Raw genomic sequence first — 121,896 nt, forward strand, 5'->3', positions numbered from 1 at the left:
AAACGATCCTTTATTTTCATTCATTTGAGATAATACTAGAAGGTGTGCATCTTATAAGAACTTCAATTCACCAGTCTGATGTGGTCAGAAACATTTTAATAGGTGTGAGAAGTGGAAGCATTATGTTTCAAACTTAGGGAAGGACATCCTCTTGAATTAGGAATATGTATCTATGTACGCATGTACTATATGTATGAAATTTTTAAGTTACCCATCTCCTCTACAAGGTGACTCTGGGCAAGATGTATGTATGTATGTATGTATGTATGTATGTATGTATGTATGTATGTATGCATGTAATTTATGCAATTAGAATTCAAGATAGTCTGATGTCTTAACCCCTGCATTGGAGATCTCTGCCTTAACCCCTGCATCAAACTGGCTTCCTGATCATAAATATACAGAGATAAAACAAATTTTATTTGGAAGAACAATAGTGTAAGACTGCCTTTTCACTTATCTCTACAGAAATAGAATTCACTTGTTACATCAATGTTTGCTTTCAGCACATTGCAGCTTATAAACCAGGGTTTATGGTTTACGACTTGACGTAACCACAGGCTCTCGGGGCTTATTAAATAAATCATCACTAAAACCTCAGCTTTGTACGATGTTTGAACCCTGGCAAAATCCGTATCGTATGGGTGGGGCACTGAGCCTTGCTTCTCAACTCCGTCACAAGTTTGCCATCTCAGTAAGAGAACTAGGCCTGTCTTCTTCAAAGGGAGAAAATAAACAGTGCTGTCTTCCAGGTTTTCCACTGAGCTGATTCTTACAGTATTATCATGCCTCCTAGGGGAACAGACGGTGCAGTACAAACAGATGGGAAGACAACAGGCGGGAAACTGTTGTACTCTGAAGATGGTAAGCCAAGATTCTGTGGCAAGAACAGAGGACGGGATGGTCTGCACCTCCCCATTAAGAGTTTTTGACTCTATGATGAGGCCATTGGCAGACAGATGACATAGCCATGATTTCTAACACTTATTATGGTTTGCCAAATTCTGACTAGGACTAAATTATGTGTATGGAAATAACAGTGGTGGGATTCAAAAAATTTTACTACCGGTTCTGTGGGCATGGCTTGGTGGGCGTGGCAGGGGAAGGATACTGTAAAATCTCCAATCAAGGGTGGCATTTGCTGGTTCTCCAAACTACTCAAAATTTCCACTACCGGTTCTCCAGAACTGGTCAGAACCTGCTGAATACCACCTCTGCTGTTGTAAGTAATCCAATGAACGTTGGTAGATAGATAGAGGGATGTTTTTCAACTTCCAGTCTGAGAGGGAATGATTGACCCCAAATCACCCAACTGGCTTTTGTGCCTAAGGGAGGGCTAAAAACTAGGTCTTCCTGCTCCTAATCCAGAAACTTGATCAATACACCATATCGGTTCTTATATTGTCATACATATTCTTGACCACCAATGTTCTTTCTTTTAGCTCTTTCTTCTACATCAAGAAACAAAACATAAAGGGGAATGTCTCAGGAATATTTAATTCAAAGATCTCTCTTTCCCTTCCATTTCCTGTAAGATTTGTTTCCTGAAACTTCAAATAGACTTCAAATTTCAAATTGCTAACAAATATAATTCATACTTTACAATTCATTACAGATTAAAGAATGTGGAGATATAGGATTGTCTCATCATCCTTGCCTGTCCTGTTATTCAAGAAAAAAAGCCCCTCTTCCCTTCTCTTCCATGTAAACCATGGTATCTTACACATAGACACCAAAAGCAAAACATTATATTATTTATAATTTTTTTTAACAGAAGCGAGTCTTGTAACCATGCCAGGGCCTCCACGGGGCAGGAATGTCCAACACTGTCAGGATGAGAATCATATGCGTGAGGTAATATGAGTGAAATGGTACTCATAGAGCGTAGATATTTATTTACAATTTATTGTACAAATAAGCACAGAGTCAACTTACCCCTAAGCTAAAATGTAAAATTAGTTTCATATTATGAAGTCTTTCATCTTGGTTTTAATACATCAGTACCAAATTCCACGCTAAGAACTTTGTAGACATTTTAGAGAAATTCCTTATCCATCAAACATTATAGGCAGGAGTCCTCCCCATCCTGGGCATTCCCAGGAATGTGGCCTTTAACTCCAGAATTCTCCACAATGGCCATTCTGCCTATAGAATCCTGACAGCTTCCCACGATGGGGAAGGCTGCCATGGAATATCACAACATAGCATAAGAGGAGCCCTACTTTGAACTAACTTCTATCTCAAAACCACAAAAAGGCCAGTTAGGGACTTTAATCTTAAAGTAAAGATCGCTGAACTCTTCCTCCAACTGTGCTTTCTCACCGGCCTTTTTCCTTCTTTTTCCTTTTTTCCTTTCTTTGAGTTTGTGCATTGGATAAAATCCAGGCGTGGGCTTCAAAAGTTTCAGCAATGAAATTTTTCTCTGCCTGGTAGTTGGGTGGGCGTGGCCATGGTTGGCATGGCCTACCGGAACTTCCGGGAGGTCCGTTTTTCCCCAGGCTTTCCTCGAGCCTCTGGGAGGACAAAAACATCCTCCCCCCCAGGATCCAGAGGCCCTCTAGGGCCTTTTCTGGACTTCCAGAACTCCCAGGATGTCCATTTTTCCCCTCCCTGAGCCTCTGCCCATGCCCTGCACTTACCTCACATCCAAAACAGGCCGCGTGGAGACTCCTGGGAGTGGAGGGGCAGGGCGCCAGGGGCAGAGTGGGCGGGGCCATCCAGGGGTGGGATTTGGCGGTTTGCCAAACCAGCCATAATGTTAGCAACGGGTCCGCCTGAACCCCGGGTGAACCTGTAGCAGCCTACCCCTGAAAAGATCACAACTAGAAGAAAATATCTCCACAGTGCTCTTCCCCAAATGAGTTGAGATATCTCAGAGTAGTTCCAAACAGCCTATCCAAGCCTAGAGGAAAAGACAGATAATCCATTTCTGCTGTCCCCGAATGATACGTTTCTTTCTTTATATTTTTAAATATTTTTATTTATTTATTAAATGTATATGCCACCCGTTTCATTGCCATGCTATCCATAGATTTCATGTTTTCTGCAGGTTGATCTGTATTTACTATCTTGTGAAATAAAACACTTCCATTAAAAAAGAGGGAGATCTCATTTACTCAAAACATTTTCACTGAGCTGATCCCAATCCTAGCATTAGCACAACAGAAAGAAATGATGTGGACTCCATTTTGTATATTTTGTTGTCCAGCAGATCTCAGTTGTAGATCATGGCTTTGATTTTGAGAAATCTGTACTTTTCTCTTTGGAACTGTCAGGCACAAAGAATCAGGGCCATATATTAAGTTTCAGCTTAGGAGCTTTGTTCAGATCTGTAGACAAGAATCTAATCATCACTAAATTAACACTAAATAAATGCCAAATGAATTAAAGGGGGACTGGATTTTGGATCATTTGTGGCAACATCTACAGGAATGTTTTGCCCCAGAAAGCTTTGCTCCTAGAAACCTGGAACAGCTGCTGAACCATTTTTTTTTATTCCTGGACATTTCAATCATAACCATCACCTATGTTTCTGCCTTTAGCTTCAGATCTGTCTGTTTGGAGCTCATGGCAACCAAATACTCCAAGGATTTTTGACTTCCTATATTGGTTAAGGGTCTAATCCAGCTATGCTGGATAGTTGTGTGTAGTTGGCCTGATTCTGTGAATAATAACTCCACATGCACACTAGGAAATCACCCTCAGCAGGTAGCAATCCTTTGCTGGTCTTTGAAAAGTTTCACATGGTTGGCCTTCCTTAATATTGGATAGGAGGCCACCACAAAGTTTCAGGACTAAAGATGCAACTATTTCACCTACTGAAACCCTTAGGTGCCTATTTTTGTTTGGCATAGGAGCACTTTTTGTTATTGACATTTCTATTATTGTTTCTAAACTTTTTTATACTATTGTTTCTGAACTTGTTCACCACCCAAAGCCCCCTTGCGTAGATGTGTGGCTTTAGAAATAGTTATTTTTTCCCAGTTGATGCCTGGATATATCATAAATAAACTAGCCCACCCTAGTCCAAATCATAAAAGTGTCATGTCATTATATTTAGTCTTTGCCACAAAGCATGAAACTACAGCATGCTTTGTTTTTAATCCATATGTTCATACCCCTCTTGATATTCAAATATATAGTATCCACATGTAGTTGAGACAATGACCACAGGATGTCACTCTCACCCAATTATTGAAGAATTCTCCTTCCTTCATAAAAATAAGTTATAAGCATAAAAAGATGAATGCTTAGACTCACAAAAACAACTTTCAATTCATACAGCATAGTTATTTTAATGCAGAAAATGTCAGAGATCTTTTACAATTTTATTTTCATTCTTTAGAAATTAGTAAGAATCTTCTTCTAGAATAACTGCTGTTTGCATTACCTTGCAAAACTCACTCACTTCTCAATATATTTTTAAAGGATATATTTAACTGCAACTTATATCAAGACATTAAGTCATACTCCTTAAGGGCTCATTTTTAGAAATGTATGCAAATTACTTTAATGATTTTACTTTTTGTAATAATCCATTTCACAACCATCTTCTAAAAATAAACCTCTTGCCCACCTTAAGTAGAACAAACCTAAATATTATTTTCCTTATAATCAGGATGGCAAAGGAGAAATTTTCTCTTGACATCAATAAAATCACTTCAGATAATGAGATTTTGAACAAAACCATTGCCAGGAAGATAAAAAGCAAAACAAAAGAGCAAATGTTCCTTGGAAGGCTCTAGAACAGGAGTTTCAAACTGGCAGCCTGTGGTCCAGATGCATCACATGCAGGCCATGCCCAGCCTGGCTCCCCAAAGGCAAAAAACATTGTGATACATCACATGACATGATCGAGTTTGACACCCATATTCTAGAACATCTTCTGATCCCATAAAACAGGGCTGGGCAGCCATTTTGAACTGAACACTGTGTAAGGCATCCAGAAAGTATCCATGATATCAATCATTCCGAGATGTTATCTCTCCAAATGATTTATTAAAAACAGATCTGGCATGTCAAAAGCAATTTCCCAAGTAAAAGTTTTTTCATGCATTACACAGAATCCACCTTCTCTCCTCCTACTTCTACACTTCATAAATCACGAGAATCAATTAACTGCAACTGGAAATTATTAATACGACATACAGAATAACCTTGAACTTTTCAACTCCTCTCTCTCAAAAAAATGTGGCAGCTGCATTTCAAAGCTGACAGGCGTCCCCCCTTGAAAACTCCTCCTCCTAAAAGAAAAGAAAAAAATACATACATTGTCCTTAACCGCCCTCTCCCGCCCCCCACAGGGACCCTTCGGTTTGTGGGGGAAATCCTCATGGAATTGGTTAACCAATTGATCAGCATGAACATCTCAACTCTTTACCCAACTAGCATCTGAGAGGGGGTATCCTTTCCATAAGACCAAATATTGCAATCGGCCATGGTGTAATCGAGAATCGAGAATTTTTTGAATCTCGTAATGTGTTTCCCCATGTACTGTCAACGGTTTAGGGGGAGCGATGTAGTAGCTGGTTTTAATAAACTACAATGGAACACTGGATGAATTTTCCCCAATAGCCAAGGAAGACTTAATTGGACAGTGACCGGATTGATTATCTTTGAAATTGGGAATGGACCCAAGAATTTTGGACCCAGCTTCTTACTGAGCAGTTTCAACCTAAAATAGTTGGTCGACAAATATATGTCCCCTACTTTAAAAGGCGGTTGAAGGGATCTATGTTTATCCGCCTGTTTTTTATAATTTTTTGCAGCTTCAGTCAAAGCTTTTTTTGTATCTTCCCATCCTTTCTTTAATGAGTTCATCCATTCTGTTAGGGACATGGATGAGGGAGGTTGTCTAGGTAACTCTGGCATCGGGACAAAATCCATTCCAGTGTTGATTTGGAATGGAGTTAATCCTGTGCTGCTATGTACTGCATTATTGTAAGCAACCTCTGCAAAGGGAAATAACTCAGCACAATTTTCTTGTTGATAATTTACATAGCATCTAATGTATTGTTCAATCATGGCGTTAGCCCTCTCCGCTGCTCTGTTATAAGCAGGATGGAAAGCTGAACATAACCCTTAAGATGAACCAATGGATTTCAGAAATTCCCTCTAAAATTTTGCGGTAAATTCTACCCCTCTGTCTGATATTATTCTATGAGGTACTCCATGTAGTCTATAGATAAGTTTCACAAACAGCTTTGCAAGTTTTTTCGCAGATGGAAGTCCTTTGCAGGGTATAAAATGGGCCTGTTTAGAGAATAAGTCAATTATTGTCCAAATGATCATATTCCCTTCACTCTTAGGTAATTCAACAATAAAGTCCATTGCGATCTCTTCCCAAGGTTGGGTTGGTTCAGCAACTTGTTGCAGAGGCCAGGGGTTTTTCCAGTTCTGTGTTTCATTGTGGCACAAATTGAGTAACTTTTTACATAGTCCTCGACATCCAGAACTGTCTTCTCATTAAATGTAGGGTTTTTAGGAATCCAAAGTGGCCTCCCAACCGGGAGTCATGGCTACGCTTTAGTACCAGTAGTCTTAGGGTTGTGGGTACATAAAGCTTAGTCCCTTTCCAAGCTAGTCCATCATTCATTGTCAACTTGGTTTGATGGTCCAGGAACCAAGGGTTGGTCAATAGGGCCGTTTTCAATTCTGTAATCAGCTTATCTTCCAGGTGTTTGGGGTTGCGGTTGGCTTGGGCTCGAGTGGTCACTTGGCCTGCCGATTGAGCTTCTGAAATTAAGGCTTGTACTATTTCCTCTCGGTGGCTGTCAAACTGAGGTTTTCTGGACAGAGCATCCGCCAGTACGATTTTTCCTCTGGGGATATATTTAATGTTAAATTTGAATCACTTGAAATATTGGGCCCAGTGGACTTGTTTGGGCGATAACCTCCTAGGGGTCTTTAGAGCCTCGAGGTTCTTATGATCAGTCCATACCTCAAAGGCCTCTGGCACCCTTTCTAGAAAATGCCTCCAAGTCAACAAAGCCCATCGTATGGCGAATGCTTCTTTCTCCCAGACTGCCCACCTTCACTCTGTGTCTGTCAGCTTTTTAGACACATAAGTGCAAGGCATCAGTTGGCCTTGGGAGTCCTTTTGCAGCAAAACAGCTGCCACTGCTACATCACTTGCATCCGTTTGGACAATAAAAGGCTTGGTCGCATCTGGGTGCTGGAGGATGGGCTCAGCTACGAAAAGGCATTTTAAGGCCCCGAAAGCTTTCTGACAGTCCATAGTCCAAGCCAGGGATTGATTTGGCTTTGGTTTGGTGGGCGACAGGCCCGTTTTTAACAGCTCCATCAACAGGAGGGAAACTTCAGCAAAGGACGGAATGAATTGTCCATAGAAGTTGGCAAACCCCAAGAAACTTTGAAGTTGTTTTCGGGTTCTGGGGGGTTGCCAGTCCAGCACCACTTTCACCTTTCTGGGATCCATTTCAATCCCCAGGTTGGATATTCGGTAGCCTAGATAGTCTAGTGACTCTTTGTGGAATTCGCATTTTGAGAGTTTCACATATAATTTGGTGGCTAGAGGTTTTTCTAGAACTTGTCAGACTAATTGAACATGTTCTTCCATGGTTTCGCTGAAGATAAGGATGTCACCCAGGTACACGAGAACCCCCCTGGTAAAGATGCGGGTGTAGCACCTCATTGATGAGCTGCATAAACACTGCAGGAGCCCCTTGAAGTCCGAAAGGCATGACTTTGAATTGGAAGCTACCCAGAGGGCAGTTAAACGCAGTTTTCCACTCATCTCCTTCTTTGATGCAGACCTGGTAGTAAGCTTCCCTGAGATCTAGCTTGGTGAATATCTTGCCCTTCAACAGGTGGTTCAATAAGTCCTTCATAAGGGGGAGAGGGTACATGTTTTTGACACATATGGTGTTCACGCCTCTAAAGTCAACACACAATCTCAACCCACCATCTTTCTTCTCCTTGAACAACATGGGGGCAGCTAGTCTTGATTTGGCAGGCTCAATAAAACCTCATTCCAAATTGCTGTCGATGTATTTCCTTAATTCAGTCATTTCAGCAGGCGTCATGGAATACATCTTTGGTTTTGGTAATTTCACCCCAGGCTCTAATTCTATGGCACAATCAGTGGCTCGATGGGGAGGTAAGACATTACTCTCTTCTTCACTGAATGCTTCAGCCAAGTCTTTGTATTGGTCGGGTACCTGGGAGTTATCTGGGATAAGGTGGGATGCCATGCTCAGCCTCTGGGTTCAAGCTGACCAGTGGCTTTGTAGTGGGTGGAAGAGGGGGCAATGGGCCTGGTCCAATGAGGATTTTTCTGAATCCATCCTCCCATTTGATCATCAGGGCCCATTTGTCTAGCCAAGCAAGTCCCAGTATGACTGATTCTGACATCCTGGGGGCCACTATGAAGCGTATGAGTTCGCGATGGGGCCCTAATTCCATCTTGATCAATTCAGTCATCTGAGTGGCTGGGGCCCCCCAATTAAGGTTCCATCCACTTGCTCAAATCTGATTGGGCATTTTAGCGGGTTAGTCTTTATGCCCAATTGTTCAATGATGGGGAGTCCGATAAGGCATCTAGAACACCCAATATCAATGACAGCTTCTAACTCCCCGGCCTCCCCTGTGTTTGGTACCACTAACTTGACCTTGACTGTAAAAGGTATGATGGGATCACTCACCATTGGGTCGTCTTCGCAGGTTGGGTTCTCGAGGACATGGTGGTGGTCTGGTGGTCCATTGCTCCCATCTGCGCAGAGGGGGCTTTCCCAACTGTGTTTGGTGAACCCGCCCCTGGCCAGAGGTCTTTCTTGATTCTTCCAACCTCTAACAGCTGGATTAGACTTTGACTGCAGAGCTTGTGGTCCAGGAGAAGGGGCCAGACAGTCTGCTGCTCTATGGCCAGCTTGGCCACATCAGTAACATTTCAGCACCCTGGTAGGTTGGGTACAAGCAGGTTCTCCTGGCCACAATTCTCTTAGGCAGGGCTGCTGGAAGGGGTTTCCTGTGTGGGTTGATGCTGCGATCTAAGCTGAGGGATGTGACCTATCACGGTTGTAAGGTCTCCAGGATTCCCCTAATTTCACAGGCCTTCTTTACTTCTGGATCAATGGCTTTTTAAAAATAGTGTAAAGTCATTCTTTCAGGCCAATCCATGAGGCGGCTTGCGACCCTTCTAAAGTCCCAAATGAATTCTGACAAGGGTCGCTTGCCTTGCCTCATTTCCATTAACTTCTCTTCATTCTCTGCTACTCTGTCTGGATTTTCAAATCTGAGTCTTAATAATTGAATAAATCCGTTTACATCGTATAATTCAGGGGCTTGTTCATTGTGTAGTTGGGCCATCCAGTTTGAAGCATCCCCTTCATTCATCCCATTTGTTATGGCCATAACCAAATCGCGCTCTGTGGCATATTGATCTCCAAATTGTTCTATATGGGATCAGATTCGAGTGAGGAAGTAATTGAAATGTACATGGCGGCCATCAAATACGGCCTCAAAGGGTATTTGGTCCGGCCTGGATCGTGGTTGCGGAGGTGGCACATGCCAGGCCCCTGCAGGTTGTACTGGAATGGAAGGAACAGGCCGGGTGGCGTAGGTAGGCTAGGTAGGCCCCCTGAATCCTGGCTGGGTGGTGCCTCTCTGGAATAGGGATCCCTGTGGCCTTGCTGCCAGTTGGGGCTGCAATTGTGGATGCCAGGTGGAAGATGGGTGTGGCTTGGTTCCCTGGTTGGGTGGAGGGGGTGTGGCTGCTGGCTGCTATCTGGGCAACCCCCCTTCAGACCAGGGCTGTGTTGGTGCTGGCTGCCATTGGCATTGAATCCACCCCTGGCCTGGATAAAATCCCCACCCTGGAGGGATATTCTCTGCAGGGGGCAAAATTCCTTCTGGAAAATGAGGGGAATTGCCTCTGAGGCTGCAACATACCTCTGTTAGTTGATGCTTCTTTCTGGCTTCCTCCAACTGTCATCTGTATAGTCTCCTCGTTCCTCACAATACTTAGTGAATATGCGTGGTAAGTGAATATGCGTGGTCTCAAGCTTCCACCCATCCAAACAGACTGGGAGACCAAACCTGTCACCTTTAAATTCTGGAACTGTTGATGTAAATCTGCCCTTGATGGACTTCAAGGAATAATCTGGGGGTTGTTTTCTTGAGATAATTCCGACCCCAATTGTCTTTCTTCCCTCCAATCCAACAGAATAGCCATATGCTTGGGGCTAGAGAAAGATTTCTCTTCAGACAGCTGGGTTACCTCTGGGTTATAACAACTTCTTGAGTTGAAACGCTTCGGTATAGCTCCCAAATCTCTTTCTCCTACTGCCATCCTGGAAGCATCCATCATCTCCTCCCAACAAGGGTTGGCAGGATTAATGCTCCAGAGGGAGGGCCCCCACACACTCCCCCCTGCACATCTCCAACTTCGGCTGATTGTTGCTCTTTCTCCATTTCTGGGAAAAGAACTCCAGAGCATCAGCCAAGCCCATTCAAAAAATAAAAGTTGGACTTGAGAAATAAATGTAAGGCATCCAGAAAGTATCCATGATATCAATCACTCTGAGACATTATCTTTCCAATTGATTTATTAGAAACAGATCTGGCATGTCAAAAGCAATTTCCCAAATGAAAGTTTTTTCGCGCATTACACAGAATCCACCTTCTCTCCTCCCTTCTCTCCTCCCACTTCTACACTTCATAAATCACGAGAATCAATTAACTGCAACTGGAAATTCTTAATACAACATACAGAATAACCTTGAACTTTTCAACTCCTCTAACTCTCTCTAAAAAAAATGTGGCAGCTGCATTTCAAAGCTGACACACTGAAGGCTGAAGATCTCATTCCTAAACACAAAAGAACCAGGACAAAGGCACAGCTTGGATCATGTCAAAAATTAAATTTGATCAAACTCAAATATAATTTACATTTACATCATTGAGTAGTGGTGATGTGATTGCTCTCCATATACTGAAAAATGTTCCCATTGTTTTCAAATATAAAATTAGCATTGAAGAACAATATCTGGGGGGATCATGGAGAACAACATGGAGAAAAGTGTGCAGCTCCAGGGATGCTGGAAAAGTTGCTTTGAACCTGTCACCCCCAGAGAACACAGAGAGTCCAAATACTTCTCAAAACTATCATAACACTGATCACAAACTGCACATATGGACGTTTTCTATCAGCACTGAACAGCACCAACTTATTTGATTGTTAGCTTAGATCAGAACTGCAGATCTAAACCTTTACAGAAGCAGAGACACTGAAAACTGGTCTAGTAAAAACTCGATTAAGATGCTTGCTCTTGATAGTGAAGAATGTATTTAATCTTGCAGATCTTGGCAGTATAGCCCAATCAATTCTTAATGTCTTTGGTAAGGATGGGTAGAGTTTTCCAGATGTTGCTGGATACCAAGTCCTATCAGCCCCCAAAATCATGGACAATGTTTAAGGAAGGTAGAAGTTGCACTTTGACTGCTACTGGCAGAAGTCCAAAAAGGAAATTTGGTGTAATAGAACATGAAGTACTAATTTTATGTCTTAGGAGAATGTTTTGAGAAACTTTTGACTGTTAATAATTAAATAAAACCTATGCAACTATTCCATCTTTGTCTTCTTAGCATATTTTTTTTCTGGTAAGAAAAAGAATGGAAGACCTGATGAGAAACCATAGAAAGGGTTTAGCAAAAGGCAGCCCTTAACTTCTGCTAATCCACAATCCATGTTGTGCCCACATGATCCCTGCTCATCCTAGCATGGTCACAGCTAGTAAGCATGCATTAATGTGCTTCCATCCATGTCTGACTCACACAAACAAGGTTTCCAAGGTTTTCAGGAAGCTCTCTGCCTACAATACACTCAAAACCATATGGGACATCTCTTACATTTGTTATGCAGTCTCCTCTGTGCCTGATGGATGCATTGTCTGAATCTTCCATAGCATTTGGAGAATAAGATAAAGCAACTTTATAATGACAGCATTGTCTGGAACAGAAAAACAGAATCCACAATTCCAAAGACCCCTAAAACATACTTTTCAATGTGACAAAAGGATGGGACTACAGTATTAAACATGTGAGGAATATCCATGTATTTAAATAACTTTAATTAATTCTGTTTAAATACTTACATGAACTTTAGTTTTATTCCAATCCACCCCTATTTCTTTGTCCCAGAGGTACTCCGTTTTTTTAATGCAGCCTTAAAATACTGAAAGGCCTAACACAAATTTTCCATCAAAAATCTGCACTTCTATAATCTAGAGGATGTTTATATGTTAAAGGCAACTTGTTTAAGAACCTAGCAATGTTGTAGCAATGACTACTTAAATCTCTACTATATAGGGCTATAATAGTCTCATTTGTAATTCATTTTGCTTCCATCTACTCATAAAGAGGTTGTGTGTTATCAAACCTTTTAAACAAACAAACTAATAAAAAACAGATGCCAGAACACATTTTTTAAGTGAAAATGTTCTCATCAGAGCAGAGAGAAAGGACTTCTCTCCATATAATATCCAGTCAGATTTAAACTCTCGCAGAAAGACAAATCTCTGAAGACTAACCCGTTCAACTAAAGCACTTTTCTGCTAATGCAACTCTGTTCTGTTAATGCATGATCGACAGTCCTGAATTAATTGTTTTGAAGAGACTTTTTAATGTTGAAGCTTTAAAAAAGAGTTCTTTTAAAACAGGAGTTTGTTCCTTGGCCTACTGGTTGGTAAGGAGGCCAAGCCAGATTTAGAACTGGCAGCACCCTTCTGAGAAGCAACACATTGGAAACTATCATGTCTGGTTCTTCACATATTCCTCCTTAGCATCCAAATGAAAGGACAGCGACCCATTCATTCTGGCCTCAGAAAGCACAGTGCCTTTTTCCCCCTACAAAGTTAGAACAGACAGAAACCTCTTCCAGCCAAGTCTCCTTAGAATAGGATAGCAAGCAAAGTTTAGGACACAGATAGGCATGAATAAATAAATAAATAAATAAATAAATAAATAAATAAATACTGCTAGGTGATTTGCTACTGACGGTGAGAAGCTGGTTGCAGCCTGCAGGAACCTAAAAGGGGTGACTACCAGAACTTGGAAAGACGTTGCTATGACAGCGAGGCAAGCATCTACTAGGGAGAATTTGAAAGTATGTGTGTTAGAAGGTATCTATCTTTGTGTTTGTCTGTCATGCACATCCATGTGGGTGGGCAGATGGATGATAGATGATAGATAGATAGATAGATAGATAGATAGATAGATAGATAGATAGACAGACAGACAGACAGACAGACAGACAGACAGATGGGATACATCAATAAGGGATCCATTCCTTAGAGGCTGAGCAATGTCTTTAGTAGAACTTATTAATATTTCACTGTAGGCAAGATTTTAGAACAGATTCCAGAGACCTCCAGTTTATCAAGAGGATTTTGAAATGTAACAAGGCTGATTTGGTACATTTTGATGCAGAATACATAACCTCCTCCCTTTACTTCAGCAAGCCCAAAGCCTATTACAGGCCTTCTTCTTAGCCCAATCTACCTCACAGGGCTGTTGTGGGAGAAAGATAAGGAAAGGGAGGCTTCTGTGCATTGTCTTCAACCTCTGAAAGACAAGCAAGATAAGAAATGAATAAACAAACTCTTGGTGGCAAACAGGGGTATAAAAACCTAGCATAGCATAGCATAGCACAGCATAGCACAGCATAGCATAGAATAGCGTAGCATAGCATAGCATAGCACAGCACAGTAATTATTCTATGCTATGCTATGTTGTGTTGTATTTATTATCACATTACATTACAGTATCTGAGTGTATAGCTGTGTATGCATGTGTATATAATAGAATTATAATTATACATAATTGATAGAATATATACAGACATAATGTGCATATTTCTCTGTGTGTTTGCGTATATCTGTCTCAATATAAATTAAATCAGGCTTATCCTTCCCATTCTTACACCAACATTAAAGGCAAGCACATGAATGGAAGCAAGTTAATTCTATATAAACCAATAATGGAGATAGTGGAAAGGAGAGGGTAAAAACTGACTGTTGCTTAACAAAAAGCATTGCTGAAATACAATAAAGGAAGGAAGGAAATGAATAAATCAGGATAACGTCAATGGAACTAAGCCCTGAAATATGGTTCAAAGTTAGTAAGCCAGATAAATAAATAAAGTGTATTGATAGTAGTCAAAACTATGAAAAGCTTTGGCTAAAATCACTGTTTCCAAATAACAAATGAATATGGACTGAAATCAAGGCAAATAACCACATACAATGGCCTCTAGCTAATGTTGCTAACTCATGACTATAATATATAGGTCAATTTTCCCCAGCCTGATGTCCTCCATATGCCTTGGATTACCACAATCAATTCCCCTTCAGCATCCAAAGAATTTCAGGCTGGGCAAAGTTCATTTAAGTGCTTCCCAAGAGACAAATTTAAAAAACAAAACAAATACAAGACAGAGAAGCATTGTGTTAACTGCAGTGCATAGTCCATTGTGTCATTTCTTATTTAAGGTTTTTAAGAAGAGATTTGGATGAACTTTGCGGAGACAATACCTAGGCACACTTCTCTTAGATAGAAAGCAACCTCTAAAAATGCAGCTTGAGCAAAATAAATTACTTCAAATCAAAAACATGCAATTAATGTCTGGCCCAATAAAGTTCCATTTTACATAATTAATTATAAGCCTATTTGCAGATATCTACAAGAGAGATCTGCCAAGAAGTTTGACTTAGCGTAAACAATCTAGTGTACTCCTACATGAGGTTTCTTCTTCCCATCTTCCACTTGCCCCTTCCTGTTATTGGGGCATTTACACTAATCATTGAGGGCCTCTTTCTTATTTATTTAATTTTATGTATAAAACAGACCTCTGGCTTGCTTCCTTCTAACAAACCACAATTAAAAGCCATCATTTCTTATAGCGTATTTCCAGTTATTATGCAAAGCACATCACATGACCCATTCTTTGAAGACAAGCCATAAAAAATACCCATGTTAGCTATAGTTCTTTTAAAAAGATACTTAATAAAAATTACAGCATCAAACATTCTTTCACCATTAGAATATTCCGCAAGCCTAAGTTAATTTATTTAGGAAACACATATTGTAAAAGACGGGACAACACAGAAAATAATAGGTAGTCCCTGGCTTACAATCATTTGTTTAGTGATTGTTTGCAGGTGCAACACCACTGGGAAAAAAGTGTTTTATGGCCATTTTTCATACTTATGGCCATTAGAGCATCCCCATGGTCACATGATAAAAAAATTCGGCAGCTTGGCATCTGGTTCATATCTACGACGGTTGCGGTGTCCTGGGGTCTTGTGATCCCCTTTTGTGACCTTGTGACAGACAAAGTCAGTGCGGAAGCCAAATTCACTTAACAACTGTGTTACTAACTTAACAACTGCAGGGATTCACTTAACACCTGTGGCAAGAAAAGTCATAAAAGGGACAACGCTCACTTAATGACTGTCTTGCTTAGGAAGAGAAATTTTGAGCTCAGTTGTGGTCGTAGGTCAAGGACTACCTACCTCTAGCTGAAATTTTCAGTTTAAATTTGTCCCCTATGTTCTACACCAAGGGTCCTTAAACTTGGCAACTTTAAGACTTGTGGACTTCAACTCCCAGAATTCCTCAGCCAGCTATGCTTTATCCTATTCATTTTGCTTCCCTGTTCAAATATACTGTAAATATAAGAAGTGGATCTCAGATTGCCTCTTTGTCCCATTTCTTTCAAGCCTGAAAACTGATCCACCCTCTTGTAAGTCATCTCAATTTAGCAACAGTATTCATACTATATATTGTACATCAGATCACTATTTTCCCCAGTAAGATCTTCTGATGTACAGTATTATGATGGCTTCAACTCATTTGTCATTTTCCTATACACTGAAGCCTTGTCTGTCTGTCTGTCTGTCTATCATCTATCTATCTATCTATCTATCTATCTATCTATCTATCTATCTATCTATCTACCTATCTACCTATCATCTATCATCTATCATCTATCTATCTATCTATCTATCTATCTATCTATCTATCTATCTATCTATCTATCTACCTATCTACCTATCATCTATCATCTATCATCTATCTATCCATCTATCATCTATTTATCTATCTATCTATCTATCTATCTATCTATATCTATCTATCTATCTATCTATCTATCTATCTACCTATCATCTATCATCTATCATCTATCTATCCATCTATCTATCTATCTATCTTTCATCATCTATCTATCTATCTATCATCAATCTATCTATCTATCTATCTATCTATCTATCTATCTATCTATCTATCTATCATCTATCTATCTATCTATCATCATCTATCTATCTATCTATCTATCTATCTATCTATATATCTCTACCTGTCTGTCTGTCTATCTTTCTATCTATCTATCTACCTATCTACCTATCATCTATCATCTATCTATCCATCTATCATCTATTTATCTATCTATCTATCTATCTATCTATCTATCTATCTATCTACCTATCATCTATCATCATCATCTATCTATCCATCTATCTATCTATCTATCATCATCTATCTATCTATCTATCTATCTATCTATCTATCTATCTACCTATCATCTATCATCTATCATCTATCTATCCATCTATCTATCTATCTATCTATCATCATCTATCTATCTATCTATCTATCTATCTATCTATCTATCTATCTATCTATCTATCTATCTATCTATCTATCTATCTATCTATCTATCTATCTATCTATCTATCATCTATCTATCTATCATCTAACAAGCTAGCTATTTTCCACATTTCTAAACTGCCTCTAAATGGTTTCTGGGGACTCCCACTGACTTCTTGTACGCAGTGACAACACAAACTTGCAAGTGTGATGAACAGTCAGAGCACTATCAGTGCCCTTCACAAAAAGACCTGATAGCTTCTGTTTGATTGAATCAGGCAAGCATTCCTCCAGTCACGCAGGGCAATTCCTCTTATTCTGTAGTCAAGTCGTGCATTCAGGGAGAACCTTCATTTGGCTGTCACGAAACGATCAGTTAACTGCAGCTGACGATCACAACCAAGGAAATCCATTTGACATAATCAAATATTTCTCCTGCCCTTAACCAGAGTACATGGATGTTTTCAAAATACTTGAACTGCACATGTTTTCCTTTAGCGAAAGAGGAAGTCCTATGGCATGCTGAAGATGACTAAGCAGAACCTGCTGCCTTGAAATAATATCATGCCTGATTCTCCACAAATGAATAATTAAAAATAAAGTCTATATTTCACCGCCTTTTCTTGCATCCTGCTAGAAACACTTCTTTGGATGCAATCTTGTGACACTGAAAATATAATCAAGGGCACAATTGTATGCTCAATCCTTGCTGTGGAAATCAGTGGTGTTTCTTTCCAACTAAACATGCATGGAATTGTTGTTGTTGTTGTTGTTAGTCGCAAAGTCATGTCCGATCCATCACGACCCCATGGACAATGTTCCTCCAGGCCTTCCTGTCTTCTACCATCTTCTGGAGTCCTTTTAAGCTCATGCCAAGTGTTTCAGTGACTCCATCCAGCCACCTCATTCTCTGTCGTCCCCTTCTTCTATTGCCCCCAATTGTTCCCAGCATTAGGCTCTTCTCCAGTGAGTCCTTCCTTCTCATTAGGTGGCCAAAGTATTTAAGTTTCATCTTCAGGATCTGGCCTTCTAAAGAGCAGTCAGGGTTGATCTCCTCTAGGACTGACCCGTTTGATCACCTTGTAGGAGTCTTCTCCAGCACCATAGTTCAAAGGCCTAAATTCTTTAGCCATCAGATAAATGACCCATTTCTCCTTTCCTGGCATTACTTCCCATGGTGAAGTCTATCTCAGCTGAAGATTCTTCCTTCTAGACCAATGGTAGTCAACCTGGTCCCTACCGCCCACTAGTGGGCGTTCCAGCTTTCATGGTGGGCGATAGGGGTTTTGTCCCCTACTTTATAAATCACCATTACTGTGGAACCGGTGGGCGGTTAGAGAAAATTTTACTACTAACAGAGATACAAAAGTGGGTGGTAGGTATAAAAAGGTTGACTACCCCTGTTCTAGACTCAAGATGCAACTCCTCCACAACACTCAAATATAGTCCAAGATGAATTCTGATCAGAGTCAGCCTAGTAAAGTTTGAGAATTCCAGATTTCCTATCTTTGCCCAAGAAGTACACTGTGCATGTACACATATTCCCTTTTGGAATAAGCAGTGTTGTATAAACCACCAAAACAAAGAAAGAAACAAAAAAGGAGGAAAAAAACAGTCAGTCAAAAGCAGGCAGACAAACAGATTGGCAGGTCAGCAGACAGGGAGATGGTAAAAACTTGTTCTTTATTTAACAGGCATATATGCTGCTCTAATTTTCACTGACTGAGCATTTATGTATGTACCTATTTTATAAAATAAGTTTTAAAATTATACATAAAGGTCAAACCAAACTAACTCACAGTTCCATGCTCTGGACAATAAACAGATTAAATATGCCACTAAAAGGGACACTTTATATCACATCTGTCCCTTAAATTTACTCAAAAGCCAAGTTTTTAATGGTCTTTCAGAAGTCCAGGGAAGTAGAAACCATATGGATGGTTGGGGAAATGAGGTTTCAAAGAAGAAGAGCAGCTAATATCTGCAAGATGGCATTTTCTGAGTGAAGAGGGAGACAAAGGGAAACTCTTTCACCTGATTCTATTGGATGAGTAGATACAATTGGAACAAGGCAGTATGAGGTTTTTTTAAAAAAAGACACCCAGACTCTAAACCTGATCAATACTCTCCTCTCTGGAACAAGAAAGACAATCTTCCTTGAGTCAGATTGCTTCTGAGGCAAAACCACACAGCCTTGTTGGGATTAAGTTTCAGCTTGTTCTTCCCTATCTACATGTTCTCAGCCTCCAAACACTAGAGTAAGAAGTCTCCGTCATCCAGGTCATGGTTGTCCCAAAGGTGTTTTTCCAAAAGGCAACTGGACTTTCTTGGTAACCAAGACAGCACACTTATCCAGGATTGTCTTTTGGAAAAACACTTTTGGGACCAGGGTACGATCTTGATCACTTAGAGATGAAAGGCAACGTTCAATATTATCAGAATAATGATGATACCTGACCTCATACCAATGAATCATCTCTGCCAGCAATTCTATATTGATGTGATATTGGAGTTGAGTAGTGTGCCAAACTTGGTGGCATCCTACAATCAAAATACACAGAGATTGACCTCTTCCTCCAACTACTACCACTTGAGATAGAGAAAGAGGAGGATTTCTATTTATTTGATTTCTCAATCGCTTACAAGATAATAGGTATAAGTATAAACACAAGTAAGAATACAGGAAATAGGTACGAATAAATGGGGACAATAGGACAGGGATGGTAGGCACAATGGTGCACTTATGCACGCCCCTTCTACCTAAATGTATTTCACACCACACCTTTCCATCCTACTACCCTTGCAAAACTTCTGTGTTTCCACTATCTTTTATTCATACATTATTTTTTGTTCTCACTTCTCTCTTTTTGAGAAAATTATAATTTCCACTCAGCTACACCATTTTTGGTCTCCCCCTAACTGTCCACCCACTCACACTTTTTTTCATATATTTTATTTGCAATTCAATCTTAATTCATTTTCTTATATGACCAAACCATATCTAGGTACTTCTTTTATACTGGTCATGTTTTATTCAAACCATATTCATGTGGAACTTGCTCATTCTAATCCTTATCTCTTCTTGTTTTACCCTACTTTGTAGGCACCTGATTCCCACTACATTCTCATTACTTTTATGTTTCTCATGACATACCCACTTCTCACTTCCATATATGAAAGTAGGTAGAATCCTACCCCACCCATTTAAAAAGCCACTTTCACTTCTTTCAATAAATAGTCATCTCTCAAAACAGACGGTATAATGCCCATATTCTTCTACAAGCATTTGTATTTCTTAAAATGTTTCAATCCATTTTCCTGTCCTTAATAAACATTCTACAAAGGTACACACAATTACCTATTTGTAAACATTTCATCATGTATGTATAACTTGCAATTGTTTATTCTATTTTCTCTGTTAACACAATTATCTTACTTTTTCATACACTAATACTCAGATGCATGCTCTCATTTGCCTCATACCATCTGTCTAACATTTACTGCAAATAATTCAGGTTCTAAGCCAACAAGAGAGTATCTTGTATGAACAAAAAGTATATGCAGATGCATAATCCCTAGTAACACATTTCTAATGCAACTACAGGTATTCCTAAGACATCTATGCATAAATATAATGAACAACTAAGGGGACTTTCCACTTCCTTGCCTTGTTCCCTGCTTAGCATTGAACCGTTCATTAATTGCTCCATTTTTTTCTCACAATGCTTTATTTGCATCAGTTCTTACTGCATTCAGCAACCAATTCTCAATTTTATATTCATGTGAAACGTTTCATAATCTATGATTGCTCCAGCTACACCATCTACATCTATAGCATTACCATTTTTCAAAATTCTCACAGTATTCATGATTTCCTTTTCATAACCTATATTTCAATTCTATTTTTGTCATAATTTATTAATATATTAATTAATATATTACCGTGTTTCTCATATAATAAGGCCAGGTCTTTTTTTTTTTTGAGCCCCGAAAAAATGGCTAGGCCGTCTTTTCTGGGGTGACTTAATTCCCCCCCCCTTGCATCTTCAGGCGGGCGGCGACGGCTTGGATGTTGACCTCAGTGTTGGTGGGGCACTTCGTATCAGGGTCAACGCAGGCAGCACCATATCCGGGTGTGCAACAAAAGTACTTCCTAATGGCAAGCCCTCCCCACCATTCCCCCCATTTCGCATGTTTTAATATAGGCTTTAATTTGGGGGGAGGGGCTTAATTTCATTTCATGCCTATAAAACATGCTGGGACTTCCTATTGGGGAGGACGTATTGTTGGAGAAACAGGGTAATATTAATCAATATATTAATATTATATTAATCAATATATTAATATTATATTAATCAATATATTAATATTATATTAATCAATATATTAATATTATATTAATCAATATATTAATATTATATTAATCAATATATTAATATTATATTAATCAATATATTAATATTATATTAATCAATATATTAATATTATATTAATCAATATATTAATATTCCCCATTGATCTGTAAAATACTCAGCACATTGAGTCCACAACTCTGGACTAGAAGAGAAACCTGCTTCCATTATCTCAATTCACTGTAGTCTAACACAGGGGTCGCCAACCTTTTGGACCTCAGGAACCAACAAACTCATAATTTTAAATCCTGCGGACCACTAATATGAATTTTGACTGGTGGCTTGCTGATGTTTTCCCAGGGTCTCTGCAGAAAGCAGCAGAGATCCTGGGAAAATCCCCAAAAAAGTCTGCAGGAAAATTCCCCACCCCGTTTTCCTACTGATCGATCATTCTTTATTTGGGATCGCAGGACACCGTCTCCAGCTCCATTCTCAGAAGGGGGAGAGAGAGAGACTTTTGGCTTCATGCAAGGAAAGCAGCAGAAGTCTTTCTTTCTCTCCCCCAAATTCCGCCAGAAATGAGTCTTTGTGAGATTTGTCGCACTGGTGCAGCCTCTTGGAGCAGGATGCCTTGCAGGTCCCAAAGACTAATTTCTGGCAGAGTTTGGAGGAGAGAAAGAAAGACTTTTGCTGCTTTCCTTGCATGCAGCCAAAAGCAGAAGAAGGAAGAAGCAGAAAGAAGCAGCCCGGTGGCCAGGCGAAACATGTGGGTAAGTGCGGCAAGTTCCACCCTCCACCCTTTCCACCCTCCCCTCATTACCTTATTTTGTTTGCAATGCAACCTTGTATTCCCGCGCAGCCTGGATTAATTGCTTTGGGGGTGACATTTCTCTGCAGATCACCAAAATTTTCTCATGGACCACCAATGGTCCCCGGCCCACTGGTTGACGACCATTGGTCTAACATGCAATTTTCACCCAATTATGGCTTCCTATTTTTATACATACCCACAATGACTTAGATAAAAATTAATACAGTACTATGTGACATACGTTGTAGCTCTTTTATTCATAACTAATTCTATATCCTTAATTACCTGTATGTATTCACAAACTCAAACCACATCTTCATTCAAATCTACTCTTTCCTCCTCTTAGTTTTATAGACATATTCTCCCCCCCCCCCCAATTTTTCTCTTTAGTTCATGTGACCTTTTACTCCACTTATATTCCAACTTATAATATTCCCAGTACATAGACATCACCTAATAGTTACTGAGCTCTCCAGTCCACATGGCTTAATTTAAAACTAAAATTATGTAAATATATATTGAACAGAGGCAGGGGAGAAAAAGATGAATAAATGAAACAACTATGGAGTGGGGGGGGGGGAACAAGTATTATTTTATATATAAGAAACCATTCAGCCTAATTTTTAAACTCATCAGTATACCTTGACTATAAAATGATACTAACAGTTCTTTCTATTACATCAGTAAAATGGCTTTTCAGAAAGCAAACACACATTATTATTCCAAAATAATAATTCTGGGTTGTATTGTCTTGCTAATTATAGTACCGTAGTGTTTTACCGCTCCTCCATAATTCTTTCTGTAGAAATTACACCCATCATCAGGAGCCATGGTGGTGCAGTGGTTAGAATGCAAGATTGCAAACTAATTCTGCTGACTGTTGGGGGTTCGATCCTCACCAGGCTCAAAGTTGACTCAGACTTCCATCCTTCCGAGGTTGGTAAAATGAGGGCCCAGTTTGCTGGGGGCAATATGCTGACTCTGTAAAACCACTTAGACAGGGCTGTAAAGCACTGTGAAACGGTACATAAGTGCAATTGCTATTGATATCATTGCTTTCCTCAGTCAAGCTCTTCCAATACTGTTTAGTAATGCAGAGAAGATGGAGACCAGAGGTATCAAGCATGTGGCCTGAGGCTGGGTATAACACACAATACTCCCAAGTTTGGCTTGAACCAATTTAAATGCAGCTGGGAAATATTTCACAAAATAAAATCTTAAAATAGTTAATATTACATTTTTAAACTAAATAATAATGTCCATCAATCATAAAAACAAAACAAATCCCTGAGCTTACAACTCACAAGGAGTCCTGGATAAGTGTGCTGTCTTGGTCTAGCTGCAGCAGTGCAGGTCCGGTCACTCAGCGTTGCTAGCCACAGATTGAACAGGAGCATCTTGTAACAAGACCTCCTTCTCCGTCTGTGCTGCAGCAGCATCAACCACCCCAAGCATACCTGGATGCTGCAATTAAGCTGAGGCAGCAAGCTTGTACCTTTTCCTACTCAGCAGGCAGGCGTCCTGCTAGGAGTAGCCCACCTGCTTTGAGAACCGATAATCTCCATTCCAACAAAGGAGACCTTCCCTCCAAAGCAGGTTGAATTTATTTCGCTCCTTCCTTCAGAGAAAGTTTAATTAATATCTCTTGACCTTGGGCTGCACAAGGTCCGTGCTCATTACTAATGTTATAATAAATTCCATTTTTAAGTTAATAATTAAATTTTAAATAAGTTGAGAATATATCCAGAAAAGAAGACCAGAAGAAGGGGAGAGAATGAAAGAAGGGAGGGGATATAAGTGCTTTTTGATCATTCTTTTGATAAAACAATTTATGGGGAATGATGTCAACTTTCCAGCAAAGAGCATTATTTTTTATTTTTCTTACAGTTTTGTAACAATTTTGAAACTGTTCAAAACATATTAAAGCACACATTTGTATTCTTTTTATAACTAGTTTCTTCTTGATTGCTATGCATTTATATAATATATGAATACACATAAATTTTGAAGTCAAATTCATAATAATACATTTATTTTTATGTATTAGTCATAATTAGTTCCTTTCTGATTTAATGGGTTGATGTTCTTTTTAAAAAGATAGATATAAATATGTGGTTTTCGGTCAATAAATGCCTGCAGGGATTCTTATGTAGGGTTTAGTGGTCCTTGTTTCTATCTGAGTTTGTCACCACTGGGATAGATGAAAATACTGGCCTTAGTTTTAAGAGTCTCCTGCAGAATTCCCAGCTAACGTTAAGTATAATGCCAATCAATTCTGACATATTTTCCCCCCAGATGCGATAAGAGCAACTGAAGTTCAGCCTTTCTACAGAAATGTGTGTTTTATGCAAGCTACCCTCTCTAGAGGCTACTTTGTAAGCCAACATTCTATCCCACCACATCCTTTAAGTTTCACTCATAGGTTTTCATCACATATTGCTCTATTTTCTGTAATACTAATTTATGCCAATATGTCAAAGCATATTCTCTGACATTTGTTGCACTTTATACGTGTTGTGTGTGAAGTGTGTGTGTATATATTTAGTATACTGAATAAATCATAAGCCCCCACAAATGAAAAGGACATAGAAGTTATTTGTTCCATTATTATATTCACTGTGAAACTTAGACATCCATACCATTTTAAAGTAAAATAAACAAAAAGGTTAATTCGTATTGTAACCAATGTAAAACTGTAACTTGTTCTTGTGTTTATTCTACTTGGATATAGAGGGAAAACTTTCCTAGTACAGTATATATCTGAGTATAATAAATGCAAAAACCAAGTTTTTTACACTGAATACAAGATGAATCTTTTTTGGGGTTTGTCAGAAGCGTTGTTTTATTCATTGTTTAATTAATGACTGAATTTGTACGCAGCATCAACATTATTTATCAACCCTAGACATCTTTCAAAATACTAATCAGAGAATACCAAAGGTGCTTTTTCAAGAGGCAACTGGTCTTCTGGTTTTTCTTTAAAGACATTTCGCTTTCTCATCCAAGCTCCTTCAGCTCTAACCAGAGAAATGCTCAGAACAGCCAGCTTAAAAGAAGGAATAGGTAAGCATTCTGAGAAATCCTGTTCTGCTTTGTAGTATATTTCCATCCTTCTTTTTCTCTCCTGCAGGATGTCAAGCTTCAGCTTTATCTGGAAATCATAGCCTTTTGTCGGGAGCCTTTCCTCTATGAATAGCCATTTCTTGTGATGAGAAACAAAGTAAGCAAGAGGAAGTGGTTATCAGGCTTCAAACAGAGCACTCAGGAGTCATAGCACAGATATCAGTGACACTCTTGTGATTGCAGTGTGCGGTGTTTCCCCCCACCCCTAAATTTACTGTACGCTACTAGAGTGACTGGAGCCCCTTTGATTTCATTAACTGCCATCAGATCTGATTCAGAGGACAAATCTGAAGCAATCTTGCCTTATAAATTAAGCAACCCTGCTCTTATAAAGGGACAGGAAAACCCCTGCTTATCAAAGCACAGGCAATTACATTTTTTATCATTTTTGATCAGCACATGGGCAAGGTATGCTGTTTATGCCTTAAAGCCATTGCCCATAACTAATCCTAAGGGGCTAGTCACAGGAGGCATCCCTGTAGTTAGTCCTCGACTTACAACAATTCATTTAGTGACCATTCGAAGTTACAACAGCACTGGAAAAAAGTGACTTATGGCCGCTTTTCAGACTTCCACTGGATGCAGCATCCCTATGGTCACATGATCAAAATTCAGACACTTGGCCACTGATTCACATTTGACCGTTGCAGTGTTCCGGGATCATGTGATCACCTTTTGTGGCCTTCTGGCAAGTAAAGTCAGTGGGAAACTTAACAACAGTGTTACTAATTTAACAACTGCACTGATTCACCTAACAACTGTGGCAAGAAAGATCACAGAATGGGGCAAAATTCACTTAACCAATGTCCCAAATTAGCAACAGAAATGTTGACTGAATTGTGGCCGTAAGTCGAGGACTACCTGTACACAAGTGAGGTTTAGAAAGTTGCCTATTATATAATAATAACCATTTGCTTAAAATGCACAGCAATCATACTTCATTAGTCTTTATGAGATTCTGTATATCACGCCTTTGGGGAAGTCTCTTTATGCCAGCTTGACTTAAAAGAACAAGAAACAATACGTCCATTTGAGTAGTGAAGATGGTGGTTACAAGCTTTTATGACATACAGAGATTATTATGAAATACTTGGCCCTATCAGCATGTCTACTGTCTGTTTTATTTTCACTATGACATTTATTTAGCACCATTGGAACAATGGCTCCACCCCACCTCACTCACTACATAGGTAGCAAAAAAAACCCTGGTGATATTAAAAGATGTGTTGGAATCATTTACAATTGCAAAGTAAAGTAAACAATCTTGCTAGAGGATTTTGCTAAAGTTGCTAGATTTTGCTAACCTTCTTATAGTATTAACTTTTCAATTGAAGCCATTTATTTGTTTTCATCAATTGAAAATTGCTGCTGTAAAACATGGATATGGATATTGAAGTAACATTTTGGGGTTTTTTAGCCCAGTGCTAGACATTTTTGGCATTGCTTTAATTCTTGTCATTAACTCCTTCCAAGGTTTGCTTGTTTTTTTAATCACAAGTTCATTGATGTTAAATACTCTTGATTTGCTTCTCATTATCCTCATAAATCCTCCTTCTTTTCAAAATAAACTCACCAGAAGAAATGTGAAACTGAACACGTGTGGAGAAAAAAGTTACACTGATCTATGTTTTCTTTACAGTTTTTTTTACTTTGTAGAAAGCAATTTGAAGTTGGAAAATCTGTTCTTCAGGTTTCAGACATTGTATCAACCAACCATTCATGCAGATTTCCACAACGTGCATGTTTTATTGCCAATACCGGTATTAATGAGTATTAATCCTGGCTTGAAGAATAAAGCCTTTATTGAGGATAGTCTATAGGCGCATACGAAGAGTATTAAAGCAACAGTTTTGCTTGAGTTTGAAAGTAAATATTTTATGTCTGGAATTTCCCAAGGAGCATCCATCAAACTAATAAACAGTCCTAGTGAGCTGCCAGTGCTGCTTTCTCCAACATGACATCCTTAACACACACACACACACACATATCCCACCGCCAATTTTTTAGCCTGTTGACTTGGGATTGTGAGAGACGGGAGATGGTCCAGCAATTTGGGGAAAACCCAGGTGAGGAAATGTACTCTTGTTTTCTGATCAGACAGTATTTTCTCTAAACCTACGGCATCATAGTGAAGATTACTTTTCCATTTTATCATTGCTACTGAAATACAGCACCCTAGATCAATGGGCTCGCCTTACGAGGAGAGGAGAGGGAAAGGAAAGGACAGTTGAAGTATTGGCAAGCGTGAAGGAAACTATATCCTTGCATTAGATTGCTCTGGTCTTCGGAGTCCGATTTTAAACTTGAGTGAAGTCATTCTGCTTCTCTCGCAACGTAGGTTAAAGAGCGTGTCAGTATGGGCATGTTTTCTGATGAAGGGAAGGAAGGTGTTACCGAGCGCCTAATGTTTGCTCGACTTCTGCTGGAGAGCCACGTGGAACGCGTCTTCTGCCATTCAAAACACGCATTCAAAACACACCCCTTCTGCACGCACTCAAAAGCGCTTTCTTGGACTCCGGGCCGCCCGTCGCGCGGGTCCCACGGACCCCTGCAGCAAAGGCGGCCCTTGAAGCTTTGCTCCCGCCCCGCGCCGCCCCGCCAAGAGTACGGGGGCCGCCGGCTGCACGGATGAAGGGCTGCAGAAGGAGCCGAACGATTCCGGGAGGCATCCCTGGCGCAAGAGATCCCAGCGGCGATTCGTGAGGGTTGTTGTTGTTTTGCAAAGCCCCGGGGCGGAGTGGCCTCCGCTTCCTTCTGCGCCTGGACGGTGGCTCCTCGCTCCCGACCATCTTGAGGGAGGGAAGCTAGCTGGCGTCTTGCCTTGCCTTGCCTGCCTGCCTTTCTCCCTCCCCGAAAGCAGCTGGGCTGCTCGGATAACGTCATCGCTTCCGCCCAGCTTCCTCCTCCTGTTGGCGGTGGCGCTAAGAATCCAACATGGAGTAAAAAAAAGAGGCAGAGATGGGGGCTCGGACGGGGCCGCCGGCTGCAGCACCATCCGGGCGCGTTGGCCGACGCGGCGCCCCGCTGCCTTCCCGCGCGCTGAGCGCCCTTCCGTCGCAGGTCTCGTCTCTCTGGCAGCCCTCCGCTTGGCAGCCAACGAGGCCTTAGCAAGCTGCCTGGCTTCCTTCCTTTTCCCTCCCCATCCCTGCCCCCTTCTCTCTTCGCCCCCCCACTCCGCCCGCCCGCCCGCTTGCTTTTCAGCGAAGCTGAGGCGGTCTCTTTTCCCCGCATCCTTCGAACTCGGTCGCCTCTTTCTCTCTCTCTCTTTGCCCTCGATGTGAAGCTGAGGGAGGGAAAAGGGGAAAAAAAAAAGAAGATAAAAATGAAGAGGTGCAGCCCGGCTGCCCGCGGCGGAGGATGAGTTTTTGAGAAGGAGAAAATGACCGAGGAAACCCATCCAGACGAGTAAGTGTCCAACGAGCTGAGGGGGAGGGAGGGAGGGAGGGGAGGGGAGAGCAGCATGCTTGTAAACATCTGGCGAGGGGAGGCGCTCGGTGTGGTCGTGGCGAGCTTTTCCCCCTATGGCCCGTCTTGCCCCCACCCCACCCCGGTGCCCGGGCGAGCGCAAAAAGAAGTGCAAGCTTTGCGGTTATCCCACGTCTGGGTCGCCTCGCCCGGGAGCCCTCGGCTTCCCAGCGCCCCACACTTCTCGGCGTTGCTGGAAAGGTTGGCGCAGGGTGCACAGCGCCCCAGTTCTGCAAGCCCTGCTGGGTTTGGAAGAGGGAATGTTAACCAAGCTCCTTTCTGGCAAAAGAGGGGGCCTGGGGGGAGGCGTAGAGAAGTATTGATGGACTTTTTTTCGGGATCCGTCCAAGACGGGCTTCCCCCCTCCCCCTTTCTTCTCTGCGTTCCTCCTCTTCATGCTGCTCGCTCTGTAAGCTGGAGGGTCACTATTGATGCCAGCCCCCCCTTTCTCTGTTCCCCCCTTCACTTCTCCCCTGCCTCGTTCTTTTTTTTTTTTTGCAGCATTCACATCCGCCATTTCTTTCTGTTTTTTTCTTGACTTGCTCTCATTTGCATACCACATTTCCATTCATAAAAAAAAAAAAAACCACCATTCGAGGCCAGGAGTCTACTCGGACCGTGGGAGAGAGAGCGAGCTATCTCGAGGAGTTGGGGGTGAGGGCAGAAGAGGGAGGGAAAGGTTTGATCGCTGTTGCAAGGCGGCTTCGGGCTGCCAGATTGGGGGGGGGAGGGAGGCTTCGGGTCTCTTTTCTCCTCCACCTCCCTCCACCACCACCCTCCCCGCCCGGTGACGGGGGGGGGAGGGGAGAGAGCGGATCGCCACTATGCTTGCCTGGCTGGGCCTTGGCTGACTGAAGCTGGCCTGTGGAGGGGGGGGGTGGAATAGAATTTTAGCCACGGCCGCCTCGCTGCTTCCAGCGCATTGTTAGCCTTGCAGCCCGTCGGCACCGCGGCTTGTTGTGTGAGAGTCTAAACTGAAGAAATGGAGGTGGGCGGCCAAGGAGACGGCGGCAGAAACCATTAACGACCGTCTACTCACCCGCGAAAGTTAGCTAACTTCCAAGCAAATCCCTCTCAGCGTGCTTCCAGATTACACTTAAGCTCCCTGTTACCGCGCCTCTCCTTTGAGGCACGGCGTGTTTTTAAAATTGCCTGGGTGGCGGGGTGCGGCTCCCTGGGCTACTGGTGGTTTTAAAGGTGACCCAGCTCGCCCGCAAGGGCTATAAGTGCCTCTCGCCGTCTGACTCGGGCGAAGCCGTTTCTGCTCCCTACGGCTGCATATGGTTGGATTCTTTTTCTGCCCTTTTTTTTTTTTTTTGTGAATAAGACAGGTTCCCGTTGTTGTCACATGATCCTGACATTCATAAATCCGGTAACCTTCAGCCTTCGTTCATTCACTAGCTCGCTCGTTCGCTTGCTGCCGGCCTGCCCTTACCTTTTTTTCTTGAATTGTTGGCGGAACGGGGGGAGACTTAAAAAGAAAACGCTTCTGAAAGATTAGGAAATGGATTTGCTCTAAATTAGTGCTTCTCCACGAAAAGAAAACCATCTCTTGCATTCTGGAAATGGGAAGTGACTCACAGTTTCCCCCCCCTCCTCTTATTTTTCTAATGTAAGGGGATGATGATGAAGGTTTAAAATGAACATCCGTGGAGAGGATGTAGCTGTTGCTAATTCAGTTTTGTGGAAATGGGGTGGGGGAGGGGGAGGGAGGGTTGTAGAGCCAGAAAGAGCAACTCTTCCATAAATGCCTTTGCCGGTTTATGGCAGAGCATGACAAAGATGGACTATTTCAAAATAGTTTAGACTGCTTCAATATTCCTTGCACCTGCAATCTGTATATAATCCGCAGCTGCCACACAGCTGTGAGCCCAACCTTGAAAAGCACAAAAAAAATATAAAGAACATGGCTGGAAACGGCAAGGCCGAGTTTGCTAAGCTAAAAGGCAGGTCATTAGTTTGTGTCTTGTGGTATGGAACGTTTTATGGGTGGCTCAGTATACTGTATGAATCTGGGCTAATTTGGTGAGTAGTGATAAATGTAAGATCCAGTTTGGTGCAGTGATTAAGGCCAGGAGACTTGAGTTCCAGTCCCGCCTTGGGCACGGAGCCAGCTGGGTGACCTTGGGCCAGTCACTGTCTCCCAGCCCTAGAAAGGAGGCAAGGGCAAACCACTTCTGAAAAACCTTGCCAAGCAAACTGCAAAGACTGTACACTTTGTAGTTGTGGCAGCTGCCAGGAGACAAACACTGAATTTGAAGGCAACAACACACAATTAAATGAACAATCAGTACTATATTGTGTGTGCACAACCCAAGTGAGACAAAATGGATTTTGACCCTGAAATACAGATGAAACGGTATTAGGTCATATTGTCAATGGCTATTCAGTGTTTTCACAATGCAATTGTATTTAGGTTGCAACTTGCATTTCTCAGAGAGCTTCTGGACATAGTGACTTGGGTACATGATGCTTGGATAGGCATCAGGCATAGAATAGCTGTTTTTAGACTGGCTGTCCTAGTTTTTCTTAGAATGGGAAATTGAAAAAGCCTCATAGAAGAAAACTTTAAAATCCTGGCTCTTCAGTGGCTTGGCAGCACTGTATCTTCCTCTTGTTACTTCCCTCTTTCTCTCCCCTCTCCCTACCACCAAAGTGAGAAATATGGAACAACTGGAACTATTGAGTTGAAGAAAAGCTCCATCTTGAGTTCATTTCGTGACTGTTCAAAGTTACAATGGCACTGAAAAGAATGACTGATGAGCATTTTTCACAGTTACAACCCAATCATGTGATTGAAATTCAGGTACTTAGCAACTGATTCATACTTATGACCATTGCAATATCCCAAGATCATGTGATCACCTCTTTTACAACATTTGGACAAGCAAAGTCAATGGGGAAGCCAGATTAACTTAACAACTGGGTTGCTAACTTATCAATTGCAGTGATTCACTTAACAACTGTAGCAAGAAAGGTTGTAAAACAGGGCAAAACTCACTTAACAAATGTTTTTCTCTTAACAATAGAAATTTTGAGCTTGATTGTGGTCATAAATTGAGGACTACCTGTACAGAAACCTGTGAATAATACCTTCAGCAAGATGTTTATGTTGTATTTTATATTTTGGTGAAACACACAGGTTTGGGCAACATCCACAAAATATGCTGCATGTTTTATGGGGCCAAGATGACTGCAAATCTCCTTGACCCTTTTCTAGGAGGCACTTTGACACAAACCTGTTTGGCAGAGATACAAGACGAGGATATAAACAATAGCCTAGTCATTTCCACCTATGGCAAGAACTATTTTAGTCCTGGCAGCAGGAGGTTAAGAGATTTGTCTGCTGCAAACCACAATTTTTAGCATTTGTTTATAATGTAGATAGGACATGCTGTAATAAAAGCATACATATCCAACTCCCAGAAATGGTAAAATTAGGATGATGTATAGCAACAGAGTCATATTGACAATGCACAATGAACTATGTTGCAAATGAGCTATACAAGCTATTCAATTTTTTTTACTAGCGGTTCTGTGGGCGTGGCTTAGTGGGCATGGCGTGGCTTGGTGGGCATAGCAGGGGAAGGATACTGTAAAAACTCCATTCCCACTCCACTTCAGGGGGAAGATTACTGTAAAATCCCCATTCCCTCCACACCCCACCAACCTGCTTTCCAGCTCCATTCTCCTGTGCGGGGCAACAAAAGAAGACCCAGCCAATCAGCTGGGATTTGGGAGGCAGAGAATAGATGGGGGCTGGGCCAGTCAGAGGTGGTATTTGCCGGTTCTCCGAACTACTCAAAATTTCCGCTACCGATTCTCCAGAACTGGTCAGAACCGGCTGAATATCACCTCTGGAGCTACAGCTATCTTACATTGTGTGTATTGTGGTTTGGGTGCCATAAACATGATTTGAAAACTAAGTTATCCCCATTTGTTTGCTTAAAGTTTTAGCCACCAAACAACCATTTCTTGCCAACATTTTCCCCAATGATATGAGGATTTTGAAGGTTTTAACACAGATAGTCCTCGACTTACAACAGTTCATTTAGTGACTGTTCAAAGTTACAACGGTAACTGAAAAAAGTGACTTATGACCATTTTTCACACCTCTATGACCATTGCAGCACACCCCCGATCAAAATTCAGATGCTTGGAAAATGGTTCATAGTTATGACCTATTGCTGTGTCCCAAGGCCATGTGATCCCCTTTTTGAGACCTTCGGACAAGCAAAGTCAACGGGGAAGCAAGGTTCATTTAACAGCCATGTTACTAACTTAACAACTGCAATGATTCACATAATAAATGTGGCAGGAGAAAGGTCGTAAAATGGGACAGATGCTTCACTTAGTGACAGAAATTTTGGGCTCAATTGTGGCCATAAGTCAAGGACAACCTGTATGCATCTGCAGCTAGAATATATGCTACATCGTTGTTGCTCTTCCTGTTATCGCCTTCCTTAAACCAAATGTTTCTATTCCAGGATATCCACCATGTGAGCTTGATCTTTAGTGTGTTTTGATCTTTAGATGCAATGTATTATAATCGGTATTATAATTGATCCGTTATCACTGACTGTAGCAAACCTCTGGTGGTGTACATATGTTACAGGACATCATGTGGTATGACTTGGGCCATTTCATTTACCCCCCACCCACCCCCTTACATTGTAAGAGTCCAAGGTATTTCTTCTCTGTATTATGTCAAAAAGGAATTTGAATATTAATTCTTTAATAGCCTAGTACAGGTAGTCCTCGACTTACAAAAGTTCAATTAGTGACCGTGACTTAGGGCCATTTTTCACACTTACGACCGTTGCAGAGTTCTCGTCGTCACATGATCAAAATTCAAATGCTTGGCAACTGATTCATAGTTGTGATGATTGCAGTATCCCAGGGTCATGCAATCACCTTTTGCGACCTTCGGACAAGCAAAGTCAATGGAGAAAGGAGATTCGCTTAAGAACCGTGTTACTAACTTAACAACTGCCGTGATTCACTTAACAACTGTGGCAAGAAAGGTCATAAAATGGGGCAAATGCACTTAACAAATGTTTCACTTAGTCACAGAAAATTTAGGCTCAATTGTGGTCGTATGTAGAAGACTACCTGTATTACCAACATGCCACTTAAACAGTAGGTTAGAAAAATGAGATTATTGGTCAGTTTTATTTCCTTTTCTGAAAAAAAAAAATGTTTATTACTTGGCCAGGATGTTACCATCTTGAGTAGGGTATTTCAAACTGTTCCACAGAATTTTATCAGCCAGTTTTCTATCACTAAGAGCTGTGCCTTTCAGTCAGGTTTTGAGAACACATCGATACATTAACTAATGGTTCCACTGCCTGAAAAAGTTTGAGTATCTCTGCCCTATAGCACTGAGTATATATATCTTAGTGAGGAATCACAGTTGATTGTCTCAGCACAACTTAGCACAGCTATGTACTATGTTGTGCGCCATCTGGAGCTGCCTTTGGTAAGATGGACAGCTACATAAATTTGATTAACAAAACTGTGTTTTGATATTTATATTTCAGCCACCGAAGCTGAACCACTGAAATGTGTCAAATACTAAAACATTTTGAAGTCAGTAACATATAACATAGACATAGGACTAAAATATTGCAGTTGGAAAAATATAGAAGTCTAACGTTGTTAATATCACTAAGGCAACAATGAGGAAAATATATAACAGAAGAAATGTATGCATGCCTTAGTAGAAAGTCCTATTAAATACAGCTCAATTGTTTGCAGATAAATGACTATAAGATTGCAGAGTGTAAAAGTCCCTTCTGTGGCCCTTGCAGTGGTTATGCAAGTTTCCTGGTAGATATTTCGGTGATATATCTTTATTACCTTCAAATTGTGATTGTCATCCAAGCATTTAATTTGGTGTTTACCATTTCATCCATCCCCTTTCCAGCATAAAATTAAATGTCAGATTGCAATCCAATCCCACATCTTATTTCAGAGTGACACTCTCAGAGTCGGTATATTCCTTCAAAACAAACAAACATCAGTCCTGGACAACAAAGCTAACCTCGCTTTGTGCTTTAGGGCAGGGGTGCCTTGGATTTTCTTCAAGGGCCGAATCAGCATTGTAGTTCTCCATGGAGGGGGTGGGCAGGAGAGACTAGATGGATACCTGCAGCACTCTGCCAACCAAAACAGGGCGGGGGGTGCATGAGCCCCCCGTGGCTCGTTTTGGTTGGCAGGATGCTGCAGGAGGCCGCCCATGCCAAAAACTGGGAACCCCATTTTGGCTGCCAGAGGCTATTTTCCAGGCCAGCCCCACAAGCCAGATCAGATTTGGCCCGTGGGCCTTGAGTTTGACATCCCTGCTTTAGGATTTAATGTATAAGAAATTTTTAACAGGGCAAAAAATATAAGCTGTACTATTACTACAATCTGTAGTTGAAAATACAAATGAAAATTGAGTTGCATGCATTTAGATACTGGAGGAATTATACCATTCAGCATCATCAGTAGAGTTGTTATATATGGGTCTCAGCAGTGTTTATGTCTAATGCTTGGCTGCTCATTCTCTTTGCAATGCAAACGTACACTCAACTAACTTACCAGGGACCTCATGAATGTCCCCTGCCTTGGATCCTTTTTCTGTAGACTATAAAGCTGCCCGGTGTAAGGTTTCTGTATGTGGCAAGTACGTTCTTGCCCATGGGAATTTCCTGTGTGATATGAAAGAAGCATTACCAAAAAGAAATGGGAGAGTTTATAGAATGTATCTGAATTTGTACACTTTTGGTCTTGAAACTTGCTATATACGTATGCTACTTTGAGTTGCTTGGAAGAAAACCAAGATGATATATAGGCTTTCCTTTGTGGGACAATGTATAGATGCACATTTTTAGCTGAAGTCCACTGTTTAAAAAAAAAAAAAAAAAGTGAGTTTGCTTCTCCTACCTGTGGTGGTGCATAGAAACTCTTCTAGGCACAGAAATCTGGTCTCTGATGGAATGTTTAATGTTCTGCACACCTCTATTGTTTTTAATGAGTAACACCTGCACCTAATAGCTTTTGAGTTGTTTTCTGTTGGAGAAAACGGCAACAATGTTGCTAAATTGCTGGGGGGAAGGTTTTTGTTAAAGGGCATTTGGGAAAATTTATTATTAAATCTTGCTTTTAGAATTCCTTTCTCTCTTTACTGGTATTAGATTTGCATCAAGTACCCAAATCACCTTAAATTAATTGCAAATTTTGAACATGGAGAACATAAGCCATTTCCAGCCTGGAGCCCACCTGATAGATTAAATGATTGCTTCAGGCCAACATGGATATTAGGTTGATAAAAATTCTAATTGAGCACCTCCGAAGACTCCAGAGGAGAAAGGTATTGTGAATAAAAGGCAACTAATGTAATGACAGTGTTTTTTGAGTCAGTATCAACTCTTAGTGATTACCTGGGCAAGTTCTTGATGTTTTCTTGGCCAAATTTTGGAAGTGGTCTGGTTTGCTATTGCCCACTTCCTATATCTGAGAGAGAGGGATTGGCTCAAGGTTACCCAACTGGCTTCGTGCCTAAGGCAGATCTAGAACTCACAGCCTTTTGGGTTCTGCTTTGCTGTGTTAACCACCATGACACCGAAATGAAGGATGGATGGATGGGTTTGTGCCAAGGAGACCTTTTGGTCTGCAGGCTGAATGTACTTTATCACTTGCAGTGTTCCCATATTATCTGCTTCTTTTCTGGCTTCTTACTGAGCAAATTGTGGAATAGCCTTGAGTGTGCAAGATATAGATATAAGCGCATATAAATATTTGCACACACCCTCTCCTTATTAAAGTTTTATTTTCCTATCACACAACTGTAAGCTAATTATTATCTCAAATATAAATATTGGCCATGGTACTTATACTGATTTCAAGAAATTTTAGTTTGCACATTGTGAGGTTTTTCTCTGGGACAACAACTTTCCTGGCCTCATCTATGGTTTTACATTATATAATACAAGCAGTTAGAAGAACCAAGCTCCCTTGCACCATAGCTTATATCACTTAAGTCATAATTAGGCAAATGTCTTTGGTTTTGGCTTTGCTGATAAACAAGGGAGAAATGAGGAAGGAAATTGCTCTAAAGAACTGAATTATGAAAAAAATGTTCTAAGGCCAACTTTTGATTCGGAAGCCAGCCAGAAAAATAATATTGTCCAGTTAAGACCTGTGATGGCGCAGTGGTTAGAATGCGGTATTGCAGGCTAATTCTACTAACTGCTGACTGCCAGGAGTTCGGCACTTCAAGTCTCACTGGCTCAAGGTTGATTCAGCTTTCCATCCTTCTAAGGTTGGTAAAAGATGACCCAGATTGTTGGGGGCAATACGCTGACTCTGTAAATCGCTTAGAGAGGGCTGCAAAGCACTGTGAAGGGGTATATAGGTTAAAGTGTTATTGCTATTGCTATCCCAACAAAACTACTTAGCAATCTAAGTGAAGAGAATTATAGGCTTCAGTGAGTGTTTCCACTTGATCCTCACTTGAGCAGGAGCAGAGTGTGGGATGAACTTGTTTAAAAGTAGAGAAAATAAGCAATAACTATTTACGTAAAAAGGTAAATGTCAGAAACTCTCCTACCCAAACATACTTGACTTGCTTAGGGTATAATGGGATTCTGCTGTGCCTCAGAAAGTGAGTGGGGAAAAAAGCTTTTCATTGTGAATCCTTTAATGGACTCCCAATCTCACATGTGAAGAACAGATGTTTGGGTTGAAGATATGCTTGCTTATAGAAGTATTTGTTTGGGAATTCTAGTTAGTCATTGTACTGTGTAAAATGTACCTGAGAAGCAATGTAATCATGAAATTTAGTCAGAATAATTGCCTGTTGCTCTTTATAAGTTTGTAAATGCTATGTTGCTGCTATAGGATTATTATATTGTTTTAATGTTTTAAAAAATATTGTGTGCTTCTTTCAAAAGTAAAGTAGTTAAAAATAATTTGTGCTAAAACAAGGTAACGACCAATATGTTTGCTTGTGAATTAAGAAAACGATTGAGAAAGCTATCTATGGTCACTAGGTTCTCTTGGCTAATAGAAAACATCTGCTGATAGAAAATCATACAATTCTTTTTTCTTGTTCTTTGTTCTTTACATTCATGTTTCAAATAAAATGATCTATGAGAGCTGTAGATATTAGCTGTCTTATTAAACTGTATTATTACAACCTACGTTCACAAATTATGCTTCTGAGTCTTTTTGACCACAACAAGAGGCACAAAGAATATACAAAACATTTGTTCTTAAGTGGCACACTTTGTTAGTGTTGTGTATGAATCAGGCGTGTGGTTTGATTTCTAGTTCCCTTTCTAGCTTTCTTTTATGATGCTGACCTCACAGAAGCTCATAAAAATTGGATTTGAATTCTCAGAATTCCAGTTCCCCTTTCACAAACATTGAAGTGCTCCTATTTTTCCCCCTTCAGCTCTCTTTTCTCATTCTGAATACCAGCCTCCTTCTCACCAGGCTATTTGCAAGAGGATGCAAGAACAGTAGGATGATATCGGTTCCTCCCACAAATACTTAAGTGCAAGGAAAAGGAAACACAGTATCAATTCCAAACATAAATAATGAATTGACAAGTAAAGCTTCTAGATCCCTAGAATGATAATGGGAACTGCTTAGGGCTCTGCAGTGACAAGTCAGTTCCAGACTGTTATCTAGAACAGTGGCCTTCCCAGTGGTGGGATTCAAATTTTTTTTTACTACCGGTTCTGTGGGTGTGGCAGGGGAAGGATCCTGTAAAATCTCCAGTCAGAGGTGGTATTTGCTGGTTCTTTGAACTACTCAAAATTTCCACTAGCGGTTCTCCAGAACTGGTCAGAACCTGCTGAATACCACCTTTGCTCCCAACCTTTTGGGCACCAGGGACCAGTTTTTCCATAGACCAGAGGGGGCCTGGTTTTGCTTGCTGCTGCATCCCATGAATGGGGCTTCACTTGTTTGCATAGCCCAGTTTTTGGCATGCCAAGGACCAGTGCTGATCCACAGACAGGTAGCTGGGGACCCCTGATGTAGAAGGCTGCAAGAAAAGGAGGCTCTGTTTGGTTTACTGTTAATAATTATATCATCTGCAGAGTTGATAAGAGAGATAGGATTAATCACTACATGCTTGAAACCAGGTAAAAAGGACCAACGCTCTACAACAAGAGTTCGATATGTTCCATACAGCTTTTATTATGCTTTTGTGTCCTTAAACAGCACAGGCTGCACTTCTGCCCTACATGGATGAAAAGCAAGGCGCTGTCTTAAGGCCACCTCAGTGAATTCTTGGCTGAAGTGAGAGATGAATGTGGACTTCAGTATCTCTTAGCCAGTTAGCTTTTATCTCAGCTTTTTAAAAACACTTCAAAACCAAGATATATCCCTGGATGCATGAAGCTTCTGTTACACGAGTGGGAGGACATGCGCTTCAGCAGCTGCCTTCTACAGCTTTTTTCCCTTTGGCAAGAAGATATTTCATGCCCCACTTTCCTCATTGGTTCCAGCGTCCAGCGTTGTGCTTGTTCATATTATTTCTGATGGCTTTGCAGCAGCAGTTTTATCTCCCATTCACAGGCAGCGGTTCCTTATGAAATGTTATGAATGGCTTTGGAGTGGCGATTACTACCAAGCTCTATTTATCATCATGAGTTTTGGCTGTGTAGCTTGGACCCCCTGCTGTGTCCTGCTGTCATGACATCAGTCTCTGCTTTTAAGGCAGGAAACACAGTCCTGGGAAGTCTAAAGTGTGACAATTGTTGAATTGCCTTATCTCCAGGACAAAAATCCAGCTTGTCGCTGACTGTTTAAACTACAGGGTGCCAAGAGGGCATTTGATTACGAAATAAAAATAAACACAAAATACATTTTTGTCTAACTTAACAAATCCTCTGAGTTTGGATAAATTGGTGGAACTCCTGTTATTTCTTTGGACTAGTGGTTGTTTCCACCAAGGTTTGTGGTAAAGAACATCACTCGCAAGTTTAGTGTGTGCTATACTAATTCAGTACTGTGGTTTATGACACCTTTTAAGTTTTTTCTCTCTCCAAAAACAGGCATCATGGAGCCGTTCAGATTGTTTGAGTGTAAGCCAACATGGACATAACTTGAGCACCCCCTTTTCATTGATGGAAAGATGTTCATTAGAGAAAGGATGTGAGGAGAGCCAAAGTATGAGGAAATATCCCAGAATGAAATATTTTGGGCACTCTGGCATTGTGTAAGAGAAAAAAATGGGGAAGGGGAGCAGAATGGATATGTAATAACTCTACTGAATACTGACCATTAGATAGTGACAGAATAGCAAGGCCTATCTGGGTAGCTTCCATGCACCATAGGGAAACTCATCATATAGCAAGCAATTCTTGAACAAATATACCTTGTAATTATAATGAAGCAGGAAGGATAATTTTTCCCAATAATGTTATTAAATATTGTATCATACAAATAGAACTAATACGACTACATAATACAGAAACACAATTAAAAAATAAAAGTGTAGAAAAAGGGAAAAAGAAGAAAAAAATAGCCATCTTTTTTCTGTACATTTCAAAATGTACAACTTGTATTTCAACTTCCAAAAAAAAAAAAAAAAGAAGGGTTTAAAGGAGTCTCAGCTGGTGATTTCAATAAAACCGGTCGGAAGTTTCTCAATGTTTATTTTTAAGAAAAACAGCCAAAAGGGGAAAAATTAAATCTAAAGTGATTAAGAGATCAGCTTCAGTTGAACATAAAGTCCATATGGGCAACATTAGTGGCTCTAAGCATGATGGAATCCTGTGACTCCCAGCTAATCACAAGCAGACCACAAAAATGCAGTTCCGGCCACCTGGTTACAGAAAAGAGAAAGAAACCTTGTATGGAATACATGTGGATAATCTTGTGATTTGTCTTTAATCCAGAAAGATTTCAGCAGCCCGAATCCTACAGTTGGGTGCCATTTTTATCCACAGCGTATTCTAGAGAAATATCAATTCACCATAATGGTTCCCCAGAAGACCCTCCCCACCCATTTCAAATAGTTGAAAATGTTTTTAAAGAATGTTCATGAATCTGTAACATAGTCATTTTAGGTCTTCACTCCCTTTCTCAAATAATATGGGGAATTTGCTTTGTTTTAGGCCAAGAGAATTGAATATATCAGCAATGAGTTTTCTGGAGTCCAGGACGGAAACATTTTCTAAAAGGTTTGCATTTAAGAACAAAAATAAATTAGAACTCACTTTTATATTACAAATAGGGCTGTTTAAATTATTGTCAACACCCTCACTTCCCTGTTTATGTTCTTAAAGCTCATTGTATCTGGTAAATGTAGTACAGGTAGTCCTTGACTTACAAACACAATGAAGCCTGCCCATTATGGTTGTTAAGTCATGATGGTCATAAAACAGGTCCATAATCATAACCCATAACCAGCCTGATTTTACGATCTTTTTTGCAGCAGTTAAGTGACCACTGCAGTTATTAACCAAACACCATTGTCGTAAAGTGAGAATTTTTTTTGTGATGGCTGGGTTTACTGAAAAATGAAAGTAAATGCTAGTTTTGTGCAAAAATGTTGTAAAACATAACTGCGGGACACTGCAAATAGCCGTAAATGCGGACCAGTTGCCAAGCTGTCAAAGCTTCAGAACTACATTGCAAGTACCCCTAGGGAAATCTAGCATAACTTTCAAATGGTCACTAAGCAAGCAGTCATAAGTCAAAGAATGCCTGTAAGCTTACATATGCCTACCTTGGCAAAGCAGAGTTTTAGGTTCTGTCTAGGTAGAACCCTGTACTTTTGACTGTGATGAGATTTGAGATATGATGGGCTGAGAAACACCGCCCCAAGCAGCCTTATAAAGTAAATATTGATGCAGTGTTCCACTTCAGGAGTGCCTTCAGGCCATCTAGCAACATTGTCACCAAGAACAGAGCTTAATTCTTTAACTTTGCCCATAGCCAGCATTGGTGATTTCAGAAAAAAAACACCTAATCAGAGTTCTTATTGATTAGTATTTGCATTGAAAAATACCAGGAAGGTCCAGAGCCTACAGTCTAGGTTGGGAAGCCAATAAAGCAGTGGGAAGCCACTTTGGCATCATTGCCGGGAAGATACATGGTGGCCAAGAGTCAAATTCATAAATTTAATTGGAATTAGAGGTTACATGTCTTGGAAGTTTGCAGAGTTGATGGTGGCTGTGCTATTTCTAAATAGTGGAACCGTAGTTCATTCGTGAAATTTGAGGCATCTGAGTCGCTCTACTGCCCTATTCTTCACATGTGCAAATTCACTGTCCATAATTCATGTCATGTATTAGAACTTTTGTTGTGCTTATTCATGGAACTGGATTTGCGTAGCATGCTAAGCCGCATATAATGATTTATAAAGCACAATGGGCAGATTCCCATGACAAGATGAAGTCAAGAAGCTTTAGTGCAATAAGAAAAAAAATCAGCCACAATGAAGAATTAAGGCTGCATGGAGTAGAATATGTTACACCGTGAACTGCTTCACACATTGCACTAAGTCAGGGGTGTCAAACTCTATTCCATTGAGGGCTGCTTTAGGGTTGTGTTTGACCTCAGGGGGCATTGCCAGGGTGTGTGGCCAGCTCAATGTCTGTTTTCAGCTGCGACAGCCTCCTGTAGCCCTCTGTCAGTGAAAATGAAGCTCAGGAGGGCCATGTGCACGCCCCCGAGCTCCGTTTTCGCTGACAGAGGCAGTCCTTCGCTATTCCCAGAGCAGCCGTGTAGGCCAAATGTGGCCCACGGGCCTTGAGTTTGACACCCCTGCACTAAGTCATGGTTTGTTAAACATGGTTATTGTTTGGTTTAAGATGATAATCAAAACTAGTCAGTAATTTCCTTAGCAGTTTCTGTGAGGATAGCCTATGGCTAGTGCTGTAAAGAAAAGGGAAGAGTGAATTTATAGGTAAGAAGTATATAAGGGTATATGGTATCAGGCTTGTTCGAGATAATCTCCTTTTACAAATGGTTTAAAAGAAACACAGCCACTTAATCTTTATAAAATATAATTATTTATCCTTTAAGATAAAACTCACATGCCAGAGAAATAAAACTGTTAGACGCACAGAAACAAGAAGGTAGGACAAATCTAATTTATTTTAAGGTAGGACAAATCTAAGAATATGACGTATCTTGTGCTTGTACTTATTTTCTATATATGGTCTGAGAAAGAGTAGTATGATGGATTGAATGAATATTCATTCACCTCACAAACTTGATTATCTGTGTACGTAGCAAATGTTTAAATAGAAACTAGGTGATGAATATTCCCATTATCAGGGAACGAATACTGGCCAATTTGAAATTAGTAGAGAGAGAACTACATGAAGTTCTCAATTTAAGACCAAAATTGAGCTTGGCAATTACAGTTGTAAGTCATGACAATTGTAAAGCAGGTCATCACAGGTGACCAGCTGGATTTTACACCCTTTCCTTGTAGTGAATTTTTCATTAAGTGAAGTTGGTGCTGTTCAGTATGGGTGTTTTTTGCCGGAAACTGTAAGTAACTGCCTGCTTCCAGCAAAACCATGACAAATCACAGTTATGTGACTATAGGATGCTGCAAATAGCCCTAAATGCAGGCTGGTTGCTCAGCATCCAAAACGCAGTCATGGAACCGTGGGAGATGGGTGATTGTCATAACTTCAGAACCAGAATCATACGTGGCTTTTGCTGGGTTTGTCATAACTTTGAATGGTTATATTAGCTAAGCAGCTGGTCTGAAATCATGGATTGCCTGTGTTGCTAGTTGTTTAATAAAAGTTGGGCAACTGAATTTGTCTTAAACACCTGAAACAACCAAACGCAACAGAAGAGCATGCAAAGGTTTGCATTAAATACTTGGAAATAGCCTTTTGTAGTGGACAGGGTATAAATATAACCACCTGTGATCTTTCCTGGATTATGACTCCCTGCACTCAGTTTACTCAAGCCCTGATAATCTCTTGTCTGAACTACTGCAATGCATTCCTCATGGGGCTACCCTTGAAACCCACTTGGAAGTTTCAGCAAAGTGCCAGCAGCAAAAGCAGTCTTTGGGGGCTCCATATTACATCTCTGCTGCATGAACTTCTCTGGCTACCGGTCTGCTTCCGGATGCAGTTCAAGGTATTTGTTGCGACCTTTAAAGCCCTGAATCGAATAGGTCCAAGGCTATCTGATGAACTGCCTCATCCCACTAGGACAGGCTGTCCTACTCATGCCAGCAGAGAAGCCCTATTGCAGATACCATAGATCAAACAACTCTATCATGATCCAGAGGAAGAGCCTTCTCTGCTACAGCACATGCCCTTTGGAACATCCTACACTCCAAGGTAAGATCTTCCCCAACCCTTCTGTACTTCCATAAGAGGCAGAAGACCTGGCTCTGTCAATTGGCCTCGAGGATCCAGTGGGGGAGTTCCATACTAGAGGTGGCTGCTGGGTTGATGGCAGACTCCACCTCCTCCACCATCCCTTTGCTCTCTGCCCGTCCATCTTTTGTTATCATATTGATGTATTCTCATTTTCTTTTTCATTATTTATTGATTTTGAAGTTTTGTTTATTGTTTTACTTCTGTTTTGTTTGCATTTCATTTCATTTTGTTGTAGGCCATCTAGAGTAGCCCCACGGTGAGATACGCGGCAAATCAATTTAACGAAATAAATAAACTGCAGCGTAGTCCAGTTTTGCCATCAAGGCAGCATGGCCATTAGCATATTTGATATATGCTTGAAAGATTTTGGTAACTAGCATTTATTTTTTTTTGCAACATACAATTTAGTTTCTATCTCAAACAGATGTGTTGTGGTTAGCTGGCAGCAGGTGCGGACGGCTGAGGAGAGCGAGGACTCAGATGAGGGGCCAGGACCATTAGGGAGTGGACTTCTACCTTCAGAGATTGTGGGGGCTGGCAGCAGCAATGAGGAGGTTCCCGAGGAGCCTGTGCCAAGTGCGTGTGCGCTCAGGATTGCTCGCAGGAAAGAACAGCTGCAACATCATGGGAGACTTGGGAGTAAGGCTGCAAGGTAATGGCCCCTCCTTCAAAAAGATAAAAGCCAGCTGTGAAGCGAACGTTCTTTGCAGGAAGCAAAGACATTTTGAAACTCAGCTTCGTGGACATTACAGTATCTTAAGTTGGTATTTGAAGACTCTTGTGTTGTGAAATATTTCTTACCTGTGATTCTTGGCAGTCTCACACAGTTTTGGCGAGGTTTGTGCTTATCAAAGTAAGTTAATTTGCCACAGCCTTTTAACCAGGAATTCGTAAGACTCATTAAAAGGTTTCTGTTCTCTTTGGTTCATGTTTGTTTTATTGGAAAAGAGTTTGGATCAGAACAATATGCTAGTAAAAATCACTGTAATGACCTGGGTTCAAAGAGGAAACTGTGTGTGTGTATGTGTGTGTGTGAACTGCCAGAACCAGTTTAAATGTCTTAATTTCCTGAGTCTGCCAGGAACTCTGTGATTGAGGCCAGAAAAGATGCTACTTCTTTAAGAAGCTGTCCAGGAACTCTGTGATTGAGGCCAGAAAAGATGCTACTTCTTTAAGAAGCTGTCAACAGTGACTTAAATACCCCCCGCCACACACACACACACACACACACACACACACACTCTGAATCAGCTTTGCCCCCTTTGAATCTGGATCAGGGCGGTGCTGAGTGGCTCCCTTGTGTCACTTCGCTATTAACACTCCAGTTGGTTGTGAAGGGTAGCTTTTTTGCAAAGAAGGGAAATCATGTTCAGAGAAAAGGAAGGATAGCATCCCTCCAGGGATGGTTAACATTGCAAACACACAAAGCCATTATTGCATTTTAGGGAGATGCTCCTTACAATTATATGAAATTATGGCGAGGATTATAGAAAATTATGGTGAGGAGTAACTAGGAGAAAATCCTTAAATGAATCCTTTACAGTAGTTTTACTGGAAAAGAAATTAAGAGCTGGTATGAGAGTGGCTAGAATGATGGGCTGTTGAGGGAGACATCCGGGAAGACTTTTTTTTGGCTCACTAAAGGATTGAAATACTGCAAGGAATATAATAACTGGATAGGACTTGTGCTTAGGTTACCCATGAAATAGTTGATAAATGAGGGTAGCGATGTGATTTGGCCTGAACTGAAGCCTCTAAGAGTGTCATTGGGCAGATCTGAAATAAGACATAAACTACACACTACATTAATGATGGGCTATTCTAATTATGTTCTCATGGTGGATTACTTTTGCTCCAAAGATATTGATATGGTTTTAAAAGTTTGAGGGAACAGTCCAGGCCATAAGAGATCAACTTGTGTTCTCCAATTATTTAAATTGAGATTCTTTTCTCTACCATTCTTTTGCTTGGTTTTTTTTTTTAAAGCATTCAAGGCAATAATCATCAGAAATGAGAGAGGGCCTATAAACATAAGCCCCCTGCCAGCTTATGTTTTCCACAAACAAGTTTTAACAGTGTAATTTTAAAAGCTTTTAGGGAGGAAGATTCATGGCCTGTATTTTAACACTTGAAAAGAATCTGACTGTTTATATAGGCAATGAATAAAACGTTCATGCCCTGGAGCTGATCTAGGGTTGCTAAGAATTCAAGCTGTAACATATAAAGGTGCGTGTGAGAGAGAGATTTGCAAGTTGAAGCAATACTCAAAAAGGTGGTGAATGCATTAACCCTCAAATAGAATAGACTGTGGAATAGTTGGGCCCCAGATATTATTTTTTTCTTATTGTCTCATGTCCTATCCCTTGTCAGTGGGGTATGGAATTTAATGTGGGCATAGCCTAAAACTTTGAAATACAATCTAATTCCGAAAGTTTAAGTTATTTCACGCATTTCCTATTTTTTATTATGCATATAGTAAGAAAAACAAAAAAAATACAATATTAGAAGATGCAAAACTCCTAGTAGGCTTCAAAACCAGGTTTTGCAAACCCTTTGAAAAATAGCTGCATCCCTTTCACCAGAAAAGTCATAGTCAAGCTTGCCAAAAAGACCCTGAGTAGCCCTTCATACCAAGCCTACATTCTTGGATATTATGTTTGTCAAAAGCTAAATATTGCATATCAAAATAAAAACCTCCTGCCAATTGTTAAACATGATAAGACAGTGGTTTTAGGATTCTTTTCTTTTTGAGCACCTAGACAAATTGCCATCATTGTGGGGAATATGAAGTCTGATTTTATTAGAATTCTACAGGAGAATATCAGAACTTGTGTCCATCAGGGGAAGACAAATGGGTTATATGGTGAGCATTAACATCTTTATTGCATAAGATACATAAAGAAGAGGTGTATCTTACCTCTTGCTTATTTAAGTGGAGCTTGAATTGAAAGCTTTGCTGAGAATAGGAAAGGCGATAACCTAGATGTTTAAGGGAAGATAGGTTTTTATGTTCCCATCAGTTTGTATCTATAATTATTTGTTTTCAGTTGCAAATTGCAGTTCTGCTTCCAACAATTCAAAGCTGTAAAAATAGATGGTGGTATATCCTTTATATATTTGAATCTTGTGTAGTATTGAAGGGGGGTTGTTAGGTTGAATGTTTGTGCCTGGAAAAGTACCAGAAGAGAATCTACATATTTGCTTACCCCAGCTCCATGGCTGTCATGTTGGCCGGCCAAGCTGCCATTGTGTGCTATAAAAAGTTTTTAAAAGTTTTAATGTTATTTTCTTAGTCTATTTTTATGAGGATTTATGTTGACAGCATTCTTGTACTGTTCCCTTACATTCGTGGCCCTATCACATAAAATAATTGAGCAAGGACCTATTTCAATTTTTCTATGGCAGCATACTGAAATTTTTGAATGTTCTAATAAAACATTCCAAGCAGGATTATTTTGTTTCAAGCAGTTTAGTATTTATTTATATGTGTGTGTGTGTGTGTGTGCATGCCCCTTAAGTTTACCTTCCAATATTCAAAATAGTTCATTCTAAGAAATACACTTTGGGAACTCCCTTATTTGGCATAAACTTCTTACTGAAAGTTACTGGAAAGTGGGAAGGCCACAGAAGAGCGAGAGGGTGCTGCAAGGACCATTTTCAAATCTCAGGGACACAGAATATCTGCAATGAAATTATAGTTCCAAAAAGACACTATCAAAACAAAAAAAAGTTTAATCGTTCCCATTACTACTCAGTATCGTACTTAAATTAATGCCGTGATATTCCCTAGTGATAATATCCATGTAGATACTTTAGGCCAGGGGTCTCCAACCTTGGCAACTTTAAGACTTGTGGACTTCAACTCCCAGAGTTCCTCAGCCAGCTTTACTGGCTGAGGAACTCTGGGAGTTGAAGTCCACAAGTCTTAAAGTTGCCAAGGTTGGAGACCCCTGCTTTAGGCTATTTTTAATTTGTTTTTGAAAAACCTGACACAAAAAGCTTATATGGATCTTTGTGTGTTGCATTTCTCCCTTGAAAAATACCACCATTCCCCGCTGCCCCCATACTAAACAGCATTATACAACATGGAGCAATAAGGTTTTTCTTCTTAAACCAATATGGCATTAATTAGAAAAATCCACATTCACTGCAGAAATACAGCTTGTTAACAGCAGCAAAAAGTGCATTTTTCTGGCTGTTGGATTGAGATTGTGTGCAAATGTCAACAAAGCATCTTTTTTTTTTAATTTGGCATCCTGAAAGTTCATTAACATAAGCAACACTTTCTATCATTGTGTACTTGACACATCTGTATTTGACATACTGTCTGAAGAAAAAAAAAATAGGACAGGACAATAATATGATATTGTAACCACAAATTCTTCTACACAACAAAAAATACAGCCTGAATGTGTGCTTTGATCACTTTAAGAATATGAAACCTTCGGCAAGGGATTTGCTAAGAGAAAACTCCCTCCCCCACCACTTCCCAAATGGAGGTTTTTGTACTTGTAACAAACCAGCAGTGAGTGTATCTTTGTGAATCGGGTGGGTTTCTACCGGTTCTGTCCACCTCTGTAGAACCGGTAGCTCTGAAGAGCAGCAGACATAGAACCAGTTCTATGTCTGCTGATGTTTTTGCCCACCCGCCCACCTGGGCTCTTACCTGATCTTTATTTCCTGCTTTTTCAACTTCAGCTGCTGAACGAGGCACAGCTGCAGTTAAAAAAGCAGGAAAAAAGGGCTGTTTCAAAGGCTGCTTCTCTGCACACAGACTGCTGATGACGATTTACAGGTGCACAGCTCGCAGCCTGCAGGGAAGCTCGTAAATCCCAAACTGGTAGTTAACCCTCTCGTATCCCACCCCTGTTGTGAATGTATAACTTTTCTGTATGAAAGATAGAAGATATTACAGTATTGCCACGTGCTGTTTATGGTGTTTCTCTTGTCAGATTTGTAGCCTGGCTAACCTCACCCCATACCAGAATGTGTGAGGCTACTCTTCTCACCTCCTGACTCACTTTACAAGGTTCCTGGAAGGATTATTGAAATGAAGTAAGGGATTTTTGCAGCTGGATATGCGATATCTCAATGCTTAGTATACTATTAGGAAATAGGTGAGGTTGAGTCTTAGTTTCAGGATTCACAAATGTATCATCATCAACAAAGCTGCTTTTTTTTTTTTTTTTTTGGCATTTAAGGATATTTGATTTTTCAGACTTTCTTCAGACCAAGGCTATGGTCTGATCCTACAAGAGTAGACATTGGGAGTTGCATAACAAATTTCACTTTCACAGCGGAATCCTCAGTTTTGTACATGCTCATAGTTTGTTTGAATGTGGCTCCCATTAGCCATCTAATGGGTTGTACGCAGGGTGGAATTCAAATTTTTAACAACTGGTTCTGTGGGCGTGGCTTAGGTGGTGGGCATGGCTTGGTGGTCATGTGACTGGGTGGACATGGCTTGGTGGTCATGTTATTGGCTGGGTGTGGCCAACTCAATATCACTCACATCGAGGCACGCATCTCCTCGCCAGGCCTCTCATGACTGTGGGAATGCTGCAACAGTTGTAAGTGTGAAAAATGGTCATAAGTCACTTTTTTCAGTGCCATTGTAACTTTGAATGGTCACTCCACACAAGCAAAGTACCAGCAAAGGAGGGGGAAAAAACCTCCAGAGACGTTCCTGAGACAGGAAGTCTAGTCCTGCCAGGAACGTAATAAGGGTTAACGGAGAGGCAGTTTCTGTAAGCAACACCAGAATGTTTCCTTCCTGCCTTCCTTACAGGATTAGGCCAGTAATTTCTTCTAACAATCAGTTCTCCGAACTGCTCAGAATGTTAATAACCGGTTCTAGCAAATAGGTGTGAACTGGTCGAATCCCACCCCTGGTTGTACGACATTGTCAAACTAGCTTTTTAATCAGCTTTAAAGTAGCTTGGTAACTGATGTGAACATTGCTAACTACCCCAAAGGTATTGATGGGTAGCAAGTTTTATAGCCATGTTATCTGATTTACAGAAAGTAGACCATAAACATCCAAATGCATATCCATTCTCCTTTTTCACCCCTATCAAGTAATGAAGTACAGGATTTCTGTGCAAGCTACTCTTTCAGTATGAGGATGGCCTCTTTTTAATAGCAGCAGAGTAGATAGTTGAGTACGTCTGTGGACAAGTACTGCCCTATAGGTTGGGAACAGTGAAAATTTTTATTGTTTTAAAGGCAGTGTACCACTATTTCTGACTGAGTTTAGTGAGGGCAGTCCTAGTAGAGAACAAAAGTCTTGCATAGTGGTTGTTCTGTGTGTGTTGAAACATCTGTCAATTCCAGCGACATGGTTCTCCAATAGTTTATTTACCAATCATAAATGGAACTACTGCAGTTCTCTGCAGGGAGAGAACTAGTGTGCTGACATTTGAGTATTTGCAACCTGCTAACAATTGAGAAATTTTAAAAAAAACTTAACTATTTAAATTCAAGAAACAATCCTGAATTCATTGTACTTCCAAGTAGATGAATGTAAACATGGTTAGCCGCCTTATGTCCTGTTCTTCTCCACATTATTAGTACATGTAAATATCATGGCATTGGCATAGTTCAGCCCTGTATCTATTAAGAAACATGATAAACTCCTAAATCAATTCTTTCGGTTCTCTCCTTCAATGCCAACCATGTGCCAGTGGAGCAGGTAGTCTCCATGGCAATGTAGCTTGTTTCCATGGCACACTACTGCCAACATGAGTGATATTGTGGCTTGCTTTTTTTTATTCTGCCCTTCAATTCAGAAGGCTGGCAGTCTGCATACCTTGAGTGGCAAGGGAAAACCTGCTTTATATACTCTTTGAGTTGGTAGCCAGACCAACAGAGCCTAGTTTACCTCTTTATTACTCTTAAAGCATTAGGTACTCTTACCAGATGAGTTCTGTGTTCACCATTGTCTAATAATATTGATTTATCAGTAAGGTGCACTATCCGAGCTTGCTATAGAAGCAGTAAAGGCTTATTTTTAGCATTAACCCAAAGTTTCAGCAATAAACTTCAATCTTAGGGAAAACATATGTCTAGATGGGCTGCTGGTCTGAGCTCTGAGCTTGGTAATTTGGTCGCAAGCGTTTCGTCACCATTCAAAGAGACATTGTCAGTGCACGTTGAATTCAAATCGAACAGACCAACTACCAATCTGAGCTACTTATATTCAAATACATTTCCTATGTCTAGATACCTGAACATGATATTTCTGTGTCTGATGCACCAGAGTCTTTGACCAATGCTTGCTAACAGATCTATTTTTGTGTCTTTTCATTGTAGTTTGAACTGCAGATATTCAATCATTGCAACTGATGTGTCATATGAGCATTCTACTGCTTTATACAACTCAGTCTGCTATTTATCTAGTATTTGTCCACTGAACTGATCAAGAATTTAGATTAGAGAATTACATGAGTTGGAAGGGATCTTAGCAGATGCAGTCTCTGGCTTGATGGAAGAATCCACTACACCAGGGGTCTCCAAAGCCTGATCCATGGATCAGCACCGGTCTGGGGCATGCCAGAAACTGGTCCGTGCAAATAAACTAAGGCCCATCCTTGGGATACAGGCATAATGTGAAACCACGCCCACTTCTGGTCCATAGAAAAACCTATCTCCATGGAACCAGTCCCTGGTGCCCAAAAGGTTGCACTACACTATTCCTCAAAGCCCAGATTTGAAAATGTGCATTGAAAGTTATCCTGCCATTGTTTTATCTAGGCAGACTGGCCCACTGTTTAACACCTGTTACCATTAAGAAATTCCTCCTAAAGTTCATCTTGGATCTCTTCATGTTAGCTTTAGCCTGTTTGTTGTTGTTCTGGTCTTAATTTCATCACCACCCTTACATGTGATAGCCTTCCTTTAGACATTTATAGACTACTCTCATATCTCTCACTGGGCTTCTATTTCAAAGGATAAACATGCCCAGGAACTTTACCAAGTCCTCATAAGGCTTAATTCCCTATTCTGATTTCTATCTTCTGAACCACTTGCAGAATTTTACGGTAGTCCAGGAATCTTATTAATGGAGATGTATATGATGAGGAAAAGGCTTGATTTTCTGTGGGTCTGTACTCAAAGTCCCAGTGTCTTCTGAATTCTTTCCTTAAAATGACTAAATTCATATGTAGCCAACTTTATAAGCTTACTTTGTGGTTGGGCACTCCACTTTAAACCATTGTTTGATTAACTGTGTATCTTGACCTGCAGTTGTCTGGGATTACAAATCATCAGATGTAGCATGTATAATTGTTATATTGCAAAATTTATCCTAAAAAGTCTTTCTGTATGATAGCCAAAATAAACTGAAGATTGTATTTAAGTCAGAAGGCATGTTTCTTTACAATAGGAGTTGGGACTGTAAGCTGTACATTATTCTCAACTGTGGATGTTTCAAAGTAAGTGTGTTTTAGGATTTCAGCATTTGAACTGTGGCATAGATACGGATATGTTATTTCTTGAAAGAAAATGTTGGAAAGCAAGCTGAGGTGTGTCGTTTAGGCTTGTTCTGGCTCTTACATTCCCGCCTCTATAGCCATCTGTACCTGACATTTGAGACACGTATAAGGTCCTTGGATACAAATTGCACAAAGTATGTGCTTCACAGATAAAGCACAGGCTGATCTTAATATTGGCATAGGAATTTTAATGTGTTTATTTCCCCCTCTGTGAATAAAGAAGGATCCAATATTATGCCTGTTGTTCTTTAATGATGTTCTCCTTTCCTGTTACATAACAGTTTTTCAGTGCTTACCCTTTATCAGTGTGATCATCTTTGTTGAGAACAACTGGTCACAAAAACAGTTGGTCATGTGTCAAACAAATATAGCCATATCCCATGGGTTTAACATGACAGTACTTTAACACACGATGTAATTTTGAGTAGCACGTCAAATCCAGCACCAAATAAGTCATTATTGGAACAAATTATTCCTTGTGTATCTGCCATTTATAGAGTCAGTTAAAATCATTCATTTTTCAAATAGCCAGTGAAATGGGAATTCTTTGTACCTGTTTTTTCATAACTCATGGGGTGTTTAAAACGTCTTCTATTGGTACATTTTTTTCCAAATTGGAAAAACTGGAATGTTAACTGAGCCACCAATGATCAAATGCCAAGTGCAGTATTAACAGAGAGAAATCAAGTTCTGAACATAAGCAGGCAAGAAAAAAAACACCTAGTTTATATACTAGATATATTTGAATGCATTCAACTACTGTGTGGAACTGCATTACCACCCATTATGCCATTCTTCAGTAGAACATACTATTAGTCCACAAGGCTTGAATCTAACTCTTTTAGCACTGATCAGTTTCACCTTGATTAATATTCAGGTTTAGTCCCCCTGAAGAGGGCAATTTTGTATAACCTGGGCAGGTCAGAAAAAGACATTTGAGGAAGTGCTGTTTATCAAGTTATGAAGAGATGCTGCAGCTTGTGTTGACAGCTTCAAAAGAGATTGTATGAGAGTTAACCAATAAAGAAATACGTTTTCTGTGTGATGATTTGAGGTTCTCCAAAATTGTAAAAGAAGTTGTAAAATTGTGTAAAATGCTGTAGAGGTTTTCTCGCTTTCCATTTTTCTGGATAGCCATGGCATTTTTTAAGTTTAACTGGTTCCCTTTGTTGCTTTTTCAGTTGAATAGAGTCAATCATTTGCTATTATTTAAAAGCACGCATTTGGGTACTTTTGATCTGCAAGTGCCATGACTTGTTACGGCCCTAGAGCCTTTGCTTTTGATCTTATAAAATCCCTGATGATTTTTGTTTATCCAAAACTGGTCTTTTTATAAGCAAAGGTATGTACACTTCTGTTTTGTAATTGTTTATGGAGTTATGTTTTATTTTGTACATAAACTGTTTGCTTAATGTTCTGAAACATTTTTGTGTGTGATGGAAATGCCTGCTGTGCTTGGCCATAACTCCTCCTTACATATAGTAAAATTGTGGGAAAACACAAGGTATATATCCAGTAATATCCCTCCTTTGAGGTTATAATGTGTACAGTAGAATAGATTGCTGAGTCCTCAAAACTGCATTAGAGGTCTGGGGTAATCCCTGGCACAGGGTACATGTGAGAGAAGAACAGAAGCACCCATGTAATAATGGAAATGTGCAAAGATACTTTTGGAATTCAGCCTATGGGTTCCCACTTATGGAAACAGCCCTTTGTCCCATTGGAAGTGATAAATTACAGGTTGGCTCTGCAACTCCCATCATCCAAGGGCTGCAAGAGCATACAGATTTCCCTGCCAACATGAGAAATTTTTTTTGGAATAGAATTAGTTTTGTTTGGCCTGAAGCAATATCCAATGGACAAAACAAGAGCAGCATTTGGGGGAAATAACTACCATTTTATTTATTTTTTTGCTAACTACTGGTACAGAGCAAGTTGCCAGCAACACTTGTCTAGACATGATCTTTTCTAACATGCAAGGTCGGTGTATGCATAATATATAGTTCCATTTAAGCAGTGCAAGGACAGGTAATGAATTTCCGAGCGTCTGCTACTTGCTCCAGGGTATAGAATTGGATGGCAAAGCGCAGTCTAGGAAGGAGCATGCATTTCAGGTTCATAGATGATAAATAAGCCTGTCAACACACTTAGTAAAGTTTCTAAATCTGCGTTCTTATGTTTGGTTACTTGTGCAATATCCTGGCTTTGATATTGGCATAAACTATTCTGTGTCTGGACTGTAGGTGCATTATTGCTGTGCTTTATGTTTGATAAATTTTTGTCAGGGCTCCTTAAGACAATATGTCTGTCAATTCTTTTAAAAGATTCCTTGAGTTAAAGAGCTTTGGCTGAACCCTTCTAAAACTTTAAATTCCTTCAGCCCCTCTGGCTCCTTTTTCATGTATCCCACAATTGCAGCCCTAATTCGGGCAAGTACCAAAAGAAGGATCTGCACTGCCTGCCGATAACCCAACTCTTTGGTTCTTCGGTTCGTATTCCCCAGGAAATGTCTCCATTTCCTCAATCAGTCCCTTGTGACATGGGTGGCTACACAAATATGATAAATAAAATAAACAGGCAATGAGTCAATTCTGGACTTTGCTTGCATCGGATGATATCTCACTGTGCAAATACTACTGAGGGATCTATGGAATGGTGCACCAATTGAAATAACTATGTAGTTGGGTTGATGTTGGGGATATTTCAGATGTTCTAGTCATTAAAAATATTGGTGGTTGGTATACTCTGAATGAGTCAAGCACCAAAAGTTGAGTTAAAGATTTCAGGATGAAAAAAAAAACTTCATTTTTTTATCCCATAACAACAAGAGTAGTTGAGGTTGATGTTTATGGGGAATGTTTCCCACTATCAAGCCTACACAATTTGGTGAGGTAATGCTTTTTTTTAAAAAAAAATTAAAGTACAGGTAATTCTCAACTTAAAACCGTAATGGGGCCAACCCATTAGGGTCATACATCATGACAGACGTAATGACCAACCTGATTTTGCAACCTTTTTTGTAGCAATCATTAACTCAGCCTAATGTTGGTGGTGGGGCGTTTTTGCTAAAAACTAATGGAACTAGTTATTTATTTATTTAGCATATGGCACACAATGCCAGGGAAATCTATACATGCTAGACATAATGCAGTGCTTAGATTGCTAGTTTATTCTATTCGGCCCTGGCGTGCCTATCCTTGGTGCACCGTGTGGGGCGAACCACCTTTTCATCAATTAGCTAACTGTGCTCAAATTGCTGGCTCTTCCGGGCTCCTCTGTTGGTCTTGCCTCACTTTGTGTCATGATGCCTCACATCTGGCCAGGTCCAGCCTCAGCTTCTGCTCTCTGCACATATGAACGCAGCTAGGTTTTTCCCACTGAAATGGTACCATTTATCTATTTGCAATATTGAGCCACGGTGGCGCAGTGGTTAGAGTGCAGCACTGCAGGCTACTTCTGCTGACTGCCAGCTGCCTGTAATTTGGCAGTTCGAATCTCACCAGGCCCAAGGTTGACTCAGCCTTCCATCCTTCCGAGGTGGGTAAAATGAGGACGCAGATTGTTGGGGACAATATGCTTGACTCTGTAAACCGCTTAGGGAGAGCTGTAAAGCACTGTGAAGTGGTATATGTCTATATTGTTATTGCCTGCTTTCAAACTGCTGGGTGGGCAATTCCAATGTCCTTAAACCACTGCGTCCCCTTATTTAACTAGTTGCTTAGTGCACACATTACAAGACAGAACAGTAATCTCTTTAATATTCCTTTTTTTTAGCACCTCTCCTTTATGAAGTTTTTCTCAATTATTATTATTATTTTAAAATAACACCCCTAATTCTTTAGGTGCTGGAACTTAGCAAGTTGAAAGCAACTCACTGACTAGGTTTGGCAGCCTGCATAGCATGCACAAAAGCAACTATGGTGTTCTTTGCTAAAATTACCTTCATTGAGCATAAAGAACACTGCTGGTTGAAAATAAAGGACAACTAATGTTTCCTCGATGTGTGTTGTATAATATTAACACTGTAACCACACACAAGTATGTGCACATATACTAAAACTCAACCCAACTCAATATAGAATTATGTGCAGACCAAAGGAACATTTTGTTAGCAGTCTGTGCAGTCACACTATTTCAGGAGCATATGCAAAGCACTGCAATGCATGCACTCATACTTTTGTTTCACTTGCCTACCAAAAGAAACATATATATGTAATGTATCCTTCCACCCACACAAATTGTTCAGTTCCCTATAGCAATTTTGTTTTAAAAAGCAATAAAGTGAGCGGATTGAGAGAGTTTCTTCTGGGAACCATGGTTTTCTTCCTGGTAATATTCTCCTTTCTTCCAAACATTTTTTACATGCCATCTGGCTTAAACCAATGGTAGCCATGACATGGCTACTCCCTGGTACTATACTGGCAATACTGGAAAAAGGTACATTTTGTTCATAACAGCAACCCAACTGCAAAATTACAATCCTATTGTAGTGGAACAATAGGAACACTCAGAATAGTGCTGGTTGAAATTGCCAAGTTTTGTTGCATGTTCTTGGAAACTCAAAGCAGCCATTTCAAGCTGAAAACATTTTGCACATGTTTATCTAAAAATCAAACCAGCAAAATGATGAAAATGACAGCAGAATTCATGCTTCCGAATCTTTTTTCCCTTTGCTTTGGGGATTAAAAAACACTTAGGGATGGGGTAGGGAGTAAGAAATAGACACCGTGGATCTTTTCCATCACATTTAATCCCCACCCCCCAAGAAATTGGTTTTTAGATGGATTTTGCCAGTGTTAGATGGTACCTCCAAGATTGATTGATATGCAGTAAACTAACATGGAATAATTCAAATAAAATTGATTCTAAGGATATGTTCTTGAATGTGTCCTGGGGTGTTCAGATGGTTTTAGGTAGCTCCTGGTCATGGTCCAGGACACATGCAAGAACATGTCCTTGGAATTAATGTTTTAATTAATTACCAGGAGCTACCTAAAACCAAATGCCCCCTAGAATGTTGATTCTTGACTGGGACTGCTGACCACTGTTCTTGATATTTCCTTCAGTGGTTGGCAAACCTCACCATTTTGGAAGAGTGGTGTTCCCTTGCCGCTTGCTGGGCCTGTTGCACATTCCTTGTTCCTACTTCCTGAGGGCAGTTGTAAAGTCAAAGAAGTGGAGTGAGGTTTCCTTGGGAGCAGTGCTGGCCTGGCCATTTTCCTGCTGTGTAAGCAGGCCTCCCATAAACAATTAACCTGGCATGGCCTTTCCTGGACTTCCATAGAGTAATGGATGGAAAAGTGAAATGGAGGCTGATACTGTGTAATCAGAGTACAGGGGGAAGGGAGTTGGATCTGTTTGGGCAAATTTTCTATGAAAAACTGTTGTCTTCTTGGGTTATTGAATTTGCATCCCACCTTGTACTGTGCTGTGACTCTTAAGGCAATTCATAATCATAAAACTCAATGCGGTACATTAAGTTATTAGGGAGAAACCCCAACAGATACTTAGGTAACTAATCAAATGTTGGCAGATAAAAGGCCCTTTTTTAAAAAAAGAAACCCTTACATGCTGCCACAAGCATAGTGAACAAGAAGGATCTTGCATTGTGCCTAAAGAATAGCTGTATTAATGCCAAATATAAGAGTTGAAGGGAATGACTTTCTGATGGCCATGCCAGGGAAAGGCATTTTGTAAATAAGGGACATAGTATGGCAGAAATCTTAAAGACTGGGAAACAAGCAACGAAGCAGCCATTGACTTGAAAAGAGGCTCCGGATTTAAATGTTGGAATTTAGAGAGAGAGTAAAAGAATAGAATACAGATACTTCTTGACTCCAGGTACTTCTTGACTTATGGCCACAATTAAGACCATAATTTTGGTTGTTAAGCAGAGTGTCACACCCAATTTTACAACTTTTTTGCTGTGCTATGCTAAGTGAATCACTGCAGTTGTTAAGTGGGCATTAAGCAAACCCAAACTTCCCCCATTGATCTTGTATCTTGGAATCCGGAAAGTTGCAAATGCGGTTCACAGGATCCCAGCATCCTTCAACTGTGCTGAACACATGAGAGTTGCCAAGAACCCAAATTTTGATTATGTGACTGTGAGGATGCTTAAATGGTTATACGTGATAACACAGTATCAACAGTAAAGACCTTCAAATTTCTAGGTTCTACTATATCACATGACCTAAAATGGACACCTAACATCAAAAACACCATCAAAAAAGCACAACAAAGAATGTTCTTTCTACACCAACTCAGAAAGCTCAAACTGCCCAAGGAGCTGCTGATCCAGTTCTACAGAGGAATGATTGAGTCTATCATCTGCACCTCTATAACTGTCTGGTTTGGTTCTGCAACCCAACAGGACAGACACAGACTTCAGAGGATAATTAGGATTGCAGAAAAAACAATTACTACCAACCTGCCTTCAGTCAAGGACCTGTATACTGCATGAGTCAAAAAGTGGGCTGTGAAAATATTTACAGACCCCTCACATCCCGGACATAAACTGTTTCAACTCCTTCCCTCAAAATGACGCTATAGAGCACTGCACACCAGAACAACTAGACACAAGAACAGTTTTTTCCCAAAAGCCATCACTCTGCTAAACAAATCATTCCCTCAACACTGTTCAACTATTACAAAGTCTGCACTACTATTACTATTAATCTTCTCATCACCCCTTATCACCCATCCCATCCCACTTGTGACTGTATGACTGTAACTTTGTCACTTGTATCCTTACGATTTATATTGACCATTTCCTAGTATGATTTGTTTGCTTATTGTACCCTATGACTATCATTAAGTGTTGTACCTTAGGATTCTTGACTCTTGATGAATGTATCTTTTCTTTTATGTATACTGAGAGCATTTGTACCCAGACAAATTCCTTGTGTGTCCAATCACACTTGGCCAATAAAGAATTATATATTTTTTTTAAAGTGTGCGAACCAGTTGTAAATCCCCTTTTTCAGTCATTGTAGCTTTGACTGTTCGCTAAACAAACGGTTGTGTAAGCCAAGGACTGCCTGTATATGCAGAATTCCTTCCTTTTGTTTTTATTTATTACATTATTTATAAAAGAAGAGACAGACATCACAATCTCTAGAACTTAAACTGTATGATCCACTTAGCTTTCGTTAATCTCTGCTAACATAATCAGAGTGTAAAAACTACCATTGAAGAGATATTCGCCATTGATATCTCTTCAATGGTAGTTTTTACACTCTGACGATGTTAACAGAGGCTAACAAAAGCTAAGTGGATAATATAGTTTAAGTTCCGGAGATCATGATGTCTGTCTCTTCTTTTATAGCGACACCTGGAACTCCTATTTTTAGGATAGTTTACATTATTTATATATGGCCTTTCTTCTCACAACATTGATTCCTATATAGGCTTCCTAATTCCCTGCAGTCATTCTCTACTTTTTTAACCTTATCTGTATGGAAATGTGGGACTAAGTGTTGAATTGCTGTGTCTGGTACAAAGCCTTAATGCCAAGGGATTAAATGTAGGATGAATGCCATACTTTGGCTGTAGGATGAATGTAGGATGAATGCCATACATAGAGCTGTCTTGTCTGATATTATATACTATCTGATATAAAAACCACACCCACACAGACAAGCAAGTCACCAGAATATAAACTGACAGCTCTCCTTATTAGCACTGATGATGTTACCTAGTTAGGGTAATGAAATGTCTTCAGGAAAACAAGCATGCTCAGACAGCACCAAGGACCCCTTATCTGATGTTTAAAAGTGGATGGGAAAGTTGAAGTTTTCAAACTTTAAGGCATATGATTATGAATTTAAATTAAATGTAAATAAAACTTGCCCAGGCAAATTACGTTATTCAATTTGTTGAACATATAATTGGGGTTGGGTTTTTTTTAGACTCACAAGAGTACAGGTACTGTGATGACCTGTACTCTGTATGTTTGTGTAACACAAACATAACAAAATCCAAAACGTAAATAAATGCCTCCAATTTTGCCCCACTGTTCAATAATACTCAGTTGGAGATAAAACATACTCAAAAATAGTCTTCAAAAGAAAGCAATACAGTCCGAATTTAATGAGCAGATAGAGGTGAAATAAAAAACCAAACAAACTACAATGATGAAATTTCCACAACGGAACAAGAGAAGTATTTACCAAATTCAAGGAGATAACAAGGCACAATCTGTTGGAAGGACGCCAACCAAGATAACTTCAGACCAAAATAAAACACGCTTTGTTTCCAGCATTCGCCAGTACGCAGGTCCATACTCTTATACAGTTACCACAGCTGTACCCCATGAAGAGGATCAAGGCCCTCTCCTCTTGGATAGACTATGTCTCTCCCTTATCCTCTCCTCCCTGCATGCCCTAGGATGGATACGGGATGGGCCTGGATCCTCCTCTGACTGCTCAGCCAACCTCTGCCCTTCCCCAGCCTCCTCCACAACCACCGGAGCCACACTTCCACTCCCTGTCGGCTTTTCTTCCTCTCCCTCAGAGTCAGTCTCCACCAGGATCATGACAGGTACTCCTCAACCTACAACCATTTGTTTAGTCATTGTTCGAAGTTACAACGGCACTGAAGAAAAGTGACTTATGACTATTTTTCACACTTAAAATCGTTGCAACATCCCCATCGTCATGTGATCAGAGTTCAGACGCTTGCCAACCAGTTCACATTTATGACGGTTGCAGTGTCCTGAGGTCACATGATCATCTTTTGTAACTTTCTGACAAGCAAAGTCAATGGGGAAGCTGCATTCATTTAACAACTGTGTGTTAACAACGGAATCGATTGACTTAACAATTGTGGCAAGAAAGGTCATGAAATGAGGCAAAACTCACTTAACAACTATCTTGCTTAGCAATGGAAATTTGGAGCTCAGTTGTGGTCATAAATCAAGAACTACTTACATGTGGTTCATCACTTCTTATTTTATCATTCCAGCAGTCGTGACATAGAATTGCCAGCCACAAAAGGCAAAAACGGGTTTTGCAAATAGATTAAGAGCCAGATTGGTATAGTAAATATGATGGACTACATCTCAGGAGTTGATGAATTATAGTCCTTCTTTTAGGCTTAAAAGGCAGTTGGATAACTTTGGGTCAGTCAGTATCTCAACCTTAGGAAGACAGTAGCAGCAAACCACTACTGAAAATGTTTTCAAGAAAACTGCAGGGACCTGTCCATGTAATAGTCAGAAGTCAAGATTGACTTGGACCTTAACATTTTTCTTGAGCTGGTTGTTCACTGTAGGATCCAGTCCTGATAATATTTAAAACGGTAATGCCAATCAGTCTGTCGGTATACTTGTGAACAGGACAATCCTGGAACTTAAAAACCTATTTTGAATGTTGGGGTTCTGTGCAGTAGCTTCTAACTTAAGTCTTTGATGTCTCAATGTGTCAATTTTATAAATATAAAATGTTTCAATATATCAGTATAAAACAAAAGCTTTCAAATGTGCCTATGGAACTAACCACCCATCATTTTCTTCCACTTTTTACTTTTTGCTTATACATTACAGATTTTGCTTTACAGAACTGCTTTTGTATGTGGAACATTTCATTTTTACTTGATTTGGGAATTAATGGCAACATTAACTTCAACATTAATGTTATTTATATACTTTTTTTAGATTCAGTTGTTAGTGTGCTTTGAATATTTGCCTAAATATAAAAATAGGATATAAATGGATCAAGACTAATTTCCAAACCCCATAAATTACAGTCATCCTGTTTCCCTATAAAAGTTCTTTATTTTTAAAATTGTTTCCTCTACTTTTTAAAAAGAAGTATAACATTTCGAGTTGCTGTAGTTTAAATCCTCCAATTTTCTTGAACAGCCTGCTCAAGTAATGTTATTAGATGTAAACTGCAATCTAATGAAATGCTAATATAATTCTAAAATTATAGACCTAGATAAAGGCAAGGTGGGATAGAAATGTAGTGAGTGGTAGCAGGGAAGTGTGGTTGTCAGCTGGTGCTCCATTCAAAATCGAAGAAAGAAATACTTAGACTCTTTTAATCAGAGAAAAGATATCTTATACTGGAAATCGAGTGGTAGCAACAAAGGAATTCTGAATCTGAGAAAATAGGCGTGTAAATCACATATACAAAGTGATGGCAACATTCCCACCCCCAATAGTTCAATTGGCTCATCCAATTAAAAGTTGTGTATATCATCATGTGGGCATCTCCAGGTGGTGATGAGGCCTCTGTCCGTTGACCTTGACATAGTTTGATAAAGGGTTGCAGCTGCGCATAGCATAGGATAGAAACCTAAGCAAGAATGTACCCCCCCCTCCCACCAGCTTATACAGTGCTGGTTTGTAACACCTCCAGCTCACTTCCCATAACCGTTCCCCCCTCCTCCCCGTTACTTATGACAGCCGAAAGATGCAAAGCAAAGGGAGAAAAATCTTGAAGGCTGACAGTGGTTGTGGTGCTAGGTTTTGTGTTCTGGTTTTGCTGGTTCTTAAGTTTTTTTATTTATTATGTTTTTGTTGTTTTATTTTTGTGTTGTAAATTGCACAATGTTTGGCTGTACAATGGGCAGTTATGTAAATATTTTAAATAAATATTCAGTTTTACTGTTTAATTTGTTGACTTAATTCAAGTAAATGACCAAAAAAAAATACTGTATATACTCGAGTATAAGCCTAGTTTTTCAGCCCATTTTTGTGCTGAAAAAATCCCCTCGGCTTATACTCGAGTCAGATTCCCTCTGAAAAAAAATGGTGTGGAGTCGCGCCTCCGGCGGCAGCGACTCCCAACAGCCCAGCCGGGAAGGGAAAGGCAAAAGCGCTTTGCCTTTCCCTTCCCGAGGCGGCGGGACTGGGGCCGCGCCGGCGGTAGTGACTCCTGACTCAGGGGGCCTCCGAGGGAGGGGAAGAGAGTGACTCCTGCCTCCCGCTGTCATCATCATCTTCTTCTTTTGGGTTAGTGAATCAATTAAACCTTTCATGATAGTGAGATCGTTTCCCAAATTAATTATTTTTATTTTTGAAATTTACCAGTAGCTGCTGCATTTCCCAGCCTCGGCTTATACTCGAGTCAATAAGTTTTCCCAGTTTTTTTGTGTAAAATTAGGTGCCTCGGCTTATATTCGGGTCGACTTATACTCGAGTATATACGGTAATCCCAGCAACAGCCATAGTGCCCTGCATCTGACTTGGGCTACCAGCTTGCCTGATGATGGAGGGAGATGCAGTCAAACACATCTATAAGACCAAATATACTTCTTTAGAAGTACTAATTCCAGTTGTCAGGGTAGAAGAGAAACTGGTTTCTGTGGCAACAAAATCTGAGCAAGAGTGGAGGAGTAATAATTGCTGGCCCACTATTTCTTACTCCCATTTAACTAGATGCTTTCTTCTTCTCTTGAATCTCTTTTTGGTAAAAAAAAAAATCATACTAAATTAGTTGGGAAAACTGATGCTTTAGTCAAACACTGGGAATGCATCTATTGGGATCTACCTTCATGATAAAAGCTTTGAAGATGAATGAATGGGGAATTGAATTGTCTTGACTATCTGCTCATTCACTCAGAATCTAAATGTATCTAGGTAAACCTAACCCTGTTTTATGCCTTGATCCACGGTATTTGTCATTCTCTTGCTGTTGGACAATTAGAATGTTGCTTTTGGATTTCTTTTGATGTTCCGGAACTTTATATCCTGGATTTCTAAAATCTTGCCTCTATAGCATGCAATTTCAAAACACTATTAAGAGTGAGACCATTCTGGAGCCTAGGTTAAATAGAGCCTTTTATTTTGGAGTGGGTCGTAATCATTTTAGTATTAATGGTCCCCAGAAAAAAAAATACCACTGTTTCTGTACATTTAGATATATTGTTTCAAAAGACACTAGGCAAATAGGAATTAACTCTTGAAACCAGTGTGATTTATAGAGCTGAAACTTTCTCAGAATTATACTGTGATGCAGCGCTGAGACCAGTTTCAGATACATTTCAACCTGTACATTTACTGCATGGTGATTTATGGCATGCAACTTTGATATAAGAAATAACCTGGCAGGTGATATGGGAATGTTTTGAATAATTAAAAAAATACAGTATGTGGGAATGAAGGGCTCTGAATTCAGCATAACTATGCCCCTGAAGATGTTATTATGTATTATTCTGAAGAGTGTACTGAGTTACCTCTGGCTGCAGGATCATGGAGCTTTGGAGCCTGACAATCTCCTTTAATTGAAGGGGGTCAGAGAGTAGCGTGGTTGGTAGGAAGCCCAGATCCAGTGGAAAGGGACATGGTCTTTGTTAAGAAGCTTTTTTTATTCCATGATCTTACTTGCAGATAAAAGAAAAGCTAATGAGTATCAGCAGATTTATAATCGATAGATAGTGTCTCCAGGGTTGTAATAGCAATATCAATAGCACATAGACTTATATACCGCTTTATAGTGCTTTACAGCCCTCTCTAAGCGGTTTACAGAGTCAGCATATTGCCTCCAACAATTTGGGTCCTCATTTTACCCACCTCGGAAAGATAGAAGGCTGAGTCAACCTTGAGCCTGGTGGGATTCGATCTGCCAAATTGTAGGCAGCAGCAAGTCAGCAGAAGTATCCTGCAGTACTGCACTCTAACCACTGCACCACCGAAGCTCTATAATGCTCCATTTATCATGTGGCTTAGTTAAGGCAATAGCTTCTCATTGAGGTGCTTTATACATTTTTCTTATATCCTATAAACATGTACAATGAAGTGATTACAATGCCGACTTTAAAAAGGGAGTATCATTTTGAATAGCAGTAAATTCACTGAATAGCACACTCTGTTGAAGAATACCTGTAATCCATTTGGTACTGTTGTGTATGCTGTACAATCAGATTGGTCAGTCCAGTTGTGTACTTGACAAAGGAGTTCCATTGTACAGAGGGACAGCAAGTGCTCTTCCCAACTAAATAGCAAGAATAAGGATGCAGATACTTGACCCAAGTGCTCTATAAAATCAAGCTTCTGGCAGGAACAAACTTGAGGTTGAGATGCCCTAAAACAACTTTCAACAAATCTGATGAATGTTAACGGAAATGTATTGTTCATATCCTTTTGTCCATGAAATCGAGCAGCTTGACGTAAAGCTCTTCATATATCTTCATATAGCTCTCCTTTATAAGATCCTTTATAGCAGTGATGGCTAACCTTTTCATTGTCGTGTGCTGAAAATGCTCATGTGCCTTCACCCATAATGCAATGCGCATGCGACACCCCCTCGGGCCCCCCACGCATGCATGCACAACCCTACCACGCACCGTGCGCCTCTGTGCATGCGCGTGTGACTCCCTTGTGTGCAACCCGTGCATGTGTGGCAGATACCCAACAATCAGCTGGCTGGCAGGAGGCGTGCATGCATGCACAGTGGATCAGTTCCAGGCAACGGCTCACGTGCCAGCAGAAATGGTTCTGCATGCCACTTCTGGCACGCATGTCATAAGTTCGCCATCACGCCTTTATAGCTTATGCACCAGAGACGAATTCCTTCCGTGTCCAATTATACTTGGCCAATAAAAATTATATTTATTATAATAATTAGCATATTAGGATGGCTTGGTTTGTTTTATCTCATTCTCAACATTTAGCTCTCTTTCTGATCAGCTTGGTTGGAATGAGCAGGTATAAGCAGGGTCTTAGGAAAATGGTGTGGGGGAAGAGGAGTTGCAACTTTTAAATTTGATTTTTCTCAGTTTTAACTTGGGGGGACTTATTGAGTTGATCTGACTGGATAGTATAAATAAAATTATCATTAAAAAAATTATCATTCTCAGCAAACAAAGCATCTCCCCTGTCTAACATCCGCCGATTTCTGCAATCTGGAAGTCTAGAGCAAATCAGCAAATGAATGAACTCTGGCATTTTCAGTTTTCAAACTAACCATAATAAGCTCTATTATAGTAGGCATAAAAACCACAGTAGGCATTAAAAAGGAAAGTCAAGTTGTATATGCGTTATACTAAACTAATAAACACAGTGTGATTTGTTGAAATTTTGGCTTAGTGTTTTATGTGAATTCAGCTGTTGTGGTATATAGATTAAGTAAATTATAAGCAGACATAAAACGTTAGCCAGGTTAACAATATGAATTTCTTCCAACTATTCTTCCCTCAGCACTTACAGCTTGAGACATTCTGGGAAGGACTTGGCCAAGCCAGCCATAGTGAATAGCACCATGTCACCCTTCAAGTGAAGCAGTCAGATCCAGAAAGAATGGGGTACACTTGACACAGAGCCAAAGCCAGATCACATTCCAAATTCACAAAATTGTACCCTTCAGGAGGAATATAGAAAACTAGGCTGATTTCAAGTATTAATTGTTGAAATCATTCAGTGGAAGAAAATTCCTTTTAGTTAAGTAATTTAAGGATGAACAGTTCGCTTCTTGATCTTTGGCTAGCATATTTGTAGCTTGTTCGAATCTCAGTGATTTTTGACAGAATCAGCTTAAAAAAAAGATGTCTGAAAGAATAAAATGATAATATTATGCATTCAGTTGTACATGTGTAGATGGATGCCATAAACTGTTGTGGGATTACTGCACATTTTGACTGCATTATGACTTGAAAAACCACTCAGGCTAAATGACATCACAGTAAACAATTACTACTAGTTTTAACCAAACTTTTTGGGGGCACACTACAGTGGTGTAATTCCCATAAACCAAGGTTTACAGAATGATTAATACCTTATCACTATGGAATAAGCTAACTGCAGATTCTGAAATACCCTCTTTCTTTCTAGTTGGAGGGGGTGGAATTAGCCTAATTTCTTGCTTAATAATTTTATCCTTGTTTAGTTTTGATTTCAACTATATCTCCTCCACATCTTGCCAAGATAAATATCCTTGTTTACCATTTTTAAGCTTTTAGAAAAGGATGGAAAGATGTTTTTAATAAACATTGGACATCTTTCCATTTATGGTAACCCGAATGAAACTGAAATCCTTGAAACACCTTGCTCATTTTTGTCAATCAGTGCTTTTTGAATCTGCTTCAAAAGTAGCTCAGAATTTCTACTTTTTCATCTTTGAGAACTCCAAGTGAATTAAAAGCAATTAGAGCTTCACAGCCAGATATATTTAAAAATAGTACCCGTTTGATGCATCCTTTTCATTAGCATCCTATACATTTGCAAACGACAGCTTGGATCTCTTCCAGACATCATCCTCTGTGTTATTTTTGATAACTTACTTATGACTAAAGCTTTTAAAATATTCACATTATATAAATAAACACTGCTCTCTTTCTCTCCCATATCACGGTGCTCTCTCGTCCTTTGGTCTGACTCATTTGTTCTGTTTCTTCGACACCTTCCATCTTTCACCAGCAGCCTCTGCCACAGAGCTTTATGCTCTGGCAGCTGTGCAGTTAATGCTGGATTAATCAGAGTTAGACTGCACACAGGGCTCTTATTTACATAAGCACGCAGCACTAACTATTTTGTTTCTGAAGTCTGTCTGTTCAGATTTTCCCTATGATTTTCCCCAGATCTAGACAATGCAGAATCCAGGTGTTGAATTCTCATGCTCTTAGAAAGTCCCATGTTGTCAAACCTTTTGCGTATCATACCTGCCTGCTCCACTCAGACAGAACCATGATTCTCATTTTTTCAAGAACTGTTTGCAAGTATCCAGTTTTGACCTGTTGTGAGACAGCTTGAACTTAATTCTGCTCTTCTTGTCCTTGATAGTTACATCAGACAGTTGTTGCATCATAGAAAGCCACTGTTTCTTGATTATTCCGACTTCTAGTGAACCAGAAGGGAAAGAAAAGATAATGATGGGTTGTTCCTACAATGCTTTCTTCCTTTTGGAGCAGACATTGTAGTTTGCAGAAATTACACAAGATTTCACAAGTGTCATTCTCCGTAGAACTGCTGCGAGCATCCAGAGAGTGGGAGGTGCTTCAGTCCTTCCTTCTCACAGGCTGAGTTATAATTGAAGAACGCTCCTCCTTCCTCCACGTGGCTCCTCCATGCGTTCTCCCAGTTTTCACTCAGCCTTCGAGAAAGCAGGCAGCGATCTCTTGTTCCTTGGCCGTTTTTCAGAGTTTTTTGCTTCTAAGTGTTCAGGTTTGCCTTTATTCCTTTCCTCCTTGTCCCTGCGTTGATAGTGTGCTCTTAAATTTAATTGGTGAGGCATTTTTTTGCCTGTAGGAAGGGGTTTAAGGGCTCGGAGCTTTACTTCGCCCCCCCACCCCTCTTCTCTTTCTCTGCATTTCCGAGCGTGCCTTTATCCAGCCGCTTGTCTCCGTGCCTTGATTTATTGCACTATTATCATTCCCCCCTAGAACGCTTTAGAGGAAGCAACGCTTCCTCTCCCAGCCCTGGCTTTTCGTTGTTCCTGATTGCCTGGTGTTTAATAGGGCTGGTGCGCCTCTGATTGCCTCGCCGTGCCGGGCGGCCATTTTGGAACCGCCGTGGCCGGCGCCATTTTGTTTTATTTTAAATAATATTTTTTCCTGGCTGTGTGTAAACAACATTAACTTCAACATTAATGTTATTTATATACTTTTTTTAGATTCAGTTGTTAGAGTGCTTTGAATATTTGCCTAAATATAAAAATAGGATATAAATGGATCAAGACTAATTTCCAAACCCCATAAATTACAGTCATCCTGTTTCCCTATAAAAGTTCTTTATTTTTAAAATTGTTTCCTCTACTTTTTAAAAAGAAGTATAACATTTCGAGTTGCTGTAGTTTAAATCCTCCAATTTTCTTGAACAGCCTGCTCAAGTAATGTTATTAGATGTAAACTGCAATCTAATGAAATGCTAATATAATTCTAAAATTATAGACCTAGATAAAGGCAAGGTGGGATAGAAATGTAGTGAGTGGTAGCAGGGAAGTGTGGTTGTCAGCTGGTGCTCCATTCAAAATCGAAGAAAGAAATACTTAGACTCTTTTAATCAGAGAAAAGATATCTTATACTGGAAATCGAGTGGTAGCAACAAAGGAATTCTGAATCTGAGAAAATAGGCTTGTAAATCACATATACAAAGTGATGGCAACATTCCCACCCCCAATAGTTCAATTGGCTCATCCAATTAAAAGTTGTGTATATCATCATGTGGGCATCTCCAGGTGGTGATGAGGCCTCTGTCCGTTGACCTTGACATAGTTTGATAAAGGGTTGCAGCTGCGCATAGCATAGGATAGAAACCTAAGCAAGAATGTACCCCCCCTCCCACCAGCTTATACAGTTCTGGTTTGTAACATCTCCAGCTCACTTCCCATAACCATTCTCCCCCTCCTCCCCCCCGTTACTTATGACAGCCGAAAGATGCAAAGCAAAGGGAGAAAAATCTTGAAGGCTGACAGTGGTTGTGGTGCTAGGTTTTGTGTTCTGGTTTTGCTGGTTCTTAAGTTTTTTATTTATTATGTTTTTGTTGTTTTTTTTTGTGTTGTAAATTGCACAATGTTTGGCTGTACAATGGGCAGTTATGTAAATATTTTAAATAAATATTCAGTTTTACTGTTTAATTTGTTGACTTAATTCAAGTAAATGACCAAAAAAAAATACTGTATATACTAAGTATAAGCCTAGTTTTTCAGCCCATTTTTGTGCTGAAAAAAACCCCTCGGCTTATACTCGAGTCAGATTCCCCTCTGAAAAAAAATGGTGTGGAGTCGCGGCCTCCGGCGGCAGTGACTCCCAACAGCCCCAGCCGGGAAGGGAAAGGCAAAAAGCGCTTTGCCTTTCCTTCCCGAGCGGCGGGACTGGGGCCGCGCCGGCGGTAGTGACTCCTGACTCAGGGGGCCTCCGAGGGAGGGGAAGAGAGTGACTCCTGCCTCCCGCTGTCATCATCATCATCTTCTTTTGGGTTAGTGAATCAATTAAACCTTTCATGATAGTGAGATCGTTTCCCAAATTAATTATTTTTATTTTTGAAATTTACCAGTAGCTGCTGCATTTCCCACCCTCGGCTTATACTCGAGTCAATAAGTTTTCCCAGTTTTTTTGTGTAGAATTAGGTGCCTTGGCTTATATTCGGGTCGACTTATACTCGAGTATATACAGTAATCCCAGCAACAGCCATAGTGCCCTGCATCTGACTTGGGCTACCAGCTTGCCTGATGATGGAGGGAGATGCAGTCAAACACATCTATAAGACCAAATATACTTCTTTAGAAGTACTAATTCCAGTTGTCAGGGTAGAAGAGAAACTGGTTTCTGTGGCAACAAAATCTGAGCAAGAGTGGAGGAGTAATAATTGCTGGCCGACTATTTCTTACTCCCATTTAACTAGATGCTTTCTTCTTCTCTTGAATCTCTTTTTGGTAAAAAAAAAAAAAATCATACTAAATTAGTTGGGAAAACTGATGCTTTAGTCAAACACTGGGAATGCATCTATTGGGATCTACCTTCATGATAAAAGCTTTGAAGATGAATGAATGGGGAATTGAATTGTCTTGACTATCTGCTCATTCACTCAGAATCTAAATGTATCTAGGTAAACCTAACCCTGTTTTATGCCTTGATCCACGGTATTTGTCATTCTCTTGCTGTTGGACAATTAGAATGTTGCTTTTGGATTTCTTTTGATGTTCCGGAACTTTATATCCTGGATTTCTAAAATCTTGCCTCTATAACATGCAATTTCAAAACACTATTAAGAGTGAGACCATTCTGGAGCCTAGGTTAAATAGAGCCTTTTATTTTGGAGTGGGTTGTAATCATTTTAGTATTAATGGTCCCCAGAAAAAAAAATACCACTGTTTCTGTACATTTAGATATATTGTTTCAAAAGACACTAGGCAAATAGGAATTAACTCTTGAAACCAGTGTGATTTATAGAGCTGAAACTTTCTCAGAATTATACTGTGATGCAGCGCTGAGACCAGTTTCAGATACATTTCAACCTGTACATTTACTGCATGGTGATTTATGGCATGCAACTTTGATATAAGAAATAACCTGGCAGGTGATATGGGAATGTTTTGAATAATTAAAAAATACAGTATGTGGGAATGAAGGGCTCTGAATTCAGCATAACTATGCCCCTGAAGATGTTATTATGTATTATTCTGAAGAGTGTACTGAGTTACCTCTGGCTGCAGGATCATGGAGCTTTGGAGCCTGACAATCTCCTTCAATTGAAGGGGGTCAGAGAGTAGCGTGGTTGGTAGGAAGCCCAGATCCAGTGGAAAGGGACATGGTCTTTGTTAAGAAGCTTTTTTTATTCCATGATCTTACTTGCAGATAAAAGAAAAGCTAATGAGTATCAGCAGATTTATAATCGATAGATAGTGTCTCCAGGGTTGTAATAGCAATATCAATAGCATATAGACTTATATACCGCTTTATAGTGCTTTACAGCCCTCTCTAAGCGGTTTACAGAGTCAGCATATTGCCTCCAACAATTTGGGTCCTCATTTTACCCACCTCGGAAAGATAGAAGGCTGAGTCAACCTTGAGCCTGGTGGGATTCGATCTGCCAAATTGTAGGCAGCAGCAAGTCAGCAGAAGTATCCTGCAGTACTGCACTCTAACCACTGCACCACCGAAGCTCTATAATGCTCCATTTATCATGTGGCTTAGTTAAGGCAATAGCTTCTCATTGAGGTCCTTTATACATTTTTCTTATATCCTATAAACATGTACAATGAAGTGATTACAATGCCGACTTTAAAAAGGGAGTATCATTTTGAATAGCAGTAAATTCACTGAATAGCACACTCTGTTGAAGAATACCTGTAATCCATTTGGTACTGTTGTGTATGCTGTACAATCAGATTGGTCAGTCCAGTTGTGTACTTGACAAAGGAGTTCCATTGTACAGAGGGACAGCAAGTGCTCTTCCCAACTAAATAGCAAGAATAAGGATGCAGATACTTGACCCAAGTGCTCTATAAAATCAAGCTTCTGGCAGGAACAAACTTGAGGTTGAGATGCCCTAAAACAACTTTCAACAAATCTGATGAATGTTAACGGAAATGTATTGTTCATATCCTTTTGTCCATGAAATCGAGCAGCTTGACGTAAAGCTCTTCATATATCTTCATATAGCTCTCCTTTATAAGATCCTTTATAGCAGTGATGGCTAACCTTTTCATTGTCGTGTGCTGAAAATGCTCATGTGCCTTCACCCATAATGCAATGCGCATGCGACACCCCCTCGGGCCCCCACGCATGCATGCACAACCCTACCACGCACCGTGCGCCTCTGTGCATGCGCGTGTGACTCCCTTGTGTGCAACCCGTGCATGTGTGGCAGATACCCAACAATCAGCTGGCTGGCAGGAGGCGTGCATGCATGCACAGTGGATCAGTTCCAGGCAACGGCTCACGTGCCAGCAGAAATGGTTCTGCATGCCACTTCTGGCACGCATGTCATAAGTTCGCCATCACGCCTTTATAGCTTATGCACCAGAGAGCGAATTCCTTCCGTGTCCAATTATACTTGGCCAATAAAAATTATATTTATTATAATAATTAGCATATTAGGATGGCTTGGTTTGTTTTATCTCATTCTCAACATTTAGCTCTCTTTCTGATCAGCTTGGTTGGAATGAGCAGGTATAAGCAGGGTCTTAGGAAAATGGTGTGGGGGGAAGAGGAGTTGCAACTTTTAAATTTGATTTTTCTCAGTTTTAACTTGGGGGGGGGGGACTTATTGAGTTGATCTGACTGGATAGTATAAATAAAATTATCATTAAAAAAAATATCATTCTCAGCACACAAAGCATCTCCCCTGTCTAACATCCGCCGATTTCTGCAATCTGGAAGTCTAGAGCAAATCAGCAAATGAATGAACTCTGGCATTTTCAGTTTTCAAACTAACCATAATAAGCTCTATTATAGTAGGCATAAAAACCACAGTAGGCATTAAAAAAGGAAAGTCAAGTTGTATATGCGTTATACTAAACTAATAAACACAGTGTGATTTGTTGAAATTTTGGCTTAGTGTTTTATGTGAATTCAGCTGTTGTGGTATATAGATTAAGTAAATTATAAGCAGACATAAAACGTTAGCCAGGTTAACAATATGAATTTCTTCCAACTATTCTTCCCTCAGCACTTACATCTTGAGACATTCTGGGAAGGACTTGGCCAAGCCAGCCATAGTGAATAGCACCATGTCACCCTTCAAGTGAAGCAGTCAGATCCAGGAAGAATGGGGTACACTTGATACAGAGCCAAAGCCAGATCACATTCCAAATTCACAAAATTGTACCCTTCAGGAGGAATATAGAAAACTAGGCTGATTTCAAGTATTAATTGTTGAAATCATTCAGTGGAAGAAAATTCCTTTTAGTTAAGTAATTTAAGGATGAACAGTTCGCTTCTTGATCTTTGGCTAGCATATTTGTAGCTTGTTCGAATCTCAGTGATTTTTGACAGAATCAGCTTAAAAAAAAGATGTCTGAAAGAATAAAATGATAATATTATGCATTCAGTTGTACATGTGTAGATGGATGCCATAAACTGTTGTGGGATTACTGCACATTTTGACTGCATTATGACTTGAAAAACCACTCAGGCTAAATGACATCACAGTAAACAATTACTACTAGTTTTAACCAAACTTTTTGGGGGCACACTACAGTGGTGTAATTCCCATAAACCAAGGTTTACAGAATGATTAATACCTTATCACTATGGAATAAGCTAACTGCGGATTCTGAAATACCCTCTTTCTTTCTAGTTGGAGGGGGTGGAATTAGCCTAATTTCTTGCTTAATAATTTTATCCTTGTTTAGTTTTGATTTCAACTATATCTCCTCCACATCTTGCCAAGATAAATATCCTTGTTTACCATTTTTAAGCTTTTAGAAAAGGATGGAAAGATGTTTTTAATAAACATTGGACATCTTTCCATTTATGGTAACCCGAATGAAACTGAAATCCTTGAAACACCTTGCTCATTTTTGTCAATCAGTGCTCTTTGAATCTGCTTCAAAAGTAGCTCAGAATTTCTACTTTTTCATCTTTGAGAACTCCAAGTGAATTAAAAGCAATTAGAGCTTCACAGCCAGATATATTTAAAAATAGTACCCATTTGATGCATCCTTTTCATTAGCATCCTATACATTTGCAAACGACAGCTTGGATCTCTTCCAGACATCATCCTCTGTGTTATTTTGATAACTTACTTGTGACTAAAGCTTTTAAAATATTCACATTATATAAATAAACACTGCTCTCTTTCTCTCCCATATCACGGTGCTCTCTCGTCCTTTGGTCTGACTCATTTGTTCTGTTTCTTCGACACCTTCCATCTTTCACCAGCAGCCTCTGCCACAGAGCTTTATGCTCTGGCAGCTGTGCAGTTAATGCTGGATTAATCAGAGTTAGACTGCACACAGGGCTCTTATTTACATAAGCACGCAGCACTAACTATTTTGTTTCTGAAGTCTGTCTGTTCAGATTTTCCCTATGATTTTCCCCAGATCTAGACAATGCAGAATCCAGGTGTTGAATTCTCATGCTCTTAGAAAGTCCCATGTTGTCAAACCTTTTGCGTATCATACCTGCCTGCTCCACTCAGACAGAACCATGATTCTCATTTTTCAAGAACTGTTTGCAAGTATCCAGTTTTGACCTGTTGTGAGACAGCTTGAACTTAATTCTGCTCTTCTTGTCCCTGATAGTTACATCAGACAGTTGTTGCATCATAGAAAGCCACTGTTTCTTGATTATTCCGACTTCTAGTGAACCAGAAGGGAAAGAAAAGATAATGATGGGTTGTTCCTACAATGCTTTCTTCCTTTTGGAGCAGACATTGTAGTTTGCAGAAATTACACAAGATTTCACAAGTGTCATTTTTATAAGGCAAGGGCCAGAAGATGCTTCTACAGACGTTATTAAAAGGCTATATTCCATTTTTCCCCATGGTTGCCCTTACTCAGCTATTGTTAAAGTTTTATTTCCAGATTGGCTTATAAACTAGAAGGAAGCCTGATTTAAGAATGAAATATGTGTTTGGGGGGTGGTGGGTGGAATATTGGCAAGGCATGCTGGCAAATATCCAAAGAGTTGCATGCACTCCTTCACTGACCACAGGCTACTTTTCAGTGCAGATGCTTTCTACTTGTTTCATTTTCATGGAACATATAGATTTGGGCATTTGCTAGTGTGCTTAATTGGTTGGGACACATCAGATTGAGAAAGAGAGCCCATGGGCCACATAAGGACCCTACCACTTTGAGATCACATCAGATTTGACAGCAAAAGCAGCACACATCAGTAAAACAATTTCAGATTTGCCTTTTGGGCTTGGAGGGATAATGAGTGGGTATGATGGTAGCTTGCCTGCCAGAGGCCTCCTGCTCCCATTCCTACCCTCAAGCCCACCCAACAGAAGCTAAAAAGGGGCCAAAGACTTCAGACACATCCTTTAAGGGCCTCACAGCTGGAAGGAGTTTGGCATACCCAAAATTTCAGAAGGGGAATGACTGTTGGGATTTCCCCTGCTGTAGTCTACACAGAACCTCTTAATTGTGTAATAAAAATACTACAGTGCATGTTGAACACATGTGATGTTCATTGGAAAATCAAATTTAATTGGCTTAGCCAAGGAGCAATGTGGTGGCTGGCAAAATGTGGCCAGGCCTGACTTCGTGGGTCAGAAGTTGTGCAGTTTTAGTTACACATTGAAAAAGTATCTAAAGGCAAACCAACATCTTGCAAATCTGTATTGTGCTAATAAAATGCCAATGCTGCAGCTGTTCTTTCATTTTCTTCCTGTTAGAGAGGCCTGTGTGTTTTGGTTTACATTTGTAGTTTCTTCTGCAACAAATCCAGGGCTTGAGCAGCGTTGTTTAACCAAAATCTGAGGTGCCGGAGAGTGAAGAAATGCAGTACCTTTGGTCAGTTTTTGTTATTTTTGTGAGAATCAGGACAGTGAAATATGGAGAACTATACCACTGCTGAATAAAATGCAGAGTAGTCCTCTGATGACTCATCTAGTATGGCGCAGTATATTTGTCAGGAGACTGAATCATGCCTGGGAAAGCCACTTTTCTGCTAACCAGCTGCTACCCAGGTCAGTGAGGCAATTCATTTTAGCATATGGTTTATTGTAGCAATAATGGGAAAACGGTGCACACTGGGGTATAAAATGTAGAGGAAATGGCATCTGGTGGCAGGTATGTGCCTTCCCTTTTTAGAGACTGTGTACGTGTGTATGCTCATATACTTTGGGTTTGTTTCTCTGCCTCATTCTAGTTTCCATTAATTAGAATCTATGAAAGCTGCAGAGGTCTGTGGTGGAAGAGAAGATGCATTTTAATTTTGGGTGAAGATGTTTCATTAAAAAGTATTAACTTGTGTTTGCATGAACCATTCTCACTGACTTGTGGTATGGGTGGAGACCAATGAATATTCTCAGTTCCAGAACAGAATAAAGGAGAAAGAGGAGAATTGGGCTTTAGCAATGCACATGTGCCGTTTTGGAAATAAAGTTTTTAATCTACTTGAACTTGCAGGTTATTAACTGTCTTTAAATTATGAATTTTCCTTCAGTTATTTAAGTGTGAGCCAGATTGAAATAAAATTAAGTGTATAGTGTAATAATAGATTCCCTTTACTGTTTAACTTTTTTTAAAAAATTTGCATATGGTCAAATGCATATGGCCTCAGTTTCACACTTCATTTCTTTGTGTTATATTCATTTACATAGAGAATATGTAAATGTGGCATTAAAGTAAAAGAATTGAGCAGACAGATTGAAGTACAGGTGAAAGTACCTTTATAGAATTGTGTAACAGATTTGTATTTAGCTAATGGCCCGCCCAATTGAGGAGTCAGTGAGCAAATTATATTAATAATAGTGCCTTATAAAGGGGTTAAAGCATAATTCCATGCCAGAAACATTGGCTTCAAACAGATCAAAATAGCAGAAGCTCACTTGAAATCACTTTTCCACTGTTGCACTGTTTTCATCCTCTTTTATTTCATTTTAATAGATTTTTCTTCACCTGATTGGAATATTGCTAACAGGTGAAAAAGTATTTTCCTGAAACTCTTATTGAATTGCCTGATCTCTTGGTACAGTATTTGTGCAACTATACAGTTTTTGAAAGAAAGAAAAAGAGAGAAAGAAAAAAAGGCGGTGTTAGCTATCAACTAATTTTTAAGGGCTTTTTCTCAAGGACAAAGTCCCAGGAAGATGAAGCTAGCAAAAGAAATGAATAATTTGTGTAAATAGTTTGATATGAGGATTTTTAAAATAAAGATGAACAACCAAGTTCAAGAAAAAAAAAATGAGGATATCTGGAATATAACTCTAGCCAAAACCACTATGTCCAATTGCTTGAGTGGATAGGATTTGGGCAGAAAACATCTGAAGGGTTAAAGCTGATCAAGAGGGTTTGCAAGTCTTAGCTAGTTTCTTATCCAAACCTATTATTTACAATAAGACAATTTCTTTTCTTAGGATCAGTCAAAATAGTGAAAAAGTGTGCACAGATTTCTAAGCTCTCCAGTGCTCTTCAGTGGGCATTACAAATACCAGGGAGTGAGGAAAAAGCAAAAAAGGTGTTTTTTAAAAAATTATAATAATAAAAATAAGCCAGGTGTTTCAGCCCTGAGATCTGTAGTTCAAAGTCTCAAGTATGTTGTAGACTGAAGGCAGGTGCTGTCAGTATCAGGTTACACCTAATATTTAAAGAAAAGAATAGTAGGTGTCTTATGCATACCTGTGCATGCATATATGTTGCCCACACAAAATGGGGCCTTCATCTGTCTGCTTGTGGTGGACAAAGCAGGAAGGCATCTGATCTGACTGAAAATGGCATTGTCTGTTTTATACAAGTTCCCAGTTTTTTGTATTGGGCGTTATTCAGAGAATAATTCAGTAAGAACAGTACTTTCCCATTCATCTAATAAGAAACCTGCTTTTTGCTTTTATTTCTGACCATATCAAGAAAAAATAAATACAAGCACATTTTCTGGTTTTTATTCCTTTGTCTTCAGTCTTTCCTGACTTATGCCTATTTTTTTAAATAAGCATTTAAGTTATGAGTTAATGTGCAAAGGAAAAAAAGGAAGACATGAGCAGATGTTAATTTATTGTTGACTTTGGCAACAACTGAGTATCTAGTTTCATAATCCAGAAATTTCATGCACAAGGCTGTACCGTTATCATATTGCTGTTTTCTGTCCTTCATTATAGCAGAGGTGTTATATGCACAACCCTTGGGGACATTTCAAAACTGCCTGTGCCACCACATTCTGCACCAATTGCAGCTTCTGGATATTCTTCAAGGGTAGTCCCTTGTAGAGTATGTTGCAGCAGTCCATATTAGGGGGGAGGGGGTGATCGGGGTATAAATGACTGAAAGAAGGGCTTCTCGACCCAGGAAGTGGTATAATTGGCACAAAATGTAGCTGAGCAAAGACCCTCCTAGCCACAACTGCCACCTGCTCCTTGAGCAGGAGTCATGAATCCAGAAAGACCACCATATAATCCAATCCAATTAATTCAATCTTAGGGTACACAAACAGGAGCACAGAATTCAGATCATGGGAAGGAATTGTTTCAGTTAGCCTTAAATCAGATCCTACTTGGAGTATGATGTCCAGTTTTGGGCATTCCAGTTCAAAAGGGATGGTGATAAATTGAAATTAGTTTAAAAGCTGTCAAGATGGTAAGGCATATTTATTTATTTATTTGTCAAAAGCTTACAATATAACAGAAACAAGAATAAACATAAGTTTAAATACAAGAAATAGGAACTAATAATTGGGGACAATAGGACAGGGACTGTAGGCACGATTGTGCGCCTATGCACGCCTCTTACAGACCTCTTAGGAATGGAGTGAGGTCAATAGAGGTTAGTTTGAGGGTAAAGGAGTGGGGGTTTGAGCATGTGACAGTAGAATCAGGTAGTGAGTTCCAGACATTGACTACTCTGTTGCTGAAATCGTACTTCCTGCAGTCAAGAAGTCAGCCTTGTGAGGAATAGTTAAAGGTTATGTTTATTCTATCAAATAGATGCCTGAGGAGAAATATGATAACAGCAATATCTATTAGCATATCTGAAGGGATGTTACACTGAAGAGGGAGTGAACTTGTTTTTGTTTGTTTGTTTGTTTTGATGTCTCAGAGGCCAGGACCAAAACCAGTGGGTTAAAAATGCAAGGAAGGAGGGTCAGGCTAGATAGCAGTAGGAACTTCTTGACTTGCTGCATAAACTAATGACTTCTAATTTGTTGAAGGTATTCAAACAGAAGCTGTATAGTCATCTGTAGGAGATATTCTAGTGGATTCTGCATTGAGGACAGTTGACCAGATGACCTCTAAGGTACCTTCCAAGATTCTACTTCTTCTATCTCCTGCAGGAATAGTTGCTCTTCAAACTATGAGCATACAAATGCCAGTGAAAGAAATTGTGAAACATTTTGATTTGCCTATGCTGTATATCTATAAGGAGAAAACACTGTTATCAAGGAGAATTACTAGAAGGAAGAAGGTGTGTGTTTGGCAAGTTTATTCAAGTCAACTTGAATCCTCATAATTAAGACAAACTGGCTTCAGTCTTCTCCACTTAATTACTTGAAGCTACCCTGTAGTTTGACTGTCAAACATGTTTCTAGCTTGTCCCCACCCTTGGGTGGGGCCCAAGCTTGGTTATAACTTATATCTAAAAATAATGCCTACTAAAGTTGGACTGACACACCAAGCCATTGCCAACAAAAGCCATCTAAATAAGGCTAAACAATCCAGTATGACTGTTGAGGTATATCTGTAGGCAGGGAGGCTATGAAGACTTGGGAATCCTTCTCTGTTTTGTCCCCCAAGTCTGTAGATTTACAGATGCCAACTCTAAATTATGTAGGATTGCAAAGACATTCTCTGTGAGTTCAGGCTTTTTCAGATCTGCATAGGTTAAAACCATATCCTTGCTGTATTTGGCTGATCTTGGGAAAAGAGTCAGGTTATCCCTACTTACACCTCAGAGAGACTCTCAGGGAATTTCAGAACTGTTTTGGGAGAATCTTCATCTTTATTGTTAGAAGATCAAATAGCTGAAATAAACATGCCAAGTGTGAAAGACCTAGAGCAGGGTTGGATGTGTCACATGCTGGCCACACCCACACCCAGTTTAACGAAGGGGGGAAACTCGCAATATGTCACATGACAATGCCGTGACTTGACACGAGTTTGACACCCTTGACCTAGAGGATCATCCCAAGGAGGTTCCACTGTATTGGTCAGCAGTTATCTTATATGCTTTTGTCTGTCAGGAATGTGGTGTTGTAGAAACATATGAATAGTGCTGTGCAATTTCACACAATATAACATTCTGATTTCTAACAAGCTCTGTTACCTACAGATAAATGTAATAGAATTCTGTCATTATAGCTTAACCAAAACAGATATTTAAGAACAGATAAGAACTAGTTTCTTTCAAAATTGCAAGTAGTCTGCCACTTACTGTCTTCATGTTCCCACCAACAGAAAATAGAAATAGAAAATGTCTTATTTCTAGCTATTTTCTAGAAACATTAATAGAAAAATGATGTGAAATGATATATTGACAAAGTTGTGGGTGTGCTATTAAATATATTATGTATGCTTGAGGGCTGATGCAAGAAGACTAGTTTGCCTTCTCATAAATGAAGGCTAGTAGCTGACCATGCTTTAACATGAGAACATGTTGAAGAACTGACAAGCTCTCCACATGTTACCTATTGTGACTGAAGTGCTTTTGCATTGTCTGACATGAGGCTCATTATGAACTCATTTCCTAGAAAGCCTGACTAATGGCTTTAAGTAACCATTAGAGAATGGTTTCTTTTTAAAAGTACATCCCCAGGAAGTTTTCCAGGCTGTCTTTCTTGGCTTAACTGATGTTCAGTAATATATTGCCTTCATTTAAGAAGGGGATTCTTGAACTATGACATGGTCAGAGCAACTTTAGCAGTTTGCTTTATAGCAACACTTGGGTTATTAGCTGAAATTTTCCAGGTCAACTCTGTAGAATGGGAGAAACCTTCCTCTCTGTTGACTTAGGGTGATGGGAGTCAGAGTCCAGTGCATCTGAAGAATGTTAGTCTCTGGATTGCCACTATAGCGAATAGACTTGAATCCTGTTTGCTTATAAAAGCAAATTTTTTATTTATTTATTTATTTATTTTATTTATTTATTTATTTATTTGATTTGCCAATTGTTTACAAGATAATAAGTATAAGTGTATACATAGTTAATTAACTATATAATTAACTACTTCTCTCCCAACTATGATCAATTAGTGCAGTTATCCATGTGTTGGCAACATATATTCAGTGATGGTATGCTACCGGTTTGGACTGGTTCAGCCAAACCGGTAGTAAAAAAAAAAAGCCTCCAAGGATCAGCTGAGAGGAGGGAAAAAACCATCAGCTGAGAAGAGAAAAGCCAGGATCAACCCTCCCAACCACCCCTGCGCTTTTCTCTTCTTTCTCCTCTCAGTTGATTGGCACTGGAGGCCTCAACTGGTGTGGGGAAAGCTAGTGCGTGCATTAGGTGCACATGCATACATGTGCGATTGATCATCGAACCGATAGTGGAACAGGTAGGAACCCACTGCTGCATATATTATACATAGCAGTAGACCAGTAGACACCTCCCATTGTGCTCACTGGACCAGGGGTCCCCAACCACCGGGCCGCGGACCGGTCCCGGTCCGTGGAACATTTCCTACCGGGCCGCCGGTTTGCTGGGCGCCGCCATCTTGTTTGACGAGAAAGTGCTTCCAGGTGAGCTTTTCTGGTTGGAAAGCGGTGTTTGGGTCCTGAAGGAATCCTCGCGCCTTAGTTTCATCGAAGGGGGGGGCTTCGAACGAAACTAAGGCGCGAGGATTCTTTCAGCACCCAAGGCAAGGCGAGCCGAGCGACCGTCCCGAAGCCATCCCGAAGCGAAGCCCATCGACAAAGGTACAAAGGAGGAGTTGAAGATGGCGGGGAGAAGCGGGGGACGGCTGGCTGGCCGGTCGCTCGGCTCGCCTTGCCTTGTCATGCGTGCTGATGCTGGTACCGGGCCACGGATCATTTTGTGATGCCGGTACCGGGCCGCGGCACAAAAAAGGTTGGGGGCCACTGCACTAGACTCCTTGTCCCAATTGTTATTTTAAAAATATTCCTTTATTTAAAAATAAAACTAAACAGGTGGCAGAAATACTGCAAAAAAAAAAAAAAAAACATTGTCCCTTAACATATTTATTGGAAGAAATGCCTTTGGCCCTTCAAACTCCTACTGGGATAAGAGTATCCTCAATCCACCTTCTGTAAATGGTGGTTTTGAAACTTCCATACTTGCTGTGGTGTCCATTTCTCAGAGGCAAATCTTACATGGCAACCATTTCAGCAAATGTTTCTCCTGGTATAAACCCTTACAGATAGTTAATTGGTGGTTCTAATAAGTAGATAGCATGGATAAGAGTACATTTGTTTTATGATGTAAAGTTTATTCACATTGAGCAAGATTCTAATCTTTCAGTTGCCCAAGTTGGTGTGTTTCAGTTGCACCTACAGGATTTTCCCACAAAGTAGTATTTTCCTGCTAGGAGCAGTGAAGGTGGTCTCTTTGATGCTACAATTTTTGTAGAATTGTTTGGTGTTGTTTTTTTTTTTAAAAAAAAGCCTGGCAGTCATTAAGATTCAATACGAATTCATCTGGGGTTTAGAATAAAGCCCTTGGCGACCACTAGCATTTCTAAATTTCTGACAGAATTTGACAAACAAAAGATTGAAAAGATAGCTAAGAATTATAGATAGTAAAACAACAAAGTATACTAAAATGTTAGCTACTTTGCAAATTTACTGTAATTCTGGGAGTACCATAAATATTAATGTAGCCAAAAATATTAAAACCAGTAGCCTGAGGTGATTCACTTCACAATATTACCTCCTTAATCTTTGGAATGTGTTAACATATTAATTTTTAAAACAAAGTGATGCCCTTAAGTGAAAATAGAATTGTTAAAAATGTTTAACAGTGTTTCAAGAAAGTATCAGTCTTTTTCCCCACCCCAAAAAGTCTAAAGCTTTAAAAAATATATATATACACCTTCCAGTTAATCAATTAAATGCCCTCTTTAGACATAATTGGATCAATCTGTTTTGCTCCTTTTGACGAACACATCATGTGAATGCAGACGCAGAATGTGAAGCTGAATGGAATTAGCACAGATTCTGAATGGAGTTTCAGCCATTAATTTGCTTCGTTATTGAATTCCACCCTTCCCCTTTGTCTGCCCCTGATTTAACAACGCCTGCCTTTGACCTCTGACACTATAATGTTCTTTTGCTGAATGGGTGCTTCAGAGCCAGATGATTATTTCATTGTAAATTGTGAAGTCATTAAGAGCACTCCATTCTTAAAGTGCATTGCTGTGCCAAAGAGATTTGATGCTTTCGTAAGGGGAATAAGGATGCTTGGGCTTTGCAAGCTCAGATTGGTGATATAAGATTATCTTGATTAACAAATTAACAAATCCATATGCCAGCACATTCAGATAATATCATATCAGGGTATGTTAAAAAGTCAGGATGACAGAAGTTTGGCTTCAACATTCAAAGGAAATTTAGAAATGTTATACTTGCATTTTTTTCACATGAAAAATGCATGTATGTTCACAAACTAAGCTGTCTAAATGAAAAAGTAACGATCCAATTTGTGAATCTTAACACTATTTTGTCAGTGAAGACAGATTTCATCTCTTTATATTGTGAATCCACATAATCTTACATCATGCATTGTGACCAATCTGAGCTTGCAAAACCTAAGCATCCTTTTTTTTTCAGAATGTAGGAGAGACTGTAACTTGTTTAAAGAAAAAGACACCTGTCTGAAACCATTTTAAGTAAGAATGGTATCCATGTATATCATTTAATATGCAACAAGATAAATAAAAGCACTTTGAGTATGGTTTCTTAAGTTTATACCAGTAGGTAACTATAAATTGGTTGAAAGGAGGGAGAGAAAAATCAGGAATTAAAAATTAAAATCTATAATATTTTAGGGTGGGTTTTTTCTTTTAAAAAAAATATTTATGGATTACTACTACAGATTTTGACATTAAGCTAAAACATTTAACATTTCAATATAATAAAACTTTGCTTGCTATGGTTTATCTTTTATTAATGTTAGGTTGAGTATGAATTGTATAACTTGAGTACTTCTCTATCCATTTATTGATATTTTCTTTTAAAAAAAAGAAAAGAAACACCTGTCCAAAGAGAACCAGCCTGGGTAATTCCAAATTTTTTGCCTTGGTTACCAGACTTTCAGTCAAGTAGAAGAAATAAAGAGAGTCAAGCTGACTTTAGACTAAAACCTATCTCATCTAGCATCCCACAGTAGTCCACCAGATGCCTATCAGAAGTCAGAAAGTAGGATATGAATAGCAATCTCTTACTCATTTTCTCTAGCTTGCAGTTGAGACACATATTACTCCTGAGTGTAAATGTCTACAGCTGGGGTGTCAAACTCAATTTCATTAAGGGCCGCATCAGGGCTTGGTTGACATCAGGGGGGGCGGGACTGGGCAGGCGTAGCCAAATGAGTGGGCATGGCCAGCTTGACATCACTCACTGAGCATGGCTGACTGGGTGGGTGTGATGCCACTCCCCAAACTGCTGGCATGTTTCCTCTTCGCATTGGGTAGACCTGGCTGAAGCAATGCGGGCCAGCCCCTTACATTTTCCAGGACAGCCCCACAGGCCGGAGCCAACCACATCACAGGAGAGCCGGATCTGGCCCATGGGCCTTGTGTTTGATACCCCTGGGCTAAAGCCAGCACAATTAATAAATTATTATTAGTCTTTCCTATTCATATATTCATATTTGAGGAGGTGGTGAGGTAAATCTGGCAATATATTCCTCTGGAAAGAATTCCAAAAGATATCTCCCACACCCATCCACTTGTTAATAGCCCATTTCAAAGTCATAACGGTGGTAAAATGAGTTTTAACTTATGTTTATTCATAAATGTATTGGCAGTTCACTATTTCTGTTCTTGTTAAACCTTAATGTTTAGCTTAGAATTCTAAGGAGCTATAATTGGTGCTATAATTTTGATCAAAGACATTGGAAGAAGAATCATCACCCTGATGTCTAGGTTATCCATTTATTCCGCCTTCCTGAGTGTTATGGCCTAAGGCCTCAAAAAAAGATGTCTGACTTAGAAGTGCAGGAAACTTCCCCAGATATATCAGAAAGTCCCTTAAATAATCACTTCATTGATGTTGGTTGCATGTTCTCACAGAAACTACAGGTAGTCTGAAGATCCATTTAGTCTCCCTCTGACAGTCATCATTACATTTGCTGATTGCAGATTCCCTAGCCAGTGTACTTTCCCTTATCTCTAAGTGGACAATATCCCTGAATTGCAATATTATATTATTGGGGAGGATTTGTCCATCTTTCTGACAGATCATTTCAGTTGCTTGTTGCTTTTCCAGTTTGTGAGCCCTTCAAGATACTGCAGAAATGAAAACCAAGAATACTAATACTATCTTTATTGTAAGATTACAGTAACAGAATATTGCAAGTCTGAAATCACTTCCCCGCTCTCTGACCAGAGAATAAGAGAGAATCAATTCTCCCTTAAATGCTTTTTCTACCCCATTCCTGCTATGGATTCTGTTCCCTCTTATTGGATCATTGTCTAGGCTGCAGCTCTTTCTTTTTTATCTAAAGGTTGTTCTCCCAGCTGTCATATCTCCCAGCTGTCATATCTCCTCAGTTAAAGGTGATAGATCTGCCTTTGGCTTCATTGCAGATTTTTCCCTTATCACATCCTTACAGATATTAACATTTCTTTAATTAGAATATTAGGATTTTTGAAATATTTATAATTGGACTGTGCTTTTTTTTTTTTTTAGACAATTTGCATTTGTTGTATCCAAGCTGACAAAAATCAGAAAGCGGCTTCACTTGTCAAGATTTTAACTGTACTGAATGGGTTGCCCTTATTCTGACATAAATTTGATAATCCAGTCACAGGGTCTGATTAACAAAGGGAAGAGCAGCTATTTTGCAAGTTTTTATAAGTAATGCAGTTTTTTCAGTATCATTTGATTAGGGTCTTGGGTCCCAACTAGGAAGTTAAAAAGTATACACACATACAAATACACAGGATATAGTGCCCTAGAATCTAGAATAGGATTATTCTTTGAGGTTTTCAAAATGCACAGCTCAATCAATTGATTTTTTTTAGATAACCTCAGTGCTGCTATATCATGCTAATAGTATATCAGGCTATTTGTGATTTTCTGAAGAAATTATAAACCTTTGTCTCCTAGAGAATATTATAATTATACTTATGAAATACACAAGTCATAGCTATAAAAACTGCACCCTGCTCTGCCTCCCATAAGTTTCCAACTAACCTGGCAACATTCAAATCAGCTAAGATTGTGGAAATTGTGTATGTGTTGTGGGGGGAGGGAATCACACCTAGAAGATATTAAGTTATAAGCAACTGCAATTCTTTAGCCATAATGATAAACCATGGTACATCTGATCATGGAGCTTTCTTCCTTTTGTCTTTATTCCAATCTGTAGATCAGGTCACTATATTACCATTACTGTGAATGGGTCTCTTCAGTGGAGATGGGGAAGATATGGTCCTCCTTATCTTACTACTCCATGATATCAACTTTCTCCAAGCTGCGGCTCAGCAGATTTTTATTTCCCATTTGCTGTTTAAGACATCCACATCTGTTGAGGATGGATGGATGGATCTATATTAGGTACAGAAGTTACAAGCTATGGTTTTGAAGATAGCGTTGACTATTATCACATTCATTGTGTTGTTGTTTTTTCCTGTCGGTCACTTTATGAAACTATAAAACTGTTTGAAATTAATAATTTTTTCACCTCCCCTTTGAAATAAATAAGGCCTTTGGTCTGACAGTCATACTAAATAATACAAGCTAAACTTAAAGAAAGAAAGAAAAGAAACAAGAGGGGGGAAAGTGCAAGGAAAAAGAAAGAAAGAGAAAGAGAAAACCCACTGAACTAGATTGGGCTTATTTTAAAGTAAGAGTGTATGGGAATCTTCAAGTCTGAGTGGGACTTTGGCCTATCATAAACTGAACAATGTACCTATGTCTAAAACTTTAGGTTGGCACATTCTCAAAACTGCAGCTGCAATATCCTGTGAATGCTGCTGATTATTGTACATGGCTATCATAAGGGTAATGTATGAGAAAGACTTTTAAGCAATTGAGCAGTGTTGCATAAGTACTATTAATAATGTTAATGCTCATCAAGACATAGTTCATTCATGTCAGCAAGGAAGCATAATTGTTTTGAAATCATATTTCATCCGCATTGCTGTTTTCAGTCTCTAAGCAGAATAGGTTCACAGTCAATAACTGTGTGCCCAGAGTATTTTACCTTCAGATATTTAGAAAAGGATGTTTTATATGGTAGCATTTGTGCTTCTTGGCAAAGGCTATATTTACCAAGTAGCATCTAAAAAGAGACTTAACGCTAATATGCCCAAAATACCCTGCATTGAAGAGAAATGTAGATTTATTTTGAATCAATGTGAATAATACAGAAACGTTTCCTTAATTGTTTCACAAAAGGATATCCATTGTAAACTGAATCTCATTTTGGAACACTAAAAATGCTACCAATAACCACCATTAAGAGAAAATACCATTCAAATCTTGAAAATACCTCCATTTTCTTCAGCCTAATGGCCTTTCAAGTTGTGTTGGATTTCAGCTTACTATGACTTGAGGGAGGTATCAAAACAGGACTAAGACAGAGCACCAAGTTGAAAATGCTAAATGCCTTCTAGAAACATAGAATGTAGCATAAATCAATGCTTTTATTATAAAATGGATATATTGTTTTGCATACAATACCTGATACAGAAGAAATTCATCTCTTCGGAAATTAATATCCAAACTGAAGTCAAACGGATTTTTTTCTTTATCTTTGTTACAGGGTATGTAGCCTATATAGAGTGAGTGATATATCATTCTTAATGAAGATACAAACATAGGGTCTCACAATACTGCGGGTGGGTGGAGTTTGGAGTTAGCAACGCATGTGTATAGCCTCAGGAAAAAAGTAGAAAGTAACCAGAAAACTAAAGAAAAATAGGAGGTAAGAAAAAAATTAAAAGAAATCTAATAAGGTAGTATTTAATTACCATACTTTACTATCCATCTGTCTTTTGATCTTTAAATTCTTACCTCTCTCTTTTTTAGGATCTCATAAACTGCCATGAATTTCCCCATCTTTCCCCTTTTCTTGATCTGTTCATTCCTCTTTCATATATTTATTTTGCCACCTTAATCCTCATTCATTCTCTTTTATTTCATACTGGTCATTGACTTTATATTCAATCCACATTCATGGGGCACCCATTTATTCTGGATCTTATTACGCTTTTCTTATCACAGTTCGAGTCTTACCAGGCTCAAGGTTGACTCAGCCTTCCATCCTTCTGAGGTCAGTAAAATGAGGACCCAGATTGTTGGGGGCAATAGGCTGACTCTGTAAACCGCTTAGAGAGGGCTGTAAAGCACTATAAAGCAGTACGTAAGTCTAAGTGCTATTGCTATATGCACTGTATCATCATACATATAAGTACCTCATTCCCATGGCATTTCCATTGTTTTCCTTTTGCCTGGCATACCCAGCATCATACATTTCCAAACACAAGCAGAAGCACTCTTTCTGTGTATCTTATTTTGCTCCATTTGGCAAACATCTTTGCAACTAACTACATACTACCCACAATTTTATAACCAGCATTTCTGTCTTATTTTTTTTTTCATTTTTTCCTATTCTTTGTAAACATTCTTCTATCATCCAAATTCATTATAAACCATTTTTTATTACTTACCGGTATACCATGAACAGAGATACAAATGGCACTGACCCCAGTCTTATTTAGTCAGATAACCTCTGATGCAGATATTACATTAGGTGCTGGAAGTCAAACGTTAGAGCCGTTTAGTATATTTTCTGTTTACCTGATAAGCAGTAATCTAGTATTTATTAAAGTTGTCTTTGGACCAGATTCTTTACATAGATACTATATTGAAGGCTTGATGGATGTTGGCATGGAAGTCCATGCTATCAGCAGCATGTATATATAGCATATAATATAGCATCCAGCTATACCTCAAGTGATAAAGAAAACAATACTTCCATTTTTTAAAAAAAAACATGTGGGAGATCTTATTTGGTCTTTTCATTCTGGTTGATCTAGGGATATCTCTTTGCTCTTAAATGATGGCTCTTGTTCTAGACAGAAAACAAACTATGAAAAGAGTGATCGAAGGGACTAGGTATTTACCAATTAGCTTATTAGTTTGGGGATAGTCATTTTCCTAAAGCTCCCACCATCACAGGCTTCAATTGAATTAGAGTAGCCAATTAATATAAGATGTACAGATGAAACACTGCCCTCAAAATAGCTTGAGTTTAGAACTTCCAGGACAGGAAAGTTGCTTAAGGGAGTTATTTATAGTCCTTGGACATTATTACATGGGAGGTAAATATCTTAAAAGGTTGATAGGGTCTACTTTTTCAATAGAGTGCTGATCTGGTGTTCTTATTACTGGGCAAACATACCCTGAATGTGTGGATGGACAGACAGACAGAGTAATAAGAACTATTGATTTATTTCCATTTGCCTTTGTTCATCAAGCCTGTGGTAGAAAAGCAATAAATGAGTGATACTTTATCAGGCATGTTTGTTTGTGTGTGCGTGTGTGTGTCTGTGTGAGGTGTGTCTGTGATACTATGGTCATAAGTGTGAAAACTGGTTGTAAGTCACTTTTTTCAGTGATATTGTAACATTGAACAGTCACTAAACAAATTGTTGTAAGTTGAGGATTAGCTGAAGTTGAAATCACATTGTATCATACAAACCTCCACAAAATACAAAGTGTTTCTATTACTGATAGAAAGCCCAGATTGAAAGCTGCGTCTGTGAAATTCGGTTGCATTTATTCTAATGCAATCCTTTATTAAGGATTTGATCATGGGTTTATGCGAGTATCTTCTTGGATATTTTCTTTCTGTAAGGAAAATAGTTTATATTCTATTAATCGGAAAGAGCTGAAGAGAGAGAGAGAGAGATGGAGCTTCTTCAGGCAAGCTACATGATTTGATCTTTTAAGAAAGGATTTCATTCCTGCTGGAATGTTTGTAGTGTAACAAAAGATTCCTCTGGGTAAGCTTGGGATAAGTTGTGTGGGATTCAGAACCTGGCAAAACAGAAAGGAAATAAAAGCAAAATTAAAGGGTCCTTCTCTTAATCCTAAGGTTTCTAGAATAATAGCAATAGCACTTATATACTGCTTCACAGTGCTTTTCAGCCCTGTCTAAGTGGTTTACAGAGTCAGCATATTGCTCCCAGCAATCTGGCTCCTCATTTTACCAACCTCGGAAGGATGGAAAGCTGAGTAATGCTGTTGTATTGTACTTGGATACCTTACCCTTCAACTTGCCCTTCTATCCTACCATTCCTCTCCCTCATCTCCAATAACATATATTTACAGTTCTGACCTTCCCGTTTCAAGTACCAATAGCTCCATACAGCCGGAGTCACGCTGCAGCTTTCTCTTCTAATGCATTTGTTCTGATGTCAGCTTTTCACCAGCAAGAGCCCATAAGGTCGGATTGAATCTTTTTGTTTTGAGATGAAACATAAACATTGATCTCACTCCATAAATTGTTAACTATTCATCCTCCCCCATCCCTATTTTTTTTTTAAAATCATCTGCATCATTTAGCATGTGGAATTAAATTTGAGTTCCCTTGGTGCCGAATGTAGGTTGCTCACATGCAGAATAAGATCTACTTTCTCAATATATGAAGATTTTCCTCCAGGCAGTTTTAGGTCTTCGGCTGGATTGAGCATGAATGACACCTGGAATCTTTCTGTTGTATCACTTTTTAGCTGTGGTGGCAGATCACGTTTTTTTTAATTGAGGTCTACAACCCCAGAAGAGGACTGATTTTTTCCTGTAGTGTCTAGATAATTAGATGCTGAAATCTGTGAAATGTACTCTGTGATTTATTCTCCTCCTGTTTTTTGTCTGTTGCAGTGACAGCTATATTGTGCGAGTCAAAGCTGTGGTTATGACCCGAGATGACTCCAGTGGAGGATGGCTGCCCCAAGAAGGAGGTGGCCTTAGTAGGGTTGGTGTCTGCAAGATCCAGTGCACAGAGGCCAATGGAAGGAATGGATTTCTCATCCATGGAGAAAGGCAAAAAGACAAACTGGTAAATTAAATTGATTTGGTATTTATTGACTTTGGGCCCTTTTCTTCCAAAATGTCCCCTCCCTACCAATCTTTCTTAACATTTCTTAAGCTCCGGCATGACACATCTACAAAGCTTCTCTTAGTGCAAATGAATGTTATCTATTGTTTTCACAAAGAGCAAGGTGCATATTAATGTTTAAACTCCTTAAACATTTAAAGAGAATGAGAATGGAAAACAACACATTCCCCCCAAAAAAATTGCTAAACAAATTAGAAATATTTTTTTAAAAAAAAACTAGCAAAGCCAGCCACATTGTATGGCGTAACTCAAGCTTTTGAAATGGGACTGAATTATTCATACTATTTCATTTGAGGTAGAGTCTGGTAGAGCAAAAATGCCAGTATGATTTAAACTAAGCTCTTTGCCATGACTGTGACTTGCTATGACCACAGCTTCCTGCTACTTTGGGACAAATAACTCTCAAATTTTGGGACTTCTCTTCTTGCTCACTTTTTATCAGAAGGTGTCCCTGTCCAAAAGTTTATTCTAGTCTAATCCAAAGATGGGGTAACAAATTAAAGAGATAACAGATACATGTCTTGTTGCATCTTTAGGTCTTGGACATAACAAATGAGACCTGCAATAAAAGTTGCAGTGTGAAGTCTTCAAAGTCTCAGCCAACTCTGCCTTTCTCAGCAATATTCCATTCCAATGGTAGTCAAATGTGATCCTAGCCAGGAAATACAAGAAAGGGGAGAGAGTATTTCTGAGGCAAGAAGAATTGACAAAGAACAAAAACAAGTTAGTTATGGGTTGAATTACTGTTGGTAAAAGCAGAGTATGAACTAGAAGCAGTTTATATATTTTAGATACTTTAAATAAGGTAAGTTAATGTATAGCAGACAATTGCATTTATAAAGAAAATCATTCCATCTCTTCATTTTAATTTTCTGTGGCAACGATTTTAACTCCTAGTTGGGTTGCTTTGGGCTTTATTCCCCTCATTAAATCTTCTGCCTCTTCCCCTTCTTTTAAAGAAGTTTGTTTCTTCAAATCAAGCTAGCTTTCTGGATGCCTCTCAAAAATGAAGTGGTCCCATCAGATGTGGGACTTTAAGCATGCTTTTGCCTTTGCTCTACACCCCAAATTCCTCACGTTTGTCACTAAAAGTATAGCCAGTACTTTTTGCAACGTGTGCGAGTACACACAAGCACACACACACACCAATATTTATACACACACACATATATTTATATATACACATACACACACACACACACACACACACACATATATATATATATATACACACACACACACACACACACACACACACGCATATCCTGTCAACAGAAAGAAGGGTGCATATTAACCAAGTTGCTTACCATTTCTCCAGGGAGTTCTGAATTGCATTTGAATGAATAAGAAGTTATGACTCAGCTATTAAAACCCTAAACTTGTCAGCTGGAAAGCTGATAGCCCAGGTTCGAGACCCAAGTGCTGCATGATGGGGTGAGCTCCCATTACTCGCTCCAGCTTCTGCCAACCTAACAGTTCAGAAGCATGCAAATGCAAGCTGATAAATAGGTACCACTTTAGTGGGAAAGGTCACTGTATTCCGTATTTTCATGCTGGCCGCATGATGATGGAAACATCTCTCAGGCAATGCATGCTCCCTTGGCTGGACAGAGGAAACCTTTAAACCTTTATAATGAATAACTTAATTTACAACTCAATCATAAATGAATAACTTAAATTAACTTACAGGGTTGTTATGTTCAGTGCCAGTTATAATTCAGGTCTCACTATCCAAGTCTTAACCAATAACGCAATACATAGGTGTTAGCTGTTTCCTGTTGAATGGGGGAAATAGCAAAATTGTTGGTGGATAGTTCCCACCATCCCAAAAATCATAACATTTTGGAAGCTGTTAAAATGTAGTTGTTCTACAGTGAGTGGATAAACCCCTGATAAATGAAGGTACTGTTAAAATAAATACAGAATGAGATGATGAATCAGTTATTATGGTTTGGTCATACAGATGTTTTTGAATGAGCTGGACTTCACTGATTCAGTGATATTGGTTTAGAGATGCACTTAGGGTCAAACCACTATAATAAATTAAACCCTAGTACATTCTAAATAGCATGCCCATTGGCCTTCTACCAGTATAGTCCAGTTTGTCTGGAGGATACGAACAGAGGAAGAGAAAAAGAATAATGATAACATGGTTGATTATGAGATGTGAATGGTCAGTATGGTACTAATTGCTCAAAAGAAAAGGATATTTGTAACTTAGGGTTGAACTGTAGAATCCTTAGTATTCTCTGAGCTTAGTTGTTTGCTTGCAGTGTGGGGCTTGTTCCCTGTTTATACACAATAGGTTGCAATGCCAGTGTTGGTGGGAATATAGTTTTCTCATTGGTAGTTCCTTGATTAGGCTATTGTTTTCTGCTTGATTGTTTGTCTTGTGTTAATCCCTGCTTATCTGAGTGTAAACTGCTGGAGAGGATATGTTCTAGTTTTTTGTTTCCTTTTTAGCTTTTTTATTGTCTCTTTTGAACTATATGTAAATGTGATTTATCTCTTTGTGTCTATTTATCTAAATGCCAGGCTTCCAGGAATTCCCTAGCATTTTTGGATTTAGCTTGGTCTAAGATAATTTCCCAGTTGAAACTGTGGTTGAGTCTGGCCATGTGTTCTAAGATTAAGCATATTTCATTTAACAATGGATAATGAAGAACAGCAATGACTCCATGGTACTAACTATATAGCAATATAGATTAGATTCCATTTTGTATGAAAAGGAGTAAAGTCATGAATCCTGAAATGGTACAATATTATATACACACATGTGAAGAATAAGTTCCTAAGTAAATTAAATCTAACTTTGCATATGAAATATGGTGTGTAATGTAAAGGTTTGTGTTCCTGTGTCAGCCAAGCAGGAAATGTTTTAAACATGTTGTCTTCTCATTTAATTTTCCTGATTTCTGGTGTTGAAAGGAGAATCATATCAAGCAACTGCAAAGCAAGCAGATTTAATTATTTTTTTAATGCATGCAAGAGGAAGTAGTAAATTACACTAATAAACTTGTGTCCTTTGCCTGTAAATATCATCATTGCACATCTTTGCATTTTCACCCCAGGTGGTGCTGGAATGCTATGTGAAAAAGGACTTGATCTACACTAAGGCAAATCCTACATTTCACCACTGGAAAGTTGACAACCGAAAATTTGGACTCACTTTTCTAAGCCCTGCTGATGCGCGAGCATTTGACAGAGGGGTGAGAAAAGCCATTGAAGATCTCACAGAAGGTACTATACAATATCCTACCATTTTAATCTGTGTAGCAAAATGGCTGTCTTCTCTATTCTCCGCCACCACCCTTACCATTTTTTTGTTTGTTTTTGGTGCTAATGTTGGAGACAGAATGTTGCATGTCTTTCACTGAAGCCTTGTTACTTTACTTAAATCAAAGTCTTAACCTTCTGTGTTGGCTTTCAGAGAATGTGATCCATCATTCAGCCAGTCCTCTGTACTATCTAGGAACTGTTATGTTAGCAGGAACTGTAAGGTTAATCCAGAGTGAGCTAGTGTCATATATTTCTCATACTGTGGGTCTTTCTTTTTGTTTTCCATATTTGCTGTTATCTTGAATAGACTTTTTAAGCTTTATGTTAAATTGTAATTATTTATTATTATTTTGCCAACTAATTTGTATCTTGGGCTTTACATAGTTGGAGAGTGGCAAGAGAAAGTACAAGTACTAATTCGTCTAATTTTTTTTGTACCATTCTAAAACACTTGATCAGGAATCACTCCAAAAAAAATAAAAAAACCTCACATAGAATTGCTTTTGTGAAAATGCAAAAAAATAGCTTTGTCCTAAAGAACATTGACCTGGTTTTTAAGCATGAGGTCAGGTGTTCCATTCATTCTGGCTTGTTTGACTTTGGAAATGTGGGCTTAGCAGGTGGCTTATGAGAGAGATGGCTGTTCCCAAAACAAATATTTGCCCTCCGCTATATTTTTATAAATAGGATTGGCTGGAATATAATCTTTTATGTAAAGGAACAACACACATTTTAAAATGTCTTTGCAGGTTCTACAACATCATCTTCCACAATCCACAATGAAACTGAAGTTGGAGATGACGATGTCTTCACTGTACGTATCTTCCATATCAAATTAATGTTTGTGGCCTCTGAATGGTTTTTGTCTTTCATGAGAAAGTAGAGCTTATGAGGGGACTGATTGCCATTTGCACAAAGAAGAGGTGATTGTAAAAGTGAAAATGAAGTCTCCCTTAAGCTAAACTTGGTAATAACACGAAGATCACCTCTATACTGCTTTCTTGACAAGAATATTCAAATGATTAGGTTGGTATTCTTCTAGAATATTGCTTTGAATTCCCAGGCATAGGTATCCTGGTGGTGTCCCATTCAAGTACTTATCAGGCCCAACCCTGCTTGGCTATTTTGAGATCAGCCAACTTTGGTTAAATGCTTCCGGTTACATGCAAATTTACATGTAAAAATATTCATTATTGATGTGTTTACTTTGAACATATTTTTTTTCATTTCTGCAACAAAAATAAATGTTATGGCATAATTCTATCAGTAAAAAAAAAATAAGTCAAGATAACAAGATAACCAAATGAATAGTCTCTGGCTTTAAAAATGCCATCCAGTTGATAAATTTATCCTGAGCAGCCATTCTAACGTTGAATTCTAATGGTTAATTTCCCTAGGAAAAGGGAACAGTTGACAAATTGGATGAGATTGGTAAATGCTGCTCTACCACAGGCACCCCTAAGTGGGAATGGCTCTATTGATTCACTCCCTTTCCCCTCTTTTTTGCTTCAAGTAGGAATGCAACCTCTCTCCTATAGGTTAGTGAATCTTCTAAGATCAACTCTCTCTCCAACCTTAGTGAGTAAGTAGAAAAATCTTACCTAATGCTACTACTTAGGATCCTAATCTACTTAGGATCTTACTTAATGCTTAGGTTCTTTTGCCCATTTCAGAAAGTTTTGTGGCACTAGTTTAGAAATTCTACTTTTTCCCTGTGATCAGGTTAGAAAAAGAAGGAAGAGAAGGGCATATTAATGGTGTTCCAACTGTAATCTCCAAATGATCTCTTCCAGAAGTTCTGCTAGAGCAGATCTAAACAGTCTTATTTCAATCAAACCATGACACTGTGAACCATATGCCCAGAGCTTATTCCTCACATCTGTTTTTTGTTTTTGTTTTTCTAAAGTATGCTTTAGCAAAAAGGCTGGTGTCTTTAGAAGGTCTCCGGCCTTGCTGTCTTTCAGGAAAACATTTATCATCTCCTTGACCCAATCACTCAGCTCTGCCCTAGAAGATTTAATAAATCATGACAGGCATCGTAGACCTTCTCATTCCAGGGATTTTGTCCACCTTCTCAAGTTTCACAAACTGAAAAGTAAACTGGCTAGATAGACCCTCAGTGATCATTTGAATAGATTCCGTTTCAGTATTTCATATGATTTATTTACTGGAAATTATTTGAAAAGTAGCTTTTAAGAAATTCACAGACACACTCACCTTTTTATTATGTTTATAACCTATTTGTCATTTAAGGAACAGAAGGGTTCCATTCATATATTGGCCTAGATCTAATCACAAAACTGTTCAGGCTATCAGCATCTCACCATTTCCTGTTAAAGCTAATTCATACTGTGTGTTCTACTTTTGGCCCAGTTTTTTCCTCTGGAATTTGGTCTGTTATTAAGCCTTAGCTCTTGTGACTTAAACTGCATGGTGCTTCTCTATTTCCCTCTTTCTCCCCTCCCTTAATTTTTCATCATCAAAAGTATTGATGGTAGCATCTCTAGTGGACCGAAACAGGCACACAATATTCTTGATTTTTCCATTCAGAAAATTGATTCTGATTCTTCACTGATTGAACATAGGGAGCATTTGAATGAGTGAAGGGTAAAAGGCATCCCATCAAAACCCTCGGACAGGCCTCCTCGGTCTGAATGTCCGGCATAAGGTTTCCTGCTGCAGTTGTGATCAGATCTTCTGTGACAGTTGGCATGTTGTTTTTATCTGTTCTCCAGTCTTATTGTAAGACAAACAACAGCAGGCAGGGTTAAAAGGTGACTTCCTTTCCTCCAGAGCAAAACTATCATTAGCTGCTGCTTCCCAGCTACCTGCCAGAAGTGATTTATAGATTCCATGGTGGAGAAGGGAGGGAAGAAAGGCAGGAAGGGAAGGGAGGGAGGGAGGGAGAGCATCACAAAGCTGGAATGGCTTCCTCTTCCACACAATTAAATAGCAGCGCAAAGGGAGAGAGGATCCCAATAGATAGATATAGCTTTCCACAAATGTTTATCCATACGTGCATTGCTTCAAAATACCCCCCAAATACCAGTATACATTGGTCCTTATATATCCCTGGAAAGAAGCAGATATGTTTTTTCTTCCTTAGCCTCTCTGACATTGAAACTCCACTCCCTCTCCTTCCCCTAAAAAGTTTCTCTATTGCTCGTTTGGAAGATAAACTTTAATTACTTTTGAGTTCCAAGAGCTTAGTATTTTGTCTTCTCCCCCAGCTTGTGGCCAAAAACGCACATTGCAATGAAAGGAGCAAAAAATGATTCAACTGTGGCTGAAAAACATGTGCTTGTTTCCTAAGATGAAGCACCTTTTTAGGGGACTCTTCTTCCGTGTAATAATTTTTCCTTAACTCTTAAGCCTGTGGGCTTCCCCCCCACCCCCCAATATGCTTGACAATAAATTTCTTCATGCGCCTTATCCTGAACCCTTGTTCTTCTCTAGAGGCAACCTGAGTAAAGTCACCTCCTCAGTTTGTCTTTTGTGAAAGAATACTGGGTCGCCAACCGCAAACGTGCACTTTGAGAGCATTCAGGCAACCTACCTTTTAGAAAACATTCACCTGCAGAGCTGATGCTTTGCTTTCTTGTAGTACACAGCCTCTCATGGTGCAACTGTTAGAGAAGCATCTGATGTGAGGTGATAAATATTCAGACTCTTCACTGCTTCAGATTTAAAGATAGTTAACCCCAGGTTACAACTTTTCTTTCAAGGAATTACAAACAGTCTCATGGGTGGAAAGCATTGCATCTTTTTATCTTCTAGTGCAAAGCACATGACAATCCAAGGAACTGGCATAATTGCTAACACACCCATTGATGACATGCCATCAAGTTAGTGTCACCTTTCAGCAACCGCAAAGATAGATCTCTCCAGGATGATCTGGCTCTCCTTCAGATTTTCTGATGGGGCACCTATTGCCAGTGCATTTGGAGCTCATCCATCTTGCTGCTTGTTGCCCTCCTTTTCCTTCAATCTTTGTCAGCATTATGGCTTTCTCTATGATAAGGCAGCTGGTTATGCAATGAACTGGATGCTATCTGCCCCCAAGGGTGGGATGCTACCGGTTCTGCCCAGCTCTATAGCTCTGAAGAGCAGCAGACACTGAACCGGTTCTGTGTTTGCTGCTGTTTGGCCCACCCGCCCATTTGGGCTCTTACCTGTCCTTTATTTCCTGCTTTTTCAACTTCAGCTGCTTTGCGCGGCACAGCTGAGGTTGAAAAAAGCAGGAAAAAAGTGGCTTTTCAAATGCTGCGCACCCGCACGCATGCTTTTCAGCTGTCCGGGTGGCACATATTAAGGGTTTTTACACACACGCACAGCACGCGTCAGGCGGCGCATGCATGAGAAGTGCGCATGCATGTGTAAAACGTAGTCACCGAACTGGAGTAACACCGGTTGAATCCCCCCCGTCTGCCCCCCCCTTACATCTATCTGGATGCTATCTTGCCCTCCTCCTCACATCCCTATTTCTGAAATGGGATGAGCCGTCCTGAATGGTTTGGTTCAGCTTATCCTTGGTGGGGGTGGGGGAGAGATGCAAGATTTTGGCGAAGAATAGTATATTTCAGGAATTAACCATTTAATGTTGTACGTAACTAATCGTTATTGCAGTGTGGCACTGGATAGCACATTTTGTCAAAATGATTCCTGCCAAGATAACCATCTGGAAAAGTTAAAAGGTTTATCAAATCATACTGTACACAATGTAGAGATGTTGATTTTGGCAGGTTAAGAGTGGCATTTTGGAAGGCTGGGACTATGTTGAATGAATAAAATGTTAGGTCATAAAATTAGCACAAAGGATGTACTGTTTCTTCTTTAAAAACCCATTTGAATAAAGACTCTATGATAAAACAAAAGGCCTTTAAAATAAACTTCTGGAACTGTTACATGGAATTTTGGACCATCACTAAAGTTGGGACATTTTATTATCCGAATATAACAATTGTTACTTGAAGTTATGGTTCTTTGGCTCTAAGAAGCTCTTGTTCCATAATCTTGATTTCTCCAGACATGCTGCCATTTCATTTAGCAACCCATTTGTTTTTGCTGCAGTCATACTGGAAATAACTGCTAACAAAATGATGGCCAAGCCACAGACCTGCATATAGATTCCAGAGTATGAATTTAAAAATTAGTCTAAGAAATCACCATCAATTTAGTATGGTCATAGACCAGCAATACACTAAGAAATTACTGATAATATTAGAGCCCAGTTCCTTTAAAGAAGAACTTGGCAATTACTTTTTTCCCCCTTTTGTTGAAGACTGTATCTTGTGGTGAAGCAAATTGCAGATAAGAGTAGAGCCAAAGTGGGTGCTTCATCTCCACATATTCTCTCATTCTGGCACCTTTGTTTGTTTGTTTTCTTCTCTCTCAAGAACAAAGGTTTGAGTTGAATACTTATAAAGAGCTTATGAATGCAATCAGAGGTTGCCCATAGTTTCTCTCTTGGCTGAAAGAACACCCCTTCTTCTACCTTTTGTGGCATTCAAACATTCTACGTCCTTTTCATGCAGTATTTACTCACTAGGGCAGGTCTTTCTTGTTTGTTAACACTTTTGAGTTATTCTAGTTAATTGCGAATAGTTATAGGCCAATCGGATTGCTTGATCACTATATTGCTACTAATGAGCCACAGAGTGAATTAGCTTTATTTGAACGAAAAACCATTCAGTTGTTTTTTTTTTTAATATAGTAGCATAGCATATACATTGACTGTTTGCATTCAATGCAGAAGGAGCAGCCAGACCAAGGAAAACACAAAGCGGTTGCTATTACTGCCTGCCTTGGAATCTATGGCTAAAGTTATATACTCCCCCATTGGTCTTGACAAGCTTTTTCCAGGGGAGTTTGTTTACATTAGCAGTCAGGCCACTTCTGCTCAGAGCATGAATGGTCAATTGGAAGAAGCATCATTTTGGGAGTCAATAGGGATGGAAGGGAGTAGTGTAAATACATGCCAGATTGGATGTAATTTCAGACATCTTCCTGAATTTAAGTGACCTAGTAAGAATGCTGATTAGACTATATTACATTTTGCCCTACATTCTCCTTTGCAAGGATTCAAGAAGCCCTACCATGAGGCCAGTAATTTTTTCCCCTACCTGTTGTACTGAGATGCCTGTTGCTTCTGAGTGAAGAATCCCTATATGACCATATTTCATCAATGTATTTAATTGCCCTTTAAAGCTTTTTTCAGACAGTGGCCTTCAGTAAATTCCATGAATTATTTACTGTATGTTGAAATGTTTTCTTTGGCACTTCCTGAATCTAAGGCTAATCATGTACATTAGCTAAACCTGGACACACATGCAAGCTTATACACTAGCTATATGGACTGGGGACAAGGAAGTCTTCATTCAGTGAGTGTGGCCTCCTGTTCTGAGGACTCTTATGATTGCAATCACTATTTTCTTCACACACCTTGGTTTAAAAGATGCAGGAGGTTGTTAATTTTTTTTTAAATGAAAATTAGAGTGGTACTTATGTCTGTCATCTGGATAGAAAATCGAGAATCTATATATATATTGTATATAGGCTGACAAAGTAAAAATACAAAAGAAAAAAGAAGCTAATCATCAAGTTGTGCAGAAAGTGACAGATCAGTGTAGTGGTTAAGGCATCAGGCAAGAAATCAGGAGACTATGAATTCTAGTCCCACTTTGGGCATGAAGCTAGCTGGAGACATTGGACTAGTCACTTGCTCTCAGCCCACACAGCACTGAGGCAGAGATCCTGGGGCTATCAACGTCTTGAATTACTGATCGCCATGTCAGCCATGTTCCTGAGCTGCTAACTACAGAAATACACTTTGTGTTAGGTTTGAGGCATGGGTTAATGAACGGAGACCAGACTGTAAACCGTGAACTTCAGCTCTTTATTCAACAAGCATAACAGAGACAAAAATCCTCTGGCTAGCAGTCACTCTTTTATAGAGTAAGCTGCTCCCGGATAACCAATGGATAGTGTTTGAACCTTGGCGCGGCCCGCCAACAGCCAGTCAGATTGCTTGGAATGAACCAATCACAACTTGCCATTATATGGGCCAATAGGACGTGCAGGATTACGATCCTGCTAGGCAAATGAATCTTTATTAATTACATTTCTTTCGTTCACAACACCCCTCCCCCCTGGGTTTCGTTTGACGGCCGTGGTGACGTAATCACGCAGGTATGCAGGTCGTTTTACCTGTCTATTCGATTTTCGCTGTTCCACCGGTTTTTGTTTAAAGTTCAGTTCCGATGGAACGCAAGGCTCGTTTCGCCCAGGGTTGATTCCGCGACACTATCAGAGTCCCTTAAGTCCATTTCTGGATCGGGCGGGCATGTTTCCGCTATGATGTTCCTCTGCGGGGAGGATGCCCCCGATCCCGGACCTTCTTCAGGTGGCGCGGGTTTAGTGGCCGTCTGTCCCCGATTACGTCGTTGTCTATGCAGTCTTCGTCCCCTTCGGTATTCCCTCCCCCCTGAGTTTGGAAGTCCGGAGGGTCGTGAGTATTTGATTGTAAACGAGATCGGAGTTGGTCTATGTGGCGTTTCCATATCTTGCCGTCTGTCGTTTTAAGGCGGTAAGATCTAGGGCCAGTGAGGTAGACTACGGTGGCTGGGACCCACAGCGGTTCGCCGGAAAGGTTTTTTGCGTAGACCAAGTCGCCTACCTTGAATTAGCGATACGTTCCGCTGGATCCACAGGGTTTCTCTGGCGAGTAAGACGGGTGTAGTCGGTCGAGGTGGGAGCGAAGCTTCCGCCCCATTAAAAATTCGGCTGGGGTCTTGTTGGTGACACTGTGGGGGTAATGTGTTGTAGTAAGAGTATTTTGTTCAATCTAGCGTCGATGTTCCCGGATCCATTTTTTGGAGTGTCTTTTTAGGAATTGGACCATTCGTTCAGCCCTACCGTTTGCCGCAGGGTGAGCCGGCGAGAGTTAAGGCGTGGCGGATTCCCCGGTCCGCCAAGTATTGTTCGAAGGTGAGGGCCGTAAACTGGGGTCCGTTGTTGGAAACTAGAACGTACGGGAAACCGTGTGTTGCAAATAATCTATCTAGTTTTTTAATGACCAAGTCAGTAGTTGTGCTTTTCATCTTGTGCATTTCGAGCCAGTTGGAGTAGGCATCCACGGTTAGGAGGAAAGTGTGTCCTTTCGTGGGTCCCACGAAATCAATGTGGATGCGGGACCACGGGCCTCGAGGAGTTTCCCATTCAGTGGGAATTGCTCTCGGTGGGGCGTTGCTGACCTCTTGGCAGTTTCTACACATGGTAACCCAGGCTTCAATTTGTTTATCGATGCCTGGCCACCACGCGTAGCTTCGAGCGAGAGCCTTCATGCGGACGATGCCCAGATGTCCTTCATGTAGGGTTTTCAACACAAGTCGCTGTAGTTTCTCTGGCACGACGACTCTATCTCCCCATAGGATGCAGCCCTTCTGGGAGAATAGTTCCATTTGCCGGTGTTTGAAAATGGCGGGGGTTTCTTCGACTGGTCACCCGCGTTCGACCCAACTGAGAACTTTTGCGAGGATAGAGTCTCGTTTTGTGCCGGCAGCGATATCTCTTGCCGTTAGTGGCGGCGAGTTGAGGGTTTCAATTTGCAGCATGGTGAGGGTTGGAGCTGGGTCGCTGAAGGTTTCCGGAAGTGGGGAACGGCTCAAAGCGTCAGCGTGGGGAATGGCTTTCCCCAGGCGATGCTGCAGTATGTAGCTGTAGGCTGCTAGGAATTCTGACCAGCGAGTCATTCTAGGCGATAATATGTATGGGGTTGGTTTATCTCCTGCTAAAATGCCCAGTAAAGGCTTGTGGTCTGTAATTAGAGTAAAGGGCCACCCGTAGACATATTCGTGAAATCGTTTCACGGCCGATACAATAGCAAGAGCCTCTTTGTCAAGTTGGCTATAGTTTCGTTCAGCCTTCGCTAATGTCCGCGAAAAGTACGCAATGGGAGCTTCATGCCCGTTTGGTAACACGTGACTCAAAATGGCTCCAACCCCAAATGGTGATGCGTCACACGTAATATTTAGTGGCAAAGTCTCATTGTACTGCATTAGCACAATGTCGGATGTTAATAAATCCTTCACTTTTTGAAAAGAGCGTTCTTCTCGATGTCCCCAGACCCAGGTGGCTTTCTTGTCGAGAAGTCTATGTAGGGGCTCAGCTATGGTCGCCTTCTGGGACAAGAAGATGTTGTAAAGTTAATAAGTCCCAGGAAAGCCTGGAGATCAGTCTTACTTTTATGTCTTGGGCCGTTCTTGATTGCCCTGAGTTTGTTTTCGGTAGGGTGAATACCGTGTTTATCGAGGAGGTATCCGAGAAACTCTACCCTTTCAGTGCATAGTTGACATTTATTTTTTTTAACCTTGAGGCCGGCGTCCTTAAATTTATGTAAAACCAATCTGAGACGCCTTTCAAGCTCTACTCTATTTGGGGCAGCAATTAACACGTCATCGAAATATGGTACAACCCCTTTTATTCCCTGTAAAAGTCTCTCCATTAGACTCTGAAATATCCCTGGGGCTACACTCACTCCGAACTGGAGTCTGTTGCATTTGAAGGCACCTCGGTGTGTAACGATAGTCTGTGCCTCTGCGGTTTCCGCATCAACGGGTAGTTGTTGATACGCTTGCGCTAAGTCTAACTTTGCAAAGATCTTCCTGCCGCCCAGGGAGTGGAGAAGATGTTGAACCACCAGCACCGGATAAGCGCTCTGTTGGAGTGCGTGGTTCAGAGTGGCGTGGTAGTCTCCACAAATTCTGATCGACCCATCTGGTTTGATGGGGGTTATGATTGGGGTTTCCCAACGGGCGTGGTCAATAGGCTCCAACACCCCTTGGGCTATTAACTTATCAAGTTGCTCGTCAATCTTGGGTTTAAGGGCAAACGGCACCCGACGAGGCTTAAGGCGGATAGGGGCTACTTCTGGATTGAGGCTAAATGATATAGGGGTCCCCTTGTACTTGCCTAAGTTGTCCGAAAATACGTCGTGGAATTCCTGGACGATGCTCTCTTCCCAATCGTCGCTTCCGGCCTGGTGAATGCTGGCCACCTCGATCCCGAGTGGGGCGAACCATTGTAGGCCTAGTAAGCTGGGCCGGTCCCCATCGACGACAGTTAATGGGAGAGACATGGCACGATCTTTAAAAGATACGTGGACCTGACTCACTCCGACGACTGGGATCGAGTTCCCTTGATAATCTCTGAGGATGATTTTCTGTGTTTTGAGGTCTTGCCGACGGATGGTAGGGATCAGCTGTTTAAGGGTCTTCCAGGAAACCATTGAGAGGGACGATCCGGAGTCGACTTCCATCTGGCAAGGTTTGTTCTCGATGTCCACTTCCACTTGGATCTTTTGTTTGTCTAATGACGAAGCATGGCCGATAATAATAGTCTGGTGTGCCTCTTCTCGTCTTGCTGGAAGAGCAGATGTTTTGCTGCTGTAGGCATGGTTGTTCCATTGGTTATTCAAACGATCCCAATTTGCAGGGAGGTTCCCTGGGGTTTGGCGGAGGTTGTTCTCCTTTTTGTTTGTGTTGAATTCCCTCTTACTTCTGCAGACCCGTGCGATGTGGCCTCTCTTCCCACAGGAACGGCAGATTGCGTCAAGGAATTTGCAACCGGATCGCGGGTGGTTTCCCCCACAACCCGCATATGGGCGCTGAAGTTTTAGAGTTTGTTGATCTCGTTCGGCCCGAAGTCTGTTAACCTCTTCTTCATCGCTCTCGGATTGGGACTCGAGGTCCTCGTGGTGCGCTGTCGCTGAGTGTCTTTCTAGTTGAGGCGAGGCTTCACGGGCGAACTGACGGAGCGGTGCGTTGGTGCGGCGCATTCGAGCGGCCGACTTCTTGGTTGCCTCTGCTGCAGTAGCGTCAGCAATGGCATCTGCAAGATCAATGTCCCCTTTTGCCATGATCTTGCTCTGTACTGCGTGGTCATCTAACCCTAGAACTATGCGGTCTCGCATAGCTTCTTCTAGGTCTGAAAACCCACAGAGGCCTCCCAGGTTTCTTAGGTCAGCGATGAAGTCTGCAATACTTTCACCCTTCCGCTGATCCCGTTGATAAAATTCGTGTCTCCGAACCAACGTTGGTATGGCGGGGGCATAGTGAGCCCGTAGGATGGGCTCGAGGTTGTCCCAATCCATTGCTGTCACTTCAGCCGGTTTCGCGAGCGCCTTCGCCATTCTAAAAACGGCTGGTCCACAATGGGTCAAGAACACCGCCCGCTTCTTTCCGGCTGTTGCATCTTTCAAATTGTTGGTTTCTAGAAACATTTGGAACCGATCCATATACGACTCCCAGTCTTCCTTTTCCCGGTCAAAAGGAGCGGGTGGTATAGCGCCACCTGACATCCTGCCGATGTAGATGCGCTCTCAGCCACGTGCTTCGGTTGGTGCTCTGTAGGGTTTATTCAGCTCTATTGTCTCCGGATCCCACCCTCGTCGCCAGTGTTAGGTTTGAGGCATGGGTTAATGAATGGAGACCAGACTGTAAACCGTGAACTTCAGCTCTTTATTCAACAAGCATAACAGAGACAAAAAAAAAACCCGGCTAGCGGTCACTCTTTTATAGAGTAAGCTGCTCCCGGATAACCAATGGATAGTGTTTGAACCTTGGCGCGGCCCGCCAACAGCCAGTCAGATTGCTCAGAATGAACCAATCACAACTTGCCATTATATGGGCCAATAGGACGTGCAGGATTACGATCCTGCTAGGCAAATGAATCTTTATTAATTACATTTCTTTCGTTCACAACACTTTGGTTCAGTTTAGGATTTGCCAATTCTTTTCTCTTGTCACTAGATGACCTGTCATGGATATTACTTGGACTGCTATGTCTGAGGAGAGAGAGAGAAGGAAATGAAAGATAGGAAATTCAATTCTGAGGTAGAAAGATAATGACTATACTACCCAAACATTGAGTATCAATAAGTATTCCTCCTAAAGTTTAAGGGAATTGGGGGGGGGGGGAGAAAGTGATGGACAAAATGCTAGGAGTATGTAAGTAATGAAGTTTAATTGAGTAATGAAATTTATCATTATTAAGTTGCTTGCTTGAGAATAACCTGCTTTATCCTGGATGGGACAGGGGAGTGAAGATATCGGTGTACTTGATAGACGATTACTACCTAAATCTAAGAACTGGGGGAATCTGACTTGCAAAACTGTGGTGTTATATTTACATTCCACCTGCTGTTGGTTTCTTCAGTTGTTTAGATATGTGTGGTTTAATGGTTTTTGACCTTTAAATAAGGCATTTTTAAATAAAATATATGTTGTTGTAGGTTGTTTTTTTAAGGCATATTAGCCATGCAGCTGACCAACAAGAAAATGGAATACAGCATTAAGCATAGTTTTTGATTTGATGATACAGCACAATTGTTCTTAGGTTATTATGATGCCACTTCTTGAATTACATGTTTACAGGCTATACAAAGGATGAGACTGCATTAGAAATTATGGCAGCTTTCTGAAAATTGGTGGCTGGCGTGGTGAAAAGGTGACAGTGGTTGGGCCAAAGTGAATTGCACCTTAAATTTAAAACACTAACTTAATTTTCTTTTCTAGCAATCAGATAGTACCCTTCTCTAAGAACTCAGGCTGATTTATACTCTGCAGCAAATTGTAATTCTAGAAGCCAGTTGATTATTCTTTAGTTTGGTTTATGCACTTGTTTTTTTTTAAAGAAGTCAATTGTCAGAATACGGCAACAAAAGTACTGGATCTCTTCAAATATATTTAACTGGCACACTCCCAGTGTTAGACTTGAGAAGGTTGTAAGACAGTGCTTTATACAGAGATACAGGCTTGCTAAAATAATCTTGAATTTCTATTTGACAGCAGGGATGCAGTTTAAGGTTTTCTGACTCTTTGTTGTGTTTAGTGGAAAATTGTCAAAGGCCTACTTTTCTATTCAGGGCACTTCAATAGTTTTCACTATACAAATCTCCAAAAAATGTCTAAGTGTACTTCTACTTGGAGTAGATTGGGGAAAATGTTAGGATAGTCTATACCTGAAGCCAAAACATAAGTATTCTGGTATCTTTTGAGATTTTTATTGTATATATTTTATTTGTAACAGGATATTTATTATGTAAATGTAACCCAGTTTTTCTATAGTAATAATACATGCCTCTCAATGAAGATGCTGGTTTGTGTGTGTGTGTGTGTATTTTACTAGCAGTAAGGAAAGCAAAGATGTCCATCAGGTATGGCTAGAAAGGGTAAAGCCATACAACCAAGTTCTTTCTTTGCCACAGAGCAGTGGACCTGAGCGTCCTTATGACATCACATAAGAGACTGAACTCTTTTTGCCTCTGTCTTTCTGTTGACACATTTAGAAATTTCACGTTCTTTCTGGCAAGTTGGGCCAACACCAGATTTCTCAGTTTAAAAATACCCTATGTAATGTATACCAGGTTTGTTTGATATCAGTTACATTCATCTCAAACCTTCAATGATTGTATCAGATTTTGAGCCCATGACTTTATGACTCTCACTTATTCTGCTCAGAAAAACAAGCATATTATTTACGGACATTTGCAAACAGTTTGAAAAATGGCGGGGAAAAAACCTTGGAAAGGAGTGTGGAAACATTGTGCATAAAGAGACAATATAAATACACAGATCCAAGAAATGGAGGAAACCAACAAATTTTGGAGATGGAGATATGTGAAGTAGTGCCAAGGGCAAGGAAACTGGACCTGAAATATCTATGTAAGATAGACTGTAGGGATGTGAGATATTTCAAAACTTGCTAATATGAAATTACTTTTGCTTACAATACGCAGGATTTGTTTAGCATATGTATATTTAGTTTGACCATAGGCCTAGCTAGAATAATGATTTTTCCAGCTGCTTTATGTACAGATAATTGCAAGGTCCCATATATACAGTATGTGAAAGTTCTTCACATTTGGCTCCTGCTTACTAAACCAAGCGTCCTTTGTCTGCATTGTCAGCATAAATAATAAAAAGTGTAAAACCATTTATACAATGTTTTAAAAAATATTATTTTCTTTGTCCCTCTCACAGTCAAAACTAAGTAACTATGTTCCTTTCTAGAGATTCCTTCCTGAAGCCTTTGGCCTACATTTGTCTCCCAGAGGAGTGTGAAATATGCTACAACCACATTGCTAAAATGTGCGTGAGAGGGAACAAGAGAAGCTAAGTTTGATTTCACAAATTACAGCCAGTTCAGTTCTCTACACCCACCCAACTAAAAATTTGTAGTTTTGTTTCTAAAAGAACTTTTGATTGCAATATGTCAGAAGTTTAGAAAGGATAGGAGAACCAACTAAAGCTTAGTAAGACTGAATCTACAAGACTTTGGTTTTCATGATATTAAAAGCTGCATCCTTTCGTTCAAATGGTATAGTAGGATTGGAAGTCTGCTGACTTTGTAAACCAGAGTCATTATATCCTAAGTAAACCCAGATCACTATGCCTTATTCTATAAGCCATGGACAAAATAGGCATGATATTTGAACCCAACTTCTGTTTTCTGTTAAAACTGTATGTTAAATATCTGCCTTTCTTAGTTGATGAAATCCTTCAAGAAGGAATTGGACCATGTGTAAACAATATTGAATTCTTCCTTGAAAGAGAAGGTGGTGCCACCTGCCTTGAAAGAGGCAATAGTGCAATCCTTCTTCAATAAATCATTGCTGGGCCCAACAAAGTTAGATAACTCTCAGCCTATTACGTGTGTCAGTGACATTCCCTTTCTGGGAAGAGTCGTTGTGAGGGTTGTATGGCTGCATTTGCAGAGAGCTCTAGAGGAAACCCACATCAATCATTATTGCAGATGGGACCAAGATAGGGGACATGTAAGTCCCGGTCCTGCTTGATCCCTTGGTGACCTTTACTACAGTATCCATCTTAATTGTCAACAAGATGCGGGAGGTACAGCGTTGCAGGGGTTCTTTCTGAGTGAGTGGTTCTTTCTGAGTGAGTGGTTCAGATCAGTGAGAAGGGGGAGTAAGAAGTTAATGGTGGAACCAAATCCTAGGTGGGCATGTCTCTGAGAAGGCAGCTCATGTGTTGATCACCTCCCACTTATATTATGGCAACTGCTCTACCTTGGGTTGCCATTGAAGTTCACTCAGGAATTCCAGCTAGTCCAGAATGCAGTGGCTTGAGCAGTTATCAATGTATTGTTAGTTGACTGTATAGCACATTGAGAGCTGCACTTCTTACCAGTCTTCTTCTGGATGCAATTCAAGGTGCTGGCTGTCACTTTTAAAGGCCTTCATGAATCAGAACCTGAATATATGCAGAATCGACTACTTCCAGCTGTTTCTGGAAGGCTGAGCTCTCTGGATCCCATCCCTTGAAAAATGCCATCTCCTGACATGCCAGAATAAAGCAACTTCTATTGCTGCCTCCCCATTCTTTGGAACAGTATTTCCCCTGCCATCAGATAGGATCCAATTCTTCTGAATGCAAAGCTATTTTGGGTTTAAGGGTTGATATTTTTGTTGTTATATTTTAGTATAGTGTTTTAATCTTACTGATGAAGTGGTTTGTAAGCTGGCCAGAGCTCCTTTTGATTAATGGGGAGCTATATAAACATTTGTAATAAATAAACTGGGCATTTAGTGGTGACTTTTTATAAACTGCTTCTGCAAAATTAGACCCTAGGTAATCCATTGCAACCTGTGTCTGTGCAGAAGAGCAATGCAAACAAGATGAACTTATGTGTAGGGAAGCTCAGTATCTTTTAATGAACATTGTAATTAAAAGGCTGCTAAATGTGTTGGCACTAATTATTCACAATAGCGTTTGCATGCTAACATTCAGTTGCTAAGGTTTTAAAGATAGACTAGCAAAGGGTTAGGGATAGGTTTGAGTCAGGTTTGAGTCATAGAAATGGCTGAGCATTTTGAACAGCAAAACTAAGAAGTAGTTAGAACTGAAGAAGCTTAATCGAGAAAGTCCAGTTGCCTTTTGGAAGAAGCATCTTTGGGACAACCATGACTTGGATAATTGAGAATCTCCATAGACAGCAAAACTGAGCTATATACTGACTGAAGACCTGCAGACATTCCTTAAGAGCATCGTCATCTCAAATGCAACCAATTTACTTCTACGTGTGCGAGGATTGAGTGCTGAGCTAAGAAGTAGCTTGCCTTGATCTCTTCTCTGTCATTTTCTCAAGGCAGATAAATGAATGCTAATAGTAAATTCTGTGTCAGAAAGTTCTTTGCTTTTCTGTGTGGCTTTTGGGACCAGTCCTACATTGCCTATAAAAGCTTGATCAGGTTGAAAAAGTCACCCTACCTCACCTCCTTGAGTCCCAATTTAGTTTGAGCACTGAATTTGGAAATTATCTTTTAGCCTACAATACAATGAATCAAAGCAGTTAAGGATATTTAGAGGAAGGGATCTACAACTAGTTTTTGAAGTGATTTCTGCCTTCCCTGTCTCCAGTGCCAATTAAGCAGAAAGCAAAACAATGAAGATTCAAAAGCAAAAAAAAAACAAAAAAGATTATTGCTCTCTGACTTCCTTAAGCAATTTCGGGATACTCTTACCTGCTTTAGAATGCTATTCTATTGCAACTGGTAGGAAACAAGGACTATGTTTCAAAAACAGGTATTGTTTCTTTGATCCGGTCTCCTCAAGGCGTGCTGTGGCCAAACTGGTCTGGTTGCAAAAATGGAAGGATAGCTCAGGGCAGGAAAAAATAACCTCTTGTAAACATGAAGGATACTTTGGAATGTTGAATGTACCTCCTGTTTTTCATACTGGCTGCCACCTAGACACAGACTGCTTAAAATGGCTAGGTTACCTGTTTCATTGTCCAGAGGCAGTGTTATGCATTGGGATGTCCTTTTTCCATGACCAACCAAAAGAGAAGAACTTGGAAATGTTGGCTTTAAAGAAGGAGCAGGCAACATTAATTAGCCAAGTGGGGTTTTTTTTTGGCCACCAGAACCATGGGGAGCATGATCGGTGATGAAGTGATATCGCTAGGAGGAAGAAGGACAAACATTTCTGGCTTGTGTTGTTTTTTTTTTTTAATTGGTCGATTTGTTAAAATGTGGATTTTCTTTTATACAACTTCTTTTATTCTGAAACTTAGCAGTTCAGTGGCATGTTTTAGGGGTAGTCTTGGGAATACAAAAGGACAGTTGGGGCCTGCATGTAGTCTCTGGATTGAGGCAGGCATGCTCTTAAAAGGCAACAAGAACAGTAAGGCTATCTGTTGACATCTTAAATGAACATTGTGGGCCTTTAAATGGATGCTGTACTAAGCGAGTGTAGTGTCTTAGCATTATGGGAATCAAAACTTGAGTGCCTCTGTTGCTTCTTTAAAGGGGAAGAGTCATACTGATGCAGGTTTGGGTGTTGTGTTAAATGTGAGTCTCTAAAGCATGCGTACCTTTTTCCATTCCTGCCCTCTATCTAGGATTTAATATTAGCACAACAGGTGAAATACCATGTTTGTAATAGAAGCATTTGAATTAAAAATTTGTGTTAAATTTTGCTTGCATGCTCTGCCTTCATATTTTGCTATTTACAGCTTTTAAAAATTCCTTCCGACTTCAGCTGCGCATTTGTGAGCTTATGCTGATACATTAAAAAGACAGTTATTGCAAGCAGAGATTTCTCAGAGCAGACAGAATGATATTTTAAGAAGTCAGATGGGGTCACTTATTTGCAGTTATGATGTTCATCCACACTTATTTGAGCTGGAATCCATTGCCAAAATAGAATTCAACAGCTGATGCCGCTAAAAGTTTGAAAATATTCTTTCAAAATATGCCAAGCTTTGTATAAAAGCATAGTTACTTTTATTGCTCTAAAGTTTCTTCTTTGGGAAGAAACAGAAGTTAAGTAGCCATTTAATCTATTTAGGTTGTCTCATAAAAATTGGGTTGTCTTAACAATGCACAGCATCAAGAGGGGGTGATGTAGTAGGTACAGTAGTCCTAGGTGAAGTTAATCTAAGCAGTTCGTTTCCTGCTCCGATAGAGGCCAGAATAGAGGTTTACCTGGAAGGTAACTAGCATGAAAATCTAACATTTGTGCAGCAAGTGTCAGCCCAGTTTTGCAAGTTAGGATCATAGGGCTCTCAGCAAATTTGTTAAGAGTCTGTCTGGAGAGCCAAAACTATATAAGTAGTGAAAACATACACTGTACATCAGATAAGGATTTAAACATGTTTTCAGCTCTTCCTCTCGTTTCAGATATATATATTGTTTATAAAGGGGGTAAAATCCTGTTTTCTTTTATCAGCGTGTGTGTCTGTCTGTCTGTCTTTGCACAGTTCCCAACTCAGAATATTGGCATGTGGTTCCTGGCTCTGGGTATTTCAGCGTATCACACCACTTTGTGACTTGGGAATTCTCACTGTACTTTTTTTTTTTTTTTTCAAAATTGCACATTGGTTGAAAATAAATAATTCCCGTTTCTTAGCTGAGTGTGTAGTACAAATTTGCTCTAAAAGAAATCAGAAATGTATCCTAATTTTTCCTGGTGATTGAAAGGCAGAAAAATTAGCCTGAGCAACTTTGAGTGACTTGAAATGGAAATACAAGAGTACTTAAGGTGAGATGGGTGGTATAGAAACCTGATGAATAAATAAAGATAAATAAAGATTGTTATTTTTCTCTGAATTGTAGTATACAGAGATTCCTTTGAATTTGTCAAATGGGAGGCAGGTATGTGGGTAGAAACATGATGTTATGTCTATAATTTGTATAGCTGCAACTTAAATAGATTGGGTACATTTCTGCTTTTTAACGTTAACATTTTAAGACCCACAGACTTTGAGCTATGCAGTCACTACGTAGTGACTCTTCTGATCTCAGCCAATAATAGCCAGTAGCAAGGGGCAAAGTTTTGTAGCATTTGGACATAAAGCCATGATTTTAAACACAATAGTAAATAAAGTGAGACCTGACCCAGGGATGCTATTTTCAATACAACAGTGTTGTGCAGGGATGGGATCCGACCAGTATAACTACTGGTTCTGTTGTTCTGTGTTGCGCGTGCAAGTTGCGCGAGTGCAGTTTACGACCTGCTGAGCTACCCGGACAGCTGAGCGTGCAAGTGCGCAGCAGTTGGAAGAGCCCTTTTTTCCTGATTTTTCAACCACAGCTGTGTCGCGCAAAGCAGCTGCAGTTGAAAACGCAGGAAATAAAGGTCAGGTAAAGGCCCGGGTGGGCAGGTGGGCCAAAACAGCAGCAAACATAGAACCGGTTCTATGTATGCTTTCTGTTTGCTGCTCTTCGGAACTACCAATTCTACAGAAGTGGACAGAACCGGTAGAATCAGGGGTGGGATTCTACCAGTTCGCACCTATTTGCTAGAACTGGTTGTTAACATTCTAAGCAGTTCGGCGAACCGGTTGTTAGAAGAAATTACTGGGCTAATCCTGTAAGGAAGGCAGGAAGGAAACATTCTGGTTTTGCTTACAGAAACTGCCACTCCGTTAACCCTTATTACATTCTTGGCAGGACTAGATTTCCTGTCTCAGGAATTTCCCCTCCTTTGTTGGTACTTTGCTTGTGTGGAGCGACCATTTAAAGTTACAATGGCACTGAAAAAAGTGACTTATGACCATTTTTCACACTTACGACTGTGGCAGCATCCCCACAGTCATGAGAGGCCAGGCGAGGAGATGTGTGCCTCGATGTGAGTGATATTGAGTTGGCCACACCCTGCCGATAACATGACCACCAAGCCATGTCCACCCAGTCACATGACCACCAAGCCACGACCACCACCTAAGCCACGACCACAGAACCGGTTGTTAAAAATTTGAATCCCACCCCAGGGTAGAATCCCACCCCTGCTGTTGTGTTACCAGTGCCTCCTTACTTTTCATGAAATAAGAGGTTAAAACAATGTGATGTTAAATCCGTCTATGTAGATTAGACTGATTATTCAACTAGCTTTTTAACATCAAAATTGTATACATTGGTTTGTAAACCACCTGGGTTCATACAACAACACTTAGATTAAAAATAATGAATAAGCTGTGGTTCAGCCTGATTTAGATATAACATTGTATATGGATATAAAAATTGTGACTTGTTTTCTCGAGTTTTACGGTTTGACATATCCAACTGTGCTTTTGGAAAAGTTGGTCAGTTTAAAATCTAGCTGCTTTTATTTAGGGAGGGAAGTGTCTATTATGTCCCAAATCTGCAGAAAGATTGTATTCACAACTTAGCTAATGTGGTCCCATTTGTTTTTTACAGAATGCCACTGACAGTTCTTCTAATTCTTCTCAGAAAAGAGAGCAGCCTTTACGAACACTAGCCTCTTCTCCATCCTTTGAGCATCACCGAATTTGCACCCGCGGCCACTTTCATGACCCGTTTAGCCCTGAGCATTACCATCTAGAAAAAGTGAGCCTATCTTTAGATTCTTTCCTTGCTGTTCCAGAACGCTGATTTTTCTCATACTGGATTGGCCAGAAAGCCTGGGGACTATCTGCATGTGTGAAAGCAGGAGCTCTTCGATAGAGATCTGTGATATATGTCAGTACTCTACCTCTATTGTCTTCCAATTCATGGCTAGCTAGTTTTTGGGAAACAGCAGAAGTTTTTTTGGGCGTGGTGTGTCGCCTATTTAAAAGAATATTTTTTAATTTTAAATTAATTAAAATTTAACCTATTTAAAAAGAACCAAACCAGCTGTTTCCTACAGCTGCTCCATATGTATATAAAAAAAACCACACTGTAAATTTTGACTGTAACTGAAAATGCATTGGTATTCTCTCCAAATGCTACAGTCCTGGTTGGTTATATAGCTTAGCTTTCTAAATTCAGAAGGAATAGGCAATCCTGGGGTTCTTTTGGCTTTAGGTAAGGCCATGGTAAGTGACTATGGGAGTTATACTCCAAAACCCCAGCTTGTATCCTGCTGTGGAGAGGAAACTTAAAGGTACTCTTTTCAGTGTCCGTCCCTACTCTAGAGAGTATCAGCTGAGGAAGGGTGCCTTTCTATGGGAATTACAGTTTTGTGTGCCACAATAATTTGTATTGTTGGCTTTTACTGTACATAGAATATTTTTAGCCTTTGCATTTACTTGTGTCATTGTGTGTGCTGGTATCACTGATAAAGCTACCGCTAAGTGTCATACTCACCTGCTTGCTTAAAAAAATTGTGCTTTCTCAAACATCTCTTTCTCTCTCACCTGTAGTCAATCTTGCGATCGTGCCGGCACGTCAGCTTCCCCGATGATGACGAGGAGATTGTACGGATTAATCCAAGGGAAAAGAACTGGGTGACAGGTTATGAGGACTACCGTCATACCCCTGTGCGGGGGAAATACATTGACCCTGATGACGGAGACTCCTACGTGCGGTTTGCCAAAACGGAGGCCTCGAAACATGACTACAATTACCCTTATGTTAGTAACGCTGACTTTGATCGAGGGGATGACGTTAAGGATGCCGTAATAAAAACTCAGCCAGCCAGGTGTAAACAGCGGCGGCAAAAAGAAGACGGGGAAAGATCGCGGTGTGTGTATTGTAGGGACATCTTCAACCACGAGGAAAACAGGCGAGGTCAGTGCCAGGATGCTCCCGACCGAGTCCAAAGCTGTATCCGCAGAGTCAGCTGCATGTGGTGTGCAGACAGTATGCTCTATCACTGCATGTCTGATCCAGAAGGAGACTATACAGACCCTTGCTCCTGCGATACCAGCGATGAGAAGTTTTGCCTCCGGTGGCTGGCCCTAATCGCCTTGTCCTTTCTGGCCCCTTGTATGTGCTGTTACTTGCCCCTTCGGGCTTGCTACCACTGTGGGGTGATGTGCAGGTGTTGTGGTGGGAAACACAAAGCAGCTGGATGACAGCGCTCCAAGCCGGTGAAGGCCTGTTTTCTTCCCCTTTTTGGTCTTGGGCATTCTCGGTTGGTGCCCACCTGAGCCGGCCTTGGGAGCCTGTTGGAAACCTAGGAACCAGACGGTTCCTTCTCTTTCCCTCCCACTTGGCTGCTATGCATTGATTGCTCCCGGAGTTCTAACAGACTAATGTACCACATAGATGTTTGCATTATTGATCTGTCATCCAGCAGAAGGTCTTCTGTGGGATTATTCCTTCCCTCCTGCAAGGAGAGTGTTTGAGATGGGAACGGTTGAATGGGGACGGAATTTGGAACATCTCACCGGCGGGGTAACCTATACTTAGCAAGCTCATCACACCTGTGAGAGTATATAACAATGGAGTAAAATCCCACTTCGGATTGGGAGCACCTTGCAGCCAGTTTGAGGGTATGGATTTTTGTGTGTACAGAAGAGGTTTGTGGGTAATAATTGTGCGCCATGGTAATGTAGGGCCAACAATCGCACAACCTACAGTTCCTGAAAAGTTCCATCATATTTTTTTGGGTGGTCTTCTGGGATTTTCTGATTGAGGGTTCAGCTAAAATTGTGGGAAATGAGCCTTAGTATTACCTGTATTATATGTGAGAATCTGAGAACTCCTGTGATTTCAGACCAATTTTTATACACAAAAATGAAATCTTTATAAATTACGTTTCTCCTCTTCCTCTTTTCCCAGCCACCATCGCCTTTCTCTTCCAAATAACAGTGGAAAAATTAGCTTTTGCATTGACGTTCTTCCCAATGAAAACAGTCTTTATGCTGTGGTGTTCCTAACCTGAGGCAAAGGGGGAGTTTGCATGTTTTGAAATTGACATGTACACCCATGCACTTGTGTACCTTGGAAAGAAAAAGAGGGAAAAAGAGGGCTTTTAAACTTTGTCTACAGGTCAGTATGCTAAAGATAAGGGAAAGAATCCTCCTCCACCCCCACCCCCCCTTGCCCTTTTTGGAATCCAGGGTGGGAGTGTGTCTGGAATTAATCCGAGGTCTTATGCTTTCCAGACTAATCCAGAAATATAGGGAAGCCTCAATTGCAAGGCATTTCATTGGCCAGTGTCTTTGCCTTGAAGGCCTTTGAATCAATGGAGGGTGCTTCGAACATTTTCTATCGTGGAGTTAGGACATAGGACTGCCTGCACCTGGACTAGTTGGGTATGGATGTAATAGAGCCAGAGGGCACCGCCGCTACAGCACTTGACAATCACTTAGATAGAGGCAGGAACATGGCTTTTTAAAAATCATTCGGGTTTTTTTTAAGTGGAAGTGCATTTATTTCTCTCTCTTTTTTTCCTTTAAAGAAAAGCCTAAGAGGAATCGACACATATTGTCCCAATCATGAATCTCCAGTTGCAGAAATGGGGAGGGTGGAGTTAAAAGAAGCATTTACTCATGCTTTTAGTACCAATGCATGCTCTAGCTGGCCTCTCTCCCCCTTTTCTTTACAAACTTGCATGCCTTTGTTCTTAGGTGAAATTGACTGAGAACAGTTCCCCCATCCAGGCAGCGTGTGTATCTTCCGTTTCTCAAGTTCCTGGATCTGCACAGTAACTATACTGTGAACATAAATAATTCCTAGTGATGTTGGGTCAGTGTTAACTATTTCCTCTGTTCCCAGTTCAGTGGCATGATGCACAGGTAGGAAGAAAAAGTTGCACCAGGGTGTTTTCAGGCTTCTCTGTCATTGGCCTAAACCAACACCCCGCCCCTCACCCAATGTGCAGACATAAGGCTACCTTGTTCTTCACTCTCAAATGCATATTTGGCATCTGCAGGGAACCAGGGTGAATAGTTCAAAACTGGACGAATCCCAGGCCCTTCCTATCGCCTTGCCATGAAAAATATTAGGACCCTTCAAATATTTTAGTAGCCCTTAAGGTGGGCCCTGCTGGAATCACTAGGCACCCTGACACCGACAAGCCGTGAATTTCAGTATAACTTGGTAGTGTATAAAAGTATGCATGCATTGCAAAACCTGTATCAAACCCACTTCTTTGATCTCTGGGTTGTAAAATAAAGCAGAGCGAAGCGATAACCTTAATTTTGTGAGGTTTTTAATTTTCTTTTAAAACTCATGTCTTGTGTACAAGGCTTGTAATTAGCTGTGGAAATGATATTTTTCTAATATATGACATGGAAATAGCAAAGGTTTTATTCAAAGGAATAAAGTGTAGAACAGTTTAGCTATAATATAGCATAGTACAATCTGAATATTCTGAGGCAGCTATAGGCGCTGGCTTGTGAGAACAGGCACTGCGGTTCCTGCTTTGGGCAGCTGACTGGCAGGGCACGTGTGACCTTGCCCCACTCCCACCTCTTCTATTGCACATTGAAAGAAGTCTTAATTAAAAGAAAAGGAAATGGCTTTTCGTTTTTGCCAAATATCAGCAACCAAGAGGGAACACGTTTGCATTGTTCCATGTGAAACAGTCCAGCAGCTCCTTCCGGGAATGGTGTCGCTTTGATCTCGTTTAATTGCATATGCAACAATCTCTGATGTTATGGCCAAATCCTGCAGCCAGAGCACCCCTGGTTATCTCAGGCATTGATTTCACGATCAGAGGACATTCCCCCCCCCCTTTTTTTTTGCAGCTCTCTGCTTTTGGGCATTTGTAGAATGCTTTGGACCAATCCAGAAAGACATGGGCTGGGATCCAGCACCCTCACAATGAGCAACCCTCCTGAGCGCAACCTCCACCCCGGCCATTTGCAATGACAAGCTACTCTAAAACTCAGGGCACCTCAGGAAAAGTCTTGAGGAAAGGCCACACTGGCTCGCAGGTGTCAGTGTAGAAACCAGCCTAAAAAGATCTTGCATTCTCCTTGCATTGCCTTTTGAGGCAGGAACTGATTAAATATATCCTGTTCCGATGCTGGCTGGGCCTGTATTCCCTCCTGGCTATATTGAGATGATTTGATGCTAAATCTCCTCCCCCTGTCAATATGGCCCTCCTTTGGGGTCAGAGGTAAGCTGCCTTTTCTCCTTCCAGAGCCCCTGAAGTTTCTTCTGATATCTCTGCAGCTGAACAATGAATACTTGGCTGCAGACCCTCCTATCGTAAAGGTAAAGTGAGGACAGTGCAAACTCAGATCTATGACATAATTTGCAGAACGATACTGGGATGGGGGCAATTCGTTTTAGTTCTGAATTTTATTGCGAATCTACCTGATTTTTCATTTTCAGACCCATACCTGAATTGAAATTAATTTACCTTTTGAAATTGTGCACTTATGTGAGAATGTTGGCTTCCAGTTCTCCAAACAAATAGACGACACAGTATCAGGTGTCAGGAGAAAGCTGAGCGAAAATAATTAGAGTGTAGAATTGCCTTCTGCTGGGAAATATGCTTGCCATTTAGCACAAAAATGGTACAATTGTTGCCTAAAGTTAGTGTTTAAAAAGATAAATACAAAGGTGGGATAAGCCAGGGTGAAGGCTTGGAAAAATGAGAAATTGAAATTCAACAGTTCTTTCATCCTTAATAGCAAGTAAAAATCTGAACTAGATCATTTCATCTTTCACATACATAGGGAACCAAGTAATTTTTTTTTGGGGGGGGTGTCTTTGTTTAGCAGATCAGTAAGGATCATATAATCTCCTTAACAGGCTAATTTATATCATCTATTTAGAACATAATTCCTCAATTGCAGCCTTCAATTCACGCGTGAGTCAATTAGCTCTAAAATCTCCATTGTTCATGTTTCAAATTCCAAATTTGGGATTTGTCTGTAACTTATAGGCAACATGACATAGTACAAATGAAAATACTGCTGTTAAATATCCTTTTTTGGAAAAGTGCTAAATGGTAAAGGAAGCTGTTCACTTTACTATTATTATTATTATTATTATTTTTTTTAACTGGGGAGAAATTCATGAGGCAAATGCATATTTTATGTGCCTGATAGCAAATGACATCCCTCCAAAGGATGACTAACAAACATCAAGCCAGCCTCAAAAATAAAATAATGGAACAACTTTATTTATCCTAGTGATAATTGCAAAGTTGTCCCATGTTCCTGAATTTCTGTAAGGTCTTTCTCCTCTACGAAGCACAACACTACAGAAGGTATCTTAAGGATTGTCAAGGTTCAAATGCCCCTATTTATTTCATTAAAGCAGCTAAAACTTTCCACCTTGCCCCCTCCTGTGAATTCCTTCTTCCCATCTCTACCTTGGCTTTCTTTGAACCCTTGGCACTTTGTTTCATGTTCCTTCTTTCTCTCTGTGCATTGAAGCAAGAGGGTTGCTTTGGGAAGGGGGCTTCAGAGGGGCACGGGCAGAAATGGAGGGAACTGGGTTGGGGGTGTAAATATTTTCCATTGATCTCCACACTGCAGCTGATCAGTGTGTGGTTTTCTCCTCCTCTCAGCTTTTCAGTACTGACATTAATCATCTGAGAAATGATTCAGATCTTATTTTTGTATCTGTGGTAACAATCCATTAACGAAAAGGTGGGTTTTTTTTCCTCAGTTGTGATTTTTTTTTTCCAAGCTATTGCTCACGTTAACAGATTTAAGTGCCTGAAGCAAACTTCCATTATGTATCTGTATACTAAAAGTTAAAAACTCAGTTGTATTGATTTTTATAAGCCTTTTTACCTCTGTGTAAAGAATATATATACAAGTGTATGATGTACATTTTAGTTCTTAACTTCTTTTTTATTGTTTCTAATAAGTATGATCATTGTAGCTATTGCTTTAAAAATGTATCATGTAAATATAAATACATCATATAAAAACAAGTAAGTGTTTTTCATGCTTTGACAAACTGGACACTTTGGTTAATTGATGAGATTCAAGACAAACCTCTGTGGTGTATTTCTTATTTCTGAAATATATACACCAGCATTCTTTTTTCTTCTTTTTTATTTATTTGTTTTCACAAAGCATTTTCTTAATACACAATAAATCTTAGTGTGAAATTGAAGACCAAGTCTGTCCTTATCACTACAGTAAATGTATAGATTTATATTTCAGTCTTTTTATGGCAAAATTCAGATAAACAAGCTGATCTTTAATTAAAAGCCTGACTGTAGGTGAGGGTATGACAGACTTTCCTGGAATTCAGACAATATGCCTCTGAGAAGATGCTAATTTCTGGCTTGAGTACTGGGTGACATGGTGGTGGCTACATATATCTCACAGGCATGTGATGGATGTTTTGTGTTGTAATTTTGGGCAGTTATTTTGGACAACACACTGAATAAATAT

General features: G+C 40.0%; 1 protein-coding gene across 4 annotated transcripts; it reads left to right on the forward strand.

Annotated features, from left to right (window-relative positions):
• Window positions 1-27,443: 27,443 nt before the first annotated feature.
• SPRED2 (sprouty related EVH1 domain containing 2) lies at window positions 27,444-121,424 on the forward strand. 4 transcript variants are annotated; one of them, XM_087949041.1, is made up of 7 exons: window positions 27,869-28,356; window positions 79,466-79,551; window positions 91,320-91,497; window positions 94,629-94,797; window positions 95,586-95,650; window positions 115,055-115,204; window positions 116,002-121,424. In XM_087949041.1, exons 3-7 carry the CDS (start codon window positions 91,354-91,356, stop codon window positions 116,653-116,655), a joined length of 1,182 nt encoding a protein of 393 aa, XP_087805167.1. In that variant the 5' UTR covers window positions 27,869-28,356; window positions 79,466-79,551; window positions 91,320-91,353; the 3' UTR covers window positions 116,656-121,424. The 4 variants fall into 4 exon arrangements, with proteins under 4 accessions (XP_026524241.1, XP_087805161.1, XP_087805170.1 ...); XM_026668456.2 differs by lacking the exon at window positions 79,466-79,551 and having other exon boundaries at window positions 27,444-28,356; XM_087949035.1 differs by lacking the exon at window positions 79,466-79,551 and having other exon boundaries at window positions 27,852-28,356; window positions 115,088-115,204.
• Window positions 121,425-121,896: the final 472 nt, after the last annotated feature.

The sequence above is a fragment of the Notechis scutatus genome, chromosome 1 (genome assembly GCF_049901735.1).
Source record: "Notechis scutatus isolate UNSWTSFEM ecotype Mainland chromosome 1, rNotScu1.2, whole genome shotgun sequence".
Taxonomy (NCBI): Eukaryota; Metazoa; Chordata; class Lepidosauria; order Squamata; family Elapidae; genus Notechis; species Notechis scutatus.

What these genes read in the sequence shown, in the direction of transcription:
- SPRED2 (XM_026668456.2), top strand. Translation starts at nt 28,331, where the DNA reads ATGACCGAGGAAACCCATCCAGACGA. An exon ending in GAGGAAACCCATCCAGACGA is followed by an intron (nt 28,357 to 91,319) that starts GTAAGTGTCCAA and finishes TGTCTGTTGCAG; the next exon opens with TGACAGCTATATTGTGCGAG. An exon ending in GAGATGACGATGTCTTCACT is followed by an intron (nt 95,651 to 115,054) that starts GTACGTATCTTC and finishes TGTTTTTTACAG; the next exon opens with AATGCCACTGACAGTTCTTC.